Source organism: Papio anubis, chromosome 3 (genome assembly GCF_008728515.1).
Source record: "Papio anubis isolate 15944 chromosome 3, Panubis1.0, whole genome shotgun sequence".
Lineage (NCBI taxonomy): Eukaryota > Metazoa > Chordata > Mammalia > Primates > Cercopithecidae > Papio > Papio anubis.
In genome coordinates, this window is record NC_044978.1 from 127,187,687 (window position 1) to 127,331,865 (window position 144,179).

The following is a 144,179-nucleotide window of genomic DNA, read 5'->3' on the forward strand; positions in this document are numbered from 1 at the left end:
ATCACGAGGTCAGGAGATCGAGACCATCCTGGCTAACACAGTGAAACACCATCTCTACTAAAAAAAATACAAAAAACTAGCCAGGCGTGGTGGCGGGCGCCTGTAGTCCCAGCTATTCGGGAGGCTGAGGCAGGAGAATGGCGCGAACCTGGGAGGCGGAGCTTGCAGTGAGCTGAGATCACGCCACTGCACTTCAGCCTGGGCGACAGAGCGAGACTCTGTCTCAAAAAAAAAAAAAATTCAAACCTGTCCTGGAGAGTATATTCCTGATTAGGGCACTTTAAATGCTAAATTCCTATTTCTAGATTAAAAGTAACAAGCATGCATATATATCATATTATCTAGGCCCTTTATGCATATTGGAAACATTCATACCACACACACACACTCACATACACATGCACACACACAAACACATGTGTGTGCGTGCACACACACACATGCACACAGGAAATACAGAAAACTATGCACCAAAATAGAGATGATTATTACTAGGTAGGGTCTATTTTGTGCAGGTATCAACATATAAATATTCCCAGAGGAATTTCATAATTCACGATTTCGTGAAGACAACAAAAGAAGTAAAGAATGACTGCATCTATTCTGAACTTTATGCAATTCTGAAGTCCTGATGTCAGTCGCTACTTCTTCCTTTCTAAGGCACTGATGGTAACAATTAACTTCTGTGGTCAGGGGACTGTTTCCAGGATGGCCTGGATCCTATTTTTGCCACCTCATACTGCTCTCACACCACACTGTTTGAGAGGTCTACTTCCTGCATCTGGGCCCTTGTTATAAATGAAAGTAGTTCTTCTTTGCTTTGGTCCTGGATCAAAAGATAACCCTCAACTACTGAGTCTTTAGCAATTCCTTTGCATCTGATTGCAGATGCAATTGAAAATTGCAATATAACTGCAGTTGCCTTGCCTGTGAAAAGGCAACATAACTGATGGTTGAAAGCAAAGATTCTTTCAGTTCCCTCATCTGAATAATGAGTTGGCAGATGTAGAGTGCTTCGGACAGCACCTGGCACATAGTAAGTAGCACTCTGTGGGTGCCGGCTGTTATCATTTCCCTATCATCTGTTTCTCCTGACAGACCTTAGATAGTGGGACTTTGAATCTTCTTCACTTTATTTTATTGTTTTAATTAATTAATTAATTAATTATTTTTAAAAGACAGAATCTTACTCTGTTGTCCAGGTTGGAGTATAATGAGGCAATCATAGCTCACTGTAACCTCAAACACCTGAGCTCAAGTGAGCTTCCTGCCTCAGTCTCCCAAGTAGCTAGGACTACAGGCAGGCATCACCTCACCCAGCTAATTTTTAAATTTTTGTAGAGATGAGGTCTTGCCATGTTGTCCAGGTTGGTCTTGAACCCCTGGCCTCAAGGGATCATCCTGCCTTGGCCTCCCAAACCTCTGGCATTACAAGTGTGAGCCACTGTGCCTGGCCTCCACTTTATTTTAAGAAGGAAACTACAGGTAAATACTCTTACACTTTATCACTCTTGACACTACCCTTCCATCAGTTAACTGCAGGAACAGGGTCAGATGGCTGCTGGGGTTGTTTTGAAACTTGACATGATTAAGCCTGTGATGCCAGTATAAAAAAAAATTACTTTTCTCTTGGCCTTTATCTGTCGTCTGTCTTTTAGACATTTAATTATCAGTCTTCCTACATGAAAGAATAAATGGGGTTAAAAACAAAAAAAAAGAGTTTTTCCCGTTCCAAGATGGCCAAATAGGAATAGCTCTGGTCTGCAGCTCACAGTGTGATTGATGCAGAAGACAGGTGATTTCTGCATTTCCAACTGAGCCTCCACCGGTGATACTCAGGCAAACAGGGTCTGGAGTGGACTCCCAGCAAACTCCAACAGACCTGCAGCTGAGGGACCTGACTGTTAGAAGGAAAACTAGCAAACAGAAAGGAATAGCATCAACATCGACAAAAAGGACATCCACACCAAAACCCCATCTGTAGGTCACCAACATCAAAGACCAAAGGTAGATAAAACCACAAAGATGGGAGAAACCAGAGCAGAAAAGCTGAAAATTCTAAAAACCAGAGCACTTCTCCTCCAAAGGACTGCAGCTCCTTGCCAACAATGGAACAAAGCAGGACAGAGAATGACTTTGACTAGTTGACAGAAGTAGGCTTCAGAAGGTCGGTAATAACAAACTTCTCTGAGCTAAAAGAGGATGTTTGAACTCATCACAAGGAAGGTAAAAACCTTGAAAAAAGATTAGACGAATGACTAACTAGAATAAACAGTGTAGAGAAGACCTTAAATGACTTGATGGAGCTGAACACCATGGCACGAGAACTACGTGACACATGCACAAGCTTCAGTAACCAATTCAATCAAGTGGAAGAAAGGGTATCAGTGATTGAAGTTCAAATTAATGAAATAAAGTGACGAAGTTTAGAGAAAAAAGAGCAAAAAGAAATGAACAAAGCCTCCAAGAAATATGGGACTATGTGAAAAGACCAAAGTAAAGTTTGATTGGTGTACCTGAAAGTGACAGGGAGAATGGAACCAAGTTGGAACACGCTCTTCAGGATATTATCCAGGAGAACTTCCCCAACCTAACAAGGCAGACCAATATTCAAATTTAGGAAATACAGAGAACACCACAAAGATACTCCTCAAGAAGAGCAACCCCAAGACACATAATTGTCAGATTCACCAAGGTTGAAATGAAGGAAAAAATATTAAGGGCAGCCAGAGAGAAAGGTTGGGTTAACCACAAAGGGAAGCCCATCAGACTAACAGCAGATCTCTTGGCAGAAACTCTACAAGCCAGAAGAGTGGGGGCCAATATTCAATATTCTTAAAGAAAAGGATTTTCAACCAAGAATTTCATATCCAGCCAAACTAAGTTTCATAAGTGAAGGAGAAATAAAATCCTTTACAGACAAGCAAACACTGAGAGATTTTGTCACCACCAGGCCTGCCTTACAAGAGCTCCTGAAGGAAGCACTAAATGTGGAAAGGAACAACCAGTACCAGCCACTGCAAAAACATGCCAAATTGTAAAGACCATCAATGCTAGGAAGAAACTGTATCAACAAACAGGCAAAATAACCAGCTAACATCAAAATGACAGGATCAAATTCACACATAACAATATTAACCTTAAATGTAAATGGGCTACAGGCTCCAATTAAAAGACACAGACTGGCAAATTGGATGAAGAGTCAAGACCCATCAGTATGCTGTATTCAGGAGACCCATCTCATGTGCAGAGACACACATAGGCTCAAAATAAAGGGATGGAGGAAGATCTACCAAGCAAACGGAAAACAAAATGAAACAAAAAGGCAGGGGTTGCAATCCTAGTCTCTGATAAAACAGACTTTAAACCAACAAAGATCAAACAAGACAAAGAAGGCCATTACATAATGGTAAAGGGATCAATTCAACAAGAAGAGCTAACTTTCCTAAATATATATATGCACCCAATACAGGAGTACCCAGATTCATAAAGCAAGTCCTTAGAGACCTACAAAGAGACTTAGACTCCCACACAATAATAATGGGAGACTTTAACACCCAACTGTCAATATTAGACAGATCTATGAGACAAAAAGTTAACAAGGATATCCAGGACTTGAACTCAGCTCTGTACCAAGCAGACCTAATAGATATTGAGGGATTTTCAATATCTCCACCCCAAATCAACAGAATATACATTCTTCTTAGCACCACATTGCATGTATTCCAAAATTGATCACATAGTTGGAAGTAAAGCACTCCTCAGCAAATGTAAAAGAACAGAAATCACAACAAAGTTTCTCTCAGTCCACAGTGCAATCAAATTAGAACTCATAATTAAGAAACTCAAAACTACTCAACTACATGGAAACTGAACAACCTGCTCCTTAATGACTACATAACGAAATGAAGGCAGAAATAAAGATGTTCTTTGAAACCAATGAGAACAAAGACACAACATACCAGAATCTCTGGGACACATTTAAAGCAGTGTGTAGAGGGAAATTTATAGCCCTAAAATGCCCACAAGAGAAAGCAGGAAAGATCTAAAATCAACACGTTAACATCACAATTAAAAGAACTAGTGAAGCAAGAGCAAACAAATTCAAAAGCTAGCAGAAGGCAAGAAATAACTAAGATCAGAGCAGAACTGAAGGAGACAGAGACACAAAAACCCTTAAAAAAATCAATGAATCCAGGAGCTGGTTTTTAGAAAAGATCAACAAAATTAATAGACCGCTAGCAAGACTAATAAAGATGAAAAGAGAGAAGAATCAAATAGATGCAATAAAAAATGAGAAAGGGGATATCACCACCGATCCCACAGAGATACAAACTACCATCAGAGAATACTATAAACACCCCTATGCAAATAAACTAGAAAATCTAGAAGAAATGGATAAATTCCTGGATGCATACACCCTCCCAAGACTAAACCAGGAAGAAGTTGAATCTCTGAATAGACCAATAACAGGCTCTGAAATTGAGGCAATAATTAATAGCCTACCAACCAAAAAAAGTCCAGGACCAGAAGGATTCACAGCCGAATTCTACCAGAGGTACAAAGAGGAGCTGGTACCATTCCTTCTGAAACTATTCCAATCGATAGAAAAAGAGGAAATCCTCCCTAATTCATTTTATGAGTCCAGCATCATCCTGATACCAAAGTCTCGCAGAGACACAACAAAAAAGAGAATTTTAGACCAATATTCCTGATGAACATCAATGAGAAAATCCCTCAATAAAAGACTTGCAAACTGAATCCAGCAGCACATCAAAAAGCTTACCCACCACAACAAGTTGGCTTTATCCCTGGGATGCAAGGCTGGTTCAACATATGCAGATCAATAAATGTAATCCATCACATAAACAGAACCAATGACAAAAACCACATGATTATCTCAATAGATACAGAAAAGCCTTCCACAAAATTCAACAGCCCTTCATGCTAAAAACTCTCAATAAACTAGGTATTGATGGAAGGTATCTCAAAATAATAAGAGCTATTTATGACCAACCCACAGCCAATATCATACTGTATAGGCAAAAACTGGAAGCATTCCCTTTGAAAACTAGCAGAAGACAGGGATATCCTCTTTCACCACTCCTATTCAACATAGTGTTGGAAGTTCTGGCCAGGGCAACAGGCAGGAGAAAGAAATAAAAGGTATTCAATTAGGAAAAGAGGAAGTCAAATTGTCCCTGTTTGCAGATGACATGATTGTATATTTAGAAAACCCCATTGTCTCAGCCCAAAATCTCCTTAAGCTGATAAGCAACTTGAGCAAAGTCTCAGGATACAAAATCAATGTGCAAAAATCACAAGCATTCCTATACACCAATAACAGACAAACAGAGCCAAATCATGAGTGAACTCCCATTCACAATTGCTACAAAGAGAATAATATTCCTAGGAATCCAACTTACAAGGGATGTGAAGCACCTCTTCAAGGAGAACTACAAGCCACTGCTCAATGAAATAAAGGAGGACACAAACAAATGGAAAAACATTCCATGCTCATGGATAGGAAGAATCAATATTGTGAAAATGGCCATACTACCCAAGGTAATTTATAGATTCAATGCCATCTCCATCAAGCTACCAATGACTTTCTTCACAGAATTGGAAATAAAACAACTTTAAAGTTCATATGGAACCAAAAAAGAGCCTGCATTGCCAAGACAATCCTAAGCAAAAAGAACAAAGCTGGAGGCATCACGCTACGTGACTTCAAACTATACTACAAGGCTATGGTAACCAAAACAGCATGGTACTGGTAGCAAAACAGAGATATAGACCAATGGAACAGAAGAGAGGCCTCAGAAATAACACCACACATCTGCAACCATCTGATCTTTGACAAACCTGACAAAAACAAGAAATGGGGAAAGGGTTCCCTATTTAACAAATGGTGCTGGGAAAACTGGCTAGCCATATGTAGAAAGCTGAAACTGGATCCCTTCCTTACACCTTATATAAAAATTTATTCAAGATGGATTAAAGACTTAAATGTTAGACCTAAAACCATAAAAACCCTAGAAGAAAACCTAGGCAATACCATTCAGGACATAGACATGGGCAAGGACTTCATGACTAAAATACCAAAAGCAATGGCAACAAAAGCCAAAATAGACAAATGGGATCTAATTCAACTAAAAAGCTTCTGCACAGCAAAAGAAACTACCATCAGAGTGAACAGGCAACCTACACAACGGGAGAAAATTTTTGCAATCTATCCATCTGACAAAGGGCTAATATCCAGAATCTACAAAGAACTTACACAAATTTACAAGAAAATAAAACAAACAATTCCATCAAAAAGTGGGCAAAGGATATGAACAGATACTTCTCAAAAGAAGACATTTATGCAGCCAACAGACACATGAAAAAATGCTCATCATCACTGGCCATCAGAGAAATGCAAATCAAAACCACAATGAGATACCATCTTATACCAGTTAGAATGGTGATCATTAAAAAGTCAGAAACAACAGATGCTGGAGAGCATGTGGAGAAATGGAAATCCTTTTTTTTTTTTTGAGACGGAGTCTCACTCTGTCGCCCAGGCTGGGGTGCAGTGGCCGGATCTCAGCTCACCGCAAGCTCCGCCTCCTGGGTTCACGCCATTCTCCTGCCTCAGCCTCCCGAGTAGCTGGGACTACAGGCGCCTGCCACCTCGCCCGGCTAGTTTTTTGTATTTTTTAGTAGAGACGGGGTTTCACCATGTTAGCCAGGATGGTCTCGATCTCCTGACCTCGTGATCCACCCATCTCGGCCTCCCAAAGTGCTGGGATTACAGGCTTGAGCCACCGCGCCCGGCCAGAAATGGAAATACTTTTACACTGTTGGTGGGAGTGTAAACTAGTTCAACTATTGTGGAAGACAGTGTGGTGATTCCTCAAGGATCTAGAACTAGAAATACCATTTGACCCAGCGATCCCATTGCTGGGTATATACCCAAAGGATTATAAATCATGCTAATATAAAGACACATGCACAAGTATATTTATTATGGCACTATTCACAATAGCAAAGACTTGGAACCAACCCAAATGTCCATCAACAATAGACTGGATTAAGAAAATGTGGCACATATATACCATGGAATACTATGCAGCCATAAAAAATGATGAGTTCGTGTCCTTTGCAGGGACATGGATAAAGCTGGAAACCATCATTCTGAGCAAACTATCACAAGGACAGAAAACCAAACACCGCATGTTCTCACTCATAGGTGGGAACTGAACAATGAGAACACTTGGACACAGGGTGGGGAACATCACACACTGTGCCCTGTCGTGGGTTGGGGGCCTGGGGGAGGGATAGCATTAGGAGAAATACCTAATGTAAATGACCGGTTAATGGGTGCAGTAAATCAACATGGCACAGGTATACCTATGTAACAAACCTGCACGTTGTGCACGTGTACCCTAGAACTTCAAGTATAATTTAAAAAAAAAAAAAAAAGAGAGCACAATAATTTTTTTTTAAAGAAAAAAGCGCTCTGTGGGCAGTGTTTGAAAGAAAGTCTAAAAGAGAGTTCCTCACCTCCTGTGCATTAAGTTTATCTATATACTTACCTGTTCCCTTTAATAACTGTAGTTTTTGCTGGTGTTTAAATATACTAAGAACTACATCTCCCAGCGTGTGTGGCAGAGTGGTGGCCTCTGTGCACCGTCTGCACCCATCAGAGGCGACAATGCAGTGGGCTGTGAGCACAGTGGCCCATCGGGGTTTTCTCCTGCAGGCATTCCCTCCTGTCTTGTGTCATCCACTTAGTTGTGCACAGACCAAGATACATGGTGGCGACCCGGTGAAGCTGACGCAGAGTCTAGTGGTTGGAGACATTGCCGAGCTAAGGCCAAACCAGAGGACACTGTTGCTGTTTACCGATGGCTTGATTGTGACCAGCACTTCTGAGGGGCATCTATATGTGATGTCCAACACTGGCTGCTGGGAAAAAGACTTGGCCTTCATGCAGGTCAAGGTCAGAGAACTTCAGAGGCAGGGCAGAGATGTGGGCCTGGAGGTGGTAGATACTGCCCTGCTAGCCCTGCAAGGGCCCCCTGTGGCTCAGGTGCTATAGGCCGGCGCGGCAGCTGACCTGAGGAAACTGCCTTCATGACTAGTGCTGTGATGGAGGTGTTTGACATGTCTGGCCGCCACCTTACCCACTGTGGCTGCACAGGAGAGAATGGCATGGACATCTTGGTGCCAGCAGTGGGGGCAGTTCACCCGGCATCAGCTCTTCTGAAAAACCCAGAGGCGAAGCTGGCAGTGCTGGCAGCTTGTGCCTGGAGGCGGGCCTCTGGCTGTATGGGAGTGACACTGATGAACACACTACCCCTGTGGAGGGCAGCCTCAGTTGGACATTGGGGAAGCGCCACCAAGCTGCTCTTGACTTCCCTGGAGCCAAGGTCACTGGTCCCCAGCTGAAGGGGAAGTGCAGTGGAGACGTGTGGGGTTGATGTGTGAGGGGGCCCTGATGCAGGCACACAGTCCCACCTGAGCATTGAGGGTCCATGACTGGTACTGTGACCAGTGGCTGTCCCTTGCCCAACCTGAAGAAGAATGTGGCAATGGGTTACATGCCCTGCCAGTGGTCAGCCAGGGACAATGCTGCTGGTAGAGGTGCGGCAGAAGCAGCAGATGGGCGCAGTCAGCAAGATGCCCTTTGCACCCACGAACTGCTCTACCCTCAGGTGAGGATGGCTCAGGGCAGGGCCACCCCCTCCAGAAGTCTTGCCCTAGAGGGCATCCTACAAGGGCTTTCGCAGGAAGCTGAGGCAGAACTCACTGGGGGTGGGCAGCTAAGGGGGAGGTTGGTTCTAGTTGTCTGGTTGGGGGGGCCATACCACCTACTCTCCCCACCCAACCCATGCCACTCCAGCTCCAGGACCCCATTTCTGAGTGACAGACCAGCCCATTCAATGTCTTCTTTCGGTCCATGATCCCACTGACCTACTCTAGCCTGATGGAGGGAAATGAGAAGCTCTGGTTCTGCCATCTCTCCCACTCTGCCAGGTGCCGGCTGTGGAACAAAGGCTTGCCTTTGTGGGGAGGATAAAACCTGCCCAACCTGCCTCACCTTGGTTATTCGCATTGCAAGGAGTCATTACCATGGGCAGTGTGGGCTCAGGCCACCCCTCCAGTTTGCTTTCCATAAATGCAAATTGTCCCTACTGTGAATGAGGAATGACTCCTGACTCGCAGGCATGCACCACCACATGAACCGCCACACCCAACCATAAAGTTATTTTTAACTCAGGTTTATTTACAAAGAAATAGAATCCCAGAGAATCCAGAGAGGCAGAGTCAAAGTGACTGCGTTTAACCACCAAAGACAAGAAGCGTGGGCATATTTACAATACAGGGCAGCAGGAACATATTGCTAACCAGTTGCATTAGCTCACAAAGGCCTGGGGTGGTAATTGATCACAGTGTTCCTAGGAACAAAATGGATGGGTAGTCAAAAATGTAGCTTGCATCATTATAGTGGAATTCACAGCCTTTTACCCAGTTTTCAGACTTAATAACTTTACAGATGCAGAGGGCCTTGATTGAAGAATGTCTCTGGTGGTCCACCCTAACCAGAGCCATGCAGGCAGGAGAATTCTGGGACATGTAGTTCAGTCTAGCCAAGTCTAGCCAAGTTGACAATTATAAAGCCACCACTCCTAAGGAAGACGCAGAGCAGGGATTTGACCATAGGTGGTCAGGAGTCGCAGGCTCCACTCTTAACTCTATTTTACCTCCTTGGGGTACCCAGGTTGGTCTTGAATTCCTGGGCTCAAGTGATCCACTGCCTCTGCTTCTCAAAGTGCTGGGATTATAGGCATGAACCGCTTTGAGAAGCAGAGGTGCCATAAAGTTATTTTTAACTCAGGTTTATTTACAAAGAAAATGTATCACAGACCTTATGTAGTTCTGGGCCACGAGGCTGCCTCAATGAACTTTCTATCTATTGAGCTTATGGTAAATGTTCCACCATCTTCTAATTGGAATCTACACAAATGGCCAAATAATACGTAGACTCGAAAGTATGTATGCTTTACAAAAAAATTACACTTACATTAACATACCTGATTCTATCCTGAAGTGGAGCCAAAAGTCTCTGTAGTTTGTCTAATAGATTCAAAATAGTAGAGAGAAAATTTGAGCAAATCACTGTACTGTTTTGCTGTCCTCCCTCCCAAACAACGCAGCAGCTGAGTGGTGGCTGGACTGCCGGATTCTGGGGATGCTGGTCTGCCCGGGATTTTCATAGTTTAGTGCAGAAACTCCCATGCCCTGGCAAACCAGGAGGTTTGGTCACCCTAGCTGGGGGATAAGCAGGTCTTACATGCCCACCTAGGAAGGTCTGAGTTTATCAGTGCAGTAGCATCACGAACAAACAGGCACCAGGTACAGCTTCCTAGAAGCCTCTTTTCTCAAAGAAGAAAAGACAAGATAATAACCCCCCTAAAATGGCAGATTTGCCACTGGATCCAGTTGCCTTGTGCTTTCCTCATCACTCACACTGTGGTGGGCGTGAGCTGGAGTTCCAGGCCCTCCAGACCAGGGTTGAGGGTTTTTTCACCTCAACCTGCAAAAGAGACACCCACAGAGCTTTTCCAGTCTGCAGGTGCCTTAGTGCAGGAAGTTGTCTCCTGGTTCTTTTCCTGGAACATGCCGGAAGGTTGGTGTGCAGGTTGCACATGGTAAATCCAGTCCCACATGCCTATCTCCCTAAGCCTTTGGAGTCTCTCTTCCATATTGTGCCAGGAAAGCTCTCTAGTAAGTGCGCTCATGTGAATGAATTTAGCCTGCTCTAGTGTTCTATTCCATTATTCTTGTTTGAACATCTTTAGGATGTACTTCCACACATGTTCCCCAGGTCTCTGAAGATACACATTAGAAAAGTGTGGCAATTCTTTTGGCGTATAAACTATTTCTTCCTGGGTCATGGTGGGTCCCTGTCCTACTGGAACGTGCTGAGATTTGGCAATAATCATGAGTCTAGTGGCAACACGGGGTGGTTGTGGTAGATTTAGAGCAGAATGAGTAACTCCTTTTAAGGCATTTGTCTCCAGATGAGCTTATCACAGATATTTAAGCAGAGGAAGACTAGTCTTCTACCGAGAGCAAGCTACTTCCACAGGAGAGGGAAGCTCAAAACTATACATTCAACTATTGTTTAAGTCAGCAACCCACACTCTTAAATTGTATGTTTAATTTTTTAGCAGTACCAGCCCTCTGGCTGTGAGCAATAAAAGATTCTTTTAGGGCTATCCTCAAAGCTCTGTGGTCCTCTAACGATGACTTGAGCTGAGAGTTAAAGGATTTGGGCTTGTCATTTTTCTTTCTGTTAATACTCAAGTATGCTCAGAAAAGTCCGTCTCACAGCACATCCCTTATAGTCATCATGTACTGCCACAACAGTTAGTTGCAACTGCCATTTGGGCTCCTAAGACTCTTGCTTCAGTTACAACTTCATTACAATTAGCCACAAGTGCTAGCTTGATGTGTGATGTCCTTGCACGCCATGGGTCACTAGCTTCCCATTTCCCATTGCTAAGGAGCTCAGTGCTGTGCTGAACTCCAAGGACAGGGTCAACCCTCAGATCTCGTCTCCACAGGTCTATCTCCTAGGAGTACTCCCAGCACCATTTTGTGGCAGTTGGATTCTGTACTAGTCCAGAATCGGAGTATAATTTGAACAGGGAAAGTTTAACAAATAGAATTATTAACTAGAGGAGGGAAATAACTAAAAGGGGTAAGCAGAATGCTAAAGAATACTCTAGAGCTGGCCGGGCGCGGTGGCTCAAGCCTGTAATCCCAGCATTTTGGGAGGCCGAGACGGGCGGATCACGAGGTCAGGAGATCGAGACCATCCTGGCTAACACGGTGAAACCCCATCTCTACTAAAAAACACAAAAAACTAGCCGGGCGAGGTGGCGGGCGCCTGTAGTCCCAGCTACTCGGGAGGCTGAGGCAGGAGAATGGCGTGAACCCGGGAGGCGGAGCTTGCAGTGAGCTGAGATCCGGCCACTGCACTCCAGCCTGGGCGACAGAGCGAGACTCCGTCTCAAAAAAAAAAAAAAAAAAAAGAGTACTCTAGAGCTGAGAAAAGTACTTGAGGAAGAAGCAAACTTGGAAGGGATTCTTCTCGTCAAGCTGGAATTCAAGTTCTGCTGGAGAAGGAGTGGCTGCAGTCCACTGGAGGGTGGACAAGTTTGCTGGGTTGACCCAGGCCAGAGCCAGTCTAAGTCACTGGACAGGCAGGTAATATTCTTCTAGGGAGTAGGGGGACAGAAGCTGGCCAGAAAACCACAGTTAGGACCAGCAAGTGGGAAACATGTCTCCGGAATGTACGTGGGAAGATTGGCAAACCACTCCAAGGTGTAGGAGGGCTGAGGCTGGCAGATGGACCTGTGCAAAGATTGAGGGCATCAAGAACCCCTTTACTGACTGCTTGTCATGAGGCCTGGTGTTAGGAGGGCTGCAGCCGGGTGGTCACAGAGCTGGAGCTGCTGGCTTACCAAGGGACTGTGCCCTCTCTGTGCACACTGGTATGTTAGTTTGCTAGGTCTCCCACAACAGAGGACCACAGACTGGGGGGCTTCAGCAACAGAAATGTATTTCCTCACAATCTGCAGCTAGAAGTCCAAGATCAAGGTGTTGGCGGGGCTGGTTTCTTCTGGGGACATCTTTCCTTGGCTTGTCTTCCCCCAGTGCCTTCACATGTTTCCTTTTGTGTGAGTCTGTGTCCTCATCTCTTCTTGTAAGGACACGAGGCATATCAGATTAGGGCCCACACTGGTGACCTCATTTAACCTTAATCACCTCTTTAAAGACCCTATCTCCAAACACAGTAGCATTCTGAGGTACTGCAGGTTAGGATGTCAACATGAATTTTGGGGGGACACAATTTAGCCTGTAATAGTTGGGGAGGAGCATTACTGGATGTCCCTGCCATATGTTGCATACAGCCAGGAGGGGAAGCACACCTGACCAGGAAGAAGCCCATTCCTCCCGCAGTGTCCCTCTAGCGCCCTCTACTGAAAAAGTCTGACACCCCGCTCACTGCAAAGGAGAAATGTCTACAGGATTCAACTCCACTATTGCAGAGTAGATAATGAAGGACGGATTGAGAGCTAAGAGGTAATAAATTAATAACTAGCACACTGGTTCCTCAGCTTTCCCAGCATTTCTGTGAGTTTTCTAATGTCCTCTAGAGAAAATGTGTGCCTAAACTGAGCGGTTTACAACTGAGAACACTGGCAAATTTGTAGTTTCCCACTTTTTTTTGGACAGTAGTTGTGCATTATGGTACCTTCAAGTTGTCATTTTGGGAGGAATAAACAAATTTTCCCTGGGATTTTACTATTATGATAAGTATAAATTAAAAATTATCTCCATTTAGCGTGGCATGGTAATGGACTGTGGAAACAAGACCAGAAATCCAACTTTTCTGTTGTTCCTTGTATCTGCCTGATTCATTCCTGTTTCAAGGCTGATACACTTGCTTTTCCTCCTTCCTGGAACTCTCTTCCGTCAGGTATTCACATAACTTCCTCCATCACATCAATTAAACCTCTGTTCAACTGTCACTCGGAAATCCCTCCTTAGTACTCTATCAAAAATAGTCTCATTTCCCCAAAACTCTCTTTCACCAGGCTTTAGTTTTCTTTATAACAACTTACCACCATGTTATATTACTTAAAGTAGCCTATGTACTTATTTACCTACAGAGTTATTCACTTATTATTAAAATGCAAGTTCTAGGAGGGTAGGGATATGTCTTGTTCATTGAGGTATCCTCAGAACCTAGAATAGTGTATGGCATATAATAGGTACTTGATAAATATTGATTACGTGAAGGACTGTAGGTTTCAGAAGAGAATTGGTTTTTCCAGAACACAACTCCATATGCAGGCATATCTACAGCAATGAAAATTTAGCCCCTAACTTAATTAGGATGGCAACAATATAATTGTGTTTTGATTATTCTCACCCTAACTTGGTAAAAATGACTTTTGTTCACTTTTTAAAAATTGTGGTATGGTTAGCATACAGTAAAATTCACCTTTTGTGTGTAGGTACAATCGTAAGAGTTTGGGCAAATGCCTGTAACTATGTAAAACCATTGCAATCAAGATATAGAACAGTTCCATCATCCTTCAAAATCTCCTCTTTCCCTTTTGTAGTCAGATACTCCTCTGACCTCCAGTCCCTGGCAGCCACTGATCTGTTTTCTGTCCTTATAGTTTTGCTTTTTTCAGATTATCACACAAATGGAATCATGTAGTATATAGTTTTCTGGGTCTGCCTTCCTTCACCTAGCATAATGCATTTGAGATTCATGCATTTTGCTACATATATCAGCTGGCTGTTCCTCTTTATTGCTGTATAGTATTTCATTATACATACGAAACAAACTATGTATCATAGTTTGTTTATTCTTTCACCAGTTGAAGGACATTAAAGTTTTATCTTTTTTTCCAATTTGGGATTATAATGAATCAAGCTATTAATAACATCCATGGACAGGTTTTTGTGTGAACATAAATTTTCTTTCCTCGTGGGTAAAGCTGAGTCATATACTCAGTGCATAGTCAACGATAAGAAATTGCCAAGCCAGGCTGGGCGCGGTGGCTCACAGCTGTAATCCCAGCACTTTGGGAGGCCGAGGTGGGTGAATCACTTGAGGAGTTCGAGGTGGGTGGTCCCAGCTACTTGGGAGGCTGAGGCAGGAGAATCGCTTAAACCTGGGAGGCGGAGGTTACAGTGAGCCGAGATCATGCCACTGCACTCCAGCCTGGGTGACAGAGCAAGACTCTGTCTTAAAAAAAAGAAAGAAATTGCCAAACTGTTTTCCAAAGTGACAATACCATTTTGCATTTCTACCAGCAATGTATAAGAGTTCCAGTTACTCTACATCTTCACCACCATTCGCTATAATGTGGGATGGCTATGGACTTTGGAAACAAGACTAGAAATCTGGCCTTCTTGTTACCTGAATCTGCTTCATTCATCCCTGTGTCAAGGCTTATACACTTGCTGTTCCATCTTCTTGGAACACATTCACGTGTGTTAGTGTAACTTCATTCACATTTTATTTTAAAGGAGAGCCTATCTATGTACACATAAAGACCAGTTAAAAACAGAATGAAGAAAATCAGAAACATAAATACATGAATGAGGAAAAATTATAAAATTGTATGCCTTTCCCTGCATTCTTCACCATGTGTCAGAGATCTTAACAATTTTCAATTAGTAATTAATTAATCTGTGCTAAAAGTTTTTTTATTTGTAACATGTTTTTAAGTGGATTTGTTTAAAATATTCAGTGTGTATTTTGGCCCGGCACAGTGGTTCATGCCTGTAATTCCAGCACTTTGGGAAGCCAAGGCAGGCAGGTCACCTGAGGTCAGGAGTTCGAAACCAGCCTAGCCAACATGGTGAAACCCTGTCTCTATTAAAAATACAAAAATTAGCCAGGCGTGGTGGCAGGCACCTGTAATGCCAGCTACTTGGTAGGCTGAGACACAAGAATCGCTTGAATCCTGGAGGCAGAGGTTGCAGTGAGCCGAGATCTTGCCACCGCATCCAGCCTGGGACACAGAGTGAGACTCTGTGTCTCAAAAATAAAATAAAATAAAATATTCAGTGTGTATTTTTAGCAGTGTTTAAAAAATACTGACCAGAGCCATAAACTTTCTCCAGATTCTAAAGTGTGTCTTTAACACTTTCCTCTCTTCAAGGAAATGACGTAAACCGAGAGCAATTTATGTTTATGAGGCATTCCTGCAATGGGACATGACCTCTGATCCCAATAATTCTTTCACAGATGCTGTGTTGACATTTCTATTGCTTAAGTATAAAGCAAGTAAAAGCCATGATTATTTCAGTTTGTTACTATGCCAATGCTGCCTAAGAAAAAAATTACTAACTTGAATTTTCAAGATTGTTCAAGAGTTTTAAACCAGGTAAACAAATATAAATCTAGTTAACATTTGCATGCACTACTTTCCATTTCTTTACACTGAATTTATACTTTATTAATGGGGAGGATATCCCTAGATATATATATTTTTAAATATTTATGTATTTTTTGAGACGGAGTCTTGCTCTGTCCCCTAGGCTGAAGTACAGTGGCATGATCTCAGCTAACTGCAATCACTGCCTCCCGGGTTCAAGCGATTCTCCTGCCTCAGCCTCCTGAGTAGCTGGGATTACAGGCATCTGCCATCACGCCAGGCTAAGTTTTGTATTTTTAGTAGAAACAGGGTTTCACCATGTTGGCCAGGCTGGTCTTGAACTCCTGACCTCAGGCGATCCACCCTACTCAGCCTCCCAAAGTGCTGGGATTACAGGCCTGAGCCACTGTGCCTGGCCTTGTTTTTTTTATTTTTTGAGACACATCTGAGTCACTGTTGCTGGTGGGATATCCGTCTTAAAATTCATCTATAATTTTTACAAATTCTCCACAGTTTGTCTCCACCTTTCCCCTACACCCTAAATTGACACCATTTAAGAAACTCAGGCTTAGAAACTGAATGTTAAAATTGTTCTCCTGAAATAGAACCTGAAAAATCAGCTTCCTCTTAAGTGAATAGTTCCTCATAGAAGGTTTCCGGAAAGATAAATCCTCTGGAGAAGAAAAAGAGTGCCAAAAATGCCTGAAGGCAATGAATCACATACTATGCTATCAAAAGCTTTATATATGTGATTCATTCCACAAATATTTATTGAGAACTTACTATGTACTGGGCAGTATTCCAGACACTGGAAATAAGGTATGATGATTCAAACAGAAAATAGCTGTGCCCTCATGAAGTTAGGTTCCTGTTAGTGAGGACACACACCAAAGAAAATAAGTAAAACAAGTTATAGGACAATGGTCCCATAAGATTATATTGTATTTTCACAGTACCTTTTCTGTGTTTCTTTTTTTTTTTTTTTTTTAAGACAAGGTCTCACTCTGTTGTCCAAACTGGCGTGCAGTGTTGTGATCACTGCAGCCTCTACCTCCTGTGTTCAAGTATTCCTCCCACCTCAGCCTCCCAAGTAGCTGGGACTACAGCCATGTGCCATCACAGCCAGCTAATTTTTGTATTGTTTATAGAGATGGGGTTTAGTCATGTTGCCTGGGCTGGTCTTGAACTTCTGGGTTCAAGTGATCCTCCTGCCGTGGCCTCCCAAAGTGGTGGGATTACAGGTGTGAGCCACCACACCCAGCCCTTTTCTGTGTTTAAATATGTTTAGATATACAAATACTTACCATTATGTTACAATTACCTACAGCATGAAGTAGGTATGCTGCACAGGTTTGTAGCCTAGGGGCAATAGACTATATACCACGTAGCCTAGGTGTGTAGTAGGCTAGACCATCTAGGTTTGTGTACATGAACTCCATAACATTTGCACAGGGATGAAATTGCCTAATGATGCATTTCTCAGAAAGTATCTCCATCTGTAAGTGACACATGACTGCATATCATACGTTTTAATACAGAGAAAAATAAAGCAGCGAGAGAGAAAAAGAAGTTTGTGTAATCTTATGTGTTAAGTTTTAGAAAATGAAGACAACGGTTTCACTGAGTTGGTGACCTTTAGGCAAATACTGAAGGAGGTGAGGAAGTAGCCATGGCAACATCTGAGAAAGCATTTCAGGAAGCCCAATGAGGCCAGAAGGCTGCAACAGCACTGGCGAGGGAGGGAGTGGATGAAGAGCCAGGAGGCAGCAGGAGCCAGCTCACTGAGGGTCCTTCAGCCATGCTGAGGGCTTTGGCTTTACGCTGGGAGAAACGGGGACGTGTGAAATGGGGAGGTTCTGAGTAGAGGCATGACATACGCTGGCTTTGGTTGTAGCAGGATCAGCCTGGCTGCTATGGTGAGGACACATGAAAGGGGGCAAGGGAGAGGGAGGGAGACCGGTTAGGATGCTATTGCATTAATCCAGTGGGGAGAAAATGGGGACTTGGCCAGGGTGGCAGCTGAGGAGGTGGTAGGAAAAGATTAGATTCTGCATGTGTTTTGAAGGTAGAACCAACAGTCTTTTCTAATGTCTTGAATATGGAATGTGGGAAAAAGGCATTATGGTTGATTCCAAGGTTTTGGTCGGAGCAAAAGGAAAAGTAGATACCATTAATGAGATGGCGAGGAGGGTGGGAGGAGGAGGTTTGAGGCTGAGGTCAGGAGGTCACAATATATTGAATTGGAGGTGCCTATTTGGCATTCATGTTGAAATATCAAGTAGGTAGTTCAATATTCACTTCTGCCAAGTGCAAGTTCAAAAGGGAAGTTAAGGCTGGAGGTGCACATTTGCGAGTAATCAGGGTACAGATAACATTTAAAGTCAGGAGTTTAGATGAGATCATTTTCTCACGCAATTCTTAAAACACTAGCATGTGGAAGACACTATTTTAATCCTCATTTTAGATATAAAGAAACTGGCTGGAGAGGTTTAAATAGTTCACTCTAAGTCATTCAGTTAGTAACGGTAGGGACTTCAATGTTCATTCTTATCTCTAAGAGAGAGTTTTCAAACTGGGCTCTGTGACAATCCTAAAAGAAAGGAAGGCAAAGTTTAAGGGCACTGTCTCTGATTTCCATCTGTATGCATTTGTTGGGGTTTTATGTACGATTTTATTTGGCAAAAAAAAAGTATTTATGCTGAGTGAGGTGACTCATGTCTGTAACCCCAGCACCTTGGGAGGCTGAAGCAGGAGGACTGCTTGAGCCTAGGAGTTCAAGACCAGCCTGGGCAACAAAGCAAGACCCTGTCTCTACAAAAAGAAAGAAAGAAAGAGAGAGAGGCCAGGCGTAGTGGCTCATGCCTGTAATCCCAGCACTTTGGGAGGCCAAGGTGGGCGGATCACTTGAGGTCAGGAGTTGGAGACCAGCCCGGCCAACATGGTGAAACCCTGTCTCTATTAAAAATACAAAAATTAGCCAGGCATGGTGGCACACGCCTGTAATCCCAGCTACTGATTCTGAGCTTATTGAAGATAGAAACTGTCTAATTCATCTCTGCGTTTGCAGCAACTAGCCTGTGCCTGCACATAGATGTTCAACAAATGTTTGATGACTGTCTGAATAATATATATTAATTGGAACAACTATAAAAATGTTAAATATGCTGCCTTCTCCATGGAAGAGATAGTTCAGTATAAAGCATGAAATCCAAAATCCCATCACAATTAATAAAATGATGATCTTGTAAAATGAGAGCACAAGTCTAAGTATGTCAGATATCAGATCTTGGGGATATAACCAATGAACGAGACAGCATACATCAACAGCAATAACCAAATGGGCAAAGACATGAAAGCAACTCACAAAGAAGAAATTAAAATGCTCTATAAACACTTTGAAAAAGATCAACTACTTTAATAATCACAGAGTTGTGAGGGAAACCACGTATTATTCTTGCCTACGTGTCAAGGTTTTAAAAATAGTGTCTCTTCATATTGGCCAAGGTCTGAGAAAGAGGCTCTCATGCACTGCTATTAGTAATGTGCACCTTTCTGTAAGGTAATCTGAGAAAATGAATCCAAAACCTTTAAAATGTGCATACCACCATACTCCACCCTCCATACCTACCCTCCAGTCCCTGGAAATGTACATGCACATACACGAAGACATTCTGCTTCTAGGATTTTTCCTAAGGAAATATTCACAGATATGCCCAATGATACAAATCTATTCATGGCCCTAGTGCTTGTAAGAAGGAAAAAATGCAAATATTGAAATGCTATGTGTTCAATGACAGGATTAATTAAATTGCAGTGGATACATATGATAAAAACCTATGCAGCCGAAAAACACCAATATATTGAAAGAAGCATTAATGACATGGGAAAATATTAAGTGAAAAAAGTAGATTTTAAAAAAGAAGTCTAGTATAACCTCCGCCTCCCAGGTTCAAGAAATTCTCATGCTTCACTCACCCTCCTGAGTAGTTGGGATTGAATTACAGGCGTGTGCTACCACGCCTGGCTAATATTTTTTGTATTTTTAGTAGAGATGGGGTTTCACCATGTTGGCCAGGCTGGTCTCAAACTCCTGACCTCAAGTGATCCACCTGCCTTAGCCTCCCAAAGTGCTGGGATTACAAGCATGAGCCACCATTCCTGGCCTGATTCATTTCTAAAGTTAAAAATTAGTTACTGTATGCCAGCACCTATATTAAATGTGTTGCATAGTCTCTAAATTATACATTAACCCTAAGAAATAGGCGTCACCATTGATACAGGACAAATGAGCCCCAAAGTGGAGCTTAGTCTATGAGGGTTCTTGGCTTTGCCCGGGAAAGAAGGGCAAAGGGCAAGCCAGAGGTAGAAGAAAACACCTTTATCGAAAAGGCAGCGTTAGCTCCAGTGTTGTTAGAGCTGTGACTGCTCCTGCAGAGCGATGCCACCCGGTGGGCAGAAAGTAGCATTACTTATATTCTTATATAGTTTTGATGATATGTACATGAAAATGTTTTTATAACGTTACCTTACATAGTCAACGTTTTATATGTTGTTGAACAGCATTAATAATTTCTAATGGTTGCACCTAACACCAGGTCTGACAAATAACTCTAATGTTAGTTCACCTGATGTACAAAAATTACAAATGTTTACTGAGTGCTTACAGTGTGGTATATTGAGGGTATTTCAATGATTAAGACAAACAAGGTCCCACTTATCATGAAATCTCCATTCTCGCAAGGGAAGACAGATAATTTTTAAATCCATGAGAAAGGTATTATGATTATACCTATTTGAGTATTTGAGTCACAGAAAGGTCAGGAAACTTTCCCAAGATCACCCAACTGGTAGGCAGGTGTTAGAGCAGATTCCAACCCTGGCAAGCTGTCGTCATAACTTTCTTACTTCCTGCTCCCCTGGCACCCACCAGCCTAGAGAGAGAACCAGCCCAGAGGGTGGAGGGTGTACTTTTAGTTGGAGGAAACAGTAGGGTGAGGCCAGATTATAAAAATCTGGTAGAGGCGTTAAACAATTTAGCAAAGAAATCCGGGAAGAGGGAGAGGCAGCCCTTGTGATGTGGTATATTGGGGATATTTCAATGAGTAAGACATACAAGGTCCCTCTTATCATGAAATCTCCATTCTCACAGGGGAAGACAGAACATTTTGAAATCCATGAGAAAGGTATTATGATTGTCCCTGAGTGAGCCACAGAGAGGTCAGGGAACTTGTCCAAGGTCACCCAACTGATAGGTGTAAAAGCAGATTCCAACCCTGGCAAGCTATGGCCATGACTGGGGTTCATAACTCCTGCTCCACTGGCACCCACCAACTGCTCTGGGAATTCAGAGGGCAGGTCAGTTAGAGCTGGAATAGTTGTATTCATTTACTTTTTAGACCCTGTGGCTCCCATCCTATCTCCACCCCCATCATGAATTTGTGGTAGATCATTGACCACAGTTTAAAAAGTTCTTTCACATGATTTCTATTGAAAAACTCACAGTGACTTTGACGCAGAAGAGTAGGGCAAGGGCCCTCCCCACTGAACAAATTCCCAAGGCAATGCTGGTCATTTCAACTATCACAAACTCCTGCAATGCACCTTTCAACTCTCCCAGGGACTGACACTCCTGATCTAGATGGATGACTGCTGTGTGTCTTTCCAACTCGAGTTGTAAGTCTGTGATTCTAGAGACTAATAATGTACTTGATCGTTTTTTCTTTTTTAAAATCTGTTCCTTACCCATTTATATTATTTTTTCAGTGTTTCTACTGGGAGAAGGAAGGAAAATGAAAAAGAATTAAAATAATTCAATTACATTTAAGCAGTTTTTTGAGAATAAGCTTTTTGAGTGTGTATGAACTAATGTTCTGTTCTCTTGTCCCATGGATCACAAAAAAGTTGCAGGATTTTTAGTGATTTAAAAATTTGTTCCATTTTTAACTTTCATAAACTAAGGAGAATGTTGTAAAATTGAACTACATTGTACTCACCCTTCTTTAATTGGAAAGGGTTGTTTTAAGCATTTTAAAACATAGGGTCATATCTGTAAGAAAACAGAAATCAACACAGATTTAAACTCTGTCTATTCTGTTAAAATCAAAGCCAATCATATTTCCTCAAAAGTAGGGTACTATGTTCCTAATTCTTCTTCCCTTCAACTCACTGCTGCCATAGCAAAGTTACAGCTGCAACAACTGACCCAAGTCATTTTCAGTGACTCAGTATTTGCTGAGTAAACAGTTAAATAATTTTTCCTATGCTTGTCAGTGCCTGGCATATGTAAGTGCTGTTAGCTGCATCATCTTCATCATCCTCGTCATCATGCAATTTTATATTTACTGCTGCCCACACCCACATATACAAATGACTGTCTGCCCTATAGCCTGCTGTCTATGAGAGCAATTTAAATCAAGTAAGATATATTTTAGGTTGCTAATGCTAAGAGCTGAAGAGAAAAAGAAAAAAAAAAAAGCAAGGGGACAGGAAGTATGGGTGGTATATGTGAGATTTTTGAAGGTGGCTAAGAAAAGCTTCTTAGGGAAGGTGACATTTAAGAAAGGTTCTGCAGTGAAGGAGTAAGACATGATCTGGGGAGAACTTTCCAGACAAAGTGAACAGTAAATGCAAAGGCCTTGGGGTAGGAGTCTGCCCAGCCTGATTAAGGAACAGTGAGGCCAGTGGGGCTGCAGGTGTGAGTGTGAGAAGTCAGACACGAGGCCAGATCACGGAGGACCTGGCAGGTGGTAGGACTTTTGTTTTGTACTGAGTGACCTAGGGAGATCCTGGAGGGTTCTGGGGAGAGGAATGACATGACCTTACTTAGGTTTTAAGAGAATTACTCTGGCTTCTGTGTTGAGAACATTCTGAAAGTGAGGGTAGGTAAGGGAAAAAACAGTAAACATTTAAGTATCACTATCCTATAAACTATAATGGGATAAGATAAAAAAGATATAGACAGAAAATCAAGGTAGTCTCTGGTGACTGCCTACTTGTTTGTTCTGGTCACTGTGACTGCACATAAAAGACCAAATCTCCCAAATAAAAGTCAGGGTTGGTAAACAGTGGTACGTGTGGCTATAACAGCTAAATACTTCTATTTGCTTATTTAAATTATCCTAAAACATAAAAAAACAGAATTGGTTTCCTAAATTACAGTTTTTGGCAGTGACTAAAGGTCACAATAAAGAACAATAAGCCCCAACTTTCCACAGCAGCTTTTATTTTTCCCTTAAAAAAGAGTCCATTTTCTTATAGAGACATTCATTTACGAAAGACCCACATCAGGCTTTTTCTAAAGTGCCAAAACTTGTACAATCCTCATAACTTCAGGTGAGAATTATAATGGGCAGAAGAATGTATCAAGTAAAATACTCAAGGCCATCTCAAATCCTGAACAGTCCCTGGTTTCTGTGACACGGTGGAATTTTGCTAGCAAATAATTGAATTAAAATCCAGGTAAATATGTTCTAAATCTTCAGGTTCTTAATTCTTTAACATATTGTATCAGATTTTATATTCAAATCTAATTATATTTTGAAAAAAATGTTTTAATAATTCCTAGAAAAATTTCATTCATTAATTTTCTATTTTATTCTCTATACTCTTCTTTGTTTTGTCTGTCTTCTTTTCTTTCCACAAATTCCCGAGGACAATCCCTAAAAAAACTATTAGTCCCAGTGTTCGGTTGGAGATAAATTTATTCCAACAGTCCTCAGGTCTGTGGATGTCTAGAGTGTAAATCTGCAAGAGAGGAACACAAAGTTGTTTTAATACCTACTCTGGACTTTGGGTCATCACAAATAAACATGTTAACACAGAGGAGGAAACAATAAATACAAAAAATACAAATACAAAAGATAAAAAATTAGCTGGGCATGGTGGCACATGCTTGTAGTCCCAGCTACTCAAGAGGCTGAGGTGGGAGGATTGCTTGAGGCCAAGAGGTGAAGGCTGCAATAAGCCGTGATCACCCTACTGCACCCTCCTAGCCTGGGTGAGAGAGTGAGACTCTATCTCAAAAACAAGAAAAAGAAAAAGAAAAATTTACCATATTTTTCAGTTGGAATCATCCAAGCTGTTTCCTAAGAACTTTCAGTTGAGGGCTGCATGAATGCTTGTGAGGCAACCCATACTAATTTTAGTTCTAACTATTTAGAAAGTTCTTCCTTATACTAACTGATCTAAAATCCGTCTCCCTGCAACTCCTACCCTCCAGTTGTGGTTTTAGTGTCTGGAGCAAAGTTTCTCAATGGAGAACAAGTACCATTTGGGCAGGACAACTCTCTATGATGCAGAGTAATCTGGTGCAGCACAAGATATTGACTGTATCTGGCCATCATCCCTATAGTCACCTCTCCTAGTTTATTATGATAACCAAAAATGCCCTCCCACATTTCTAAATCTCTCCTGTTCAGGGACCTACATTTAGAGGAGGGGAGCTAGAGACCTAAATTTGTTGCTAGTAATCTAGAACAAGCATACTCCTTTTTCCCCATGCTAGCCCTGCAAATAACACTAAGGAAGTCTCATGTATGTTCCTATCCTCCTTAGGCATGGGGGACTATTCTTTATTATGTGGTCTGCAGACTTACAATCATCATGATTTCCTTTATCTTTAAATACTAGAAGATAGCTATGACCATCTCTAAACACTGTATCGAAAACTGGACAGAGAGGCCAGGCGTGGTGGCTCATGCCTGTAATCCCAGCACTTTGGGAGGCTGAGGTGGGTGGATCACTTAAGGCCAAGAGTTCGAGACCAGTCTGGCCAACATGGCGAAACCCCGTCTCTACTAAAAAAATACAAAAATGAGCTGGGCATGATGGTGTGTGCCTGTGGTCCCAGCTACTAAGGAGGCTGAGGCACAAGAATTGCTTGAAACCAGGAGGCGGTGGAGGCTGTACTGAGCCAAGATCGTACCACTTCACTCCAGCCCGAGTGACAGAGGGAAGACTGTTTCAAAACAAAAAATAACAACAACAACAACAAAAAACTGGACAGAGGACCATAAATGCAATTTAAAATATAAAGTGGGCTCCAAGTATTTTTTTTTTCTTCCTTTGAGACAGTTTCCTTCTGTCACCCAGGCTGGAATGCAGTGGCACCATCTTGGCTCACTGTTACCTCTGCCTCCCAGGTTCAAGTGATTCTTCTCCCTCGGCCTATCGAGTGGCTGGAATTACAGGTGCACAACACCATGCCCAGCTAATTTTTGTATTATTACTAGAGACAGGGTTTATCTATGTTGGCCAGGCTGATTTTGAACTGCTGACTTCAAGTGATCTGCCCACCTCGGCCTCCCAAAGTGTTGGGATTATAGGCGTGAGCCACTGTGCCTGGCCGAGTATTTCTTATAATATTTGTGATTTGTCTTAATAATTTTTGCCTTCCTGTACTATTTAATATTCAGGTGTTTAAATATTAACCTATACCCATTATCCAGACCAGACAATCAAATGACAATGTCAGTCCTCATGGAACTGAGCTACGACCAAAAAGGGATGCTGAGAAATTCTGAAGGGAAAAATAGCGACATCCTGGAAAGTCACCAATTCACATTTTAGTTTTCACAGTGAGGAAAACAGTGGAGGGGACACAGCATATGGTTTACTTTATAGACATCAGATTCTGATTTCCTTCATACCATGTTATGTAAGTCTTGCCTACACTGCTAGTAACTGGCAATAATCTGTATAAAATCAGTCATCTAAATATAGCTTCATGAATACCCTTTTTTTTTTTTTTTTTGAGAGGGAGTCTTGCTCTGTCGCTGAGGCTAGAGTACAGTGGCATGATCTTGGCTCACTGGAACCTCTGCCTCCTGGGTTCAAGCCATTCTCCTGCCTCAGCCTCCTGAGTAGCTGGGGTTACAGGTGCCTGCCACCATGCCCGGCTAACTTTTGTATTTTTAGTAGAGATGGGGTTTTGCCATGTTCATGTTGGCCAGGCTGGTCAAACTCCTGACCTCAGGTGATCTACCATGAATACCTTTTTGATTCTGTTTAATGAAAATAACAATAACATTGATATAAAAATATAGTCAATTTATTAGCAAGTGATTTAATCAAAATTAGATTTAGTTCATTCATTTTACAAGTCAACAATGTAGATTCTCAACATAAGTTTGTGACAGGTAGGGGATGTGGTGTGGGTGAATATCCTGAAATGACAGCTTCCTGCTCTCTACTGGCAGAACTTTGACATGTTCTGCATTTCCTGTCTTATCTGGCCTTGGTCTTTATGCCAGCAGAAACCAAATTTATGAATAATTAGTCTACTAACCATCACTAGAAACCCAGTTTTTTTTTAAAGCTTTATCTGTCAGTTTGCTTTTAGAGTAATTCAACTCAAACCACAAGCTTCAGATATTACCGAAATTTTTCCAACCATGAATTCAGAAGTAATTCCAGGAAAATCAGAGGGGAAAATTTGGATTTAGACCTGTATTATTTTTTTTTAAATAATATAGCTTGGCTGGGGTTGGTAGCTCACACTGGTAATCCCAGCACTTTTGGGAGATCAGGGCAGGAAGACTGCTTGAAGCCAGGAGTTTAAGACCAGCCAGCCTGGGCAAAATCTTAAGACCCCATTTCTACAAAAAATAAAAAAAATTAGCCAGGCATGGTGGTGCATGACTGTAGTCCCAGCTACCCAGGATGCTGAGGTGGGAGGATCACTTCAGCCCAGGAGTTAGAGGTTGCAGTGAGCTGTGATTGCATCATTGCGCTCCAGCCTGGACAACCCTGTTTCAAAAAAAAAGTTTAAAAATAAAATAAAATACTATAGCTAGCTTTCTTATAAGTTGAGGCCAGAGGGCAGGGGGCTCTGTTAAAGGTAGTACAAGCCAAGTAGTTGTTTAAGAAGTTCCTTGCCAGGTAAACACAGAGGGCATACTGTTTAAATAATTTTTATAATTTATACTAAGGAAATATGAGGGACAAATAAGAAAAAGGTCAAACCTGGTGAGTCAGATGGGCTCCTACAGCACCCAGGGCAGCGTAGTAGGGAGCAGTCTGACCACTGTTCACACCCACTAGGCTCAGCGCCCCCAGCATTGCAACACTGAAGCCGCTGAGCCACAGCTTGGTGTTTTCTCCAAACCGCAGAGCCGTGGACTTAAGACCAATCAAAACATCATCTCTTTTGTCCTAATATCAGAAAGAAAAATAAACTGTTTTTTGAGATTTAGTTCACACACCATAAAATTCACATTTCGAAGTATCAGATTTAGTGTTTTTTAGTATATTCACAAGGTTGTGCAACCAATTACCACTAACTACTTTCAGAAGAAATTGTCTTTTAAAGAACATGCAGATATACCATAAGCGGTGAAAGATGACAGTAACTCAGAAACAGGCTGATCAGTAATGAATGTGCAGGTCAATCAAAGTTAAATACCACTGCTAAAATCACCATCCAGCTTCATTTCTATACATCATTGTATTTGTTATAATCCTATAATGACTCTTAACTATATTTTTACAGTGTTAGGATTACAATTCAGCTCTAATTCTTCCCATAGCTCCTCTCTACCTCAGAGGTCTCAAATCCCAATAATCTCCCGTACATTTTAGTTTCAATCTTGCAAAAGTCACAGATGTAGAAAAATGCTCACTTACCACCTAACCACATCCACTCATTTTCCACTTCAAGCCCAATCGATCCCTTGCCTTTTCTATCAAATCCTGTTTAGGTAGAGCTAGGTCTTGATGATATAACCACATGTAGCTGCCTGGTTTCTCCCAGTAAGTTTACTTGTAAGCATCTTCATATACTGTTGTAAATAATGATGGTCACGTGAGATCAGTGGCTGCATGCTGAACTCTCTGCACTGACCTACAGGCAGACAGCAACCTGACAGGCTTCCCTTTGGGGCCCAAATCCAAATAACAATGACTGTGGATGTTTCTGTTTTTCCTTTCATACTACAATCGCCTTCAGGGTGCAAACTGTCTGTAATTATGTGAACCACAAAAGTGCCAATGAGTATGTGGTGTTTTCCTGAAGTTGTTAATCTAATTGGAGTACCGGTATCCTAAACACTGGTTCCAGACCTTACTGCAAAAAGTACAGGCATCTCTTCTAACCGTAAGTCAAGTTTCACTTTGGAAGTAAGGCTGATTACAGATCTGCCTTTTCAAGATACTACAAATGTAGCGGGGCATAGGAGGTTTAGTGGAAGAAAACAGGATGAAATCCAGACATATTCTTCAAGTAAATGGTTGAGAATACATAATCATATTTCAGAAAACTACTGAGAAAAACTTTTTTGAAAAGTTCATAAATGTATTCTCAGAACATGTACTATCAAATCATCACACTGTATACCTTGGATGTGCATAATTTTATTTGTCAATTACTCCTCATATAAAGCTGGGGGAAAGTTTATAAATGTAAAAGAAAAAAATGAGTTTTTAGAATTGAATTTATCAAAAAGGCAAAATCAAAAGCTATAAAAATGCATATAATCCTTTACGTCAATAATACCACTTGTAAAAATTTAACTGAAAAACTCCTATTCAAGAAGTATTAATGATTAGAACAATATTACTTATAATTGTGAAAACTCAAACAACTTAAGTAGTCAAAATAGAGAAACTGTTAAATTTGTTTCAATTATGGCACATCAAATTTATGGCATGTTAAATTGGGGCATAGACTATCTCATAGTCCACAGTCTTAAAGCGACAATGACAAAGAATTGGTAAAAATATAGGAAAATGTTCACTATCTACACCAAGTACAAAACTTGCATAATTCAACGATTAGAGGGACAGGAGAATGTAGTGGTTAAAAGCAGTGTCTGAACACTGGGCTTGAATCATAGTTCTGCCACCCACTAACTGTCTGACATGACAAATACTTCTTCACATGTTTCCTCTTCTGTTAAGTGAGGTTAATGTTTCAGTACTTTCCTCGAAGGCTGTTGGGGGATTAAGTTTGTAAAGTACTTAAAACAGTGCCTGACATATAGTAAATACTACTTAATTGCTTGTAAATAAAATAAATGAGTTGAATTTTGGTAAACACACATAAACATTAAAAAAATATTTTGTTGGAGCCATGGAACTGTGAATGACCTTCTTTTTAGAAAAAAAATTCTTCCTCCTTAATTCGGTTCTTAAAAAACAACAACAAATTTAAGAAAAAAGGTTTTCTCCTTAATTTGGTTCTTTAAAAACAGCAACAACTAAACCAAAGTTAAGAAAAAGATAATTTCTTTACCTGATGGGCATAAATAGTATCATATATTAGTGTCCACATAACTCCAGAAAAATAAAGAGGCAGGCAAACAGATGGATCACAGGAACCCTTGATAGCAGACCATCCAAGTAATGCTCCCCAATTAAATGTCAAGCCTACAATTAGCAAAACACAAAAAGGGGGAAAGTCTATACGTACTTTAGAATCCTAAAGGGAAGGAGTGGCATCGGAGCGCGTTCAGTGCTCCTGGGTATCAGACTCAGTGTGTGCTGCTTTCTGTGGGTTCCTTCCTTAAACCCTTTCAACCCTCGGTGGTAATTATTAGCTCCCTTTTACAAAAAAGAAAACAGGCTTAGAGAGGTTAATAACTAAAGTAACAGAGCTAATAAAAAGAATAATATCCCCTAATTAAGTAAATAGTAGGTTTAAAGAGAAGATTTATCCCACCTAGTATGGTGCGTGGCACTATCAATAACAGTAGATGCTGGGATCTGAACTTAGATCTATCTGACTCAAAAACCCATGTTCTTTCTGTTACCACTCTGCCTCCCCTACCAGCTACAGAAACAAGAATACACATAGGAACACTGATTTATTCCACAAGGGCATCATCTCTGAGGACTGTAAACAAACACCTACAGGTTGACAGCTCTCAAATCTCCACCTGCAAGCCTGATCACTCTCCTAAGCTCCAGACTGCATACTGAACCGTCTGCTGGACTTCTCTGCCTGCAAGTTGCTCATGTACCTTAAACTCAATGTGTCTCAGATACCTTTTCTCAGAAACCCCTTTTCTCCTCCTATATTACCTATTTCCACTCATGTCCCCTCCTTAACTGATTAAGTGCCTCTCCTTTGTGGTCCCGTAGCGCTCCTGCCTGCCACGTTGTACTGCAATGACCTGTTGATCTGTCATCTCCATCTCCAGCTCCTTAAAGATGGTCAGTGTGTTTTAGTCATTTTTATTTTCCCAGTACCTGCTGCAATTCCTGGCACAAAGTAAATGTAGGGGTTCAATAAATGTTTGGAGTAAATATACCAGCTTCTTAATATTATCTTACAGATAGGAAATGCTTATATTGAGAATATAATTTCAAATTTAATAAAGAGAACATTCAATGAGAGGATCTTAGAAAAAGATAAATATTCTACCACAACTTCCCCGCAAATCAGGCTCACATCAGTTTCCTGAGTTGCTTTTAGTTCTTTCATTTACTGAAAAAAATGATTCAAAGAACTAGAGTCATTCTAGGAATATTCTAGGAATAGAAAAGTCTGGGAATAGACGTTTTTGCAACAGATTCTGATACTGGCTTACCTTACTATCTTCCTTTTTTTTTCAACAACAAGTATGTATTCAGTACCTACACTGTGCCAAGTGCTATGCTAAATGCTGGGCCACAATTCATTAACTGGAGACCACAGGAGGCTCTCAACATATTCTTGGTTGAATTAATGCTGTTGAAATGAGTTAAGTGCCGGATTAGAATCCTACGGTAGCCCAGAAGAGACTGTCTAACTTCTTCCTGAGAGGCTTCACAGAACAGGAGCTGTCTAAGCTATCACATACACTTTAACCCTTGTTTTCCTGCCACAGAGTGCTTCCTACCCCATTCCCCAAATTCTTCAGGGCATCTAGATTAAACATTTTTTCATGACATACCGAGATTTTTAAAACAACATTTCAGAAAGCAATGATGGCCAGGCGCGATGGTACACACCTGTAATCCCAGCACTTTGGGAAGCCAAGGCAGGCAGATCGCTTGAGTTCAGGCGTTTGAGACCAGCCTGGACAACATGGCGAAACCCTGTCTCAACAAAAAAAATACAAAAACTAGCCAGGCAGGGTTGTGAATGCCTGTAATCCTAGCTATTCCAGGAGGCTGAGGTGGGAGGATCACTTGAGCTTGGGAGGTCAAGGTTGCAGTAGGCTGAGATCGTGCCACTGCACTCCAGCCTGGGCAACAGATCAAGACCCTGTCTCAGAGAAGAAGAGGGGAGAGGAGAGGAGAGGAGAGGGGAGGGGAGGGGAGGAGAGGGGGAGAGAGGAGAGGAAAAAATAATGATGATGATGATGATAACCCTAATAAACATGCAAGATTTCTTAGCTAATAAAAATAGCCAACTGCTCTCCTTTAAAATGTGAAAATCTACTATTGGTTAGGAAAATCACATGACTGATTTGTCATTTCATCTTTACCTATCTATCTACCTATCTCTCCATAAACATGTAGTTTGCAGGTATCAAAGGAAATACTTAGAGTTATTTTAAGCTTACCCAAGGCTAGTTGAGGCCAGTACGTAATTCTTTTCATTAGTGGGTAGGTGGTGACGAGAAGTAAGGATCCTGCTCCCAGAGCTATACTGAAAAGAGGAAAAACAATTAAAGTGATTATTACCACTACCTCTTAGAAACCACAAAATACTTTAAGACAACGACATAAGTAATACTAATTGGAAAATATATTTTATCTTAAATTATATTTTATGTAGGTTATCTTCCTAGACTTTGACTTTCCCTATTATAAAGGATGAGTTGAAAACTACTTTAAATGTTACAAAACAACCAAACAAAATAATAGCTAACACATATAGTACTTTCATGTATTAGGGACTATTCTAAGTGAATCACATTTGTTAATTCATTATAATCTTCACAATGACTCCAAAAGGCAGGTATTATAATATGAATGTTTATGCTCTTCCTTTTTGGCAGATGGGAAAACTGAAGCACAAAGAAACTAAGTAGTTTGCTAATTGTTATATAGCTAGTCATAGCAGAGCCCAGATTCAAACCTAAGGTAGTCTGGCTCCAGAGTCCAACCTATCCACCACCAAATGTTAACTACCAAATGTTACTGCCTCTCTGAACTGTTTGCAAATATTAAGGCATCTAATAAACTGAGATGTCCTAACTAATAATTAGAGTCAAGATATCCCTCCTTATATGCATGATGCAGTGTTACTTTTCTAGAAAAAAGGAAACACCTGTGAAAATGTGATGAAATAAGATGTTCTTAGGACCTCAAAGTTTATCTAACACTACCCCTTCCAGAAATAACCTTCCAAAGGTATTTTCATGTAATTGATGCTATCAGGGCAAGGCATGCAAAACTAAGTCTAGTCTCTATATAAAGTAACTCTTTTTGTCTTTCTTCTCTGGCATTGAAGTACTTTGTAAATAGCAATCTGATACACACAAGTTTCGTTTTGTCTCATTTAAGAGATATAGGAATGAGTCCTCCCACTTCTTTCTTCAGTCATTGATTAGTAACACCACCCTGGGAAAGACATAGTTCCTCTTTTTGCAAAATGAGTACAATCACTTCTGCTTTAAGTCTACTTTATAGATACTGTCAGCATAAATAAAATTATACACATATGTGTGGCTGTATACACACACATCCACGCACGCACTTAGAAAACCTATGAAATTGCTTTGTGTCACTTAGGGAAAGTAGTACAAATACTGAAGGTGGTTCAAAACAAATTAAATGTTCATTTCTTAACTCCTTTGGCTGAAAGCATTCTTGAAGCAGATTTAAAAATGTGTGGTGAGTTACTTACACTTGCTAACTTACAGTTGCTTGATAAGTAGCAAATGAACAACTTTGTGATAAAGATATTTCATTTTATTCCTACTTTCTCCATTTCAAAGGAGAGGTTTTATACATGATGTGGGAAACATGTTTAATATACCTGTAGTAATTCAGACACAGAAGAACACCCAGTGCCAAGGTTAGCTGTCCCCCGAGAAAAACAAAGGACTGAAAAGTTGAAATGTCTCCGGCGGCTATTGGACGACTGGCTGTTCTTGTAACCTTAAAACATAAAAACAGATACCTGAACTTCATGTAATGACTCAATCATTTACTTAAACATTTAGTGAAGAGACTGGCCCATGGTGGGCACAAATATGAATGAAGAGAGAAATCAACATTTTAAAACAGCTTTGAAAAGAACTAAAAATTCCCACCACTAATTCTCTTTTCTCCCATCCCCATCTCTAAACAAACAAAGGAAATTCCTGGCTGGGTGCAGTGTGGCTCAAGCCTGTAATCCCAGCACTTTGGGAGGCTGAGGTGGGAGGATTGTTTGAGGCCATGAGTGCAAGACCAGCCTAGGCAACATAGGGAGGTGCTGTCTCTACAAAATAAAATAAAATAAAATAAAATAAAATAAAATAAAATAAAATAAAATAAAATTAATGAGTATGGTGATGCTGCGGCCCCAGCTATTGGGAGGCTGAGAGCAGGAGGATTCTTAACCTAGGAGGTTATGAAACTGCAGTGAGTGTAAATCACACCAAACTCCAGCATAAGGTGACATGCATGTCAAATAAAATAAATAAATAAATAAATAAATAAAGAGACAAAAACAGCTTCCTTATCGGCTATTTTGGCTATAACATGTTCAATTTCCCTCAGAGAAAGCCTAAAATATTCTGAACTGGCACAATCTCAGCTCACTGCAACCTCTGCCTCCCAGGTTTCAAGCGTTCTCTATGAAGCCAGTAGCTGGGATTACAGGCATCCCACCACAAAATGCCGACTAATTTTTGTATTTTTAGTAAAGACAAGGTTTCATATATTATTGAGAGAAAGCTGGTTTGAACTCTGACCTCAAGTGATCCATACTGCCTCTGACCTCCCCAAAATTAGTAGGATTGGCAAGAGCGCAGATCCAGCCTTGCAATCTTCTTAACAGGGGTCCTTAACAGATAAAAATTTGTTGAAGTGAGTGCAAAATTCAATTTTCCTCTTATGGTTGTGCTTTTAAGTATTTCTCTGGCTTTCAAGATTTCATAATTTCTTTAGTTTTCAGAAGTTTGATTATAGTGTGTATTGAGGTGAGGATTCTGTGTGTGTTTATCGGTGTCTGGAGGTTGCTCACCCTTCTTAAATATGTGAGCAGTCACTGCTTTAAATTTGGGGCTTTGACTGTCTTCTTCAATTTTCAAGCTAACTTCCTTTCTCCTGCTTTTCCAAGACTCATATGAAATGAATATTAGATCATTTATTTATAGTCAAGGATGCTTAATTTTCCAGTCTATTTTTCCTGTTTTCCAGATGGTGTCATTTCTATTATTCTATCTGATTCTTCGATTCCTTCTGTCCCCTCCATTCTGCTGTGGGGCCCCATCCACTGAATTATTATTACAATTATTATTATCTTTCAGTTATAAAATTTCTGAAGGAGCTGAAGGCCATTCCTCAGCCCGGGCTCAAAACTCTGAGCTAGCACAGGCATCCCATCCTCCCATCCCACCACCATATATCTCAAACTCCCTGAGCCAGTATAAACACCACCTGGAAAGTCTCTGATAAGGAGACAGCCGTTCAAGGCGCTACTGGCCAGGGAACGAAAAGGGCTGCTTTGTTCCCCTGCAGCTTTGGACACAAAAGCAGGCAGCTTCATGACTATTTGGGGGGCCCTCTTGTATGCACTGTGTAAAGGAGGGACCAAGTTCGGCTGCAGTAAGATCCCTGTAGCTTAGCTGACTCACCGGACTCTGGTGGTGTCTTTGGGGAACAAGCAGTCTGGGCATAGCATCTGGGGGTTCGTCCGGGATTCCCCAAGCCCTGCCAGACCCTAGTCATGAGGATCGAGATAGATCTACTGATAGGTGAGCTGGCTTCGTCTCCGTTTGTCTGTCTGTATCTGTGTCTGTTCACGATCTGAATCTGTGACTTCGCGAGGTCTGGAAACTGAGAGCTGGCACAGTCTGTGAGCCTATAGGGCCGACCAGTGGAGACCAGTGGGAGGCGTCCTAGCTCTCTTCCTGATTTAAGTGCGATCAGAGTTGCGGGGAGCGATCCGAACAGCAACTGAATCGACCCGGTCTCCGGGTGTGCGCGTCGTCTAGATCTGTTCCCGGTCTCTGGTGCGCGTACGATGCAGAATCGGCCCGGTCTCCAGTGTGGCCGCGTGCAGTGGATCGGCCCGGTCCCGAGTGCCCAGCTTCTTGGTCCGAATCTGCCCGGTCCCGGGCTCCACCAACTTCCAGGCGCCCGGCTCCGGTTCGGCTGCACTTCCGGCCACACTTCCGGGCAGCTCTTCGTGCCGCTTCCGGTGCCACACTTCGGCTCCCGGTTCCAGCACTTCGACGATCCCCAGACTCAACTCGGTCTGTACCCTCCGGCCAGTCCAGACTCCAATAGCGGATTTCAGCGGTTAACCGTTCGCCGGAAGAGAAAAGTGAGATGGAGAGGAAAGTGACCGAAGAAAAGTGAAAGGAAATGGAAAAGGGCGGCAGGCCGGTAGAGGGATGAAGACAGAAAAATTTGGGGTGTGAAGAAAGGACAGGATGACGAGAAATATGAATGAACAGGGCACCAAAGAATGGATCGGGGTTACGGACGGAAGGCGGTGAAGAATAAAGGGAGAACAAGCCCGAGGAGGAGGGAGCGGCGGCACTTCCGGAACCGCGAAAAATACTTTGAAGAACCGAAGTAGGCCAGTTCCTGAAGGCTGCGCGAACGCCGCTAACGCCAATAGTGCAAATGGACATAGATGACACAGGAATCCCCAAGGCTCCAATTTAGCAGTTCTCCACCAATGATCTGTACCTTTAGAAAGCCTTGGGGTCTTTCTAGGTTTTTCTGTGAACAGCTTAAAATTTACAGCGGCTTTTACTGGATAGTGTCATGTTAACCCACCAGCCCACTTGGGATGATTATCAGCTTAGCTCCTCAAATCTTGTTTACCATGGAAGGCTGAGAATACAGATAGAAGCTAGAAAGCTGGAACAGGACGGCAGGTCAACCGACCTGTAACCCGACCTCACTCATGTGACCTTTCCTCTGAGAGCAGGCAGTGGAACTACAACTGCAGGCAGAAGGTAGGGGCAGCTACACACCTTCTCATGAACTCTAATTAATTCAGGGCTGCTTCCTTTCATGGCTCCCATAAATTGCAGCCAAAGTATATTCTATTCATAGGGAAGAGACACAGAGCCAACCACCTAGCAAAGATTAATGGAAGCTCAGGCAGTACACTACAGATCAGGGCTCAGGGAAATCAGGCAGCCCCAGATAGTAGAAAACTCAAAATTAGAAAGAAGAGCTTTGGAGGAAAGCGGGAATTCAGGACCTCCTTCAGATAGCCAGCCAGGTTTTATCTTTCTAGAATACTCCAGAAAAAAGCCAGACTAAGGCCACTGAACAGGTCCTGGCAGCAGTAGTACAGAAAAAAAAAAAAAAAAAACATCCAGAGTACACCCAACCTAGAAGCCCCAGGCATGATAATCTGAAAAAAGACCAATGTGCCTACTGCGAGGCTAACCACTGGTGGGCTTTTGCTTCGCGAAAGCGGGACCTGGGCACCTTCCCGACTACCGGGGCACCGCTCAGTTGCCGCCGGGTTAAAGAACTGCGGGACCACGCTTCCTGGCCGCGCCGACCTCGTCTGGTTCACTGATACGGGTAACTTCGCATCGAAGGGCCAGAATGCGCTGGGCGACGGCGACTTCGAGAACTAAAATCTGGGTGATTGCAAGACATCAGCCCAGAAGGCCGAACTGATGTCTCACCCAAGCTCTTACCTTAGAGGCGGGGAAAAGCTGGCGGTATGCCTGGGCGGCCGATATATGCTTTGCCTGACCTATACATGGAATGACTACAGGGAGGCGGGGTTACTGGCTGACTGAAGGAAAGATAAAAAACAAGCAAGAAATCCCTAGCCCTGCTAACTGCAGCCCTAGCAGAGGCCAGAAAGTTCGGCCATTTGTGCATTGCAGGGCATCAGAGAGCTAACTACCCCAACTGCTCCAAGGCAACTTTGAGGACCAAACTGCACGAGAAGGTGGCTGAAACTCCCAGCCAACTCCGCCCACTCCAGCTCCCTGACCGGGCCCCGGGACTGCACTGCTGGAGTGAGCTAGGCAGGAGGATCTCCAGTGGATTGACAAACTTCCCTGAAACAAGATCAAGAATGGGCGTGGACTGATACTAAGCATTAAAACCATCACCACCAGAAAAATTGGACAACAAGAGTGTTAGAACACATCCACGAACCTGCTGGTGGGATGATGACCAGACCTGATCAGGCGGCTCTAGATTCAGACGTGGCGAGAGATGGCCAGCAGCTTGTCGTGACAAGTTGCAAAGTCTGCCCAGCTTAACAGCATACTACTGATCCCAGGCTGCAGGGAACAGAAATTCCCGGGAACCAGGCCCGGTGTTGCGGAAAGTGGAGATTTTACTGAGATAAAAGCCGGAAAATATGGGTATTGGTACTTACTTGTCTTTGGTGAATACTTTCAGGGTGGACTGACATTCCCACCAGAGAGAAGCTACTCAGGTTGGCAACAAAGAAAATCTGAAACCTCCCCAGGTATGCAGCTTCCCGAATGGGTCAGACAATGGGCGACCTTAAGTAAGCTAAGATGAAAAGTCAGGATTTGGCTTCCATCATGAGCAATTGGAAACTACATTAGCTTGGGCTGGAACAGGACAGGTGAGAGAATGAATGGGACCTTAAAAGAGACCTTAACTAAATTGACTGGGGCCATTGTTGGTGGTCCTTCTCCCCTAACACGGCTCTGATTTCGGGCCCGTAGCACCCTTTGACTGACCTTGCTTATACAAATTATGTGCTGCTTAGACCCCCACCCCTTAGTTTAAGCCACAAGATGATCTGCTCAAGTCTGGAAACAGAAAATATCTCTGAACTCTTGTTTTTTTCCCTACAAACCTTGCAGAAAATTCATCAGAAATCGGCCCAAGCTGAAGGAACTATATGAGACGGTCCCCGCCCGACACCCATCCACGTACCAGCCGGAGACTGCCGGGTCCTAGTCAGCGACACCGACAAGAGACCCTAGAACCCAGTGGAAGGACCACTCCGGGTACTATGAGCACACACCCGCAGCCTGAAGGTAGAAGGCATCGCGTACGTGGATCCGCACGCGTCAAGAGCCGGTAGACCAGCCTCCGATCTTCTGGGACCAATCCAAAGGCGGCAATAAAGCACCGGGCCGGCGGCGGACTGTGGACGAAACTGAACAGCACGAAACTCACCCGCTCTTGAAGCAACTCCTATTTCAAGCAACCGGTGGGCAGTCAACCTCACGTTAGTAGCCTAATTGGCGCTGGGAAATCACAAAACCAGCTCATAATCCCTTGTCTGGAGATTCTGGCTTCGAACCTTCCACCCTGGGCAGCTTTCTTAAGCCGGAAAAGGTATTGGCCAGTGCTGATTGCCCTTCCTCGGTGCAACAATAGTCTACCAGTTTTGCTGGTTTCAATAAGCCAAACCTATGACAATGCTTTTTTTTTTTTTTTTTTTTTGGGGGTTTGATCAGACTAAATATAATTGTAACACTATTGAGTGGCACCAAAATGCCGGCTATCCTTACCTTGTGTAACATCCATGAACCCGTTATTGGGAGAGGAAACAGTTAGACTGTTGGCCTTCCATGCGTAGGCGGGATGGAGACTTTCACGCCCTTGTGGATGTCAGAGACCCTGGAACTCCCGCTGGACCAGCCTGTAGCGAGATATGCTCCCCTCCTCCACCCCCATGGCCTAGCAGTCACCTCTGTGCTCTGCTTGGCTGAGGGCCTAGTGCAAATGCTGCCACTGGTCCGCGGGAATCCAGCGACAGGAAAACAGACCAGCACCACAAGACTCGTCCTTTCTCCTGGTTAAAGTTAGCCGAAGGACTAGAACTTGCTAACCACAGGACTTCATAGCCTGTCTGGCTGCTTTCTGTCTTTTGCTCCCGCTCTCTAGAGGCGTCCCGCTAACTGCTGTCCACCTCTGCCATGGGGTCACTCTCACCCCAAGCTAACAACTCGAAACCTCTGGTGTGCTCTATCCTGAGCGTGCCTTTCACTGTTGAATGGGAGAAGTTTCCCTGCTGTTTCTCAGGAACGTTCTCCAGCCTCTTAGCATCCACTGCCCTAATATCACCTTAAGGGGCTCCATCGGGCATATTCTTCTGGTGTAAATGGAACCTTATCTAAAACTCCACCTAGTCCCTCTGTTAACAACCTGCTGTGTCTCCTATCCCATTAGTTCCCGGGTTGACTCTACTAGCTGCTGGCCGGTTCCTACCCAGGATATACGGTAGCTTTGGTTCAGTGTATTTATTCACCCAGACCCTAGACCAAGACCTTGGACCATATTTCTCCCCCTCATTGGGAATCTCCCTCACGCATCATGTTCGGCCGGACTGGGGAGGCCTGGTCACCCTGTAGAAAGTAACAAGTTGTACCAATATGAATTTGCGTTTGCTATGGAGAATTAGGCTGAGTCACTTGCCTCCTTCAGCGGCAGCTCAAGTCCCCTAGCTCGGGCAGCACTTGAGAACCCGGGAGAGCCCTAGACCTCTCACTGCAGAAAAAGGTGAGTAAATTGTATATTTCTAAAGAAGACATTGTTTCTACATAAATGAATCGGGACTTGTAGGACGGGTCCAGCAGGATTCATAGAGTTAAAAGCACTGAAGTAAACACGACAGGTTTCTTCTTCTGGAATGGCGTGGAGATTCCTCTATGTGTTTTCTCTGTTAGCCCCTTCCTTGGACCTACTAAGTCTACTATTTCTGCTTACCGTGGGACCTTGTGTTGATGGCAAATTTTACAATTTATTAGAGAGATAGATTGACACATTACAACTCATGGTCCTCCAGAGCCCAATACCACCAGCTGCAGGCAGGCAAAGTCAGGGCCACTTAGACCCAGATTGGCTCTAAAGATACCTGAAGAGGGGAATGAAGGAGCTGGGCTGGGCTGCACTCGGCAGGGCTCCGCTGAGCCTAGCACAGACATCCCATCCTCCCATCCCACCCTGTACTTATATCTCTCAAACTCCCTGAGCCCAGTATAAACACCACCTGGAGGTCTCTGTGGGGAGACAGCAGTTCCGAGCTACTAAGGCATGAGGAGCCCGAAAATTTCTTTGTTCCTACTGGACTATATAAAAGCGAGCCTTCCGCATTGTTGGGGGCCCTCTTGTATACCAACAAAGAGGAAGGGACCAAGTTGAACTTACAGTAAAGATCCTACAGCTTGGCTTTGACTCTGGACTCTGGTGGTCTTCTTTGCACAAGGGGTCATGATCTGGGCATAACATTTCATTTAGGTTTCTCCTTTATATTTCCTATTTCTTTGCTGAGAGGTGGTATTTTCATTTGTTTCAAGCATGTTTGTAATTGCTCTGAGCATATTGCAAGCTGCTGCTTTAAAATCTTTCTAAGAAATTAGCGGGCGGTGGCTCAAACCTATGTATCCCAGCACTTTGGGGAGGCAGAGACAGGGATCACGGTCCGGGGTTGAAGGACGACCATCCCTGGCTAACCACAGGTGAAACAGTCTCTAAATACAAAACTCAGCAGGGCGTTGGTGGCATCTCTCAGTCCAAGCTCCTTCCTTTCAGGAGGCTGAGGCAGAGATAGCATGAACCGGGAGTGAGGCTTGCAGGTGAGCTGAGATCCGGCCACTGCACTCAACCTGGGTAGTGACAGAAAGACTCGCGATCTCAAAAAATCCTAACATCTGCCATATAAAGTGTTGTTCATAACGTTGTCTTTTCACTCAAGTTGATTTTCTAGATGGTATGTTAAATGATTCCTTAACTAAATCCTGGACATTTAAATTATTATGTCATGTGAGACTATGAACTTGTTAAACCTTTCATTTCAGTTGACTTTTTTTGACACTGCTCTGGCAAAAGAAGGGGGTGGGAGATGCTGCCTAATTGCTACCAGCTGGGGTTACAAGTTCAAGTTCCCAACCTGGTTTCCACTGGTCCCTGCCCAGTAGGCTTTTTATTTTTATTTTTTTCCTGTCTGTGCCCAATGACATTTCCAGATTTCTGGCTTCTTCAGTTCCAAGTCTGGGATATATGAAGAAACACAAAATCTAGGAAATTCTTTGGGTACTGAGGTCCCTGGCCAGTCTGCCACCTTTTCTCCACAGTCCTCTTATGTTTTTTTTATGTATAATGTCCAGGGGTTTTAGTCATACTTAGCGGAAACAATAGGGAAAATACATCTATTCCATCTAGTCCATCTTCCTGGAAGCAGAAGTCAAAATCTATGTAATTAGTTTTAACTCTAGTCAAAAGTGTGGGATGTAAACGTTTAGGGGAGAGTCTGTCTACTAAAGATGATAAAGCAATTTATAATTTTGCAGTTTGGCTTCAAATACTTAATCTCAAATGTTCACTTATCTAAACAGACCCATGCTTCATAAACTGTTAGTAATTTATGGCACTATTTTTCATTTTCTGGAAGGCTTTTACTAAGCTAGAAATTTTTTTAAGTGATGAACTACTATTAACATGTTCAAGAGTTATCTTGAAGTGATATATGCCAGAAGCCTCATTCACAGAGTGTACAGAATAAAAACTGACCGGGATGTGTGGACCTCCAAATCAAGAAAGTGTGTATCTCATATGTTTGTTGGTTTCTTGTATGTCTTCTTTTGAAAAATGTCTGTTCATGTGCATTGCCTACTTTTTAATGGGGTTATTTTTTTCTTGTTGTTTGAGCTCCTTGTAGATTCTAGACATTAGCCCTTTGTTGGATGCATTGTTTGTAAATATTTTCTCCCATTCTGTAGGTGGTCTGTTTACTCTGCTGATTATTTCTTTTGCTATGCAGAAGCTTTTTAGTTTAATTAAGTCTCATTTGTCTATTTTTGTTTCTGTTGTGTTTCCTTTTGGGGACTTAGTCAGATATCACTAATCATCAGAGAAATACAAATTAAAACCACAATGAGATACCATCTTCTATGCCAGTCAGAATGGCTATTATTAGAAAGTCAAAAAACAGACGTTGGTGAGGATGTGGAGAAAGGGGAACACTTATAAATGGTTGGTGGGGCTGTAAATTAGTACAATCTCTATGGAAAAAAGCATGAAGATTTCTCAAGAACCAAAAACAGAACAACTAATTCAACAATCCCACTAGTGGGCATCGACCCAAAGGAAAAGAAATCATTTTGCCAAAAACACACCTGCACTCGTACATTTATGAGAGCATTATTCACAATAGCAAAGTCGTGGAATCAACCGAAGTGTCCATCAATGGATGACTAGATTAAAAAATGTGGTATATATACACCGTGGAATACAAGGCCATAAAAAAGAATAAAATCATGTCATTTGTAAAAGCAACATGGATGGAACTGGAGGCTATTATTATTAGTGAAATGACTCAGAAACAAAGTCAAAACCACATGTTCTCACTTATAAGTGGGAGTTAAACAAGGGGTAGACAGAAACATACAGAGTGGAATAATAGACACTGGAGACTCCAAAAGGTGGGAGGGTGGGAGGGAAGCGGAGGATGAAATACTACCCATTAGGTCATACTACATATGGGTACACTAAAAGCCCAGACTTCACCACTACACACTATATCCATGTAACCCAACTGTAACTGTACCCCTAAATCCATCAAAACAAAAACATTTTTAAAGAAAAAGAAAAAAGGACAGTGTGCACTCCTAGCAAATTAAGGCATCCCAATTGTGTCAGAGAAATGCTTTACCATACAGCTCCTGCCACTCTTCTACTATACCCCATATCCTCCAGCCACACGCAGACCATGTAGTTGCTGTTATCAAACAAATACGCATCTCACAGCCATGCCTCTGGACCTGCTGTTCCCTCTGTCTAGAGAAACCTTCACCCTCTAGCCCACTCTTTTTTGCCATCCTATTCTTTTAGAGTTCAAAGGTCACCCCTGCCTAGAAAGTTATCTCTAATCCTCTCCCTTAGGTTGAGGTAAGTGGTCTTCAGCGAGTTCCCTGGTGAATACTATTCTCAAAAGACTTTTGCTGTATTATAATTACTAAACCCTGAATGTCAAGAATGTTGTATTTCATCAATGCAATCCTAGAACCTGCCACTGGGTCTTCCACATAGCAAGTACCCAATAAATGCTTTTGAATTAAAAAATATATTAATGGCCAGGCGCGGTGGCTCATACCTGTAATCTCAGCACTTTGGGAGGCCCAGGCAGATGGATCACTTGAGGTCGGGAGTTCAAGACCAGCCTGACCAACATGGAGAAACACCCTCTCTACTAAAAATACAAAATTAGCCGGGCATGGTGGTGCATGCCTGAAATCCCAGCGAGTCAGGAGGCTGAGGCAGGAGAATCGCTTAAACCTGGGAGGTGGAGGTTGTGGTGAGCCGAGATCACACGACTGCACTCCAGGCCTGGGCAACAAGAGTGAAACTCCGTCTCAAATACACACACACACACACACACACATAACACTATTCTATTAACAAAAAATTATTATAGGTATGCCTTGCTTAAGGAAAAATCAGACTACATAAAAGGCAAACTAGGAGTGATTATTAACTTTATATAAGTTTATGTAAGATTATTCACTTTTTATAATTCAATGTGGGTTTCTTTTAAAATCAAATTTCAATTGATTATTTACTCAAGCATTTAATGATCTTGTACTAATTATGGCATACTTGCTAAGATAAAAAGGCAAATAAGATGGCCCCTTTATTTATTTCCTTGTTCTATTGAAGAACAAGGAAATAATTATACACATGCATTAGAATAGGTACAAAAAAAATCCAGAGAAAAATAATGCACCAAACTCTTTTTTTTTTTGTATTTCTTAGTAGAGACGGGGTTTCACCGTGTTAGCCAGGATGGTCTCGATATCCTGACCTCGTGATCTGCCCGTCTCGGCCTCCCAAAGTGCTGGGATTACAGGCTTGAGCCACCGCGCCCGGCCGCACCAAACTCTTAACAGAAGTTTTCTCTAGGGGATAAGAGGAGGAGATAAGGACAACTTGCACTTTTCCTTGGTTGCAATTCTATATTGTCTACATTTTTCAGAACAAGCATGTATTATTTTTCTAAGGAGAAAAAATGGGTAAAGTTATGTTTTTAAAAGAAACAATTATAGGAAACGCTAACAAGGGCTGCCTTGATTCACTTGATTTATGTAAGAATAGTTAGGGCTCTAAAATACATCTCAAAGGAAGGGATGACAGATCTTTGGACACTTGAAGGTTCAGGATGGATTTTTCACTTTCACTCCTAACCTTTAACTCCCTCATCCTCAGTCTTCCAAATTCTCAATTCACTTTATAATAATAAAGTACACACCTTGCCCCTGGGGCTACTCTTGTGTTGAGAAAGGAAGTATTGTACTCTGCACTTTGCAATACCAGCTATTCAACTGATCCTGGCACTTTCTATGCTGGATTTCTGTAGTCACTGAATGATCTTGTTGCTTTATATGGCATTCAAAAGCGATACCACTATGTTATTCTGCAGAATTGAGAAGAGCCTCTCTATTCCTTTTCAGGATGAAATTACCTTTTTATCATAGTCCTGGTCCCACATATCATTAATAGTACAGCCTGCTCCACGCATCAGAATAGCTCCAGTGCCAAAGAGGGACAGCATGTACCAATCTGGAAAACAACCTGGTTCAGCTGCCAAACCAATGCTCCAGGTACATGGTAAATACAGCAGCCAGGTTCCTAAGCAAAAATAAAAAGACAAAAAAGGTATACATTTAAGTCAGTTAACTGTCTTCATTTGTTTAAACACCACATACCAAAGAAATAAAGACACTATAAGTAAAAAAAAAAAAAAAAAAAAAAAGACAAAACTGAGAGAATAAATTTGCAACTCAAATCACAAAGGACTCCTTACTATGCAGAATGCGGAGAAGAAAGAGATCAACAGTTTAATTAAAAACTAGACAAAACACATAATAAAAATTCACATAAAAAATACAAATGGCTCTTATACGTATGAAAAGATACTCAACTTTGAGAACCACATGAAAACTACATTGAGATAAAAATGTTCACCTATCACTGGCAAAACCCAATGTCTGACAACGCACTCTAGGGAGTTGAACACTCTTATGTATTTCTAATGAGGTTACAAAATGGCCCTACCTTTGTGAAGGACAACTTAAAAATTGTTTATTGTGTGTTTATACATGTATATAAATATATATATGTACCTACATATAAAACATTCATACACGAATGTTAATATGCTCACAGACCATGTCAGGAAGAACACACCAGAAACAGATAATACTGGTTGCTTCTAGGGAGGGGAACTGTGTGGACAGGAGACAGGGGTAAGAGACTTGCCTTTCACTCTACACTCTAGCACCTCCTGAATATTGTATCATATACACACATGACCTACTCAAAAAAGGTAGCAAAAATTTCCTTTACTATTGTTAGTACAATACACTAAGATGGTCTAGTTTAATTTTTACCTTTTTTTTGAGACAGCATCTCACTCTGTCACCCAAGCCAGAGTGCAATGGCATAATTGTAGCTCACTGTGGCTTCAAACTCCTGGGTTCAAGTGATCCTCCTGCCTCTGCCTCCCAAGTAGCTAGAACTACAGGTGCAAGCCACCACGCCCAGGTAATTATGTTGCTCAGGCTAGTCCCAAACTCTTGGCCTCAAGTAATCTTCCCACCTTAGCCTCCCAAAGTGCTGGGATTATAAGTGTTAGATTTTTTGTTATTTTGAACTGAGTACTTTGCAGCTACAAGTACAAATGGGGTTAGTTCTTAGTACTTAACCAATAAACTAGATGAAATTAAGACAAAAACAAATAGATTATATAAAAGACTTCAAATATGAACTTTAATATTCTACTTCTAAAAGAAAGTCTTTCAACTGATGTTTGGATATGCTGCCTATTAGATACATTCTGAGCTTTCCTTCCCTATGGAGGGATACAAGAGAAAAGGGATTTGGGGCTAAAGAAAGTTCAGATCCCGAAGAAAAAATGGTCAAATGACTAAAGTCCCTGGAATCATGTTTAAGCTTCACTAGGTTTAAGCTTTATTCATTTATACATATTGATGAGGCATATACTCTGTGCCAGAACTGTGCTAAGAACTGGGAATACAATGGTGGCTAAGACAGAGGTGGCTTCTGCCTTCATGCAGCTCATAAATCAAAAGGAAGAAATGCAGTTAAATAAGCAATAACAATAAAAGATCAATCCAACAACAGGACAAGAACAGGGTCCTTCAAAGGCATAAAACAAAGCTGTCCAAGTTAGTTAGCTAGTTTTGGGAGGCGGTAGAGAGGAATCAGAGTGTCTTTTCCAAAGGGGACTTACATTTCCACAACAGAAAAAAAAGTTAAGGAGAAGCCTCAAGCTAACACCTTGAGAAATGGCCAGTCCAGACCTAAATTCAGGTTGTCCTGGACAGACTCATACTTGGTACACCCCACAGTAACAATGGTTAACATGTACGGAGTGTTCATGAAGCGTCAGGCAGTGTTCTAAATGCTTTATATGTCTAAACGTATTTAATCTTCAATGACATCTTTATATTAAACTTAATTATTTATATATTTATATTAGAGATAGGGTCTGGCTCTGGTGCTGAGGCTGGAGTGCAGTAACAAGATCATAGTTCACTACAGCTTCTGACTCCTAGGCTCAAGCAATACTTCCGCCTCAGCCTCCCAAGTAACAACCTTACATAGTAGGTATTGTTAATAACCCTATCTTACAGATGAGGAAACAGATAAACAGAGTGGTTTAAGTAAAACATAGTAGATGTAACTACTTTCTTTACCCTGGAGCTCTGAGTATAGTTCACAAGGGACAGAGGAATAGCTGATCCTATCCTCCTAGGCTAGAGAAGAAAGAATACCACTTCACAGCTATTATTTTCTGTACAATTAGAACTAAAGGTTCCACTAAAAAGAAAAAAATTCTAGACAGAAAGACGTGTAACCACCTATAGTGTTTTCTATCAGGAACAAAACTCGCTTGGCCAAAAATCTGTATTAAAAGTACCATATTCACTTACTGATAGGAATCTGCAGAGCTCCCCTACAGATGACATGGGTTCCTACAGTGAAGGGGAAAATAAGACTTCTCAGTTCTATGTCTGCCACTTGTAAGCTGAGTGACACTAGACAGTAAAGTATCTTAAGGCTTAAGTCTTCATTTCATCTGTAAATGAGGGAAGAGAACAGCTACCTCAAAGAGTCGTTATGAGATGACAATATTAATGATGATGTTATAACAATAATAACAGATACATGGCCCTTATTGTACCAGGTGGTTTCAAAGAACACTTTTGACTCTCACAACAAGCCTATGAGATAGGCACTATTTTTATTACAACCATTTTACAAATACAGAAACTGATGCGGAGAGGGAGTAATTGTGCCCAGGACCACACAGGTAAAAAGTGGCCAAGGTGGTATTCCAACCCAGATGGTCTGGCTGCAGTCTGTGTCCTAAGTCCAATGCTGTCACTCTGTACACCCTAAATCTCTCCATACACTTCAGTTTCACCTGTTCTTTTGTCCCTACTGATTCTTCGCAACATTTTTTTGTCTTCCATATGACACTTTCATTCCCCACACTTTTCTGTGAAGAAAGATGCAGAGGTAGCACAGACAAGAGACAAGTAGATTGCAAAAAGAAATGTTTCTTGTAGAAAAAGAAGAAACTCTATGGGAGATGAAATAAAATGAGCAAGTTCTGAGGGGTGATGAGCAGATCAAAGACAGATGATCTTTAAGACATCATCACCCATAAATGTGGTAAAACAAAAAATTACACTTCCAATTTGGTGGAAAGAGTGCCACCTGCTGAAACTTTCCGGAATAAGGTAGTTTGGCCCATTTGAAAGAAACCATTGCCTTCTCAAAAACAATGAAACCTGCTATTGATCAACGAAGGTAACAAGCTATAACTTCAATAAAGTAAAACAATGAACATACAATTACCCCACAAAATAAGAATTTAAATAAAGAATTATCAAACCTGGAATTCTACTCCTGTCAATTATTGTTCCTGGCATGTGTTAGGGGTTCAAATGAATTCTAACATTGTACTATGTAGTTTTCTGAAAAATCCTGTAATGATCACCTTATTTAGAACCAAACCATGCAGGCTAGTATCTTCCTAACATATACAATCTGTAAGTACAATATTCTCCATCCCCACTTCTAAGATAATAATGGCTGTTTCTTCAGCACATATTATGACAGGCACTGTTCTAAGCACTTAACATATATTAATGAATTTTCATGACCTCACAAAGTCCACATTATCATTAATAGTATCTTCATTTTACAGATGATAAATGGATGCCCAGAGAGGTGAAGTAATTTAACCAAGGTCCCTAGATAAGCAGGGTGGAGGTTCACATCCAAGAGGTCTGGCGCCAGAGTTTTGTTCATAACCCCTTTGTTGCCTCCTGTTACACGGCGGAAGGTCCAGCCACTAAGATAGAAGCCAGAGGTTTAACTGGGGAAATGGGAATAATGGCAGATGTTCATCTATAAGCCTGCACTGCCACTCCATGCCACAGACTCCAAGAACAGAATTATAGTCAGGCTTCAGATTGGAACATGAATCTCCCCAAAATGCATGGGGGTCATACACAGCCTCCCAATGATGTCACGGCTGTCCCTATCATTCAATGGGCTTTTATGTTTTAATGGCTGACTGTTATAACTTAGTGCTCTAATCCCAAATAGGTCGTGCATAAATCTAGAATACCAAAAGCAAGGCCTAATTTGGGTCTTGTATGGGCAAAAGTGGAGTGAATGTACCTAGGCCTTTGAATACATCCCCATACACTGCAATGGCAAATGTCATCATCTAGATTGGCTGGAGTTCATCCTCCACTTCTCCCTCCACGTTATCCAGCTTCTTCAGACCCGTTCTTGTCTAGTCTCGTTTCCCATTTTCCACACCCACTTGGTGTTCCAGGTCAGGCTTATAATCGTAGTGTTCTAACACCCCATCCTTGGTTCTTTGCAAAAATACTTCTCGCACTAAGATCTCTTCTCTCCTTTGCAAAATCAACTTGTCCCTTGGAGTACAATTTCTTCTTGAAACTTTCCAGCAAGGGACCCACAGCAATTTCTCTTTTTCCCTGTAGCACTTGCTATCTGTACCACTCATATTTGATCTGTATTTTTCTAGCTCACCAAATAGTCTTTTTCAACTAGACCAGAGTTCCTTGAAAGCAAGGAGTTTCCATAGTTCTTTCTATCTCTATGGCCGGACAATGTAGTAGGAACTTATTAATTCACTTAACACTACTTGAGAAGCCAATCAACCAATAAGAGCATAAGGTTAGTGGTGCTATTAAGAAAAATTGTGGATAAAGCGATAGAAAGTGAGGTTGGTAGGTGTTAATTAAAATAGGAAAGTCAGGGAAATCTTCCTGTCGGGGGCGATTGTGAGCTGACAGGCAGTCCGTAAGCGCTGTCTCTGCTGCGTTCAAATGAATTAAATCTTTGCCTTACGGGTGACACAGGCAAAAGAGCTCCGACTCAGTATCAAAATACAGAGTTCTTCTAGTCTGGCTCTGACGAGGAGCCTTAGTTTCCTCAGCGTCTTAACTGTCTTAATTATTGTCTTTGTGGGCCTTACAAGATTGCGGGGAGGATCAAACATTCTAATAAATGAATGAGGGCCACGAGAACGGAACCTTCCGCTTGAGTCACCATTTAAACAAGTATTTGTGGAAAGAGAATTTCTTGCCCGCTTCAGGTGCTCAGGATGCAGACAGACGTGAAACTGTCGAGTCCTTTAGGAGACTGTCCAGACTGCGTGTCCCGAAGCGACTCGCCCCTGGGCGCACGGCAGTCGGCAGCCAAGCCCAAGCTTTCATGCTCTCATTTCCATCACTTCCGGGCCGGCCGCCGCGGACAGCTCCGCGGAGCCGAGTTGGAGGCTGCTACTTGCAAATTCCCGGGCTGCCCGCCCGCCCGCACTCACCAATGGGTTTGTCCAACCGCATGAGGCGCAAGTACGGCTGCAGGGGGCGGGGCGCGGAGTTCACCACCGCCGCCGCGGACAGGCTGAGCTGGCGCCCGCGCGGCCCGGGACAGGCGGAGGGCTGCAAGTCACCACCGTGGGGCGCGCCGGTCGCACGCGCCAGGGCGAAGGAGCGGCCCCGCCAGCCCGGCACCGACGCCAGTGCCACAGATCGCAGGCCCCGCGCGAACCCCGCGACTCGCGAGCCCAGCATGGCGCTGGGGAGGCCGGGAGAGCTCGGATTGACGTCATTCCCCAGCGGGCATGCGCAGTGGCATCCGCAGGATGCAATCCAAGTCGCCAGGCTGGGAAGCGGCGTGGACACAAGCTTTCCTCATCCTTACTTGAGAAAAAGGGGTCATCGTGGTCGCTTACTGTAAGGGAGGAATACTTAATGTAAAAGGAATTCCTGTTGGCAAAAGGCAAAAAAATTACGACAAATGTAGTTGTAATTTTTTACAACTCGATCTCGATTGACTTTGTGATTCTGTTATCGGGCAACACGCAGAATAGGGGTCTCTGAGGAAACAAACAAAAAATAGAATCGGGCAACACCTTATTCCATAAAATAGAATAAGTGTTCCAAAGAGTCGAGCGGAGGAAGTTGGCTTTATAGACAGAAAAAGGGCTGAAGAAAGCAGAAGCGGAGAACAAAAAGCGTATTGGTCACTTCAAATTACTTTCACTGCGAGGAGGGGACAGGGAAACAACAGTAGAGAAACATCAGGTTACTCCAGGTTAAGGACTAAAACAGGAAACTTAATTGTCATGACGATTGCATTTTGAAACGGCCTGGTTGGAAAATTGGCTGTTGTCTCTCTTTCCTGACTTCTCAGAATGTCAGATACAACTTAGTTTTAGTTTAGTGACTTGGAACTTTAGCATGGGTGACTCTTGATTCTTAGTCTGATCTGTTGAGACCTAGTGCAGGAACGTAGTTCAAAACAATGGCCCCCTATAATTTAACAGTATTACCAGCTTTCTCCATAAAATGAAAAGGATAGTGTTTATACATGTGGAACAGTTGTACTAGGAAAAAAAAAAAAGCTTTGAAAAACGTACTGAATCCAAAAGAATTTGCATACACGTTTAGCCATTTTAAAACAAAAAGGGCACCAAGTGGCCACATACAAGACTGTTAATTAAAACCGCATTCAGGATTAAGGGATGCTCATTACACAAGTGAAAATTTTAAATTTGACAGCCCTTCAAAGGAGTTCGTGTAATCAGCAGACAACCAGCGTGTGTGATGCTAAGAACCTGGAGCTGAAAAGTCAGCACTCTTTTTTTTGAGACAGAGTCTTGCTCTGTCATCCAGGCTGGAGACCAGTGGAGGGATCATGGCTCACTGCAGCCTCCACCTCTTGGGCTTAATCAATCCTCCCATCTCAGCATTCTAAATAGTTGGAAACTACAGACACGAGCTACCATGGCTGGCTAATTTTTTAATTTTTCGTAGAGAGGAGGTCTCACTGTGTTGCCCAGGCTGGTCTGGAACACCTGGGCTAAAGCGATCCTCCTGCCTAAGATGATCAGCACTCTTTTTCATAAGCAACTCTGTATACCGCTGTGTGCCAGGCACTTTACATGTATCATCTCATTTAACCTCTCACTGAGTAACCCTAGGCAAGTCACTCGTCTGGATTTTAATGTTCCAGGAAGTTGACTTAGTCTTTAGGCTCCTTTCCATAAAACCTGTACAATGATTCTGTGACTTCTTGCACATCTTAAGTACAGCAAGTTGGATGCCTGGCCACTTTAGTGTAATGAGGCAGGGGGTACCTAGCCTTTCTCCTGCCTGCAAAGAATAAAGGCCAACAGGAAATTGAGTAACACTCCTAGTTATTTAGATGGGAGACGATTTAGATCTGACTCAAACCTGAAAAGGGTGTAATATTAGTCATGTATTGCATCCGTGACTTTCCAATTTAGGTCCAAACTCTTTGTTTAAAGAAATATATTAAGAATTTCAAGATGGCAACAGCAGGACATTAAACCAAGTACAAGGTCCTTCTTAGCGTAGGCCCTGGGTGACTGCACAGGTACCCATGATGCTGACCCTTCCCAGAAGTGATACAATCCTAAGATATTTGGTCCAGTTAAAGTGCACAGGAAACTGAGATGTCACTCTGCTAATTTGTAGAACAAGAGAACAGTCACATAGAGTAGAGCCCTAACTTTCAGGAGTCTCCTCTGGACTAATGTCAAGGCACAGTATGCCCTTGGGAAAGCCATTTAACTGCTGCAAACTCTTCAGAAAAGGCAGAGACCAGGCTTTCTCTAAAAGGGCCTGTAAGGCTCCAATTCCTCATTTTGGATTGGGCAGGAACTCATTTTGTTTTAAACCTATTACACACAGGAACTGAAATGGTTAATTTTACATGTTAATTTGGCTAGGCCATAGTGCCAAAATGTTTGATCAAAAATTATTCTGGCCAGGTACTGTGGCTCACACCTATGATCCCAGCACTTTGAGAGGCCCAGGTGAGAGAATTGCTTGAGCCCAGGAACTCAGGACCAGCCTGGGCAACATAGTGAGACCTCATCTCTACTGAAAATTCAAAAATTAGCTGGGAATAGTGGCATATGCCTATGGTCCCAGCTACTTGGGAGACTGAAGTGGGAGGATTGCTTGAGCCCAGGAGGTTGAGGCTTCAGTGAGCCATGATCATGCCACTGCACTCCAGCCTGGGTGACAGAGTGAGACCCTGTCTCAAAAAAACAAACACCAAACCTCTTTCATCTTTTATATAGTGGCCAGAAGAATGAATTACCATGACTGACAAGGCTTTGGAAACAAGACAACCCCTTCACACATCACAAGGACTGGGAAAGGTAATCAAGTAGATTTTGCAGTATGTTCAGAAGTGGTAAGTGGTATGGAGAAAAGAAGAGTAAGGAGGAAGAGTAGGGACAGGTTGTATGTATACTTAAATACGGTAATTGGGGTGGTAGGGCAGTCCTGATGTCACTTTCTCAAAGACTTGAAGGAGGTAAGGGAGTAACTATGAGAGATCTGAGGGAAGAATATCACTAGATACTCTTAGAGGGATGGCTAGTGCAAAGGCCCTAAGAGGGGAGCAAGCTTGAAATGTTTTCTTAATAAGAGCAAGGAGGCCAGTGTGGATAGAGTAGAGTAAGCAAAAGGGAGGGAGATCAGGGATGAGGGCAGAGAGGACTAGGGACCAGGTTGTGTGGGGCCTTACATACCAAGGTAAGGACTTAGGCTTTTCTCTAAGTGAAATGAGGGGAAGCCATTGGAGGATTGTGAACAGAACAGTGACATGACCTGACTTCTATTTTATTTTATTTTTCTCTCATAGTTCTTGTCTCATACTGACTTATATTTTAAATTACTCTCACTACTGGGTTGAGAGTAAACTGTAGGCAAGTAGTGATAGAAGTAGGGATGTTCGTTAAGAGGCTGATGAAGCTCAGGTTGGTGGCTCACACCTGTCATCCCAACACTTTGGGAAGCTGAGGCAGGGGGATCGCTTGAGCCCAGGAGTTCAAGACCAACCTAGGCAACATAGTGAGACCTCATCTCTACAAAAAATCTTTAAAAAAATTAACTGGGCGTGGTAGTGCACTCCTTTAGTCCCACCTGCTTAGGAGGCTGAGGTAGGAGGATCACTTGAGCCCGAGAGGTCAAGGTTGCAGTGAACTATGATCAAACCACTACACTCCAGCTTAGGTGACTGATCAAGACCCTGTCTCAAAAAAACTAGACAAGTAAACCATTATTCTGGTTGTTTCTATGAGGGTGTGATATGGTTGGGTTGTTGTTATGGGAAGTCAGGGACCCCGAACAGAGGGACCAGCTAGAGCCGTGGCAGAGGAACATAAATTTTGAGGATTTCATCTTAATATGGACATTTTTCAGTTCTCAAATAATACTTTTATAATTTCTTATGCCTGTCTTTAATCTCTTAATCCTGTTATCTTCGTAAGCTGAGGATGTATGTCACCTCAGGAACACTGTGATAATTGTGTTAACTGTACAAATTGATTGTAAAACGTGTATTTGAACAACATGAAATCAGTGCACCTTGAAAAACAACAGAATAATAGCGATTTTTATGGAACAAGGGAAGACAACCATAAGGTCTGACTGCCTGTGGGGTCAGGCAAAAAGAGCCATATTTTTCTTCTTGCAGAGAGCCTATAAACGGACATGCAAGTAGGAAACATATTGCTAAATTCTTTTCCTAGCAAGGAATATTAATAATAATACCCTGGGAAAAGAATGCATTCCTGGGGGGAGGTCTATAAACGACCACTCTGGGAATGTCTTCTTGTACAGTTGAGATAAGGACTGAGACAAGCCCTGGTCTCCTGCAGAACCCTCAGGCTTACTAGGGTTGGGAAAACTCAGCCCTGGTAAATTTGTGGTCAGACTGGTTCTCTCCTCTCGAACCCTGTTTTCTGTTGTTTAAGATGTTTACCAAGACAATACATGCACCACTGAACATAGACCCTTATCAGTGGTTCTGCTTTTGCCCTTGCCCTGTGATCTTTGTTGGACCCTTATCTGTAGTTCTGCTTTTGCCCTTTGCCCTGTTCCCCTCAGAAGCATGTGATCTTTGTTAGACCCTTATCAGTGGTTCTGCTTTTTGCTCTTTGAAACGTGGTCTTTGTGCCTACTCTCTGTTCTTATACCCCCTCCCCTTTTGAAACCCTTATTAAAAACTTGCTGGTCTGAGACTCAGGCGGGCATCATGGTCCTACCGATATGTGATGTTACCCCTGGCAGCCCAGCTGTAAAATTTCTCTCTTTGTACTATCTCTCTTTATTTCTCAGCCGGCTGACACTTACGAAAAACAGAAAGAACCTATGTGGAAATACTGGGGGCAGGTTCCCCCAATAAATTGTGTCCTCACCCAAATTTCATCTTGACTTGTAGCTCCCATAATTCCCACTTGTCATGGGAGGGATCCAGTGGGAGGTAATTGAATCATGGGGGCAGGTCTTTCCCATGCTGTTCTTAAGATAGTGAATAAGTCTCACAAGATCTGATGCTTTTATAAAGGGGAGTTCCCCTACACAAGCTCTCTTGCCTGCCACCATGTAAGATGTGCCTTTGCTCCTCCTTCAACTTCCCCCATGATTGTGAGGCCTTCCCAGGTATGTGGAACTGTGAGTCACTTAAATCTCTTTCCTTTATAAATTATTCAATCTCAGGTATGTCTTTATTAGCAGCACCAGAACAGACTAATACAGTAAATTGGTGCTGATAGAGTGGGGCGCTGATGTAAAGATACCTGAAAATGTGAAAGTGACTTTGGAACTGGGTAACAGGCAGTTTGGAGGGCTCAGAAGGCAGAAAGATGGGAAAATTTGGAACTTCTTAGAGATTTGTTGAATGGCTTTGGCCAAAATGCTGATAGTGATATGGACAGTAAAGTCCAGGCTGAGGTGGCCTCAGATGGAGATGAGGAACTTGGGAACTGGAGCAAAGAGGACTCTTGCTATATTTTAGCCAAAAGACTGGTGGCATTTTGCCCCTGCCCTAGAGATTTGTGAAACTTTCAACTTGAGAGAGATGATTTAGGGCATCTGGCAGAAGAAATTTCTAAGCAACAAGGCATTCCAGAGGTAAACTGGGTACTGTTAAAAGCATTTAGTTTTATGTATTCGCACAGATAGGGTTTGGAATTGGAACTTATGTTCAGAAGGGAAGCACATTAAAGTTCAGAAAATTTGCAGCCTGATGATGCAATAGAAAAGAAAACCCCATTTTCTGAGGAGAAATTCAAGGGGGCTGCAGAAATTTGCATAAGTAATGAGGAGCCAAATGTGAATCACCAAGACAATGGGGAAAATGTCTCAGGTCATGTCAGAGGTCTTTACAGCAGCCCCTCCCATCACAAGCCAGGAAGCCTAGGAAGAAAAAATGGTTTTGTGGGCTGGGCCCAGGGCCTTGTTGCTTTGTGCGGTCTTGGGACTTGGTGTCTTACATCCCAGCTGTGGCAAAAAGAGCCCAACGTATAGCTTAACTGTTGCATCAGAAGGAGCAAGCCCCAAGCCTTGGTGGCTTACATGTAGTGTTGTTTCTGAGGGTGCACAGAAGTCAAGACTTGATGTTTGTGTACCTCTGCCTAGATTTCAGAGGATGTATGGAAATACCTGGATGTCCAGGCAGAGGTCTGCTACAGGGGCAGAGCCCTCATAAGCGAACTTCTGCTAGGGCAGTGCAGAAGGGAAATGTGGGGTGTTAACACCCACAGAGAGTCCCCACTGGGCCACTGCCTAGTGGAGCTGAGAGAAGAGAGCCACCATTCTCCAGACCCCAGAATGTTAGATCCACTGACAGCTTGTACTGCACACCTGGAAAAGCTGCAGTCACTTAATGGCAGCTCATGAACGCAGCCAGGAGGGGGTTGCACCCTGCAAAGCCACAGGCTGGAGCTGCCTGAGACCATGGGAACCCACCTTTTACATCAGTGTGACCTGGATGTGAGACATGGAGTCAAAGATCATTTTGGAGCTTTAAGATTTGACTGCCCTGCTGGATTTCAGACTTGCACAGGACCTGTAGCCCCTTCGTTTTGGCCAATTTCTTTCATTTGGAACAGGTGTGTTTATCCAATGCCTGTACCTCCATTATATCTAGGAAGTAACTAATTTGCTTTTGATTTTACAGGCTTATAGGGGGGAAGGGACTTACCTTGTCTCAGATGAGACTTTGGACTGTGGACTTTTGAGTTAATGCTGAAATGAGTTAATACTTTGGGGGACTGTGGGAAGGTATGATTGATTTTGAAATGTGAGGACATGAGATTTTGGAGGGGCCAGGGGTGGAATGATATGGTTTGGCTGTGTCGCCACCCAAATCTCATCTTGAACTGTAGCTCCCATAATTCCCATGTGTTGTGGGAGGGACCCAGTGGGAGGTAATTGAATAATGGGGGTGGGTCTTTCCTGTGTTGTTCTCATGATAGTGAATATGTCTTATGAGAACTGACAGTTTTATAAAGGGGGGTTCCCCAGCACAAGCTCTCTTGCCTGCCACCATGTAAGATGTGCCTTTGCTCCTCCTTCAACTTCCAGCATGATTGTGAGGCCTCCCAAACCGTGTGGAATTGTGAGTTAATTAAACCTCCTTCCTTTATAAATTACCCAGTTTGCAGTATGTCCTTATTAGCAGCATGAGAACAGACTAATACAGGATGTTTTAGGATGAAATTAACATTTAAATAGGTGGATTTCAAGTAAATCAGATTGCCCTCCATAATGTGGTGGATTTCATCCAATCTGTTGAAGGCCTGAATAGAACAAAAGACTGACCTACCTCAGGCAAGAAGGATTCTCCTAGCAAATGGCCTTTGGACTTGGACTTCAACTGCAACATTGGCTCTTTCCTGGGTCTCCAGCCTGCCAGCTAGCCCACCCTGCAGATTTTGGATTCTGCAGCCTCCATAATTGCTTGAACTAATTCCTTAAAATAAATTGGCCAGGCACGGTGACTCACGCCTGTAATCCCAGCAGTCTGGGAGGTGGAGGTGAATGGATCACGAGGTCAGGAGATCGAGACTAACCTGGCTAACACGGTGAAACCCCGTCTCTACTAAAAATACAAAAAATTAGCCGGGCATGGGGGTGGGTGCCTGTAGCTCCAGCTACTCAGGAGGCTGAGGCAGGAGAATGGCGTGAACCTGGGAGGCGGAGCTTGCAGTGAGCCGAGATCTCACCACTGCACTCCAGCCTGGGTGACAGAGTGAGACTCTCAAAAAAAAAAAAAAAAATCTCTCTTTATATCTATATCTATATCTATATCTATATCTATATATTTATCCTATTGGTACTGTTTCTCTTCTCTAGAGAACCCTAATGCAGAAACGTTGCACCAAGTGGATGGAGAATAAATTCATTCATCCCACAAATATTTGTTTAAATGGTGCATCAACCAGAATATTCCACTTTACATATGCCCTTCATTTTAAGAGATTTACATGTTTGAAGCACTTCTACATTCATATTTTTCATCTCTACTGTATTTCATCTGATTTTTGTGGTGGGCCCTAGAGAAGGTGTTTTAGGTTTAAAAAATATTTTATTGGCCAGGTGTGGTGGCTTATGCCTGTAATCCCAATACTATGGGAGGCTGAGTCAGGCAGATTGCTTGAGCCTCAGAGTTCAAGACCAGCCTGGGCAACATGGCAAAACATTGTCTTTACAAAAAATACAAAAATACATGGTGGCACACACTTGTAGTCCCAGCTACTAGGGAGGCTGAGGTGGGTTGAGCCCAGGAGGCCTAGGCTGCAGTGAGCCGTGAGCATGCCATGCCACTGCACTCCAGACTGGGTGACAGAGTGAGACCCTGTCTCAAAAAAAGAGAAAAAAGAAAAGAAAAAAAAATTATCGTTTGACTCCCAAATGAGATGTAAAAGTGACTTTCAAGTTTAACAGATACAATCATTAACTATAATTGCTTCAGGCCTTAAAACAATTTTATGTGGAACTGGTGTTCTTTATAGAAATTGTAATTGACAATAATGTGACTATAAAATGATAGCTGATGAGAAATAAGAGAATAGTAAAAGACAAATTTTGGGAGGCATCCCCTGCGCTTCTCAGTAGTGCTGGTGGAACTGAACGCTTATTGCCTACGGCAACAAACTCAACAGCAAAAATTAATACTGGCTCTTTGTTCTCCTCCATCTCATGCTCCCTGATCTCTCATTCCTTATTCCCAAATAACCCACCTGACCCCAAGTCCTTGTCTCAGACTGTGCATCGGAAAACCCTCACTTCTGATACCTAATAGTATAACAAGGGGTGAAACCCAACACACTAGTGGTTCTATATCCTGTTTTCAGGTATAAACAAAGCAGTGAAGGAAAATAAGACTTCCAAATGTAGGAATCTGTAGGCTTTAGCTTTACTAAAAGAATAGTCATACAATATCAAAGTTATAAAAATTACTTTATTTCAAATGTGAAAATATAAAAACCACTTACATATAAACTTTAAGAGTATTGAAAGATCTAACATTTAATTTTCAGCTTTAGCTCCTTACAAATGTACTTAAATTGAATGGAATTAACCTAAGTGTCCATCAACTGATGAGTGGATAAAGAAAATGTGGTGTATATATATATACCATGGACTATTACTCAGCCATAAAGAAGAATAAAATAATGTATTTTGCAGCAAGTTGGATGGAACTGGGGGCTGTTATCCTAAGGAAAGTAACTCAGGAATGGAAAACCAAATACTGCATGTTCTCACTTATAAGTGGAAGCTCAGCTATAGGTACACAAGGACATACACAGTGGTATAATGGACATTGGAGACTCAGAAGGGAGGAGGATGGAGGGGGCTAATGGATGAAAAATTACCTATTGAGTACAATGTACATCACTCAGGTGACAGGTACACTAAAAGCCAAGTCTTCACCACTATACAATTCAACCCTGTAACCAAAAAGTGTGTACCCCTAAAGCTATTAAAAAATTTAAAAGATACTATATTCATAACAGGCATAAATATAAAGAATATTAATCCTTAAGAGGGGAAAATATTACATTTTGTCACTGCTAAAAAGTGCAGAACTGCAGTGTTCAGTTTGTAGACTGACCAACACCCTCTCCATTCCAAAGGATTACTCAGACACAATTATAGGAACCTCATTGTTGTTGGCAGTGACTGGTGAAATGGCCACATTACCCATTTCTAAATAATAAGACATGAGGAGACATGAGGAGAGGTTTGCTGTGAGAAACTCTGAAAAAGAGTTATTCAAGTCTATGAAGGAGACTAAAAAAATGACTCATTTTCTTCCTCTGGTTGCTATGAGGTCTGAAGGGGCCCTTGGAACTGGTACAGCCATCATGCTACCAGAGTCTGAGAATGAAGCCAACACTAAAGATGGCAGAGCAGAGAGCTGGGAAGAACTAGATCCCTGGTGACATACTGAAGTGCTGGAGCCTGGCCTGTTTGAACATCTAGTTATGTGGGAATGTACATTTCCTTATTGTTTAAGCCATTTGCATCAGGAGTTTCTGTTACTTGCAGCCAAAAGCTTCCCAACTGAAACAAGGATTAAAGGTAGAGAAAAAGTAAATATTAACAGATGGTTATAAGGTATTGGGTGTTTTCTAAAATTTATCCTCTTGATGAATCAATTTCATTTATAGTAATTTTAAGTTTATAGAATGTCTTCCCCTCTGAATTGTCATTAATCATTTTTTATACTATCACATCTAACAATCTGTCCTCTCACATATTATTGCTGACAAAGACAAACCAAAAGAAGAAAATCAGCAAAATCTAGCTCTCTTTTAAGGTGCAAATAGATAGTTTCTCTTTTACAACCAGTTTCACGGTAATGGCAGTACACTTTTTCTGATGGGAGCCTGTAGAGATGGCACATGAAGGAAAGAATTCTAGAATCTTCTAATTCATTTTGAAAGATAAATATACAGCTAAGCACCTTCTTAAAACTCATAATATATCCTTCACTTCCTTGCTTCCTGGCCATATTAGGAGCATTCACATACATTTTTAATAACTTTCGTTTTTTTGAGATAGAGTCTTGCTCTGTCACCCAGGCTGGAGTGCAGTGGCACAATCTCGGCTCACTGCAACCTCTGCCTCCTGGGTTCAAGCGATTCTACTGCCCCAGCCTCCCAAGTAGCTGGGACTACAGGTGTGCACCACCACACCCGGCTAATTTTTGTATTTTTTAGTAGAGATGGGGTTTCACCATGTTGGCCAGGTGGTCTCAAATTCCTGACATCAGGTGATTCGTCTGCCTCCGCCTCCCAAAGTGCTAGGATTACAGGTGTGAGCCATTGTGCCCAGCTATTTTTAATAACTTTAAATAAAGACTGGGTGCAGTGCCTAATCGCTGTCCCCACAGGTATTAAAGTCTTTCACTGACTAGCAACACTGCATAGAGGTAACATCAAATGATCTCCTGCTGTACCATGTTGTACTCCCAAAGAAATCCCAGCACCTGGAAGGCCAAGGTGGGAGGATCAATTGAGTCCAGGAGTTCAGGACCAGCTTGGGTAACATAGCAAGACCCCATCTCTACAAAAAAATTTTTAAAAATAGCTAAGTGTGACGGCATGTGTCTGTGGTCCTAGCCACTTGCGAGGCTAAGCAGGCGGATGACTTGTGCCCAGGAGTTAAAAGGCTGCAGTGAACTAAGATTGCACCACTGCACTCCAGCCTGGGCAACAGAGTGAGGGCCTGTCTCAAAAATAAAACACTGCTGGGTGTGGTGGCTCACGCCTGCAATCCCAGCACTTTGAGAGGCTGAGGTGGGTAGATCACTTAAGAACAGGAGTTGGAGACCAGCTTGGCCAATATGGCAAAACTCCATCTCTACAAAAAATACAGAAAGTAACTGGGTGTGATGGCACATTCCTATTATCCCGGCTACTCAGGAGGCTGAAGCAGGAGAATTGCTTGAAGTTGCAGTGAGCCAAGATTGCACCACAGCACTCTAGCCTGGGTGACAGAGAGAGATTCTGTCTCAAAATAAATAAATAAATAAAAAATAAAACAAAACTTTACATAAAAGTAAAACATGCAAAATGCTAAGCAGTATTTGGAACAAGGTATTATTAGCTATTATTATTAGCAGTGTTCTACCTAGAGAGATCAAAATACTGTGCTAAATCTAGCACTGAGAGTGTCCCAGTGTCTCTCAAGCACCCACTAGTTGCTTTGTAAGGTATCTGCTTCCTTTCCTATAACTTGAGTTGCTTTACTCTTAGTACACTTGAAAAATTCAGTGTCAGGACTAGTATATTTTATTTTCAGACGCAAGCAGCAACTTTGGCATTTCTTATCACAAAAAAACTATATGAGAAAGCTGGCAAGCCCAGTGAACTTCCTGGCCGGAGAGGTTTTTCCATTAAAGGTGGTAAGGTTTGATCATCCACCATCTTTAGAGTTTGACCATTGAGTTGGACAGCTCTGCAAAGGGGAAAGATACACTGAGTTAACCAAGTGGTGCAAGCCCCACCTATCCCCTACAAAAGTCATGAAATCTTTATTAGACCAAATAAACTTTTGTGTGTGTGTGTGGCAGCCTATATTATATAACTTGTATTTCAACACTGTATCAGTTAGGCATTTGACTAGATAATCTTTTGAGTAGTTATGATAGAGACCATATGGACCCCAAAGCCAGAAATACTTACTGTCTGGCCCATTACAGAAAATGGAACACACACAATCTATACTAGGCAATATGATGGCGGTATTAAAAGGATAAACATGACACACCTTCTGGAATGGTGGCTATTTTATTTAATGGCCAATAATTGAAACTATTTCCATATAAAGCAAATAGATATGTAGAATAGAATGCAGTTTCTATGAATTTAGCATAAATGGTAGCCAATGAAATTTCTCACTTGTAACTACGCCCATAAACTGTCTAACTCCCCTCTCCCCGCCAGAGGTAATGCATTCATTTTCTTACTATTATTAAGAAATTTTGGTAGAATGCTGTGGTGAACCAAAAACAATTTGGCTAAACTACAGAACATTTTATATTTCCTATGTATTTCACTATTGGAATTCAAATTAAAAACTGTTGAATGTTTTTAAAAATTAAGGAAAAATGTTATTTCTTATACACACTTATTATTATTTAAATCAAATTAATGCATATTCACAGAAGCAAAAAAATATGGACAAGAGCTTATGAAGAAAAGTTTTAGTCAGCTGTAGATCTATTGATATTTTCATAATTCTAAATAAGATGCTTATATCCCTTTTCCTCAAATATGTTTTATATTGTGAACCAAGTTAGCACTCTTTAAATATTGAAAACTTGTAAGATTAGGCTGAGCACGGTGGCTCACACCTGTAATCCCAGCACTTTGGGAGGCTGAGGCAGACAGATCGCTTGAGGCCAGGAATTCAAGATCAGCCTGGCCAACATGGCAAAACTCCATCTCTACCCAAAACTACAAAAATTAGCTGGGCATGGTGGTGGGTGGTGTGCACCTGTAGTCCCAGCTACTCAGGAGGCTGAGACATGAGAATCGTTTGAACCCGGGAGGCGGAGGTTGCAGTGAGCTGAGATTGCACCACTGCGCTCCAGCCTGGGCGGTAGAGTGAGATTCTGCCTCAAAAAAAAAAAGAACCAAAAAAACAACAGAGAATGTATAAGATTAGTTACTGTCAGAGTTATATTTATATCATTTATGTAATACATGTAATGTATGTAGAACACTGACAACAGTGTCCTTTATATAGTAAACACTATAAAAGTATTATCTGTCATCATCATTATTACTTAGATAAATATACAAAAAGTAACCTAAGTCACCATAACCATTTTAAACATTTTGATGTATATCCATTCTTTCATCTATTTTTTAATGTACATGTATACAGTCATATGCCACATAAGGATGTTTTGGTCCACTACGGACCGCATATATGAGCGTGCTCCCATCAAATTATAAAATTATAATTCCTATTGCCTAGCAATATCATAGCCATTGTAATATTGTAGCACAACACATTAGTTTTCTGTGTTTAGATATGCTTAGATACACAACTACTTAACCCAATGGTAACTTGTATATTCACTACAGTAGCATGCTTTACAGGTTTGTAGCCTAGGAGCCACAGGCTAGTCATATAGCCTGGATGCATAGTAGGCTAGACCGTCTAGGTTTGTGTAAGTTCACTCTATGATGTTCACACAAGGATGAAATCACCTATCGACACATTTCTCAGAAGGTATCCCCATCATTAAGCAACACATCACTGTACACACCTTTTTTTTTTTTTTAACTTAAGTATGGGTATACTGTATTTTCTTAAAACTTGATTCTTCCCCCTGCCCCAGCACATCCTTTTTCTCACACTATTAAACATTCATCCACTACCTAATTTTAATGTCTGCACAGGATTCCATGGTGTGAGTATATGATTTACTTAATTCTCTAATGTTAGATATTTTTCCATGTAGCATTATTATATATATTTTTTCACTTAAAAAAATCTCTCACACCCTGTCCTCATTAAGCATCAGTGAGCAGAAAAACTGGTTTCCATTTTGACCTAATGAGATGCTCAGTCCTGGGTTCTGTAACTTAAGACATATCAGTAGCATGTGCATGATTGTGGCAGAGGCTAACATGCCTGCATTGCAGTTGTACTCAGTCTACATAAGTTGGTTTTGTTTAAAAGCCTGTATCACCTCAATTTTTAGATGGGGAGAAGGAGGAAATGCCATGACCATCATCAGGAAACCACAAACAAAAACAGGTCTTGAAAATATCTCCAACTGACAGTGTTAAGAGCCTGTTCTGCATGAAATTAAGAACTTTGCAAGAGTACACACAAAAGTTTTAGATACGCTCTTGGAGAGGATATTTTGCTACAAAGTTTAAAGGTAAATCTGGTCATTGCGAATTAATCCTGCTGTGGATAAGACGAGGTAGATGGGCAAGATATTATACCATTAGGCTATATTGTTTAATCAGCTGTACATTTATCTAAAAGATGTTACACATCTATCAAGGGTAAGCTTAATGTATGCTGATTATTTTCACATCAGGCTGGGCAATGAGGATGGGGTTTAATTTGGGTATAGTGTCTTATTTTATATTCTGAAGTCAATAACATGATGACAAAGAAATAGAAGATGTTTGTCAAATTTCAGATGAAATGAAGCTAGAGGTGATTAGCAAGCAACAGATTCAGCAGAAGTGGGGATGCTGGGCAAAATTTATGAGATAAATATAAAATACTGCCTTTATGTTAAAAGTATGTTCATTCAGTCCAGATAAGGTGGGTCATGCCTGTAATCCCAGCACTTTGGGAGGCTAAGGCAGCAGGATTGCATGAGTCCAGGAGTTCAAGACTAGCTTGGGCAATATAGTGAGACCTCGTTTCTATTTTTTTTAAAAAAAGTTCATTTAAATATTTATTAAATACTTACTATGCAGGACTCTAATAATTTTTAGGGCTGGGTGCAGTTATTCATGCCTGTAATCCCAGCACTTTGGGAGGCCGAGAAAGATCACTTAAGCTTAGGAGTTTGAGACCAGCCTGGGCAACATCATGAGACCTTGTCTCTACAAAAAATTAAAAAATTAGCCAGGTATGGTAGCATAAGCCTGTGGTCTCAGATACTCGGAAGGCTGAGGAGGAAGGACCACTTGAGCCCAGGCAGTGGTGGCTGCAGTGAGCTGTGATGGCACCATTACACTCCAGCCTGGGAGACAGAATGATACCCCTGCCTCAAAAATAATAATAATGATAGTAATGATTTTTAAAGGTGACTGCTGTTTAACTCTCTGAGGTTGTTAATACGAGCATGCATACAGACTGTGCACTCATAAACTTATCTAGGATACTTTTTTGCAAAATTTTAAAGACAAGAAGAGTATAAGTAATATATACTCATCAAAGAGAATTTAGGGGAATAAAACATTGTCTATAATTTCACCAGTTTTCCAATTATAAAACATGAAATGTGTGATCAGAATGTAATAGGGGCAGGGCACGGTGGCTCACGGAGGTAATCCCCGCACTTTGGGAGGCCGAGGTGGGTGGATCACTTGAGTTCAGGAGTTCGAGACCAGCCTGGCCAACATAGTGAAACCCCATCTCTTTGAAAAATACAAAAATTAGCCAGGTGTGGTGGTGGGTGCCTGTAATCCCAGCTACTCGGCAGGCTGAGGCAGGAGAATCTCTTGAACTAGGAGGCAGATGTTGCAGTGAGCCATGATCTCTCCACTGCACTCCAGCCTGGGCAACAGAGCGAGACTCCACCTCAAAAAAAAAAAAAAGTAATAGGGTCTACTAAATACAGCAAAAAGAAGAGTCATTGGAGAAATTGGTCATAGTTAGCCTAAAGTGAAGACAATCCAATTTTCCTTCAAACACTTGGGAATTATTCCAGAGAAAATGAGGTATTCAGCATTGCTCCAAATTAGGGGTGGCAAACTCAAATGACACAAAGGCCAAGAAAGTGATAGGTGCAAGAACAGTAGGACAGATGTAAGATAATAGGGTCAGGAAGAGACTGCAGAGAGCTGCAAAGCTGAATGACCTATCTAAAGTATACAATCCCCATTCAACTCCAGCTAGTTGGGAAAGCAAGCCCAGAGTTGCCATAGTATCCATTTTTAAAGAAAAGCTGGAGATTCAGATATTTTAATAGCTGTCAATTTTTCGATGCTGACAATTAACTAAAAACAAAACACAAAGTGCATGCCAACCTCCCCTACCAGAAAAAGGGGAGGGGGAATCCTCCAAACTAACTTGTCCACAAGAATGAGGTATAGTTTCCAACCTCTCCTCTAGAGAACAGAACTAAGAGCAGCAAGCGAAGGCACCAAGAGGCTCACTTTATCCTTGCCAGACAGAATAGTCACCCTGAAGGGCTTTCCATGGGTAGTTGGACTAAAATGATCTCTTATGATGCTTCCAACTCTACAACTGTTATTCAATTACTTCAGAAAATTATTTATCAGCAGCAAACACAAATATGCTAAAAAAAAAAACAAAACAAAACAAAAAAAACCATTTCAAAAAGGGTCAGAACCTAAATTGAAAAAAGTATCTGTTACCCAAAAATGCATTATTTACAGCAAGGGGAAGAAAATATTTAAACAGTAGGAAAATGGTTAACTAAACCATGGTAGTATTTTATAAAACATATGGCCCATTAAAAATGTCTACAAAGGGGCCAGGAAATGGTGGCTCATGCCTGTAATCCCAGCACTTTGGGAGGCCAAGGCAGGTGGATCACCTGAGGTCAGGAGTTCAAGACCAGCCTGGCCCATATGGTGAAACCTCATCTCTACTAAAAATACAAAAATTAGCCAGGCGTGGTGATGCGCGCCTGTAATCCCAAGTACTAAGGATCCTGGCTGAGGTGAGAGAATCGCTTGAACCTGGGAGGCAGAGGTTGTAGTGAGCCTAGATCACACCATTGCATTCTAGCCTGGGCGACAGTGAGACTCTGTCTCAAAAAAAAGAAAAAAAGGAAAAAGTATCTACAGAGGCTATGTTGGAAAGGCTCTTGGGAAGACTTCCGGATCTCTCCCCCAACCCTGCCTCTTTCCTATTACATGTTATATATAGTAAATATAAAGCATATAGTTTTACTATATATATAGTATATATGTAGTATATAACTATATACTATATAGTTATAGTAAAATAAAGCATAGAAGGGAAAAAAATAAAAGAGCAGTACCCAGTGTTAATAATGTTTGTCTGTGGGGGACAGGACTTTGAAGAAAGCATGCTTACTGTACTGCCTCAAGTTCTGAGGCTAATAGTCCTGGAAAACATCACTTATGTGGCATTTGCAAAGATGGGAGGAGATGGTGAGAATTTTGTAAACTCTTAATATTTATTTATTTATTTATTTTTGAGACAGGGTCTCACTCTGTCACCCAGCCTGGGTGACAGAGGCACCATCATAGCTCACTGCAGCCATGACCCCTTGGGCTCAAGCAATCCTCCCACCTCAGCTTCCCAAGTAGCTGGGACTGCAGGCACGCACCACCATGCCTGGCTAATTTTGGTATTTTTTTGTAGAGAGAGTTTCACCATATTGCCCAGGCTGGTCTCGAACTCCTGGGCTGAAGCGATCCGCCCGCCTCAGCTTCCCAAAGTGTTGGGATTACAGGCGTGAGCCACTGCTCCAAGCCTGTAAACTCTTTTTATGTTCCAATATGAGAGTAGTCATGAGAAAGGAACTCCTTCCAACATACATTGAACAGAAACCTCAAAATATTTATATGTCTAAATCTTCAAGACTCATTGTCATTTTTGGCACTCCATTGAATACAGGCTTTTATAAGATGTAGTCAATAATTGGTTTTTGAAACCAAAATATATGAGAATCTACTTAAGAAGTACATTGTAGCTATTCTTTTTCTTACTCTAACCAATAAAAATTAATGCTATAAAAGAATCACACTGATCTCACATGGTATGATGTTTTATACCAACCCATATACCTTTAACAGCAATTATATACAGGTATATTTTGCTTTAGTGAATGTGTTACCGAGAATTATGTCTTTTTAGAGTAAATAATTTAAATGCGTTGAGTGGATCTTGATATGTCAAGTTATTTTGAAATGCACTTATTCTCTAAGATAACTGCTAATTTGTGTTCACATCCTTTTGCTTTAGACTCTTAGGGTGAGTTATACTCATATTAGTAAGTATTCATACATAAATTTCCTGAATAAGAAGAATTATTAGAACTTGAAATAGCTGACTTTGTCTTTTGCTCCCTGTCCAAACTCTCTGTTCTGATAAACATCAATAAATTTATTGAAAGTTTGGAATGAACAAGGAAAATTACTTACTTGGAAAGTAATCCATGAGGTCCCAAAGGTCTTAGAAGGTATTTATCCACTTGCTTGTCAAAAAAAGGATAGGGTAACCGCAAGTACTTGGTGACATTATAGAGGTTTATGGCATACAGAGTTAAATCTCCTTCTTTATACATTGGACTAAAAGCAAAGAGGTTAACTTAATAAAAATATTTATTAATTTAAGCAATTAAAACTCAATTACAAATGGAATCCTAAGTATTAGTATCCATAATGACAATCCATAATGCATCCTAAGTATTAGGATCCATGACGACAGTGGGCGCTCTTAGTATCCTTCTTTTATGATCATATTAGACCACTAGTGTGGTCCTATTTTGAAAACATGATTAAAAACATTGCCCTTCATGCTTCCAATGTCTGGGCTAGAGCACGCTGAGATCCTCACAGCTCTGCCAGCTGGGTTGCTAGGAAGCCAGCCAGACTATCCATTTACAGACATAGGAAGGTAAAAGGCAAATTGTATGGGTTCATATGAATTCACATTATAAACAATAAAACAGGGGCTTTTCCTAACCTTATAAAAAGACTGAAACAAATAAGAACATTAAATCTACTGACGTTTCTTATGAATTTATCCATTCAAACCATTCCCCTTGCTACTTCCCACTGGGGTCCTCACTATCCACAGAGTTCCCAGTCACCAATAATCGGAAATAGTAGATGGTCTTTTTTGGTTAGAATTAGTATTTCAGTATCGTCTTATCAGGAACGATAGATTGAAACCTATCTAGAGAATATTCCTGAGATTTAGGAACATTTTTTGCTACCCAAAGCAAGAGTATGAGGCTACAAAAATCTCTATGTCTTCTCAACTCCAGAAACTGCGGTCACAACTTTTGAAAATAATATTGTTGTTATTATTGTTCTCCTCTTCAAGAATCACTTGAACCTGGGAGGCAGAAGTTGCAGTGAGCTGACATTGCACTACTGCACTCCAGCCTGGGTGACAAAAAACAACAACAATAAAAGTATCATTTTTCTTTTAAAAATAAAATAAAATAAAATCATTGTATAAAACTTTACTAAATTGCAACCGCCTACACTTATGCAATGTATAGATACACGCAACAGGGTGTTTGAGTCAAGTTACGTGCTTACCCACTAAAACTTGATGATTGGTAAAGGGTGTGTCTCATACTTACTTGTCAATGTTTGTGCAGTGAAGGTATACTCGAAGGTTCCTTCTCTTTGGGCCTTTCACACTTGCCATTAACACCTTGGTGCCCACCAATTTCTTGAACAGAAGAGATAGCCAATAATCCTAGTTGTGGTGGTTGGAGACAAAAATAGATCTTTACTTACTTCCTTATTTAAGAAAACCAGTGGCAAGCAAATAGTTATCCTACAAATAGTATCACTGTTATCCTGGGAGCATTTAAATAGGATTCATCTTTTTTTTCCTCACATGTGACCACCATGAATCTGACAGCAGTATCTTGCTTGCTGCTGTTTAGCACTGGAGGACACAATTCAAAAGGCCATATCCTCTAGGGCATATCTGTCAAGAATGATCAGAGTTTAAGTATCCTTGGTTATCATTCATCTGAGAATTCAAAGCAAAGCTCAAAGCCAACCTTTTAGACACACACACACACACACACACGTACACACTCACAAAGGCAAATTTTTAAAGTAAAACTTTTGTCTAAGAGACAAATAATTTCATTTAGGCCAGACACAGTGGCCAAAGTGTAATCCCAGAATTTTGGGAGGCTGAAGTGGGTAGATTGCTTGAACCCAGGAGTTCAAGATCAGTCTGGGAAACATGATGAAACCCCTTCTCTACAAAAAATACAAAAAATTAGCCAGGTATGGTGGTGTGCACCTGTAGTTCCAGGTACTCAGGAGGCTGAGGTGGGAAGATCACCTGAGCCCAGGAGGTCGAGGCTGCAGTAAGCCATAATGCGCCACTGCACTCCAGCCTGGGAAACTAAATAAAAGAAAAAAAATTTCATTTAAAACCTTATTCCCCCCACCCCAATGAAGTAATGGATTAGGCAATGGTCATCACTAGCTATCAAGATCAAAACCAGACACAACCAGACATTATGTGCTTCCAGAAGCACATAATAAAGCATTCTTGCAACAAACAAACAAACAAAAAAACAAAAAAACAACCTGAATAAATTCAAGCTTCTAGGTATAACTACTAGTTTACAGGAAACATAGGGGACAGAGGAACATGCTAAATGATATCACACGAATAAATTTAGCAAACTCCAGAATGTAGGAAATACTATAGAACAAATTACCTGTTTTTTCACATTAATAAATTACAAGAGATGAAAGAAAGGGAGGAAGAACTTAAAGATGAACAAACTTAAGAGACAAATCAACCAAATGCAATATATGAACCTTATTTGGATTCTGATTTGAATAAACTATCAACAATATTTTAGACAATAAGGAAAATGTAAGACACTGACAAAATATTTGGTGATACTAAGGAATTATTGTTAATATTTAAAATATGATAAAAGTAGTGTGTTTTTACAAAAATGATACATACTAAAATATATATATACACACACACACACACACACACACTCATATATATATATATATATTTTGAGACGAGGTCTCACTCCGTCACCCAGGCTGGAGTGCAGTGGTGTGAACGCAGCTCACTGCAGCCTCAACCTCCTGGGCTCAAGCAATCCTCCTGCCTCAGCCTCTCATGTAGCTGGGACCACAGGCATGTGCCACCATGCCCAGATAACTTTTTGATTTTTCATAGAGATGAGGGGGTCTCACTTTGTTGCCAAAGCTGGTCTTGAACTCCTGGGCTCAAGTGATCCTCCTGCCTCAGCTTCCCAAAATGTTGGGATTACAGGTGTGAACACCACACCTAGCACATACTGAAATATATATAGATAAAGTAATATATCTGAAATTTGCTTCAAAGTAATCTAATAGGTAGCAGGTGAAAAGTGGGAAGGATTATGGATCAAACAAGATCAAAGTATGCAGGAGGAAAATATAATTTTCCTTCTACTGTTAGTTCTTAGTTGGGATGGATCTCTGTAACAAGACAGAAAACAGGAGAAAAACAAACATAAGTGTATTAACATGTGTATTTTATATATAAATGTATATATAAATAGAGAAATATATGTATATATATTTTATATATATATACGTGTGTGTGTGTATATATATACATACAGAACAAGTAATTTTCAAAAGGTGGCTTAGAACTCCAGCTTATATAGCATCTTTAAGAAAGAACAATACATTTTTGGACAAGAGACATGACAAAGGAAAAGGATTTTGAGTCTCTAGGGGTGGCAAGTTGTGGGAAGGAAAATGAATGAGTATGTAATATAGTTTCTTCTAGTGCCATCTTTAGATTGATAAGGGTCTGAAGTTATCTTCAGTGATTAACTCTTGTTTTTCCTGGTAGAAAGGGAAGGAGGGGGACTTTTAAATTTTATGTCCTGCTTTTAGGCAAATGGAAGAGGACACAGAACTTTTCTTCTATGTGTTTCTTCCCAGTTGCCTTCAGCTCAAAATAATCCTTATGCCAAAGTGGCATATTTTGGGGTGGCATATTCTAGTCTTCTAAAATGGGTTCATATACTTTCCTCTGTATTTTGTATACGATTAAAATTTTCTACAGCAAAAGTTTTTCTTAAAAAACCACGGATCGGTGGCAGGCACAATGGTTCATGCCTGTAATCCCAACACTGGGAGGCTGAGGTGGGAGGATCACTTGAGCCCAGGAATTCAAGACCAGCCTGCGTAATACAGTGAGACCTTGTCTCAATTTTAAAAATAATAAATAAATAAATACATAAATCATCATTCAACATGTACCCCAACTTTCCTTCTTGAAAGTAAAGGAAAAGTAGACTTAACAAGACAAATGGCTTTCATTTCTCTGCTTAAATTCCACTTTTTCACTGGAGACAAGAGTGGAATCAATGTTTTCAAGGGAGACATACGGATGGGTCAATGACTGGTAGGGTAGAAAGTGTGCGGGCCTCAGAGGCAAGATTTGAATGGGAGTTTTAAGAGTAACGTAGGACTACAGTGTGGCTTCCTGTAAATCATGTAACCTCTTCTTAATTTGAACTTCCTTATCTAAAAAATGGATCCAAGATACCTGCCTTGCCACCCCACAGGACTGTCATGCAAATAAAATAAATTCACAGACATGTAGAGTGAGTTTAAGCCGAATCCCCTTGGATCTACAAGTGTCAAGGGTACCATTTACTCTTGCACCTTTTTCTAGCTGATTGAGAACCTTGAAGGAGAAGCATATTTAGTGTATATACAAAGAGTTTGTAAGGCAAAGGTTTATGTCTGGGCCCTGGGAAATTTTGGATGAGATAAAAAGGTGAGGAGTAGATTTTGAATGTTTGTCTAGTGAAATTACTATGCTTAGTTTAACTCTATAGATGACAGAATATACTTGGGGAAAGATAAATTCCATTTTTGCAAGGTCACTTTTCTAAGAATTTTCTAAAAAAGGATGAGTAATATGTTCCACAAGCTTGGGCCACTATAGATAAAAAGCAATTTTGTTGGGAAGTCTATCCACAAACCACAAAAGCCTAGCTTATATTTTCACATAGGCTCTTTGCAAAATTTCTTAGCTTTCCTACAACATTCAAATAATTCTTTTAGGAATTATTCTTAGAAAATAGATATCTGCAAATGACATTTTAGACTATAAAAATCAAGGTCATGCTTCTCAGGGCTACATCTGTATTATCCCTGACATATATTTAGACATACAGATCTTCCACAAGGCTTTTTGGGAAGAAACATTTCCTGATTTAGCACCAGATGAGGTTGGAGGAAGGATTAGACATGAGACTTTATTCATAAATATCTTGAAGATTATTAACAAAATAGTAAATTCTTAGCATGAGATTTTTAAGCAAATACATGGTACTGGCTCATTTTAAGGTTAAATAAATCACAATTTCATAACAAAAAATGTTTTGAAACTTTGCATTACTGTAGGCAATTATAACTTTGATTTACTTTGTAAAATATTTAAAAATCCAACTTGTTTTATCTTATATAATGAGTCATAAAATTTCAAATTATCCCCTTTTAAACAAAATCCACACTATACCACAAATGGCTTACATTTAAAAAGTTATTCCTAGCTCTTGATTTCTTCTCTTCAAACACACACAAAAAATATTAGATTGGTTGATATCTAAGGCTCCTTCTAATTCATCATCTCATGATTTGGCTAGTTACTGAGAGGATTGACTATTCATAGGAGGTTAACACCAGGGGTCCTGAGTTGACTTTAATCTGCTCTACTAGAATTAGGAAAATAATGGTCACTTACAGGTAAAGGATCGAAGTTTTCATCCACTAAATGGTAGTTTCCGGCTCCAAAGAATACTTGCCTCATCACCACTTCTATTCCCATTCGGGCTGACAGGCCCAATTTATCCAGCCACCTGGGACAGAGCAAGACCAAGCTTTCTTCAGGTTTGGAAACAAAATTGCTCAATTCTAATTGCACACCATCTTGATTTTATTTATTTATTTATTTATTTATTTATTTATTTATTTAGAGACAGGGTCTCACTCTGTTGCCAGGCTGGAGTGCAGTGGCGTGATCATAGCTCTCTGCAACCTCAAACTCCTGGGCTCCAGTGATCCTCCTGTCTCAGCCTCCCAAGTAGCTGAGACTGAAACCGCCTTTGCAGAAATTATAACTGAGGAAATTCTGACAGTGAAAGAGATCAGACCTAATTGACTCCATCTTGCTTCTGACCTTTCAGCTGTCCTTGTTCATTCCTGGGTGTAGGCTGAACTAACTTTGGGAAGAAATTCAGTTCATGGTTTGACTCTGAAACAAAATTGATAATAGCCCTTTTCTGAAAAGACCCCCTTCTTGCCTGGGGACCAGTCTACCTTTGCAGGACTAACAAATTAGCTACAACATTAGAGATTATGGTTTAGGGGTAATGCAGCCTCTGGCTCCAAGAGTGTGAACCTCCCCAAATTGTTCCTGGGGATAACATCACTGTTGTAAAACCTAAGATCAGCACTTGAAATATCTCGCAGACGCTGAACTGGATGGATCAGTTGAGACCACCCAGACCGGTAATCTGGCCCAACCAGTTCTGCCATCCCATCCAGGAACAGAAGACAGCAAGAAAACCTCACTTCCACTCCCTATGATTCTATCGTCAACCTGACCAATCAGCACTCTCCACTTCCTAAGCCCCTACCCACCAAATTATCCTTAAAAACTCTGATCCTCAAATGTTCGGGGAGACTGATTTGAGTAATAGTAAAACTCTGGTCTCCTGCACAGCTGGCTCTGCATAAATTACTCTTTCTCCATGGCAATTCCTGTCTTGATAATCGGCTCTATTTAGACAGCAGGCAAGGTGAATCCGTTGGGCGGTTACAGGACCACAGGTGTGTGCCATCATGTCTGGTTCTGATTTATTCATCTTTGAGGGAGGAATTATCAGGAAGCCAGAAAAGTGTCATCAATTATAAATAAGTCATTTAAATGAAATGGCGACTGCATGCAGCAACAGCAGCAGCAGCAGCAGCAGAATCCCTCCCTTTACATCTTTCCACACGATAACAAATCCGAGAAGACTATTACCATGCTAGAGGTATCCCTTTCAGGGTGAGACAACTTCCACAAAGCAAAGTAGACAAATTCCCACCCCTATAGACAATTCCTGGTCCTATGAGGTCCCTGCACAAACAATGTGTGAGGGCTGAAGAAAAAGTTGCCGTCAGCAAGGGTAAAATGTAAAATAAGCAGGATTGCACCTAAGCTATTATGGCCACCTCTTTCCACTTCTCCTTCTCTATCCCCCTCTCCCCGACACCCCAGATCTTTAGTTAATGGCAAAACAAACATCTCCATTCTTTATTCCTCATGCTTCCATGGGCATAAAGGATTTGCGGTTTATTCTAGGCTTATAAGAATGAGGATGAGAGAAAGAAGAATGAAGATGGAAGAGAAAACAGAAACAAATCTCGCTTTTTTTTGGGGGGGGGGACGGAGTCTCGCTCTGTCTCTCAGGCTGGAGTGCAGTGGCACAATCTCGGCTCACCGGGTTCACACCATTCTCCTGCCTCAGCCTTCTGAGTAGCTGGGACTACAGGTGCACGCCGCCACGCCTGGCTAATTTTTTGTATTTTTAGTAGAGATGGGGTTTCACCATGTTAGCCAGGATGGTCTCGAGCTCCTGACCTTGTGATCCGCCCGCCTCGACCTCCCAAAGTGCTGGGATTACAGACATGAGCCACCTCGCCCAGCCGAGACACAAATCTCAATGTGAGGATATAGCACTACAGACTAAAAGCACTAACAGAGTTACTAAATGTAACTAAACCAGTATTTTAAAGCAATCAAGTTTGTCGTGTTGGATAATGAGATGATTTAATAAATCTTTAAATTCAATGATAGCCCCTCTGGTGGGACCTCATATTTTAGGCTCTAAACTTCTTGGGAATCTATGAATTATAGCTACATACACTAAGTGTCCTCCTGAGAGACAAAGCTGTAATATGCTCTAACTTGCATTTTTTTTTAAGAGACAGGGTGTGGCCAGGCGTGGTGGCTCATGTCTGTAATCCCAGCACTTTGGAAGGCTGAGGTGGGCAGATCACTTGAGCTCAGGGGTTTCAGACCAGCCTGGGCAACATGGCAAAATCCCGTTTCTACTAAAAATATAAAAATTAGCCCAGTGCGGTGATAATTCTGTAGTCCCAGCTACTCAGGATGCTGAGGCAGGAGAATCGCTTGAACCTGAGAGGCAGAGGTTGCAGTGAGGTGAGATCGTGACACTGCCCTCCAACCTGGGTGACAGAGGGAAAAAAAAAAAAGACAGGGTCTCACTCTGTTGCCCAGGCTAGAATGCAGTGGCACCATCATAACTCACTGCAGCCTCAAACTCCTGGGCTCAAGCAGTCCTCCCACCTTGGCCTCCCAAAGTGTTGGGATTACAGGAAAATACCATATCCGGCTATATGCATTATTTTACAATGTACTTCTTTAGAGGAAGGACTACTTGACATATTTATGGGCCATAATTAAAGGACAAAATTTCTAAAACAATTTATCCTTATAGTGATTGATTTAGGACACTTGTCAAAGATGTCCATCAAGCTTTAGTAAATCATTTTCTTGCAAAATCTGGCATGAATTTTGGGGCTCAGTCACTGAAACTGTCTTTGATCTGCTTTTTGGCTGGGGAGCTATTTCAGCGGAATAGAAGGATGGAGAAGAGCTGCACTCTGACCCCTAAGGCCAGCGCTGCTTCACTCACATAAAGCCAGCTGCAAAGGTGTCGGACAGAAAGGGCGCTCCGCCTCCATATGCAGAGCTTGTTTCTCCTAACCAGACCTTCTTGCCAGGCCTGGTGCTCTCAACCACCTATAGAACAGAAAAGTATTCATGGTAATTGCAAAAAAGTTGACCTGTGGCTTCAACTGTGGTGTTGAAGATTAACAACATTCAAAACTTTGTATTCCTAGACCTACCCATCCTATATGGTTATAAAATATGTCCACAGTCATTTAATGGGAAATTTTCTTTTACTGAAATAGTAGGCTGTGGAAGGAATATGAAGTGAACCAACCTATTCTTATCATCTATGAGAGTTAATTCTACTAAAGGCTATTGGAAATATTTCAAGTTTCTAATCACACACATGGGGTAAGACCCAATGCTAAGGGGGAAACTAACAGTGGATAAGTCATAATACTTGTTCTCTAAAATTAGAAAAACATGTAAATATACATACCTATAGAATTTAGAACTAGCTAGCCTATAAAATAAGGATTCTGGTTTTACATTAAAAATGTTAAAAAGACTATTACCTGGAAAACTTTTTGCACAGATGAAATAAAAATGTCCAATACATCAGGATTTAGAAAATCTTCTTCGGTAGCAGTTCGTCCATTCAAATAGTAGCTAAATTATACAGAAAATATTCAGAAAAAAATAACAAACTTTATTTTCTGCTTTTAAGCTAATTGCTGACCTTATTCTTCTTCTTACCTCTCCCACTCACCTGTTAAAAAAGGTAGAAGTTCTACTAGGGAAAGACGAAGATGGAAGGGGGTTATGAGGAAGAATCCATTCTATGCAAGTAACTAGAAATCAGTTACTCTGTCTTGAAAAAACACAGTGGCAAGTACATGTACTCCTGGATTACTGGTTCTTTGGCAAGCAATTGGTGTTAGCTACTTATATGTTCCATGGGTTAATTGGCACTGTTCTTCTGTATAAAGTGATCTTTATAGAAATTACTACATTATTTAAAATAACTTTAAATTTTCGTTTTATTAATATTAAAATTGGAGCACAGTGCTACTTGAGACACTATTTGTTTCCTATTTGAACTGCAGTCAATTGGCAGTTAAATGGAACTAACTTTTTGAATACTAGATAATAAATAAAGCTAGCCTTACTTTCCTAGTATTAAGAATAGGAGACATACTTACTGATGCCATGTAACTGAATCAATCACTTCTCCACCAGCCTTCAGGAAGCTAGAAAAAAAAATTTTAGTATCACTCAGTCATCATATGATAATACATATATATGCACAATATATGCATGAGAGTTTTATTCCCTAGAAATGGGCTGGTTACTGCTTTAGGATGAGGTAAACACAAACTTCCTAATTTTGATAGCAAATTTTATCATAGGTGCCATTTGCCTCAGATCCCTTGATATTCTGAACCTGTCAAAATTTCCTCTTTTGGTAAATCATGTATGCAGGCAGCAAATTGTTTAATAACATGTGGACTATTGAGGATTGTCTATCAGATTTTTTTTTTTTTTTTAAGAAAAGTGGTGGCTGGGTGTGGTAGCTCATGCCTGTAATCCTGGCACTCTGGGAGGCTGAGGTGGGTGGATAGCTTGAGCACAGGAATTCAAGAGACCAGCCTGGGCAACATAGGGAGACCCCATCTCTACAAAAAAAATTTTTTAAAGTAGCCAGGTGTGGTGGTGTGCACCTGTAATCCCAGCTATTTGTGGGGCTGAGATGGGAGGATTGCTTGAGCCTGGGAGGTCAAGGTTGCAGTGAGCCATGATTGTACCACTGCACTCCAGTCTGGGTGACAGAGCAAGACTCTGTCTCAAAAGAAAAAAGAAGAAAAGTAAAGTGATTCTGCATCCTCTAGTTCCTACCTCTTCAGCATCTCAGCAGTCTTTCTTCGAGGCTGACCAACGTCAGGACCATAGAGTTTTGCATTTTTGAAGGTTGACTTTCTTAGAAGTTTATGCAATTGAATAAAATCTTCTCCTAACTGCGACCCATTGATGAAAATATCAGCCTTCTTAAGGAAACTGTTAGGTTCTGAAAGATAGCAATTCTCAAAATATATATATCGAGAAATGTATTAAAAAGCAAACATACAGCAGTATATAAAAGCAACAAAACATTTTCCACATTACAAAAACTTGTAATTCAAAGTCAAGAAAAGTAAAACCAGGTCTGGCGTTACGGTTCATGCCCGTAATCCCAGCATTTTGGGAGGCTGAGATGGGAGGATCCCCTGAGGTCAGGAGTTTGAGACCAGTCTGGGTAACACAGTAAAAAATCCTGTTCTATGGAAAATCCTGTTCTATGTTTTGAATACATGTGGCGAATCATGAAGACTTATAGTTAAAATTTACAAGTTCTTTACAAAAAAAGAGTGAAGACAATCAGGAGCTTGACCCATGTAGGATTCTATACGGGCAGGTTGTAGACCACTGGGTCCAGAAACGAAGGTTGCAATGCGGTTACTGAGATTAGCTGACACGTTTGAGAAACTGAGGAAAGAAGGGATGGATAAAACAAACTGCTGACTTCCCAGTTTTGCTGAGTCCAGTCTGCCAAGCAAAATAGGGTTAAGTGATTCTGAAAATCTCAAGGGAATTTAGGAGCTGGGAAGGTTGCTGACTCCAGCTGGTTCTCACCTCAAATGTAACATAAACTGGGATTGGCAATAATAGGTTCTGGAATAGATACAGTAGGAGTTTTCTGCCATATGCACTTCCAAAAGTTGCATTGTTGAGCACTTGCAAGAATGTGCCCAGGCAGAAGTCTATTTGCTAATATTAAAAAGAATGTCATAAGAAATAATGCTAGTGGGGAATCTCCTTATTAATGAATTGTTCCCTGGGGTACTTACCATTGCCTAGTTCCCAAGACATGTTATACCTCTTGGAAGAGCAGTAGTCCAGGAGCAACTGAGCATTAGAACTGTTCCACTGCAAATCTGCTGTTCTTAATAAAGCATTTAGGCCAAAGATCAAGTCCAGTCCTGAGCAATTTGCAAAAGTATACAGCATATCTACAGAGCTTCCTAAAAGAAAAATGTCACAATTTAATGGTTAGATTGGCACCACGATGAGGAAGGCCTCCAGATGTGCTTTTCGTAATGAATACCTATTTCTGTTGTTAAACTGAAGAAATTCTAATTCTAACAAATGATTATAATTATGTTTATGAGACAACAAAATTGGACAAATTAAAAAAAAATCAATCTCATTTCATTTGCTCCAGCTGTTGAATGAAGTCCCATGGAAGAGACCAGAAGCTCTGGTCTGACACTTAGGTTTTGTTCAAGTGATATCAGGAGAATTGGGGAAGCCATAATTTATAGCTCAGTGCTCCACATGCATGGCCAGACTGTCATTAGTTAGCATAAACCCCACTCTTTGTAATCTAAATATCTCTAGTCACAAGTTTTAAAATATTTCAATAATTTTCATTATATTTAAAACAATTTTAAATCCCTGTATATGATTTATTAATTTAAAGTGAATCAAATTTTACATTAAAAAATTGGCCTAGAGTTATAGGACTGTGGTTTCCAAACTCTGTGCAAGGCAAGTTGGGGAGCACCAGTGAATGCATGGGTACAGTGGCAGGATTTAGCAACTAAAAGTGCAGGGCACCTAAACTTGAACTTCAGATAAGCAATACATAATTTTTAGTGTATGTCTTATGTAACCGTTAAGAAATACTTAACACAGGGGCCAGGTGCAGTGGCTCATGCCTGTCATCCTAGCACTTTGGGAGGTCGAGGCGGGTGGATCATTGAGCCCAGGAGTTCAAGACCAGCCTGGGCAACATGGCAAAACCACATCTCTACAAAAAGTACAAAAATTAGCTGAGCATGATGGTAAGCACCTGTAGTCCCAGCTAGCTACTTGGGAGGCTGAGGTGGGAGGATCACCTGAGCCCAGGGAGGTCAAGGCTGCAGTGAGCCATGATCATGCCATTGCACTCCAGCCTGGGCAACAGAATGAGACCTTGTCTCAAAATTTAAAAAAAGAAGAAAGAAAAGAAAAATAATTAAAATGAAAAGAATTATTTATCTGAAATTCAACTCTAATCAGGCAATACTATTCACAGAGGCACTATAGGCTCTTTTAAGTTTGCAAGGGAAAAACATCAACATCTACTGGACAACATAAGACCTATTACTATTAGGTGTAGTATTAAGACCTACTACTGTAAGGTGTAGACCTTACAATTTAATAATCAAAACACAGGTATTTTTTGTGGCCTAGGTGTGCTGTAAAAAAATTTTCTGTGATATTAAGGTACCATAAGTTTGGGAACGTCTGTACTCTGCTTTTTAAACCATTAGCTGTTCTATTATCACATTTTGAGAGTGGCAATAATATAATTTTAAGTGTTATCTTTAAATTGATTATCATATGCATAATACGTCCTTCCAATTTTCATGTATATCTACAGTCGTTTGTTAAAGAGTAATTCATTCCTGAACTTTTGTAGTTTAAAAAAAAAGATCTCTATCTATCTGGCAAACTTACACCCTTTCTCCTTAAAAGTGGCTTTGTTTTTGTTTTGTTTTTAAGTCTTTGGCCTGAATAACATAGTATAATATTAAATATTAGCTATTTAGACTGGCCACGACGGCTCACGCCTGTAATCCCAGCACTTTGGGAGGCTGAGGCAGGTGGATCACCTGAGGTCAAGAGTTCGAGACCAGCCTGCCCAATATGGTGAAACCCCATCTCTACTAAAAATACAAAAATTATCTGGGTGTGGTGGCATGCACCTGTAGTCCCAGCTACTTGGGAGGCTGAGACAGAATTGCTCGAACTCAGGAGGCAGAGGTTGCAGTGAGCTGAGATCACACCACTGCATTGTAGCCTGGGTGACGAAGCAAGACTCCATCTCAAAAAAAAAAAAAATTAACTATTTAATATTAGCTGTAAAGACCACTAGGCAGAAACAACTCTTGCAAGCTGCTTTAGGTGTTTTGGTATTTGCTGTGTCACCCACTTCCATAAACTGCTGCCTACCATCAAGGAATGACAGACATTTGGGTTTGAAAAGCTCCCTAGAGTCCTGTGACCCAGAATTCTACTGGATCTCAGAGCCACAGTTTTGGGCAGTATGGAGGCTTTGGGATCACCAGCCCGTGCTTAACCTCCACCCTCATTTTTCTAGGAGGAAACTGAAATCCAAACAAGGTAAGTCTTTGCCCAATATCACACAGCCATTTGGTGGTAGTACCATTACTAGAGCCTGTTACAAGGAGTGAGTGACCTGCTTTTATATTTCATTATAATAGCCTTACATATTATAGGCTTTTATATTTCAAAATCATGTTGTAGAAAGTGCCCTGGATCAGGAATCATAAGACTTGAGCTCCAGGCACAGCTCTCCCACTTACAGACTATAATATGATCGCAGGTAATATCTTTACCCGACAGGAACCTCAGCTATGGATCTACAGTCCTGGGACAAGCACCATCACATGCCTACCTGTAAAACCAAGGTTGAAATGAGACATGTGAAAACTGTCTGTAAATCACAAAAAACCCTTACAGTTAAATAGCACTTTGTACTAGCCCTGTACAAAGATTATAACATTTTCAAAAAACCTGGAATGCTTGCACTCATACTTTACCCTTCCTCCATTTCTTCATTCTTCCAAATGTGCTTGGAATTTACATAGCTTGAAATTCTATTATACAACCCCTATAACATAATAAACTGTAACATCTCCTGGAATAGAGGCTATTGACGACTGCGTTCAAATCCATTCTTTTTTTCTTTCCTTTTCTTTTTTCTTTTTTTTTTTTTTTTTTCCGTGACAGAGTCTCGTTCTGTCACCCAGGCTGGAGTGCAATGGCGCGATCTCGGCTCACTGCAACCTCTGCCTCCCGATTCTCCTTGCCTCCACCTCTGGAGTAGCTGGGACTACAGGTGGATGCCACCAAGCCTGGCTGGTTTTTGTATTTTCAGTAGAGATGGGGTTTCACTGTGTTGGCCAGGCTGGTCTTGAACTCCTGACCTCAAGTGATCCACCTGCCTCGGCCTCCCAAAGTGCTGGGATTACAGGCATGAGTCACCATGTCTGGCCACATCTACTCGGAAGAAAAAAAAAAAAGCCACCTAGCCTACTCCTTCCCCAAAATAGGAAGAACAATTTAAAAACTTACAATTCTTTATCTTATTCCCAACACTTTTCCAAACTCTCATCTCTTACTGTATAAAGAGTGGAGAGATCCTTGGAATGAAGATAAGCAAGATGAGACATTGAAAAAAATGGCAGACTCTTTCCCTTGGACTGTACCGTGTAAGTCTATGTCAGCATCCAGTGTAGGCCTGGGTGTAGGCAACAGAAGAATGGGGTGATGAGGGGAACAGGTGGAGAAGAAGAACTACAAAGAGTTAGCTCACTCAGGATGATTACTTTAATAAAGGAGTCATCCTTTCTGCAGTCACACCCAGCATTACATCTGTAACATTGCTTCCTTTTCCTGCTCAAACAGGTTTAAAATGTGAGTCTATATTCTCATGACAAATGTTTTTGTCATCTTCTACTTAAGTGGAACACACCATTCAAGAGGACCTGTGTTAGAAAACGTACTATATATTCTGGGACACTTGTTTTTTTGTTTTGTTTTTTGCTTTTTTGTTTTGTATTGTTTTTGTTTGTTTTTTGTTTTTGTTTTTTTGAGACAGAGTCTCACTCTGTCGCCCAGGCTGGAGTGCAGTGGCACAATCTCAGCTCACTGCAACCTCTGCCTCCCGAATTCAAGTGATTCTCCTGCCTCAGCCTCCTGAGTAGCTGGGATTATGGGCACCCAACACCATGCCTGGCTAATTTTTGTATATTTAGTAGAGCCAAGGTTTCACCATGTTGGCCAGGCTGCTCTCGAACTCCTGACCTCAGGTGATCCACCCGCCTCAGCTTCCCAAAGTGTTGGGATTACAGGCATGAGCCACTGCACCCAGTCTGGGACACCTGTTTTAAGGGTGCAGGCCACTAGCTAAGCAATGAGCATGTCCTTATCTCTGCAGCCTTTTGCTACCTCTTCCTTTGTGGTATGTCCCCATGTCACTCAGCCATTACCAACCTCAGCCACAGGTTCACAACAATGTGTGGAATCTCCTATTGGCTTCTAAAATATTTGTCACTGCAATGAGTAGATGCCCAAACTAAACACAGATTTCTGTTTCCATGATGTGCCCATGAAAACTGAAAATTTCAAGCCGGAAGTCAAATGTTTACAAATACAAATAAAATTCTGTATTTGTTGTATATTTTAGCATTGCCAACAGGGTAGTCAGACTTACATTAACTAACCCAGTTGCATAGTTAGCAAAGGAAGGCATTTCCCCTGGTGTAGGAACTATGAAAGCCAAGTCTTGGAGTTGGAAACTTACCATTTTGGTAACAGAAAGATCGTGTGAAGTAGCAAAACTGTCTTAGAAATTGGTGTAATGTTTAATATGACCCCCCAAGACTTACCTATATCTTCTGGGACATGTGTTTTAAGAGCAAATCCACTAATTACCTAATACAACCGGGTCTTCTCCTAGCAGAGCTATAATGATTTATTACAAATGTGACCTTACTTCTGTGGTTCTGTGGTACATGTCATTCCTTTAATGGGATCTGAAATGGCCCTGCCTTATGCCAAACTCCATTGAATAATTAATTATACTTATTAAAGTGTCACAGTAGATCCCCCTCTTAAAAATGCAAAAAAAAAAAAAAGGTTTTTTAGAGGACAACATTAGCTATTAGCATATGAGCTATTTTCTGATTTCTTATGGATCACCTTTTTTTCTGTACCATATACATAAAAAATGTATATAAATTTGAAATCCATCTGATACATTGAACTCCAGGTAGTACATAGCAAAATCTTACAAGGATAATTTATTATCTTTGTAAGTATATAAATATACTAAAGTATAATTATTATTATACTTGAATAATGTTAACTAACCAAAACAAGTACAGTAACTTCAAGAAAATTTATTTTCAAAAGTCAAAAGAACAGTTTAAAGTATCTGAGCAGGTTATTTCTTTAACTGAGATATGGGGCAACATCATTCCTTAGTTGGGTATAAACATGAACCTTCAGATAAAAATATATTTCATAGTTTAAAAAGGATTGTGGCCAGGTGCGGTGGCTAATGCCTGTAATCCCAGCACTTTGGGCGGCCAAGGTGGGTGGATCACCTGAGGTCAAGAGTTCAAGACCAGCCTGGAGTCTGGTCAACATGGTGAAACCCTGTCTCTACTAAAAAATAGAAAAAATTAGCCTGTCGTGGTGGCAGGCACCTGTAATCTCAGCTACTCAATAATCAATAATATGATCGGGGGTAATATCTTTACCCTACAGGAACTGAATAATCAAATATTCTTCATAATGAATAGGAGGCTAAGGCAGGAGAATCTCTTGAACCCGGGAGTCAGAGGTTGCAGTAAGCCAAGATTGCGCCATTGCACTCCAGGCTGGGCAACAAGAGCGAGATTCTGTCTCCAAAAAAAAAAAATAAATAAAAAAATAAGGATTGCTTGTTTCACTTGCTTTAAAGCCCCATGTGACAATGTCATCCTAATTTGAAGACTGGAAGACTGTTTTAGTGACTGAAAATACACTAATGGGTAGCTGAGCTAGCTCTGTGTTTGCAGAAGCCACAGAGGAAACAAAAAGAGAATGTTGCTTGGTGGCCAAGGCTGTCTGGAGTGACTCAGGGCCCTCCTGCCTAATGCTCTAAACCAATGCATAGTGGGGGTTATTTCTGGGAGGGGGACGGACAGCAAGGTATGAATGATGTTCACATTTTGCCCTTTATATGTCTGTATTTGAATTTTACATAAGGAATATATTCATGTTTTCCTTGACTGCCTAGTTTTTTAGAGCAGTGAAGGTCATTGTTAGATCATGAATGATTGATTTATCTTTCACTCTGTGGCTACTAGGCAATGTCAGATGAAGAAAAAAAACAAAATAAGTTTTGAGTTCAGGATTTCCTGTTTGGGAAATGCTTCAGTATTTTCAGCTTTATACAACTTCTGTAGGACTTGCTAGATCGGTGCCCGAGTCCAATCTATTCAAATATCTTTGGGGCTGGAACACCTCTAGGGTGCCTTTCATTTCTTACTCGAGTAGGTGCTGTTCTTGAACTTTTTCTGGTAGTGTTCTCGGAGTAGCACTTGCTCCTGGTAGGGCCATTCCGACCGTAACTTCTCCTCCACATCAGGAGGGATGGATCCAGATTTGCAAATATCTGCAAGTGGGAGAGATCATTTAGAGGATCTGTTTTCACAGTGAGCAGGCTGAAATCCCATGTGTTTATTTAGTTTGCTATTTATGTGACTAAAGCAGGATAATTAAGTTCTGGTTATGAGGTAGGAGAGCAGAGAAAAGATATATTCTGTAACACGTGTCAAATTTGCCGGCTCATGAATCACCACAAAGAAAACAACCAAGGGCAGGTTTCCTAAGAAATATTGAACACACACTGAACATGGATATGTTGGACATAGCTCCAAGTTATTTAACAATTCAGAGGGTTCCTCAGAAGCTTAAAATTACTGGCCGGGCACAGTGGCTCACACCTATAATCCCAGCACTTTGGGAGGCTGAGATGGGTGAATCACTTGAGGTCATGATTTCGAGACCAGCCGGCCAAATGGTGAAACCTCGTCTCTACTAAAATACAGCTACTCGGGAGGCTGAGGCAGGGGAATCGCTTGAACCCAGGAGGCAGAGATTGCAGTGAGCCAAGATCGCGCCACTGCACTCCAGCCTGGGTGACACTGGACGACAAAGCGAGACTCTGTCTAAAAAAATTTTAAAAGCTTGACATTACCAGAGAACTCTAATGAAGACAACACAGTGCAGTTCTCTTCAGGTTCACTTTCAAAATCCATAGCAATTTGTTTTACATGGACTGTATCTGCAGTGTGGTGATTTCCTCTTGCCATCATGGGAGGTAGGATGGGTGGGAACCGTTGACGTTTTTTCCCTTTGAATTTGGTACCATCAAAACTTCCCGGACCACAACATGTGCACTTGAAAAAAATCCACCCTGGCCAGGCACAGTGGCTCACGCCTGTAATTCCAGTACTTTGGGAGGCCGAGGTGGATGGATAGCTTGAGCTCAGGAATTCGAGACTAGCCTAGAAAACATAGTAAAACCCTGTCTCTACTAAAAATACAAAAAATTAGCTGGGTGTGGTGGTGTGTGCCTGTGGTCCCAGCTACTGGGGAGACTGAGGTGGGAGGATGGCGTGAGCCTGGGAGGCAGAGACTGCAGTGAGCCAAGATCCCACCATTGCACTCCAGCCTGGGCGACAGAGCCAAACCCTGTCTCAAAAAAAGAAAGAAAAAAGAAAAATTCACCCCATCCTGTCAGGCAGATAATTTCTTTATCACAAGACAGCAGGGTCACTGGGTGCTGGCTGCCAGGGCCGGCTGACTGACCGATGACTTCCTTTCTGGAAAGCTGCACACTGACTTGCTGGTGGCTGATGCCTCATCCATCCCTGGGCTCACAGAGGATGTTTCAGAGGAACTTGGATAACCCCAGTTTCCCCGACCAACCATCCTCCTAGACACAGGATGAAGACAACTGATGAGCAAAGAACAGTTTCCTGTCTAAACGTATGAGATCTTGTGGACACACATGGCTGGTGGGAAAGGGTCAAGTCTAAACAGAAACTAGGTTAGGTATGGTGGCTATGCCTATAATCCCAACACTTTGGGAGGCCAAGGCAGGAGGATCACTTGAGTGCAGGAGTTTGAGATCAGCCTGGATCACATAGAAAGACTGTCTCTACAAAAAATTTAAAAATTAGTCGGGTGTGGTGGCATGCACCTGTGGTCCCAGCTACTCAGGAGGCTGAGGTGGGAAGACTGCTTCAGCCCAAGAGGTCAAGGCTGCAGTAAGCCATGATTGTGCCACTATACTCCAGCCCGGGGAACAGAGTGGGACTCTGTTGAAAAAAACCACCCCCAAAACAAAACACAAGCTCATAAACATTCCAACCTGGTATTCAAGGAGAACCCATCTGTCATTTTTCTATTTTCTCTAATTACTATTCTGTCAATTTAGCCCCAAATACTGATGAATTGCTCTAAATACTTCGTAACTGGAGAAAATAAACAGAAGGAAAAGATATAATATATGAAATACTCAAATATTCCTCATAATGAATATATACATTATATACATGTTATTATAATTCAATGGTGTATACAGTATTTTCAGTATTTTTTTCTTTTTAAATTATTGAAAAATAGAGACAGGGTCTCTCTATGTTTCCCAGGCTGGTCTTGAACTCCTGGGCTCAAGTGATCCTCCTGCCTCAGCCTCCCAAAGTGTTTGGATTACAGGTGTGAGCCACTGCGCCCATCCTAGTAATTGTTAAGATATGATTTAACTACCATTTGATGTCTGATAGCACTTCTGAAAGACAGGACAAATTTTCATGGCTCCCTAGGGCAGGTTTCTCAGGTGAAGGCCACAGACTTTCAATATCAGAATCCCCTGACAAACTTGCTCAAATCAGAATCTAACGTTGGAGCCCAGAAGTCCAAATATTTAAACTCACCCAGGTGATCATGGATCTCTTTCACTCACATTCTATTTTTAGAATAAATATCCTTCAATCTATCATTGTATCTTCAGCTAGAAATACTCTCTTTAGTTTGATGTGATTCTACCTACTTGCTGTCTCCAAGCAGCTCTGTCCTTCAGCAACAATCACTGTTCTATTAATATTTACAATACGATGAGCTCTCAGTTATATCCAGGACATCTTTTTTTTGTGTGTGTGTGAGGTCTCACACTGAACATGACAAACATCATGCTGAGGAAACCTGCCCACTGCCTCCTCCTTTTGTTCAGGTTCCTCCAAAGGTCAGATGAGGGGAGAGGAAGTTAATCTCTTATTAATTGTTAGGTGTGAGAAATAACAGTTTTCTCAAAGCATTCTCATGACAGACTGACGTTAATTAAAATATAGAGTTAATCCTTAAAAATTTTCACCCTGGTTGACTTGAGATTGCCAGTAACTTCTCTCTTCAAAGGTTGATTCCTTCTTGGGATCGAAAATTAGGAAGTCTGTCTTGGTGCCACCAAACCTCAGGTACGCAGGGGACAAGCCTCTGGCCAAGGTACGAAGCTTTGGAGAACTGTTAGGAAGACAAGCAAGAAAGTATAACTATTTTTTCCAAGACTATCTAGTCAAACATTCTTACTTCCTTCTTTCCTGGTGGACCTATTTCTTAACATTTGTCTGTGGAAGACTTAGAGGAGGAAATCATATTGTTTCGTTTTCGAGACAGAATCTTGCTCTGTTGTCCAGGCTGGAGTGCAGTGGCGCGATCTCAGCTCACTGCAACCTCTGCTTGCTGGGTTCAAGCAATTCTTGTGCTTCTGCCTCCTGGGTAGCTGAGATTACAGACAGTATTGTTTAATTTTTATTTTTTTTCTTATTGGGCATGATAGAAAGGGAATCATTGTTTAAAACAGGAAGCATCTCAATCTGAATCTAATTGAAAGACTGATGGTCTAGGCACCTGAGGGCAACTTTCAGCTGTAATTCTGGCAAGAGCTTTTGTGTGTGTGTGTGTGTGTGCGCACGTGTGTGTGTTTGTGTGTGTGTGTGTGTGTAGGGATGGGGTCATGCTATGTTGCCCAGGCTGGTCTCGAACTCCTGGCTTCAAGTGATGCTTCTGTCACAGCCTCCCAAAATGCTGAGATTACTGGCATGAGCCACTGTACCCAGCCAGGAGCTTACGTTTTAACTTGACAAGTAGGATAGTGTTCAACACTTTAAAAAACTCATAGCCTTTTATGATTGATGGGGAAAAAGAAATGACAGAATGGAAACTAAGGGAAAGACAGCTCTGTGTCTGTCTGAAAAACAGATTGTCTGAAACTATGGAACAGTAAAAAGATCAGCGGTTACCACGAAATGGGGGTGGAAATGCAGAGAGGGAGGGATGAATAAGTGGAGAACAGGGGATTTGTAGGGCACTGAAAATACTCTGTATGTTACTATAATGGTGGATACATGTCATTATACATTGCTGAAACCCATAGAATGTACACCAACAGTGAACCCTGCTGTGGACTATGGACTTTGGGTAATAATGATGTGTCAGTGTAGGTTCATCAACTAGAACAAACACCTCTCTGGTGGCGATTTTGATAATGAAGGAGGCTATGCATGTGTGTGGGCAGGGGGTTTATGGGAAATCTCTGTCCTTCCATTCAATTTTGCTGTGAACCTAAAACTGCTCTAAAAAACAAAGTCTATTTAAAACACACACACAACTTGGTGCAAGACTTTTTAAAAAGTCTTCAAACACCTGTGTTTCCAGAGAAGTTTATAAATGACTTAGGATCTCTTCTCCTCTCCTTAACTCCCACCTCCCTTCACCATTCCCCACCAAGGAAAATCATTATTATGTATTTAAGTCAAATATATAGGATTCTAATTTCCATCATTGACACTTCTAATTTGAACAATTCTAAATGCATATTCTGTCAAACCAAAAATGCTCCGAATAGGTGCCTATTATGTGCTTAGAATGGTACCAAATGCTAGAAAATGGAATTAGAATGATCTATAATCCCCTCCCTCAAAAAGATGAGGATGTTCATAAATATTTATATGAGCAAAACTGAGAGAACAGAAGACCTGGGTAAGAGAAACACCTGTCATACATTTCTGAAGTATCAAACATGCAAGGCTGGCCACACTGCTTCCTGGAATGTTCTGAAAACATATTAAACCAATGCTAGTAACTCTTGGAATGGCCTAATTAGTTTGTCTACATGTAGGTTTATTTCAAGTCAGGAAATTATTCTTGGAGCACTAATTGCCAATTATTATTATTATTATTATTATTATTCTCCTTCTCCTTCTCCTTCTCCTTTCTTCTTTCTTCTTTTCTTTCTTCTTTTCTTTCTTTCTTCTTTTCTTTTTTTTTGAGACAAGGTTTCATTCCCATTGCCCAGGCTGGAGTACAATGGCATGATCTCAGCCCATTGCAACCTCCACCTCCTAGGCTCTATCAATTTGCTCACCTCATCCTCCCAAAGTGTTGGGATTATAGGCATAAGCCACCACGCCTGGCCAAATTGCCAGCACCTCTTAATATCTTAGGAATTAAAGATCTGATCTAAAATTTAAAATTTTAAGATGTGCCCATGCTTAATTAAATATGCTATATAAGAATTTCAAAGCATTTCTTTATGCTTAGGAAATAAACCAAAAGATAGAAATTGAACAAAATGTAAGTCTCTTGTGTTAAAACTTCAGTGATTCCTCCTTACCATATTTTGTTTGTAACTTGTGAGTCCCTAAAAATACAGTGGGCTCTGGCACTAGGAACCTCAGAATAAAGTGAGATTTTAAAATGTTGTCAATCCGAATTCACCCTGACCGAAACACCTGACAGCCCCAAAGAGCTCTAGGAAGGATGGCATCTGCCATAGGATCCTCAAAACCGCGGCTAAATAAATGGAAATGCTGATCTAAGGTAAGGAAGAAGTAGCTATTTTCAGTTTGGTATGAACCCAAATAAAAATAAATTGTAGAGAGGGGAAAACAGAGGATGCACTACTGTTTAATGACTACAGAGTTTCAGTCTGGGAAGATGAAAAAGTTCTGAGATAGATACTGGTGGCATTGGCACAACAATGTGAGTGTGGTGAATGCACCACACCGCACACCTTAAAATGGTTAAAATGGCAAGTTTTTATGTTTTGTGTATTTTGTCACAATAAAATAAATAGTACTTGTAGTGTAATTTTAACAATAAAAGAATATATATTTATATATGAGAGAAGTATGCCTGGATGATAGCAATGATCATTATGTGGTGAGCTAGATAGTAGACTTTTTCATTGCTTTCCTGTATTTTACAAGTGTTCCATAACAAGCATGTGATATTTTAAATTATACAAGTTGGTGTGTGTGTGTGTTGGTTTTTTTTTTTTTTTTAGACAGGGTCTTACTCTGTTGCCCCAGGCTGGAGTGCAATGGCATGATCTCGGCTCACTGCCACCTCTGCCTCCCGGGTTCAAGTGATTCTCTTGCCTCAGCCTCCCTAGTAGCTGGGACTACAGGCACCCACCACCATGCCCAGCTAATTTCTGTATTTTTAGTAGAGATGAGGTTTCACCATGTTGGCCAGGCTGGTCTTGAACTCTTGACTTCAGATGATTCGCCCGCCTTGGCCTCCCAAAGTGCTGGGATTACAGGCATGGGCCACCACACCTGGCCTTTGTGTCTGTTTTAATAGGTGGAAAAAACAAGATTTTAAGGAGGTAAAGCCATCTGTTAATTTATTCAACAAATATTTGTTGCAGGCCGACTCCGCCAGGCATTATGCTAGTTGCTGGAGATGAATGGTGAACCAGGCAGAAATAGCAGCTGTTCTCATACAATTTATAGTTTAGTGACAGATACAAACAAGTAAATAGGCAATTCTTAAAAAATGCTATGGAAACCGTTAGAGGGGCTCCTAATCTAGACTTTGGGCTGAGGGTAGGAGGTTGGTTAGCGAAGGTTTTTCAGGGGAAATGGTTTCACTGCTAGACATGCAAAAAGAATAAACCTTATCTAGATTAAAGAGAGTGGGGTAGGATTGAAGAAAGCAATCCAGGTGAAGGGAAAAGTCTGTGCAAAGACCAGAGATAGAAGAGAAGCTGGCACCACTGATGAGCAGAAGGGTGTGGCTGGTGCCTAGAGATGGGGGGCAGAGAGGCTGGGAGGGAACAGAATGGAGAGGCAAATAGGGCCACATCATGGAGGGCCCCGTAAGCCACAAGTCCAGGAGTGCCAACTTCATATGAGGGCAACGGGGAGCCATGGAAGGATCTGAAGCAGTTGGAGAGACCTCACCAGACCTATTTTAGAAAGGAATCACAGGCTGCAGTACAAATAACTGAAAAGAAGGAACAAGACTCTGGTCATGTTAATGTAGACAAAACTGATGGACTGAGGTAAGGTGACAGCTCAGAGATGGGGAGAGATGGATCAATTCAAGACACACTGAGAAGTAGAAATAATAGATTTGGGTTTTTTAAATAATTTTTTTTAAATGAGACAAATTTCACCTTGTTGGCCAGGCTAGTCTTGAACTCCTGGCCTCAAATGATCCACCTGCTTCGGCCTCCCAAAGTGCTGGGATTACAGGCATGAGCTACTGTACCCGCCTAGATTTGATTATTAATTGGATGTTGAGGAGGAGTCAAGGATTACTTCTGGGAAGCACCTTGGAAGATGGTAATATCATTTGCTGGATGAGGAATAGGTGATAGATTGAAGATGGGGAGGAACAGGGAGGAGAAGGGGCGCTAAGTTTTGTAGAATTTGAGATACCAATGGAACACCAAAAAACATATTTCCATCCATCAGGTGCTTGACCCTGTGTGCCTGGAACTCAGGAGACACATATAGGCTGGGAATATAGACAGGCAAGTCCTGTAGAAATACCAGGGACTGGAAACCCCTAGCTCACAGGTTGCAAGGCATGGCCCTAAAACCAAGATGAGGAATTCCTCAGAGAGAACCACTCCAGGCTGGCCCCGTTCCACTGCCTTCCACCAGGCACCAATTCTGTTCCTTGGCATTTTGATTAGGTTTGATGATAGAAGAACCTCATTTAGATTCCTCTAGCTGTATTTGTAAGCAGTCGTGGCTGGGCAAGAGATGGGGAAGTGGGAGGAAACGAGCACCTGGAAAAGGAGCTGTGGCATCACATGACGGGCATCTGTGCGTGACCTGGGTCACGGCCTGGTCCTCAGAGGTACAAACTGTACCACCTTGGTTCACTCTCCATCACACTGCCCTGCCTTCATTTTCTTCATAGCATTCGTTGCTCTCTGAAATCAGCTTCCTTGTTCATTTCCTTGGCTTACTCTCTACTGCAGCCCTCATCTCTGCCGCAAGTTCCCTGAGAGCAGGGACCTGACTGACTTATCAGAATCCACCCAATACCTAGATAAGTACTTGGCACACCACTGGTGTTGAATAAATACTTTAGTGAATGAATGAGCAAGGCCCGCCTGATGTAGGGGTAAGTAGGGGCCAAAGACTGTTTCCTGAACAAAATGAAAACTCAATGCTATCTGGGTTTACCACTTGGACACTGCCAAGTAAAAGAAATCATGTTTCAAAGTTTTGGTATTAAGGACCTTTCTGTTTATCTCTTTTGCAATGAAATATTTTCTTGTTTTGAGAAAATAATATTGATGCCCTCTGACAAAAACTAGATTTAATATGGCTGCAAAATATGCCACAAAACTAAAATTGATCAAAGGTACAGTATCTCAATCATATACAAGAAAAATAAAGGAAAAATGATCCCACCACCAGAGTGACGTGGAAATAACAGAGGAACGCATGAAAGAAGCTGCAGCTGTTCTATTTCTAGAGCAGTTTGTCAAGGAAAAAAAAAAGGGGGGGGCCTGCAGGTGTTTTTATTTTACCTTTTGTACAAAAATAAGTTACTTCTCTCTGACACGAAAGCAGAGGTGTGCTGGAGTCGGCTGTACCACGTTGTCGGCCTGTGAAAGCCAAATGTTAAATCTGGAGAAATTTTGTGAGCCTGTTGTTAAACTGTTGGCAGTTTGGAACCGGCCGTGGAGGGAGTATTTACACTACAGAAATCAGCAAAACCCATTAACCAGTCTCCCCCTTCTCCCAGACAGCCAGTTGTTAAATAGTTTCCAGCATAGCCCTGCATGACCAGTAATTTAAGTAATTTCCGGAAGTGGGTGAGACCACCCGGGGAATACGTGAAGTGAAAAAAAGGCCTAGGTCAGAAGTCTGAGGAACACTAATGTTGAAGACAAGCTAGAGAGACAGATGGAGAGGAATTGTTAGAGAACACCCCCCCCCAGAAAGGCGACAGACCTAAAGAGGTAAGAAAGTGCTTTCATTGTCAACCTTGCCAAATGCCTCCAAGAGACTGTACTAGTTTGTTAGGGCCGCAGTGGCAGAGTTACTGTAAACTAATTGGTTCGAACGACAGAAATGTATTGTCTTACAGTTCTGAAAAGCCAAAAAGTTGAAATGAAGGCAGTGGCAGGGCCATACTCCCTTTGAAGGCACAAGAAAGGATTTGTTCCAGGTCTTTCTCCTAAGTTCCCATAGCTTTTTGACTCCAATTCCGTAACTCCTGTCATCACACGGTATTCTCTCTATATGTGTGTCTGTCTCCAAATTTCTCTTTGTTATAAGGACATCAGTCATATTAGAAGAGGAGCCCATCACATTCCAGTATGACCTCATCCTAACTAATAACATCTGCAATGACCCTATTCCCAAATAAAGTCACATTCTGAGGTACTGGGGGTTAGGACTTCTAATATGGATTTTGGGTGACCTCATTCAACCCATACCAAAGACCAAATAAGATAAAGTATTTATTAGGTTTCCCAACACAGGAAGGCCATTGATGATGTTGGAGAGATTGATTTTAGTGACATAACGATGATGGCATCATGCGGGCGGAACAGCAAGAACTGGCTGCCCAGGGGAGGGCAGAAATGGGGTGGTTTCTGCAGAGACAGTGCGCGAGGAGGTGATTGAGATGGGAAAGGCTTGGGGATGCTTCTATGCTGCGAGGAAGACGCCAGTAAAAAGGGAGGGGTTGAAGATACAGGAGAGGGAAGAGGTGACTGACAGAGCAAAGTCCTTGGGGGTTGGGGAGGGAACGGGATTCAGAGCAAAACTGGAAGAAGCGGACTGAGATCAGAGAAAGGAGGAAAGCTGGACTTAGGCATGACATGTCTGCAGATTTGATGACAGGAGGAAAAGGAAAAGGAAGTAATTGCTCATTTTCTTTGGGAAGCAGAAGTATGGTGATGTGCTAAGAATGATAAGGTGAAGGTGGAGTCAGAGATTTTTAAAAAGTAGACAATGCGAAAGGCAGAGAAATGGAGAGTTAAGGGTAACACTAAGGGCCAGGGAAGTCTGGAAGCTAAAAAAATGTTTGGTGCAACATCAGTCTATGTGGCTGGGAAACTGTCCACTCCCCCAGAGCTCACTAGCCCAGCTATACGGGTTGGCCACTGAGCCTGGAAATGAGGCATTAAAATGGCTTATTAATATGCGTTAAAATTAATAAGTAATATACTTCAATTTCCACATTTTTGGGCCACCCTGTAGATTCCAAAGAGAGAAAATATGGTTGGACTAAATCAGGTTTAGGATTTTAGGATTTTAGCTGGAAGAACAATGGAACAGGGATTTGGGGTTATTATCACAAAAGTGGTTCATGTGATAAATTAAGAAGCTCAAATCAGATACGGAAGAAGTAGAGAGAGGAGGAAGCTGTTCAGTGGAGGTATTTAAAAATTGTTATGATGGGTGCTACGGAGTAGAGGAGCTGTGGTCTGGCTCTCAGAAAAAAAGGTGCCCTGCTTTTTAGTATTTGCCAGTTTCCATGGTAAATATTCTCACCAGTGCAAATCACTGTCTGATTTGCAGATACCCACAGGATGTCACTGAATACAGAGTTGAGAGGAAACGCATACATTTCATGAGCTGGACAAGCTGGTTCTGTTACAACTTGAGTGTAACATTATCTGTTACAACATATAAAAAAATGTGAGAGTGAAGAAACTGAGACAGTTTATCTAGGTGACTTGAAGTCATCTAGGATGATGGTGAGACTTGGAAGTGGAGAGGAAACTGTGAGATCAGTGCTAGTCTTCAGTTAATAAGGGGGAGTAAATACGAGGAGGACAGAGTGCCGTGAGCAGGAGCACTGGATGAGAGCCGGATGTGGAGATGAGGAACCACACACTGCGTCATGGCATCATCCGTAATGCTCATCAGCCTAGTCCAAACTGAGTGTGTAGGGAACTGACCTGCCTTCTTTCACTTAATTTCAAAACAACCCAATGAAGCAAGTGGCATTATTATCGTCATTTTACAAACAAGGAATCTGAACAAAAGGAGGTAATTTGCCCAAGGTAACAAATCAAAAGAGATTTGAACTACAGCAGTGTGGAGTTCAAACTAGTGGGCTGTCATCCAGAAGCTGGACTGGAGAACGGGAAAAGAACTGGACTATGGGAGAATGTGCAGCCGCTACTTAAAAGGGCTACAGGGAAGACGGTGTCTTCAGAGAAGAACGAAGCTGTAGCTTGGACAAGGAGGTACAGGAGATATTCTGTGAGGAGGACAGAGCAGGGTTACCCCGCAAAGGGCTCCAGGGCACAGTGGATAGGGTTAGTGGGGAAGGGATGATAAGAGCTCAATCAGAGGGACAGCACTTCCCAGGAGTTAGGAGACACGAGGTGTGTGATTGCCCCCAGCCCTTTGTTTCCCTTTGGCCGTGGATATTTCTGCCATCAGTAGGCACATGGGGGGTCTGCGCCTCTTTCCAACACTGGTTATCAAAACATGTGTTTACATTGATAAGTAATTTTCCAAATGGGAAAAGCAACTCTGTCTACGAAGATGCAAGAATCTAATACTGAAAGTTTTTATCAGTAAATATTTATTGAATTGGCAAAAAGAGATAAACTTTGCTGAAGGAAAATAAGCAAATTGCAATGAAAAGCAAACATGGTTGGTTGCATTATCACTGACATTGCTGTTCGTACCACTTTTGCTCTGCAGTAGTTAGGATTTCTACCACTAACTCAGCACTATACTTTTTTTTTTTTACCGTGCATTAGTGAACTATGCTTGCATATGTGTCTTAACTGAAATGCAGATCTGTACTGTCCACTACCACATGTGTCCACTACCATGTGACTACTGAGTGCTTGAAATGTAGTTAATCTGAGGCCGGGTGCAGTGGCTCATGCCTGTAATCCCAACACTTTGGGAGGCCAAGGTGGGCAGATCACCTGAGGTCAGGAGTTTGAGACTAGCCTGGCCAACATGGTGAACCCTTGTCTCTACTAAAAATACACAATTAATCAGGCGTGGTGGCACACACCTCTAGTCCCAGCTACTTGGGAGACTGAGGCAGGAGAATAACTTGAACCTGGGAGGCAGAGGTTGCAGTGAGCCGAGGTAACGCCATTGCACTCCAGCTTGGGTGACAAGAGCAAAACTGTCTTGGAAAAAAAAAAAAGAAATATAGTCTGAGAAGTGCTATAAGTAATACATGCCAGATTATAGAGAATTGGTTTGAGGAAAGGAATAATAAATATCTCATTAATATTTTTATATTGATTATATGCTGAGAAAACATTTTGGATATATTGAACTAAATAAAATTATTAAATTAATTTCACTTGTTTCCTTTTACCTTTTTAATATGGCTACTAGAAAATTTAAAATTACATATGACCTTGCATATGAGGCCCACATTATATTATATTTCCATTGGACAGTGTTGATTCAGGGCCAGGCTCTCTCTGGAGTTCTGCACACAGTTGGGCTTAGGAAGTATTTTGATTGGTTTCTTGATTAAGTCCCTCTGGGAAGATGACAAATCGAAAGTTCTATTTTTTTAATTTTAGATTGCTCTGTCATTGGTATTTAAGTTTTGTGTGCAGTTGGGCTGTACACCATGTATTTGCCTTCATGGAGGCTAGAACCACACCATATGACTAAGTTTGCTTAGGCCTCTTTGAAGTACCTTAGATGAAGTTTTGGGCCCTGAAACTGTTACTCTCATGTGAATGCTTCTTTTCATTATATCAATCTCTCAATTCCTTTCCAAACAATCTTTTTCTACCATAATATCTACTCTCTTTCCTTTAAAAAATATAATCTGCTTTCCCTTTTTATGGGCACTATTATCTCATGTGATCAGAGTCTAGTTTCAAACAGCGGCCAAGTTCGTTAATCTCCCTGAGCCTCAATTTCTTCATTTTTAAAATGGGGATGATAAAAGTAGTCACCTCATAGTGTTGTAGCCAAGACCAAACGGATTACTACCTAGAAGGTGCTTGGAATAGGGCCAGGCAAATGACAAGAACTGAGGAAGTGTCAGCTGTTTGTGTCCTCCTCTCTTTCCTTATTCCTTCAGCTTTCGTCTGCTCAGCTCTTGCCATCCCGCCCACACATCTTCACTTTTGAGGAACTGTAATAAATTAAACAACAGGCGTCTTACTCTCCTCTACAAAGCTTAGTGTTGTCTTCTGAGATGGCTGGGCTGATTGGGCCCTGTGCCCCTCCTGGGGAGATGGACCCTCACACTCCGAATTAGAAGCTAGGTCTTAGATGAGGAGAGGGGGTTCCTGCCTCTTTTAGACAGCAGCCAGCCTTGGAGAGAAGCACTTATGGACACGAATAAACTGTTTTGTAAACCAGAAAGAAAGTTTTATGTATCACACGTTATGCTCTCTTAGTATTTCATTATACTCCAGTCTTTAACAAAAAGGTGCAGAGGAGGGGGGGAAAGGGTGCTCTGGGAAATGAAGAGATGTATTTAAGAAGAATAAAGGTATCATCCTCACTAAGTTGCAGATTGGAAGTTCTACGTGTTAGAGGGGTGTCAGTCGATTGCGGGGAGCTTGACTGCTGGGTGATCAGGCCCAGACCCTGGAAGTCATACTGTATGTTTTTGCTTTTGGACCTGTTACTCCAGAGGTGAACCCACGTCTGCCCTTTCTTGGGGAGAGGTTGGGGAATATGCTGGCTACAGCAGTAGAAGAGGCCTTGGGTCCTCATATTTCAGTAAATGGACATCTACTTCACACCCATTTTCAGTAACCCCCCCTGCCCCCCCCCGCCACTGCCACCCCACACTCCAGCAAGCTAAGACTGGGGTCCTGAGATCTGGAGCCCTGTGGTTCAGTATTTCTCTGGAGTAATCTTCCTATCCCCCAACTAGTTGCTGCCTAGTATCAGCTTCCTATCCTTAAAAGGAAGGGCAAAAAGTGAGGATTCTTCCCCACCAGAAAATTCTAGTGCCACAAGGGAAAGGAGAGGTTAACTATGATTCAAAGAAAACAGAAAACTGGTGAATGGCTACCAAATGCTCACCATGTCCTAGGAAGAAACAATTCGTTTGAATGTCAAACACTTACTATGGGCCAAACACTGTGAAGCTCTTACCATATCATCAAATCTTCGGGCAATAATCCTTGAGGCAAGCTTGAGAAATTCCATTTTATGGTGGAAGAAATCAAGGTTGGTGTGGCCAAGAGACATGGAAAAACCAAGCCACTCATCTTTGCCAGAGCTGAGAGTCAAGCCAGGACGGTCTGTCCATCTCTTAACCAGTACACTACCCATTAAATTAGCACTGGCAACTATCGTGTGGGCTCAGGGAGGACAGCACCTAGGTATTTAACACAGAGGTGAGATAGTGGTGATCTTTCCCTCCATCTGGGCTGGTCAAGATGTGGCCAACTCTGGAGGCTCCCAGGGCCTAAATAAGAGACCAGAAGACCTGGGATTGTCCCTGTAGCTCCCCATCTTGGAGTCATGGATCTTAGTCTCCCAGTCATATGAAATTATAAAATATGAAGAAAAAGGCAAAAATATAGAAGATATCAGGATTATGCAGAAACGAGGAGGGTTGTAGTCCAAGGAATGTTTGGAGGGAAAATGGACTATGATGACCTTTGACCACATCCTCAAGGAATGGATGATTTTTGTGAGACACAGTCTCACTCTCAGCTCACTGCAGCTTTGACCGGCTGGGCTCAAGCGATTCTCCTGTGTCAGCCTCTTGAGTAGCTAGGACTTCAGGCACACACCACCACATCTGGCTGATTTTTAAATTTTTTGTAGAGATGGGGCTTCGCCACGTTGCCTAGGCTGGTCTTGATCTCCTGGACTCAAGCAATCCTCTTGTCTCAGCCTCCCAAAGTGCTGGCATTACAGGCACCGCACCTAGCTAAGGATTGGATTCTAAATTGAGTTCTAAACTTACCCATATTCCCTAACAGCTATAGGGCAGAAGGCTTGAACCTGCATCAGGTTCCTTCTTTCTCAGGCAAGAACAAAACTTGGAGTTGATAAGGCAGCACCACATTTCGCAGCCCCATTTTGGAGAGACATCTTTTTATTAGGACTTTGTAAGTCACTGAAGTAGTCTCCTAGGTCTCATTTATTGAATATTTAGATTTTTATTCTTGTTCTAGATGCCCTTTGCAGCTGCAAAAAAAAAAAAAAAAAAGAAAAAGAAAAAGAAAAGAAAAGAAAAGAAAAGAAAAAGAAATCTCCTAACAGAGTTTAAAAGACAGAAGCCTATGCACAATCTTACTTGTCCTACACTGCACAGCAATTCAAGCATTCACAGGCCTCCAGGTGCACCTGCCCGGTTTCCCTCCTCCTGGCGAGGGAAGTACTGGGGCAAGTGGGCAGTTTCTTTTTTCAAATTTCCACTTATACCTGACCTTAGGTGGTGCTTACTCAATACTTACAGAATGAATGAAACAAAAAGGCTCATTTAGAGTGGGCGCGAAAAATGTGTACACACGGACTTAGTGGAATAGTAGACACTGGAGACTCCAAAAGGTGGGGAGGGTGGGAGAGGGATGAGGGATGAGAAATTGCCTATTAGATACAACGTACACCATTCAGGTGACAGTTACACTAACAGCCCAGATGTCACCACAATGCAATATACCCATGGAACAGAACTGCACTTGTAACCCCTAAATCTATTTTTTAAATGATACCCCCCAAAAAGAGGTTTGGGGTCAGAGAGTAAGGGAGGGAGAGGGAGAATGAGAGGCGGGAAGTGGGGTGGGGAGAGGCACGCGGGGAGGTTCCGGTGTGAAGTTGTTTCCGCGCAAAAAAGAGAGTGGCTGGCGGGGCAGACATAGGTGTCAGGAGGACAGGAGAGGGTACAGGACCAGGAGGCTGGCGCTTACCCCAGGAAGATGAGGAACCGCGGGTCCGTGGCCAGGTTGGCGTCGATGGTGACCGACAGGAACGAGGGGCTCACCAGGTGCAGCGGCTGCTGGGTGAAGAAGTCCAGGTCCACGACGTCCTGTGCTTGCGCAGGTCCGGCCAGGACGCCCGGGGAGAGGGGAGCCAGCGGCCCCAAGAGCAGCAGCAGCAGCAGCGGCGGCGGCGGCGGCAGCGCAGGCTTCGAGCGCAGCAGCATCTTAGGCTCACCTGGCAGCTCCCCTCCGCCAGCGGCCGCGCAGCGGAGAGTCGAGCACTGGAGCACTTCCTTCCGCGGCGCCCCAGCGCCCTTTTCTCCTTTCCTCCGCCCCGTTACGCCTACTCACCCCTCCCACTGCGCCCTCCATCCCTCCCACTCCTCTTCTGCATCCCTCCCACTGTTCCCAATCCAACCCCGCCCCGCCTGCCCGGCTGTCTCCTACTTCCTTGCTCGTTTTCCCCTCGGTGGCGGTCACGTTCACTTACGAAATCACCCACACCCACTTGAAGGGTGAGGAGATGGCCGCGATCCAATCGCCCAGGAGGCCTGGGGAGGAGCGCCCGGGGAGCAGCGCTGGGCATTCCCGAGCAGGCTTCCTGACGCACGTGTTCTGCGCGCTCTCGTGGGAACCCAGCGTTTCCCACTTCCAGGTCCCATTCTGGTGGCGCCGGGTCTCCCTCTGACCCTCGAGTAAAACCTCCAATGGAGTATTCATCCCTTCCTCTCCCATCTAGCTTATAAACGCTTGTCACTTGAGCCAGCCAAAATCTGATTGTCCTCTGGCCAGGCAGTTTCTTAGGTATTTTACTTTTGCTTGAAAAAATCTGGCCTCAGCATACGCTAAACTGCTGCTAGAAAGAGATCAACCACCCAAAATTCCTTATCAACTTCTCATGAAGACAATATTTAGCAATTTTAAACTGTTAATTGCTCCAGTGTCTGGAACTCAGGACCTGAAGCCCCCAAACAAAATGTGGAATACGGACTGCCCCTGAATTTGAAACCTTTGACAAATTTCTCCTCTGCGCATTTATCTTTCGCTGTTGGTCAGACTTTTCTTCAACTTTCTCTTGACGCTTACAATGATGTATAATCATAGCAAGCATTGCACACTTAATGCCTACTGTATGCCTGATACAGGTGCTTTACTTGTGTTCTCTCCCCTTCTCACAACCCTGCCAAGGTTCATACTGTCCTTGTTTTACACCTGCGGACCCAAGCTCTGAGACAATAACTGGGTGAAGTGTCAGAATCGGGATGTGAATGCAGTTACAAAACCCAAAACCTAGAGCAGACGGCAGTGTGTCTCAGCTGAAATGTACCTTCCCTCAAGGAAGCTCTCTCTCAATCTCCAGGTGGCTGAGGTCCCCATGGCACACTGTCATAGCATCCTCAATTTGTTACACTCAATTTGTTAGACACTCTCATAGCATCCTCAATTTGTTAGTATTGTGATGTTGCTCAACATAGGCTTCATCTACTAGATTATATGCTCCACGAAAACAGAGATTAAGTTTGTCTTATACACTGTGCTAGCCACAGCTCAGGCATGTGACCATGCTTGGTGCTTAGTAAGAGTCTAATAAATATTGGTTGAGTAAGCAAATAACACCAAAACCCTTAGATTTTTCCACTGGAGATTGTACCACCAATAAAGCAACAAATAAAAATTGATTATTTTGAAAATTTGCATAGATCAGGCCAGGCATGGCATGTGATGCCAGTGATGCCATCATGCCTGTGATGCCAGCATTTTGGGAGGCCAAGGTGGGAGGATTGCTTGAGCCCAGGAATTCAAGACCAGCCTGGACAACATGATGAAACCCCATCTCTACAAAAAATACAAAAAATTAGCTGGACATGGTGGGCCGTGCCTGTATTCCCAGCTACTTGGGAGGCTGAGGTGGGAGGTTTATTTGAGGCTGGGAGGTGGAGGTTGCAGTGATCCTTAATCACACCACTGCACTCCAGCCTGGGTGACAAAATGAGCCACTCTCTTCAGATAATAATAATTATCATTATTTGCATAGATCCAACTATTCTTAAGCAACTTAAAAGCTAAGCTCATAGTGAAGTTTGCAACTGGAATCAGGTTTATATCCTACAATTACTGTATATATAAGAAAAAAAATTCACACATAAACACCACACTACCAGAAGAGTGTAATAATATGGTAGCAGAGATGGAGTTGGAAAAACAGGAGAAGTTTCTTTTCCACATTTGTCACGACATTAATCTTACACACCACCCCATGCCCCTGCCTCCTGTTGTGAGTCAACAGTCATACCAATTTCTTTAACATATTTGGGTGATTTGAAAAATGTACATTTGCAAGTTTTCTAAATGGTGCATCCTTGTGGTCTACATGGGAGTTACTAATATGGAAACTGGGGGCCGGGTGTGATGGCTCACACCTGTAATCCCAGCACTTTGGGAGGCCAGGGTGGGCAGATCACTAGAGCCCAGGAGGTCAAGACCAGCCTGGGCAACATGGCGTAGCCAGGAGTGGTGTGTAGACCTATAATCCAAGCTACTTAGGAGACTGAGACATAAGAATCACATGGCAGGCAGAGATTGCAGTGAGCCAAGATCACGCTGCTGCACACTGGGAGACAGAGCAAGACCCTGTCAAAAAAAAAAAAGAAAGGAAGAAAGGAAGGAAGGAAGGAAGGAAGGAAGGAAGGAAGGAAGGAAGGAAGGAAGGAAGGAAGGAAGGAAGGGAGAAAGAAGAAAAAGAAGAAAAAGAAAAGAAACTGGGAAAACAAAAACAAGGGGGCAGAGAAGCAATTTGCACATATGATGGTCTGATGGCTGAGATTAGGCTCCTCCCTGCCTCTAATTTGGTTTGATTTACAATATCTGATAAGGATGATAAGGATGTCTGATATGGATACATAGGAAGGAGGAACATATAGGAATATTAATAGGAACTGTCATTTCAGAGATATTTTTAATAAGACATCTTAATTTTTATAGCAAGTTACAGCTACATACATCCTAGCTAGAGCCCTTTTTCATGCATCTTAGCCCTGCAGCTTGATGGGATGTACAATCTTGGGCCAGATTGTCAATCTCCAAGAGCCTCAATTTCTTCATCTGTATAGTAGGGTAATAATACATATTTCATAAGTTTTTGTTGTTGTTGTTGTTTTTTGAGGCAGAGTCTCACTCTGTCACCCAGGTTGGAATACAGTGGTGTGATCTTGGCTCACTGAAACCTCCACCTCCCACACTCAAGCAATCCTCCCACCTCAGCCTCCCAAGTAGCTGGGACCACAGGTGTGCCCCACTATGCCCTGTTAATTTTTTGCATTTTTGGTAGAGATGGGGTTTCTCCATGTTGCCCAGGCTGGTCTCAAACTCCTGAGCTCAGAGATCCACCCACTTCGGCCTCCCAAAGTGCTGGGATTACAGGTATGAGCCACCATGCCTGGCCCTTAGTCTTTTTTTAAAGCATTAATTGACAATAATGTAACAGAGTTAGCTCCATCTACAATGTGAGGTATGTGTTTAACAGATGAGAGATTATTTTTAACAAAATTATTACCCCCACTTAATCTTTGCAATAACCTTGTAAAGCAGGTTTACAGCTTTCTGATTTCAAGCCCAGAGTTTTTCCACTATCTCACCCAGATTTACGGACTCACAAATTATGTGATGACAGTGATTTAGAGATAAAAAACTTTAAATGAACTAGAAAGCTTATGTCAACCCTTTATTAATTATAGGGCCAGGTGCAGTGGCTCATACCTGTAATCCCGGTGCTTTGGGAGGCTGAGGAGGGAGAATTGCTTGGGCCCAGGAGTTTGAAACCAGCCAGGGCAACATAGCAAGACCCCATCTCTAAAAAAAAAAAAGTGTTTTTGAATTAGCTGGATGTGGTGGCATGCACTTGTCATACCAGCTACTTCACAGGCTAAGGTGGGAAGTTTGCTTGAGCCCGGGAGATAGAGATTGGAGTGAGCCATGATCATGCCACTGCACTCCAGCCTGGGCAACAAAGTGAGACTCTATCTCAAAGAATATTAATAAATAAAAAATAAATGCATAAAAATACAAAAAATAATTATAATGTGATATCATTTCCATGTGGCCTGTGGATTGATTTTCAGTACTGGCAGTGGGTTTTTAGGGATTCACACAAGGTTTACCTGGTCAACAATTACAAACACCTGTAAAACAACAGACTGATTTCAGGATATTTTCAGAAAATGATAATCTTATCACTTGTCTGTTTAGAAAATTAAGACTTTTCTAATGTAGAACTCTCTGAATGGAGGCACACTTTTAGGCATTTGTAGTTATCTCCAGGCAAATAAATAGTTACAAATGTGTTGTTTTGAGTTATTGGATTATGACTTTCTAAAGTTAAGTTTTGCTTTTAATTATTTGCCAATCAAACTATATTTCAAAGCAAGGAGAAATTAAGCAAAAATTTTTGCTGAATGGTGAAAAGAAGGAAGTTAACATCTATTGCATGCGTGGTGTTCTACAAGGTGCTTTCACATATTCGTTTATTCATCTATTCATTCAAATAGTTATTGGGTGCCTACCATGTACCAAGCACTGAGCTAGGCAATTGTAAGCAGCAAGGAGGGATGGTTCCTGTGCTCTGAAGTTTTACTGAGGAAGTAGAAGGTATTTTAAAAATCACAGGCTGGTGGTGGCTCACACCTGTAATCTCACTGCTGAGGCAGGTGGATCACTTGACTCCAGGAGTTGAAGACCAGCATTAGCAATGTAGTGAAATCCCATCTCTGCCCAAAATACAAAAAATTAACTGATGTGGTGGCATGTGCCTATGGTCCCAGCTACTCAGGAGGCTGAGTCAGGAGTATTGCTTGAGCCCGAGAGGCAGAAGTTTCAGTGACCCAAGATTGTGCCATTGCACTCCAGCCTAGGCAACAGAGACAGACTCTGTTTCAAAATAATAATAATAATAATAATAAATTTTAAAATATCACGCAAAAGTGAAATTGCAAGTTCAGTAGGTGCTTCAAAGGTGATCATGGTGCTTTACATGTGTATGAGGGAGAATTTCGATTTGGGGAATGGGGCCATTAAGGATGTGACACTTAAGATTTGAAAGGTGAGTAGACAACTAGGTAGAGGGAAATCATTCAAGGCTAATGGAATGGCCTGTGGAAAGGTTCTGAGGTGTGTGAGAGCATGGAGAGTGAGGGGACTGAGAGAAGGCTGGGGTGTCTGGATCAGAGAGAACAAGGGGGCAGCTGGGGATATAGGAAGAAACATTGCTGAGCCTTGCAGTACTTTTAGAGCAATGAGAAGCCATTGAAAGGGCTTCAAGAGGTGCTGTGATAGGATCAGATTAATGTTTAAATTAAATTAAATTAAATTATTTATTTATTTGAGACAGGCTCTTACGTTGTCACCCACGCTGAAATACAGTGGCATGATCTCAGCTCACTGCAACCTCCACCTCTCGAGATGAAATGATCCTCCTGCCACAGCCTCCAGACTAGCTGTGACCACAGGCGTATGCCACCATACCTGGCTAATTTTTGTGTTTTTTTGTAGAGACATGGTCTTGCCATGTTGCCCAGGCTGGTCTTGAACTCCTGGACTCAAGCAATCTGCCTGCCTTGGCCTCCCAAAGTACTGAGATTACAGGTGTGAGCCATCATGCTCGGCCTCAGATTCGTATTTTTAAAGGGCAAGCTATAAATGTCCTGTTTCCTCTGCTATATAGATGCCTGTCATAGAACATGGATGTGCATTTCTCTATAGAGTTTCTATTTTTTAAATTACGCTTATATATATAGGCCTACATACACGTATATACACATAAGCTTATACACACAAGCTTATACACACACACACAATTAATATATATTTCTCTCTGTGCCTGTGGGCAATTGGGTATTGGGTATCAGCAAGTGAACTAGAGGATGCCAGAAAAGCAGGAAGTGTCCCTAGAGCAAGAACTAATAAACTCAGTGACCACACACTCTAACCAGATAGATTATTATCCTGTAGGCTAAGGGGTTATTCCAAAGTCCCTAAAGAGCTGACTGCCCAAGTTTGGTCACCTGTCTCTGGCATATGAAGGCCCTGCAAGATGTTAATTATACTCATTTCAAAAAAAGCATAATAAAGTGAATTGAGGGGGACGTTATTTATGTTGCCCTCAGGCTCTGTAAATGGTATATACAGTATAAACACAGGGCATATGTGTGTAGGGAAAACTCTCTCTCTAACTGTGCTTTTTCTTCCACTCTCAAACCACAACAATCATCGACATAAGACCACTTCTGTGACCACAGGTGTGTGTGGTTTTCCTCCCCACACCAAGCAGCAGACACCAGCTGGGTGTTCTTTAATTCGGTTCTGACGCTATCTACCTGGCGATAGCGTCAGATTCCACAAGTTGAGAGCTCAGTCCCCAAGACTGCCTCATCCTTCCACACGAGTCCCAGGTCTGGGCCTCTGAAACTTCTCACCAACCAGCTTCAAGTTGGAGTTTCCATGGCCCTCTTTATGGGTTTGACTAATTTGCCGAAGTGGCTCACGGGGCTCAGAAAGATACTTACTTACATTTATTGGTTTATTATAAAGGATATTACAAAGGATACAGGTGAAGGGATGTGTAGGGTGAGGTCCGGGGAAGGGGTCAGAGCTTCCACGCCCTCCCTGGGCGCCACCCTTGAGGAACCCTCACATATTTAGCTATCTGAAAGCTCCCCGAATGCAGTCCTCTTGGATGTTTATGGAAACTTCATGATGTCAGCATTCCCTCCCCTAAGGTATACTGCAGGAGTCTCTCTGGAGAGGGTCTTAACACCCACAATCAGAAAGGCAGAATGCATTAGTCCATTCTTACACTGCTATAAAGAAATACCTAAGAATGAAAAAGAAAATAAAGGGAAAAAGAAACACCTGAGACTCAGTAATTTATAAAGAAAAGAGGTTTGATGGTCTCGTGGTTCTGTAGGCTGTACAGGAAACATAGCAGCATCAGCTTCCGGGGAGGACTCAGGGAACTTACAATCATGGCAGAAGGCAAAGGGGGAGCCAGGCACTTCACATGGCTAGAGTAGGAGGAAGAGAGAGATTGGTGAGGAGTTACAGACTTTTAAATAACAAGATCTCAGGAGAACTCACTCACTATCATGAGAACAGCACTGAAGGGATCGTGATAACCCATTCATAAGAAACTGCCCCATGATCCAATCACCTCCCACCAGCCACCACCTTCAACACTGGGGATTACAATCCGACCTGAGATTTGGGTGGGGACATAGATCCAACCTATATTACGAAACATTAGAGTCCTTCCTTGGGGCAGGTGAAAGGAGGGCAGGAGGTCAGAGGCCTGCCCCTGAAGCCTAACGCACCCAACATTACAACAAAAGACTCTAAGAGGGGCTATCAGAGTTATGAGCCAGGAACCCTGAATGAAAACCAATATATATCATAACATCACAGCATAGATGGAAGAATTCTACCAAGTGCGTTGAACATAAAGAAGTGGTTGGGGTGGGTAGATTAGCAAAAAGTGTCCTATCCTGATATTATGTGTAGACTATATTTCTGCTGTGTGCTTGGCTTTTGGCCAGATGTCAGTTTTTGGCCCTCTCAAGAAATATGTGCTTTGAAGTAGGGCAAAAATACCTTCGATTTTGTGGACTCCAAATAAGGAGTTAATAAGGGAAGTGGACTGTGTAGGAAACACTCCTTGTGAAAGATCTCCTTTATCACTGGTGACTAAGGCCTTGTAGTGGCTACCCTTAGCATCCAGATTCAGCCAAGGTGCATGTTGGAATGGCCAAAGAACTGGATAGGCAATTGTTTTTACAACTTTAATTGAATAGTTGATCCAGGCATTGCTATGGTTTGAATGTGTCCTCAAAAAAACATACGTTGAAATTTAATCACCATTGTAACTATTAGGAGGTGGGGCCTTTAAGAGGCAATTAGACTATTAACTGATTAATACTGTTATTGTAGGAGTGGACTTGTTATAAAAGAACAAGTGTAACTCCTTTAATCATTCTCTCACCCTCTCCTTCTACCTCCCGCCATAGGATGATGCAACAAAAAATGCCCTCGCCAGATGTGGGCTTCTCAATCTTGAACTACTCAACCCCAGAATTGTGAGAAATCAATTTCTATTCATTATAAATTACTCAATCTTGGGTATGCTGTTATAGCAGCATAAAACAGACTAAGATAGGCATGATTGTTCAATTGTTTGATTATCGTATTAGACTTTGTCATTATTTTATAAAATGAATAGAAAATGGAAAATGCTATTGATAAGAAACATGAGTCTCATTAACTTACTTCATTTGCAACCAGGTGGAAAAGCATTAGGTGTGCTAGGAGAGACAAATCTTTATCCTCAGTCTGATACTCGAGGTTTAAAACAGAAGTGAAATGTGTTTTCACTTCTGAAGAAAAATTCATACTAAAGAACCTATTGAAGAATGCTAGAAATAACCTTATTTCAATACCAACTCAAACAAATAAACCTTATTAAAAACCATTTATGAGGCAATCAAGGAAACATGGACTGGATACTGAATGATATTAAACAAGTTATTGTTAATTTTTTAAGGATAGAAAATTGGCATTGTGGCTATTCGAATATGCTTGTCTTTCAGAGATATCTGCTGAAGTATTTATAGGTAAACCGACATGATGTTTAGGATTGGCTTCAACATAACTTCCAAGGGAGAAAGGGAGTAGGTACAGATATGGATAAAACAAGACTGACTCTGAGTGAACAGTTATTGAAGCTGGGTGATGGGTACATGATGGGTGTGGCAGATTTTATTTTTCAAATGTAGCAATAATGTTTTCCATCCATGTTAGTCTGTAATTTGACTTTTCCATCATCCCATAGAAAGGCAAGGATCTATGCCCTTTCCCTCTGAATATTAGGCAGGCTTTAATCAATAAAGTAAAACAAATCACACAATGTGACATCTGAGGCCAGTCTATAAAAGGCCACGCAGCTCCCACCTTGATTCTCTTGGCATGGTTATTATCCAGACACTTCTTTTTAGGATACTCTGTCTGGGAACCCAGCTGCCATATTATGAGAAGCTCAAATCGTGCTGAGCGTAGTGGCTCATGCCTATAATCCCAACACTTTGAGTGGCCAAGGCAGGAAGATCACTTGAGCCCAGGAGTTCAAGAGCAGCCTGGGCAACATAGCAAGACCACATGTCTTGAAAAAAAAAAAAAAAAGAAAAAAAGAAAAGAAAAAAAGGGAAAAAAGAAAAAAGTTATTTTAAAGAAACTTTGAAAAAGTTATTTTAAAGAAAAAAGTTATTTAAGGAAGAGAGAAGCTCAAGTCAAATGGACAAACCATGTGTGGATGTTCCAGCCCATAGTCCCAACCAAGCCCAGACTTCAAGTTATCCCACCCAGGAACCAGACATAAGACTGAAGAAACTTCCAGATGATTCTGGTCCCAGTGATTCAAGTTACACTAGCATTTCTAGTCTTTCCAGTGGAAGCCCAGACATCATGGAGCATAAAGAAGCCATCTCTACCATGTACTGTTCAAATCCTGATCTTCAGAATCTATGAGCATAATGGCTCTTGATTTATATCATGGATTTGGAGTAACTTGTTACATAGTAAAATATAAATGAAATTGGGCTGTGTTATGCCATTCTGCTTATTACTTTTGTATATATTTGAAATTGTCTGTAATAAAACATTTTTTAAAAACTTGTATGGCCATTGAAAAAAATGGTAGAAATACACCATCAGATTTATCTAAAAGGTGAGATGTGACTGGGAATTTTACAATGGTGTTAGCTCTTTGGAGACAGAGTCCTCCTTACAGCATGGAAAACTTTCACAGACTCCTTAGTCATACACATTGCAGCATGTGTGAAAGTCAGTGACTGTCTGGATGGATTTGTTTGTGTCAAATGAGAGAGAAGAGAGTATGGTGAGTAGCCAGCAGGCAGAATACAATATTCAAAGTGAAAGGGTCAAATTAGAATAAGTTTCAGCTTCCAGGTGGTTTGCTAGATTTTATATTAGAAAACTAGTCCAAACCCTTATTTCTTCATGGATTTTGGGATTCGGGTCTTTTCTCCTCAACCCACCATGGTAGGTTAACTTCCCAGGAGTCCTGCAGAAGGGGCTGATCAATGAAGTTAAAGACCTATGTACTTCTGGTTTTTTTCCCCTTTGTTACCTGTGCTTTGTGAGGGAGTATGTTTTATCTTTTTCCAAAAAGGAAATAGCTTTGTTTTATTTCTGTTTATAAAGTGACTACATGTTCTTTTTAAAAAGTTAGTATATTTAGGCCAGGTGTGGTGGCTCACGCCTGTAATCCCAGCACTTTGGGAAGCTGAGGTGAGCTGATCATGAGGTCAGGACATCAAGACCATCCTAGCTAACATGGTGAAACCCCCTCTCTACTAAAAATACAAAAAATTAGCCAGGTGTGATGGTGGGTGCCTGTAATCCCAGCTACTTGGGAGGCTAAGGCAGGAGAATCGCTTGAACCTGGGAGGCAGAGGTTGCAGTGAGCCAAGATTGCGCCATTGCACTGCAACCTGGGTGACAGAGCGAGACTCCATCTCAAAAAAAAAAAAGTTAGTATATTTAGAAACCACCCAACAGTCTATAGATGGATGAATCAATAAAGAAAATGTGGTATATATAAAGGGTCTTCAAAACATTCATGGAAAATATGTATTATGAAAAAACTATGCATGGATTTTGAATTTTTTGTGCCAAAATAAACTCCTACTAACTTGTTATAACATGTCTGAACAGAATCTAGTATGATGCACTAAGAAGGATAAGACATCAGTTTGAAAAGAGCCCTGTATTAGTCCATTCTCATGCTGCTATAAGGACATACCTGAGACTGGGTAATTTATTTTTTAAAAACAGTGGTTTAATTGATTCCCAGTTCTGCATGACTAGGGAGGCCTCAGGAAACTTACAATCATAGTGGAAGGGGAAGCAAACATGTCCTTCTTCACATGGTGGCAGGAGGGAGAAGTGCAGAATGAAGTTGGGAAAAGTGCCTTATAAAACCATCAGATCCTGTGAGAACTCACTCCCTGTCATGAGAATGGCATGGGGGACTGTCCCCATGATCAAATCACCTCCCATGAGGTAGCTTCCCCAACATGTGGGGATTACAATTCAAAATGAGATTTAGGTGGAGACACAGAGCCAGGCTATATCATTCCACCCCGATCTCCCAAATCTCATCTTTTTCACATTTCAAAACACAACTATGCCTTCCCAACAGTTCTCCAAAGTCTTAACTCATTTCAGCATTAACCCAAAAGTCAAAATCCAAAGTCTGATCTGAGACAAGGTAAGACCCTTCTACCTCTGAGCTTGTAAAATCAAAAGCAAGTAAGTTACTTCCTAGATAAACTAGGGGTACAGGCACTGGATAAATACATCCATCCCAAATGGGAGAAATTGACCAAAGCAGAGAGGCTATAGGCCCTATGCAAATCTGAAATTTAATGGGGAAGTCATTGAACCCTAAAGTTCCAAAATGATCTCTTTTGACTCCATGTCTCAAATCCAGATCATGCTGATGCAAGAGGTGGGCTCCCACAGCCTTGGGCATCTCCACCCCTGTGGCTTTGCAGTGTACAGCCCTGCTCCTGGCTGCTTTCATGGGTTAGTGTTGAGTGCCTGCTGCTTTTTCAGGTTCATAGTGCAAGCTGTTGGTGGATCTACCATTCTGGGGTCTGGAGGACAGTGGCACTCTTCTTACAGCTCCACTAGGCAGTGCCCCAGTGGGGACTCTGTGTAGGGGCTACAACCCCATATTTCCCTTCTACACTGCCCTAGAAGAGGCTCTCCATGAGGGCTCTGCTGCTGCAGCAAACCTCTGCCTGGACATCTAGGCATTTCCACACATCCTCTAAAATCTAGGCAGAGGTTTCCAAACCTCAATTCTTGCCTTCTGTGCACCTGCAGGCTCAACACCATGTGGAAGCTGCTAAGGCTTGGGACTTGCACCTTCCGAAGCCACAGCTTGAGCTGTACCATGAGCACTTTTAGCCACAGCTGGAGCTGCTGGGATGCAGGACACCAAGTCCCTAGGCTTCACACAGCAAGAGGCCCCTGGGCCCAGCCCATGAAACCACTTTTCCCTCCTGGTCCTGCAGGCCTGTGATGGGAGGAGCTGCCTTGAAGGTCTCTGACATGCCCTAGAGACATTTTCCCCATTATCCTGGTGATTAACATTCAATTCCTTGTTACTTACGCAAATTCCTGCAGCAGGCTTACATTTCTTTCCAGAAAATGAGTTTTTCTTTTCTATTGCATTGTCAAGCTGCAAATTTTCCAAACTTTTATGCTCTGCTTCCTCTTGAATGCTTTGCCACTTAGAAATTTCTTCCTCCAGATACCCTAAATCATCTCTTTCAAGTTCAAAGTTTCACAGATCTCTAGGGCAGGGTCAAAATGCTGCCAGTCTCTTTGCTAAAGCATAGCAAGAAGACTTGTATTCCAGTTCCCAACAAGTTCCTCATCTCTATCTGAGACCACCTCAGCCTGGACTTCATTGTCCATATCAGCATTTTGGTCAAAGCCATTTAACTAGTCTCTAGGAAGTTCCACTTTCCCACAACTTCCTGTCTTCTGAGCCCTCCAAGTCTCTGGAAATTTCCAAACTTTGCCACATTTTCCTGTCTTCTTCTGAGCCTTCCGAACTGTTCCAACCTCTGTCTGTTACCAAAGTAGCTTCCACATTTTTTGGTATCTTTACAGCAGCACCACACTACCTTGGTATCAATTTACTGTATTAGTCCATTCTTATGCTGCTATAAGGACATACCTGAGACTAGGTAATTTATAAAGCAAAGTAGTTTAATTCACTCACAGTTCTGCATGACCAGGGAGGCCTCAAGAAACTTACAATCATGGAAGAAGGGGAAACAAACATCCTTCTTCATGTGGTGACAAAAGAAAGAAGTGCAGAGCAAAGAGGGGAAAAGCCCCTTATAAAACCATTGGATCTCATGAGAAATCACTCACTATCACAAGAGCAGCATGAGGGGCCCACCCCATGATCAAATCACCTCCCATGAGGTCTCTCCCTTAACACATGAGGATTACAATTCAGTTTACAATTCAAGATGAGATTTGGGTGGGGACACAGAGTCAGACCATATCAAGTCCTATCAGAGCAACATGAATTCTGCAAAAATTGAAACAAGAACAAACACAAAATGTATGACTCAGGTGTAGCGGCTCACACCTGTAATCCTAGCACTTTGGAAGGCTGAGGCGGATGGATCACTTCAGGTCAGGCATCTGAGACCAGCCTGGCCAACATGGCAAAAACCCATCTCTACTAAAAATACAAATGGTAGCCGGGCACAGTGGCACATGCCTATAGTCCCAGCTACTTGTGAGGCTGAAGCAGGAGAATTGCTTGAACCCCGGAGGTGGAGGTTGCAGTGACCTGAGATTGTACCACTGCACTCCATCCTGGGTGACAGAGCAAGACTCTGTCTCAAAAAAAAAAAAAAAAAGAAAAAAAAATTATGATGAAGCTTGGATAAAAGAATGGTGAAATCATTGATGCTTTACAAAATATTTATGAGGACAATGCCCCAAAGAAATCAACAGTTTGCAAGGGGACTACTTGTTGTAAGAAGGGTTGAGACAATGTTGAATATAAAGTCCACAGTAGCAGCCCATCCACATCAATTTGCAAAAAAAGAAAATTAACCTTGTTCATGTCTTGATTGAAAAGGACTGACGATTAACAGCAGAAGAAATAACCAACACCATTAAACATCTCAATTGGTTCAGCTTACAAAATTCTGACTGAAAAATTAAAGTTGAGCAAACTTCCCACATGATGTGTACATAAACCAGCTGCAGGCAAGAGCGGAGCTTTCCATGGAAATTGTAAACAAGTGGGATCAAGATCCTGAGGCATTTCTTCAAAAAATTGTAACAGGATATGGAACATGACTGAAGACAAAGCACAATCAAAGCAATGGCTAAGAGATGAAGTGGTCCAGTCAAAGTACAGTGAACTGGGCCAGAGCGAAGGTCATGGCAACATTTTTCTGGGGATGCTCAAGACATTTTGCTTATTGACTTTCTGGAGACCCAAAGAACAGTAACATCTACATATTATAAGAGTGTTTTGAAAACATTAGCCAAACTTTAGCAGAAAAATGCCTGGGATAGCTTCAGCACAGAGTCCTTCTCTACCATAATCATCCTCCTACTCATTTTTCTCATCAAACAAGGGTCATTTTGTGAGAGTTTCTATGGGAAATCATTAGCCGTCCATCTTAAAATCCCGGTTTGGCACCTTTTAACTTCTTTTTGTTTCCTAATCTTAAAAAATCTTTAAAGGGCACCCATTTTTCTTCAGTCAATAATTTTAAAAAGACTGCATTGACATGGTTACATTCCCAGGACCCTCCGTTCTTTAGGGATAAACTAAATGATGGATATCTTTGCTGGAGCTTATGTTGAGAAATAAAGTTTTGATAGATAGATAGATAGATACATAGATAGATAGATAGATAGATAGATAGACAGACAGACAGTCTCACTTTGTCACCCAGGCTGGAGTGCAGTGGCGTAATCTCAGCTCATGCTCAACCTCCTGGGTTCAAGCAATTCTCCTGCCTCAGCCTCCCGAGTAGCTGGGATTATAGGTGTGTGCCACCATGCTCGGCTCATTTTTGTATTTTTAGTAGAGATGGGATTTCACAATGTTGACCAGGCTGGTTTTGAACTCCTGACCTGAAGTGATCTTCCTGCCTCGGCCTCCCAGAGTGCTGGGGTTACAGGCATGAGCCACCATTCCCGGCCAAAGTTTACTTTTTTTTTTTTTTTTTTGGTCTTTTAATTACGTTTCCCAAGAATCTCGGCTCACTGCAACCTCCTCCTCCTGAATTCAAAACACTCTCCTGCCTCAGCCTCCCAAATAGCTGGGAGTACAGGTGCACGCCACTACACCCAGCTAATTTTTGTATTTTTAGTAGAGATGGGGTTTCACCATGTTGGTCAGGCTTGTCTCGAACTTCTGACCTCAAGTGCCTGCCTTGGCCTCCCAAAGTGCTGGGATTTTAGGCATGAGCCACCACACATGGTCCCAAGAACTTTCTGAAGTCCTCTTGTGCACACAACAAAATATTATTCAGCCTTAAAAAGGAAGGAAATTCTGACATGCTACTACCCTGAGGATATTATGCTAAATGAAATAAGCTAGTCACAAAAAGATCAGTATTGTAAGTCCATGTATATGAGATATCTAAAGTAGTCAAATACATAGAAACAGAAAGTAAAATGGTGATTTCCAGGCATGAGGGGGAGGGCAAAAAGGGGAGTTGTTTTTCAATGGTTATAGTTTCAGTTTTACGAGATAAAAAAGTTTTGTAGATCTGTTTCACAGTAATGTGAATATACTTAGCACTACTAGACTGTTCATTTGGAAATGGTTAAGATGGTGAATTGTATGTGTTTTTTTAACCACGATTTTTAGAAGCTTTAAAATTTAGTATACATAGCAAAGGAATAGAAAATAAAATACTATTGTCATAATCTTACAGGCTAGAAATAATTAGCATTATTGTATGTGTTCTTCCATACTTTTTCCCTATGAATAGACACATGCATACACAAACACACACATTTATTACAATTAAATATGGGATCACACTATACCCACTTAACAATAGAAAAGGATATCTTTTCATTGTAATAAATGTTTTCATGCTCCATTTTGATGGCTGCAGAGTTTTTCACATATTAGAGGTGTGGCAGAGTAAAACTTTGGCAGCAGTTCTCAAAATTTCTGATCCCAGGAACCATTTACACTATTACAAAGTATTGGGGATTCCAAAGAATTTTTTTTTTTTCACATGGGTTACATCTGCCATATTTGCTGCACTAAAAATTAAAACTGAAACATTTAAAATATATTTGTTAAATAATTAAAAGTAATTATAACAAATACTTTTTTTTTTTTAGAGACAGGATCTTGTTCTGTTACCCAGGCTGAAGTTCAGTGGCATGATCATAGCTCACTGTAACCTCAAACTCTTGGGCTCAAGCAATCTTCTCACCTCAGCCTTCCAAGTAGCTAGGACTACTGTCAAGTACCATCACACCTGGCTTATTTATGTATTTATTATTTTACTTTAAGTTCTGGGATACATGTGCACAACGTGCAGGTTTGTTACATAGATATACATGTGCCATGGTGGTTTGCTGCATCTATCAACCTATCATCTAGGTTTTAAGCTTCGTATGCATTAAGTATTTGTCCTAATGCTCTCCCTCCCCTAGCCCTCCACCCCCTGCCAGGCACCGGTGTGTGATGTCTCTCTGTGTCCATGTATCCTCATTGTTCAACTCCCACTTATAAATGAGAACATGCCATGTTTGGTTTTCTGTTCCTCCTGGAAAATTAAAAAAAAACATTTTTTGTAGAAATGGGGGTCTTGCTATGTTGCCAAGGCTGGTCTCGAACTCCTGGCCTCAAGTGATTCTCCTGCTTTGCCCTTCCAAAGGGCAAATGACATAGAAAATGACAGCATTTGTAGAGCACTCTGGGAAAGCTGATGCTTTTGAGAAAATCCATACACCTTGGTGTAAAATACATTACATTTTGTATGTTACATAATTATGATAAGAAACATAAAATACAGACCACACGTTTGTAAAATATTTTATTTGTCAACAACCTCCAAATGCTGTTTCTTACATTTTCTTAATAAAAACCTGAGTTCATGAATACAATCTTTTTTTTTTTTTTTTTTTTTTGAGACAAAGTCTCACTGTGTCACCCAAGCTGGAGTGCAGAGGTGCAATCATGGCTCACTGCAGCCTCAATCTCCCGGGCTCAATCAATCCTTCTGCCTCAGCCTCCCAAGTAACTGGGACTACAGGTGCACATCATCATGCCTTGCTAAGTTTAAAAATTTTTTGTAGAGACAGGGTCTCCAACTCCCGGGCTGAAGCAATTCTCGTCTCAGCATCTCAAAGTATTGGGATTACAAGTGTGAGCCACCACGTCCGGCTAGAACATAACTTTTTAATATCCAGTGTATTTGAAATGTCTGTCCACCATCTTAATTAATGACTTTCAATAATCTCTTCAAATTCCTAATAAAAACTTTGCTCATGCCAGTAGGTAATAAACAATTTAAAAATTTTAACAGTTGTATTTATTAAAAGAATCTCACAGCAATTCCTTTCTTTCATGAGAAAGATAGTGTTGACCCAGAATCAAACCATAAAAAAGACAATGATGAAATTTTCTGTGATAAAGTAAATGAAGTTTAGATACAATCCAACATTTTCACATTACATATTGTAAAATAGTGATGAAGCTGCAATTGACAGAAAGGACTTGCCGATGACCCAGGGGCAGGTGGACCAATAGATGTTCCAGGTGATACCTGGATGGACAGATGAGTGCAAGATCACTTCCTCCTGTCATCTGCCTGCTCCTGGCCTCACTCCTGACATGCATCACACCTCAGCACTGTGCAAGTGCCCCAGAACTCAGACACAACCCCATGGAACAGGGAAACATTTTAATTTTTCTATCATTTCCATCCTCTTATTATAATAAAAATTACAAACATACATAAAAGTTTGTAACCACCACCTAGATTCCACAATTAACTATGTGTCTATCCATTCAATCATCCCTCTCTCTATTCATCAATCTATCTTATTTTTTAATTGAGATACAATTTTCATATCATAAATTCACCCTTTTAAAGTGTACAATTCTCTCTCTATTCATCCCTCTCTCTATTCATCAATCTATCTTATTTTTTAATTGAGATACAATTTTCATATATCATAAATTCACCCTTTTAAAGTGTATAGTGTCACAAGGTTGTGCAACCATCAATACTATCTAATTCCGGAACACTCTCATCACTCCAGAGAGAAACTCCATATCCATTAGAAGTAACTCTTACTTGCTATCTACCTTCTGTCTTTATGGATTTGCCATTATGGACATTTCATACAATATGTATCCTTTTGTGTCTGGCTTCTTTCACTTTGCACAATGTTTTCAAGGTTCTTCTATGTTATAGCATAAACTAGTACTTTATTCCTTTTTGTGGCTGAATAATATTCCATTTATATGGATATACCACTTGCATTTGTCAGTTTATCAGTTGATGGAAATTTGTGCTGCCTCTGCTCTTTGGCTATTACGTGTAATAATCCTATGAACAAATAGGATTTTTTTCAAGATTTTCAGTTCTTTTGGATATATACCTAGGAGTGGAATTGCTGAGTCATATGATAACTACGTTTACCATTTTGAAGAACTATCAGCCCTATCAACCTGTTTTCTACAGTGACTATACCATATTGCAATCCCATCAGCAATATATGAGGGTTCTATTTTCTCCACATCCTCACCAACACTTATTATCATGTGTCTTTTTTAATTATAGCCATTGTAGGGAAGGAAAAATTTTCTTCTACCCACTTAGGTTCTGTGACCAGGCCTAATAATTAAACTGACATAAGATAGATCAATAGGAGAAAAGCATATAAATTCATTCAATATGTTTACATGTACATGGGAGTCTTCACAAGGATATTGAAGACCCAAAGAAGCCATTGGGCCATAAAGCTTACATGCCTTTGTCCACAAAGAGTACTAAATTAGTGGGGATGTAACCAGACAAGGGGGCTCAGGCTAGAGCAGTAAATTGTGGTATAGAGACTAGGAAACATGGGTAAAATAGTGGAAAATAAAAGCTATTTTAGTATGTTCAGAGTTGTACAGATCCTTTTCAGGGTAACTCTTAGTTTCTGGTCATAAGAATGTTCTTTTCTTCCTGGTGCAAGGAGGGCACTTTTCTCATAGGAAACTTTAGGATCTGCTATTTGGTGAAAAAAGGGGAGATCAGAGAATTCCTACATCTGCTGTTACCCAAGTGTTTTTAGTTCAAAATAATCAATATGCAAAAGTGGTATATTTTGGTGCGTTATGTTCTGAACTGTTTTACCAAGTTGATATCTTATTGTGGTTTTGATGTATATTTCCCTAACGACAAATGATGCTGATCTTTTCATGTGCTTATTGGCCATTCTTCTTTGGGGGAACTACCTATTTAAATTATTTGTCGACTATCTTATTTTTTGAAATATTCCAATATGTATAAGCTGTAGACCTTAGTATACTTTACCCTTAAAGACCACAACATTCAGGCCAGGTGCAGTGGCTCATGTCTGTTGTTACACAACCGAACTGGGGGCAGGTGTGGTGGCTCACACCTGTAATCAACACTTTGGGAGGCCAAGGCAGCAGGATCATTTGAGCCTAGGAGTTTGAGACAAGTCTGGGCAACATAGCAAGACCCTGTCTCTACAGGAAAAAAAAAAAAAAAGCTGGTCATGATGGCATGTGATTGTAGTCCCAGCTACTTGTGAGGCTGAGGGGGGAGGATCACTTGAGTCCAGGAGGTTGAGGCTGCAGTGAGCCACTGCACTCCAGCTTGGGTGACAGAATGGGACCCTATCTCAAAAAAGGGTGAAAAAAAAGAGAACCAAAGGGAGTTCACTTGCTTGGAGCAGTAAAACCAGATATCCACACTGAGATTTTACAGCTGTAGAAAGGAAGATGTGGGCCAGGTGTGGTGGCTCATGCCTGTAATCCTAGGACTTTGGGAAGCTGAGGTGGGAGGATGGCTTGAGGCTGGGAATTTGAGACTACCCTGGACAACATAGCAAGACCTCTATCTCTATATTAAAAAAATAAATTTAGAAAAAGTAAGGAAGACATTTATTTTCAGGGAGGATCAGGCAGCTAATGCTTAAATCCTGACCTCCTGGATGGCTTGAAGGTAAGGGTTTTTAAAGACAGGGTAAATTTCAGGAAAGCAGAAGTTACAGGCAAAATTGTAACTCAATACATGAAGGTCACACACTGGTTTTGCCTTAAAAGGGTGGGATATCTTGAAGGGTGGATGGGGCTTAGAGGTCAGAGGTAGATTCAAAGATTTTCTGATTTGCAATTGGTTGAGGAAGGGAAGCTTTTTTGCGGGGGCAGGGTGGGAGTGGTGGACGAAGTCTCACTGTGTCACCCAGGCTGGAATGCAGTGGCACGTTCTGGTCTCACAGCAGCCTCCACCCCCTGGGTTGAAGCAATTCTCCTGCCTCAGCCTCCTGAGTAGCTGGGATTACAGGCATGTGCCACCATGCCCAGCTAATTTTTGTATTTTTTGGTACAGATGGGATTTTGCCATGTTGCCCAGGTTGGTCTCGAATTCCTGAGCTCAGGCAATCTGCCCTCCTCGGCCTCCCAAAGTGCTGGGATTACAGGCGTGAGCCAGCACGCCTGGCCGGAAGGGAAGCTTTCTTTAAAATTTTGGGATCAGCAGAAAATAATGTTAGCTCTGGCTTATGGGTGCAACTCCCTCCAGGCCCCTCAGGAAGAAATTTAGAGCAAAGAACGGTGCTCAGAATTCAGTCTTCAGTTCCTGCTTATCTGAGGTCGATGTGTCAGTGGATCCATTCGGTGGAGATCCAGGTTTTTGCAAAACAACTCAGGGGTAAGTTAAGACGTCATATTTAGGGCCGGGCCCAGCACTTTGGGAGGCTGAGGTGGGTGGATTGCCTGAGCTCAGGAGTTTAAGACCAGCCTGGGCAACATGGCAAAATCCCATCTCTACTAAAAATGCAAAAACTAGCCAGGCCTGGTGGTGCACACCTGTAATCCCAGCTACTTGGGAGGCTGAGGCAGGAGAATCGCTTGAGCCCGGGAAGCAGAGGCTGCAGTGAGCTGAGATTGTGCCACTACACTCCAGCCTCAGCAACAGCATGAGACCCTGTCTCAAAAAAAAAAAAAAAAAAAAAAAGAAAAAAAGAAAAAGAAAAAGAAAAAGAAAAAGAAAAAGAAAAAAGTTGCTATCTTTAGTTTCTATACAGGAACCAAGCATCTGACTCTAACTTCCTTGTCTATTGTTTTAGGCTACTGTTACCTTCTGCTTGTCAAGTTGCTTATTTCCTTCTCAGGGCTAGCTAGGTGCCTGGAATTTCCTTTGAAGGAACTCAGGATTTTCCTTTATTTCCATGTTTGGAAGCTCACAGGCTCTTAAGAGAGGGTTCTTGCTCCATTTGACTGTAATCATAATCCCAGCCCTTTGGGAGGTTGAGGTGGGAGGATTGCTTGAGCCTAGGAGTTCAAGGTTAGAGTGAGCTATGATTGCACCACTGCACTCCAGCCTGGGTGACAGAGTGAGACCCTATCTCTAAGAAAAGAAAAAAAAAAAAAAACCAACTTCAACATTCATATTATTAACTAGAGTTCAACATTTGTGTATGGCTTTTTTTGCTTTTAGGTAATATTTACCTACAATAAAATGCACAAATCTTGAGTGTAACATTGGATGAGTTTTGACAAATTCATAAACCCAAACGTCTATCACTCCAGAAAGTCCCTTCGAGCCCTTTCCCAGTAAATCCCCACCCCATACCCAGAGGCAAGCACTGCTCTGACTTTGTCCATCATAAATTAGTTTAGCTTGCTCTAGAACTTGAAGAGGAAGAAGAATCGCAGGTTAAATACTCTTTGTGTTAAGTTCTTTTTACTCAGCACAATGTGTTTTGAAATTAATTCAGGCTATTGCATGTATCTGAGTTCATTCATTTTTTTTCTAAGTGGTTTCCATTGCATGAATATATCATAGCTTGTTTATCTGTTTTCCTATTGATGGGCGTGTGAGGTTGTTGCCAACTTGCGGTGTTATGAATAAAGCTGCTAAGAACATTCTTATCTCACTCTTTGTGTAGAGCTATGTTTTCATTTCTCAAGGGTAAATAACCAGGAGTGGAACTTCTGGGTCATAGGATTGGTATGAAACCGCCAAAAATTTTTCCAAAGTGGTTGTATCATTTTACATTCCCATGAACAATGTATGAGAGATCTCGTGGTTCCATTAGACCAACACTTTGTGTTGCCAGTTTTTAAAATTTTAGCCATTCGGGTGGGTGTATAATCCACCTCACTGTGGTTTTAATTTTCATTTCTACGATGACTAATAATGTTCTTTATGTGCTTATTTGCCATTTAAATAGGTTCCTTTATGAAATGACTGTTGAATTTTTTGCTAATTGGATAGCATCTTAACATACATAGGATTGTATGCCCTTCAAATAGCAAACATTTTAAAGGAATTCAGAATTCTATGAATTCAGATACGTAAGTATCTATAGAGCCAAAGAAATGCAAAGTGCATTGGCACAATGGGCCAGTCTAAGTGGGGTATCAGAGTTCTGTAAGTTGCTTTAAGAATTAGGTCGTGATAGGATTCACACTCAGGGATGTGGGCTAAGTGACCAGGGCCACATTATGACTCTCATGGGCTCTGGGCACTTTTGCCTTTGTGGGAAAATAAATTAGAAATTATATTTCACCACTGCATTAGTATACAGATAAACATAATCCAAATGGATTCAATGTTATATGTGCATTATTATTTTATTAATTTTTGTCCTGATTTTAAAAGAAATGAAAATTAAAACACATTTGTGGGCATCTGAAAGTATCATAGGCTCTAGACACTATGACCTTCTGCCTAATTCTGAATAAGTCAGCCCTGTAAGTGACCATGCCCTTTTTAAGGTATGGCATGAAAAACTATAGGAATTGCAAAAGGGATTTCGACCAAGGTCAGGGTTGTGAGGAAAGCCATCCTGGAGGTCTGCAGTTAGGCCTAATGTCCTGGCTAAAACCTCTGGTTGTTCTGCAAAGAATGTGGAATGACATAATCTTTTCCTTGGTGAGTAAGCATCTGTCAACCTCAGAGAGCATTAAGTATAAGAATGTTTAAGAGAAATTACACCTATACATGAATATTTTGGGGTTAAAGAAACTGTACATATGTGATATGGAAACATTTAAGAGAATTTGGCCTATTAGAGTAATACTTTAGCTTTGTAATTCTCAGTCAAGTGTGTAATTGAGCAATTGATTTAGCTCATGATTTTAAGTTGAAATATTATTGTTTTAGCTTATTGATATTAACTTACCTAAGAAAATGGGAAAGTTTTGTTTGTTTAGGCAGTACTTGAAAGGAAAATCAAGTATGTTAAATGTATAAATATAGTTGGAAATATTTCAGGAAATTTACCCAATTAAATTAACCTTTTTTCTTTAAAGTAAGTGTTGAAATTGTCTATATTTATAAAGAGTATTATATGCTTTTAAAACCATGACTTCTGACTGAATGCAATGACTCATGCCTGAAATCCTAGCACTTTGGAAGGCCAAGGTAGGAGGACTGTTTGAGCCCAGGGGTTCAAGACCAGCCTAGGCAACATAGGAAAACTCTATCTTTACAAAAAAATGAAAAAATAAGTAATTAGTTGGGCATGGTAGTACATGCTACTTGGAGGCTACTTGGAGGCTGAGGTGGGAGAGTCACTTGGGTCCCTGAGGTCAAGACTGCAGTAATCTATGATCGTACCACTGCACTCCAGCCTGGGCGGCAGAGTGAGACCCCATCTAAAAACAGAAAACAAAAAACAACTGTGACTTCTTGAAAACTAAAGAAATAACTAGATTTTGAACAATTTGAATGTTAATTTTTAAATAAAAATAACTTTCTGTGTACAAAAATCACCCATGTGGACATAGGAAAAACAAAAACAAAAGCAGAAACAAAACCCTTTCACTAACAATAGATGTGCCACAGTGGAAGGATCAGCTTTAGATAAGCAGTGAGGAGGGCACGTGGCCGAAAGCATCGATACCAGGAACCGTGTGAGAATAGGAGCCTGCTCCTCTTGCCCAAAGCTCACATTGCCATGTTTTGCTTTCAGTCCCAAACTTAGCTTGAGCTGTGAATTTATCTGTGAATTCATGTGGTACATGACCTAAATAGTGACACCCAAATGTCAAAGCGCTGCCTCAATCAATTTGTTATTATCATCTTTCTGTAAAAGACACTTTAAAACTTACCATCAGTACCTGATCTTTCAAATAGGGTTCCACTTTGGCCCAAACTCTCTGCTTTTGCATTATTTATCCAGCTATTTATTCCACCCAGATTCTTCTTTGTACTCCCTGGGTACAAATTAGTGCTTTTGGAAACAACCTCAAATTTTTCGGTCACTAGGGTCCTATTTACCCTCATTTACCAGAATAATAATTTCTTAAATGGTGCCCTAGTGGCCTGAATAAATGGATGCCCCTTTCAAATGGCCTAATTTGCATGCTGAGCACGATTTAGCCACCAAGCAAAATCTAAGTTCTGTTTTTATTTATCTCATTAATTAACTTTCTAGTTACTTTGATAACCATTCTCAGAGTAGCCATATCATCTTGCTTGCATAAGGGAAACACGAAAACCACTGAGCTAATGTGGGCTATTTTAAGTTGCTATATGAGAATATGAGAAGTTGTTCCCTCGGTATCTGTAATGGTTAATACTGAGTGTCAACTTGATTGGAATGAAGGATGCAAAGTATTGATCCTGGGTGTGTCTGTGAGGGTGTTGCCGAAGAAGATTTGAATTAGTGAGCTGGGAAAGGCAGACCCACCTTTAATCTGGGTGGGCACCATCTAATCAGTCACCAGCATGGCTAGAATATAAAGCAGGCAGAAAAATGTGAAGAAGCGAGACTGGCCTAGCCTCCCAGCCTGCATCTTTCTCCCGTGCTGGATGCTTCTTGCCCTCGAACATTGGACTCCAAGTTCTTCAGTTTGGGGACTTGGACTGGCTCTCCTTGTTCCTCAGCATGCAGATGGCCTATTGTGGGACATTGTGATCATGTGAGTTAATACTTAATAAATTCCTCTCTCTATATGTGTTCTATTAGTTCTGTCCCTCTAGAGAACCCTGACTAATATAGTATCCATGGGGGACTGGTTCCAGGACCCCCATGGATACCCAAATCCCTGATGCTTAAGTCCCTAATATAAAATGGTGTAGTATTTGCATTTAACCTATCTACATCCTTCTGCATACTTTAAATTGTCTCTAAATTACTTATAATGCCTAATACAGGCCAGGCACCATGGCTCATGCCTGTAATCCCAGCACTTTGGGAGGCCGAAGCAGGAGGATCACTTCAGACAAGGAGTTCAAGACCAACCTGGGCAACAAAGCCAGATCCTGTGTCTACAAAAACATTTAAAAATTAGCTGTGTGTGTTGGCTTGCACCTGTAGTCCTAGCTTCTCAGGAGGCTGAGGTTGGAGGATCCCTTGAGCCTAGGAGTTCGAGGCTGCCATGAGCCATGATTGTACCACTATACTCCAGACTGGGTGATTGAGAGAGACCCTGTCTCAAAAATAAAGAAATTTTAAAAAAATAAAGAAAGGAAAAAGATAATACCTAATGCAATCTGAATTCTATGTAAATAGTTGTTATACTATATTTGTGTTTGTATTTTTTTAACTGATATATTGTTATTTTGAATTTTTTTTTTTTTTTTTGAGACAGAGTCTTGCTCTGTTGCCCAGGCTGGAGTGCAGTGGCGTGGTCTGCACTGTAACCTCTGCCTCCTAGGTTCAAGTGATTCCTGTGCCTCAGTCTTTCTGGTAGCTAGGATTACAGGTGCATGCCACTACTCCCAGCTAATTTTTGTATTTTTAGTAGAGGTGGGTTTTCACCATGTTGGCCAGGCTGGTCTCGAACTCCTGACCTGAAGTGATCCACTTGCCTCGGCCTCCCAAAGGTGGCATGAGCCACCACACCTGGCCTTTTTCTTAATATTTTTGATCTGCAGTTGGTTGAATTAGATCAGCTGGTTGGTTGATGTGGAGGGCCAAGTGTCCATATTCACATGCAAAGGGCACCACTTTGTAAATGTGAAGGCCATGATATTCCTATATGCGATTTAACAGTTACATTAATTTCACATTAAAGTTACAAAGTCTTTGTTCTCTGGGATATTGTCACCCAAATGCTCTAGTATGTTTGCCTCCACTTCCTGCCTCCAAGAACTGCTCCTCCCACCTGTCCAGAGAGTTGATTTCTGTGCGGTTGATTCTGTGCATTTGTTCTATGTGATAGCCACTGTTTCCTGGTCACAGCTGATGGACCAAGAATGGGAATCTAATTTAAGCTCGGTTGCTCTTTTCTGGGAAATAGAGACAGACCCGGCAGAGTACCTATTGATATGCAAATGCATGGCCCTATAAATGGGTTTCTGAGGCTACTATTTTGGTGTGGTCATCATCCCCTCACATGACATATCTGTAGAGGCCAAGGAGCCCATTTGCAGAGAGAGAAAGGGAAGCAGCTAGGCCTAGAAAATCAAAGGTAGATAATGGCCTAGTAGCCTGGGGGAGACGAAGCAGTTAGTTTCTGGTAGATTTCTGGTTCCTGGTGCCAGTCGCTTGTGAACCTGAGTGTATATTCTGCCTTGGGATCTATGAAATAGCCCTGCGTTTTACAATAAAGCCTCTGTTTCATCCTAGGTTACTTCGCTTGGGTTTCTCTTACTTGTGATTCAAAGAACTCTGACTAGGAAGTAAAGGCAATTTACTAAATATTAGTCACAGAATCTGAATATTTAAAAAATTAACTTATGTAGGAGAAAAATAGTGCAATAAGGATTATGGACCAAATAGTTTCATTAAGTTTTACCAGATTAGGGTTTCCTTTCCCAGCTCAAAGCAAATAAAGTGTTCAGCCAAGAAAACCAAACTGAACCTGTACAGAAATAACCACATTGCAATTTTCCTTTCATATACTCAGAAACTTTTACTTTCCCATGGAGATCCATGAATTCTATAACATAATAGACCCTGCTTAACAGCTCGGTTTGGCATTTAATGAGCATGTAATAGATTGCGCCAATAGTGGGGATATGAAATGACTAAGAATGGTCTCTGGCCTCTAGAGGGAGTGTCCCTCACATAAATAGAGAATGCCAGTGCCATCGACTGAATGTTTGTGACCCTCTAAAAATCATATGCTGAAACCCAATGCCCAAGGGGACAATATTAGAAGGTGGGGACATTGGAAAATGATTAGGTCATGGGGGCAGAGCCCTCATGAATGGGATGAGTGCCCTTATAAAAGGGACCCAGAGAGCTCTCTTACTCCTTCCACCATGTGAGGACGCAGTGAGAAGGTGTCATCTATCCATCCATTCACCAGACGTTGACTCTGCCAGCACCTAGATCTTAGACTTCCAACCTCCAGAGCTGGGAGCAACAACTATTGTTTATAAGCCTCCCAGTCAGTGGTACTTTGTACTTGTTACAGCAGCCTGAACTAAGTCAATAAATTAAGTGTATGTTACTTTCCTCCCATTCTCTGCAGTTGGGCTCCATGGGGAGATGGAAGTGATCACAGGATCAGCTAGCAGATCTGGATAAGCCACCTTCTTTGGAGTTTGAGCTAACAAAAAAGAAGAATGGAGACATGTGTTCCAGGCTGGGCTTTGCCAACACTGACACAGCTCTGTGGTTCCTGTATCTAGCATGCCGAATCCTTTTCCTAAACTAATCTTCCTGTGTGTCTTCACAACTAGAAATGAGGCAAAGAGAAACTGAGAAAGAGGCTCACATGGGTAGATCATTCAAGATTTAGTTATAGGAAATAGACACCACTCCATGTGTTTTAAGCAGAAAAGAATTTTTTTGAAAGCGAATTAAGCACTTATAAAATTATTGAAGGGGCTAGGAGAAAGGGCTCTAGGCCGGGCCTCTGAGATGATTCTCAGGAACACACTGCAGAATTGGCCCAACAGGGAATTAGAGGCAGAAGAGGGTGTGTTGACTTCAAGGATACACCTCCACAACGTTGATCCAGGACAGCTGCTGCTGGACACCCATGAAGCTAATGGTAGACACTGGAACCCTGCTGTAGAAAGTCACTGGAGATTGAGAGCGGTGCTTGCCAGAGGAAGACAGCACACAGGAAAGATAGCCTCTGCCTCACTCCCACCCTCAAAACAACAACGATAACAATTATAATAGAGCTAACATTTATTGATATTAACTATGTACCAGGGTAATCAATTTGTATGCTTAACTCACTCAGTTCTCATACAAACCCAATGAAGGCCAGGTGCGGTGGCTCACACCTATAATCTCAGCACTTTAGGAGGCCAAGGCAGGCAGGTCATTTGAGGTCAGGAGTTCAAGACCAGCCTGACCAACATGGTGGAACCCCATCTCTACTAAAACTATAAAAAAATTAGCTGGGAGTTGTGGTGGGCACCTGTAGTCCCAGCTACTTGGGAGGCTGAGGCAGGAGGATTGCTTGAACCTGGGAGGTAGAGGTTGCAGTGAGCTGAGATCGCGCCACTGCACTCCAGCCTGGTTGACAGAGTGAGACTCCATCTGAAAAAAAAAAAAAAAAAAAAAAAAAAAGATGAGGTAGATACTGTTATTTATCCCCGTTTTGCAGACATGGAAGCTGAGGTGAGGCGAATTCAAGCATCCCCAGGTGATCTGGGTGGTCAGAAGCCGCAGGGTGGTGCATGCGGCTCATTGCTTAATCCGTTTCATGTCTAGAACCTGGCTGTAAGGAAGTCAGGGAAGCAAAGTGTGGGTTTTGATCTTCCCAACTCTGCAGTTCATGAGGGCACACTAGAAGGAAGTTAGGATGGCAGCTGTGTGGCTGTCCGCCACATCCACCCCCATGGGGCAGCTGCAGACCCAGCGCTGACTATGGCCAAAATGCCACAGCAACAGCGAATGGTCATTCAAAGCATCTAATCTATTTGTCATCTCTTGCCCTAAGATTAGCTCACCACAAAACCCTATCAAAGCAATGCAGATGACTTTTAGATTGTATCTGGCACACATTCCTATTTGAACAAGCCTGAAATGAGTTTCTTGCCTGTGATCATTTTGTATATACAAAATTACAAAATTAAGTTTCGTGTTTCAAATGTACTCATCTTTGGCAAAATGTGAAGGTTTTTTTTGCTTGTTTTTTTTTTTTTTTTTTTTCGTTTTGTTTTGTTTTTTGTTTTGTTTTTGACACGGAGTCTCACCCTGGAGTGCAATGGCATGATCTTGGCTCACTGCAACCTCCGCCTCCTGGGTTCAAATGATTCTTCTGCCTCAGCCTCCTGAGTAGCTGGGATTACAGGGACCCGCCACCATGCCCAGCTAATTTTTGTATTTTTAGTAGAGACAGGGCTTCACCATGTTGGCCAGGCTGGTCTCAAACTCCTGACGGCAGGTGATCTGCCTGCCTTGGCCTCCTAAAGTGCTGGGATTACAGGCATGAACCACCGTGCCCAGCAGTATTTTCTTTAAAAACAAGCAAACCAACACAGAATAATAATTACAGGAGGATTGGTTGTCAACAGTTCTTTATTTTTCAGGATCAAGCTCAAATGTCACCACGTTTATGAAGATTTCCCTCCTGGCTTGTTGAATACCTACTTTTATTTATTAATTGTATTCTCGTCTGTAAACTATCATTTATGTCTGTATTACTTTGCTAGGGCTGCTATAACAAAGTGCCACAGACTGAGGAGCTTAACCAACAGAAAATTTTCACAATTCTGGAGGCTAGAAATCCAAGATTAAGGTGTCGGGCAGGTGTGATTTCTTCTCCTTGGCTTGTAAATGGTCATCTTCTCCCTGCACTTTCACACAGTCTTCCCTGTGTGTGTCTGTGCCCTAGTCTCTTCTTAGAGTGACGTCAGTCATGTTGGATTAGTCAATGTGACTGGTGTTGAAGTCAACTCTCGTGACTTCTTTTAACCTCAGTTACCTATTTAAAGACCATATCTCAAAATACAGTCACCTTCTGAGGTAATGGGGGTTAGGATTTCAACAAATGAATTTGTGGGGAGACCTAATTCAGCCTGCAACAGTGTCCTTTGTCAACGAAACTATTTTGCTCTCAGCATTTTTCATACCATACTTACGTGGCAATTTTGGTAAAAATACACTTAACCAGCTGGGCGTGGTGGCTCACACCTGTAATCCCAGCACTTTGGGAGGCCGAGATGGGCGGATCACCTGAGCTCAGGAGTTCAAGACCAGCCTGGGCAACATGGCGAAACCTCATCTCTACTAAAAATACAAAAATTAGGCAGGCATAGTGGCACATGCCTGTAATCCCTGTTACTTGGGAGACTGAGGCAGGAGAATCGCTTGAACCCAGGAGGTGGAGGTTGCAGTGAGCCTTGCTATGTTTCCCAGGCTGGCCTTGAACTCTGGGCTCAAGCAAGCCTCCCCCCTCAGCCTTCCAAGTAGCTGGGATTACAAGCACACACCACTGTCCCCAGCTCTAGTTATATTTTTATAAATGGGAGTTAAATTTTTTTAATGTAGTTAAGTATGCCCTAAAGTTTATCAACTTTGCTTCAACTTATAGTTTCTCATTTTTTGAATTATAGTTTAGTTTATTAATTTTTGTTCTTGTAATTTACGTATCTTTAAAGTATCTTGAGCTTATTTTGGTATTATTGAGGTAAGAACCTAAACAGTTTTTATTTATCTGAATTTTAAACTAATTATTCCAACACCACCTTCTGAACGTGCCCTCCTTTCTTCATCTGACATGTGATGATACATCCTTTATAGAAACTGTATTCTTTAACTCTGTGACTTTGCCCCCAGGAAAAAGATATAGATTCAGACCATTACCAGAAAGAACTGCAAAACATTTCTTTACATTCTCAGCTGGGTCATGTCTCAGCCATCTGGAAGCAGCTTAGGAGGGTCTTAGGCAAATCTACTTCCTTCCTTGCTCTGATCTCCTCTCCTGTGCCCCAGAGTCCACACTCCACTTTGCTTCCACTCCTAGTTGAGGCTGTGAAGTCATTTACCGTTCACTTCTAAGAGAGGGAAGATAGATTTCCCCCCTCCACCCTGGAGGGCAACCGAACTCACATCCTCAGGGATCTGACAGGTATGGAGACGTGAAGCCGTTGTTCTGGTGAGTGGAAGAGGGAGGTGATGTGAGAAACGTGTGTGATCTCTGGGCAGGACTGAGGCCCATTTGAGGTTGGGGGTTAAGAATTTATGGTGGAACCCAGCAGCTTCATTGTGTGAATCTCGTTGGTAGCTGTTGGAGAGACTCAGTCTCCTTTGTTCATGAATTGAAGACAAGTAGAGAGGTTAAAATCAGGGGAGAGATGAAGAAAGAGGGAAGATATCTGCTTCAAAAAGAGATTTTAAAAAATATTAGCTTTCAACAAGAGAGAAAATACTTCATCTTCTGAGGGGGTAGGAAAGAAAGAGTGTGTGTGAGTGTGTGAGGGTATATGTGGGGGGCAGAGGGGCATGTTCAGAAACTGGAAAGGGCCTTGCCTAGCATGTCACAGTGTCGTCCTCCTTATTATGGAAGGGGAATTGCGAGGACACCTCTCTCGCCTCCCTTTGTGGCCAGGGTCGGGTTGTATGCTCCAAGTTCTACCAATCTGATGCTCATTTGGCACTTTGAATCTGGACCACATGACACCAAGGATTTGTTCATGACCACTGTAGTGACACTACTGAGATGACAGCAGTGTCTGTTGTCAAAGTGTCCCTCTCGACTCTCATGGTTTAAAGAAGACTTTATATACTTCCTCCTCCCTTGTTCTCTGGAGCTGCCTTTGTTCCAGCTAATTTTCCAAGTCTGGTCCTCAGGCCTCTGGCCAATATTGTAAACCTCCACTTTCCTCCTATTAGAATTGTCAGAGTCAGTTTCTGTCACCTGCAACCAAGAACCTTGACTGATGCTTTTGGGGGAGCTTTGGAATTAAACACAGAAGGTTCTAATCACAGCTCTCATACTAGCTTTGTGGCCTTGACAAGATACTCAAGCATTCTAAGCCCCAATTTCTCTCATTTTGTAAAATAATAATAATAATATATACTTACAGGATTGTTGTTATAATCAAATGAAATAGTAAGTGTAAGATTGCCTCAGTCATGCCTGCATTTTTGTAAGGTCTTGCTAAAGGAGTTATTCCTTACAAAACACTTTCGTGTCTATCTTCCCATGTGACCTCCACAGCAAGGTACTGCAGAGATCTCCATTTTACAGATATGGAATCTGAGGTTCATGGAGGCAAAGTGGCACCCTCAGGTTCACACAAGGAGTGAATAAATATGGGGTTTGAATCCAGATTTTCTGATTCATGGTTCTGCTCTTCTAGAGACCTAGCTGTGAGCATGTAGATGGATATGAGAGTTTCATGTTTTTTTCATGGAAAACTTTAAAGACAGGTAATTTGGGGGAAAGAATTTGGAATGTATGACCAGCAAGATGTCTTTTAATCCTATAATTACAGTGAAGAGGAGGAGAATGAGGACTGTCTGATGTACCCCCCGGTCAGAGGGAAAGAAGAGCAAACAGAGGTATGGAGTAGTGGACAGAGAAGAGGCGGCTCAGTGCCTTTTAGGCCCCAAAGAATAAAGAGTGTGGGCCTGATGGACAGAATTCACCATTTCAAAGAGGTCAGAGAGAATGAGGACTGAGAATAGGCCATTGGATACGGCTACAGAGATGTCCCCAGTATTCAAAGACACCACAGTGTTCCCCAATCTACTTACCAATCAAATTGACAAATATTTTAAAGCATTTCTTTCACTTACAAAAGTTGACATAAATAGAATAACATTAATGGTATCTTTCATTAAATATACTGTATTATGCTTTTCACTAATTACCATTAATCCTCTAAATGGTAATGTTCCCAGAAATGGAAGAACATAATAATAATAATTTCTAAAATCACCCCATAAAGATGAAGGCAATTGATGATTTTTAGAACATTTTTCTATTGATCACTAGAAAAATAGCTTTTCTAATACATGTAAGTGCACAATTAAAACACCAAAAAAAAAAAAAATCCTGCAATACAAGTAATGTAAAACTATTCCTAGTATATGGGAACAGGAAGTATATAATATAGCGAGTGGTTCAGACTCTTTTTTTTTTTTTTTTTTTTTTTTTGCAAGGTTCAGGAGTATAAATAAGCTCTGTGCCTGATGGGTTTGGTCAGTTCTAAAGTCACATGTAAATGCTGAACACATTATTTGAAATTAACTTTGGAGGTCAATCAACACGGACAAGAGAACATGAAAAAACTTTTTATGGTGCTTTGCATGGTCTCCTCTCTATCTCTTCTCAGTATAACAATGACAATGTGTTCTATAATGGAAAAAACATGAAAAATACAATGTGATTCTATTTTCTTTGGCTATTTCGTTTGGAATATATATATATATGAGACAAAGTGTTGCCCAGGCTGGAGTGCAGTGGCACAATCATGGCTCACTGCAGCCTCAACCTCCCGGGCTCAAATGATCCTCCCACCTTAACCTCCCAAGTAGCTGGGACCGCAGGTGTGTGCCACCACACCAGGCTAATTTTTAAAAAAATTTTGGTAAAAGTGAGGTCTCACTATGTTGCCCAGGCTTATCTTAAAATATATTTTAATATAAAAATATATAAAATATAAATATAATATGATAAGTACATTTTATGAAAATGTACTACTGCCATGTTAACATCATCAAAACTTAAGATCTTGGCCTTTTCTTGTCTCTCAAAAGAGAAGCACTGGCTCCTTTGGCAAAGGCTGACTCCAGGAAAGTCACCAACAGCATGATCTTTGTGACCGAATCTAGCCACCAGAGGTAAGGTGTAGGTAAGTAATTTGGGTAACATTGTGGTGTCTTTGAATACTGGGGACTTCTCTGTAGCCACATCCAACAGCCTTCATCATTTTTCTCATTAAAGTTTGAGCAGCCATCACTGCCTGAACAGATGCATTGCTGAATTAGGCTGCTTGGCTTTAATTCCTACTTTACCAGCACGATTCCCTTTGCATGGGAAGTGCCTCCAAAGGGGTTGGCCTTAAGGGCTGTGCCCAGATGGGTCTCCTTGTATGTTTATCATGACATTTCTCATCCCATTAATAACTACAGCACTCAGTCCTGGTAGTTTAAAGACCCTGACACTTGCCCACCTGCAGGCCTGAGCAAAGGAACAAGACAGGAGAGGCTCTTTTGCTAATTTTTGTATTGCTATTATAAACACACAAAAAGATTTTAAAAAGGAAGAAAAAGAAGAAACACAAAGGAAGGTTTAGTGTCTAAATGTCATGGAAACACCAGGGGTTTAGTCTAGGTTTTGCTGCTTGCCACACAGAAAGCCAATCACTGAGACAATGAGTATTGCCAAGGAGGAAGGCTTTAATCAGGTGCTTCAGCTGAAGAAATGAGAGATCAGTCTCAAATCCATCTCTCTGACCAACTAAAATTAAGGGTTTATATAGCAGAGAAGAAATGTAACTTCATGCAAAAAAAACAGGAATTAGGGAGGGCTAAGGAAGAGTTCATCCATAGGAAGTAGGTGGTCACTTATGCAATCGTGATAGATGAGGGGTCTGGTATCTCATTGTCCAGATGTAGTGATCTGGTAAGTTTCACTTCCTGGATAGTATGTGGGAGATCTGATGGTTGGTTTCCTGAGAAAGGAACTCACATAAGAGAAATGTAACTTTCCTAAGTTTCAAGACTGGGAGGGTAAATTTCTGTTTATTCAAAAGAAACTATTAAACATCAGTTCTATGGGACAATTAGATGGGTTTCATAAATGCGATCTTAATGAGTGTGCCACTTATCAGTGTATTACTGCTCAGCTTAAAAGCTACTTTGCTATTTGCTCTATGTTAACCCGCTGGACCCTATAAGCAGTTCTCCTTTGCAGCAAGCACTTTGTTAGGTTTTGTTGATAGAGGGTGCAAGAAGGACACTGCAAGAAGAAGGGACTTCTGGCTCTGATTCTTCCATTCATGTGACCCCCAGGCAGGAGAAGCACTGAACAATATAACAGCTTCTCTGTGGTGGAGGTATGAGGTACCTGCAGGCCCAGATCCCCTTTGCCATCAGGTGCTCCCGTCACCCTTGCCTCCCAGCTGCTGTGACTCTGGGCTGATGGACTCCACAGCTGCCCTGTTGCTGGAGAACTGCCCTCAGCCACATAGGAGCTGCCTTGGACCTGCCCTGCCCAGGAGGCTCTGCCACATTCTCATCCATCTGTCCCTGGTCTGATGACTGACTCACAGGGAAGGAAAAAAAGGCCATCCCCCTCTCCTCAAAGGGACTGACTCTGTGTGGCCATTTGTGTTCCAGAGCACCTTCATGGGATTGAGAGGTGACAATGTGCTAGCAGCCCTCCCTCTCGGCACCTCCTCAGCCTCGGCGTCCACTCCAGTGGCTCTTGAGGAGCCCTTCAGCTTGCTATGGCACTGTGGGAGCCCCTCTCTGGGCTGTCTGAGGCCGGAGCCACCTCTCTCTGCTTGCCGGGAGAGGTGCGGGACTGGCAGGCAGCTCCACCTGCAGCCCGGGTGAGAAATCCACTGGGTGAAGCCAACTGGGCTCCTGAGTCTGGTGGGGACTTGGAGAGATTTTATGTCTGGCTGAGGGATTGTAGACTCACCAATCAGCACTCTGTGTCTAGCTCAGGGTTTGTAAATACACCAGTCAGTACTCTGTGTCTAGCTCAAGGTTTGTAAATACACCAATTGGTACTCTGTATCTAGCTAACTCTGTGTCTAGCTAACCTAGTGGGGACTTGGAGAACTTTTCTGTCTAGCACTCTGTCTCTAGTGCAAGGATTGTAAATGCACCAATCAGCACTCTGTCAAAATGGACCAATCGGCTCTCTGTAAAATGGACCAGTCAGCAGGATGTAGGTGGGGTCAGATAAGGGAATAAAAGCAGGCTGCCCAAGCTAGCCAGCGGCAACCTGCTGGGGTCCCCTTCCACACTGTGGAAGCTTTGTTCTTCCGTCCTTTGCAATAAATCTTGCAGCTGCTCATTCTTTGGGTCCACACTGCCTTTATGAGCTGTAACACTCACTGCGAAGGTCTGCAGCTTCACTCCTGAAGCCAGCGAGACCATGAACCCACTAGGAAGAATGAACAACTCCAGATGCTCTGCCTTTAAGAGCTGTAACACTCACCACAAAGGTCTGCAACTTCACTCCTGACAGCGAGACCACAAACCCACCAGAAGGAAGAAGCTCCAGACACATCTGAACGTCTGAAGGAACAAACTGCAGACACCCATCTTTAAGAACTGTAACACTCACCGCGAGAGTCCACGGCTTCATTCTTGAAGTCAGTGAGACCAAGAACCCACCAATTCTGGACACAGGATTAGACTGAAGACATGCTGCAGTTGTGACCACTTCCTCACTTAGCTTTATCCTCCATGCCATCCTGCACTCCTCACTCTGCTTCTCCTGAGAGCATCCACCAGTGAAGCACTGAAACAAGAACTTTGATCTCAGGCTCTGGTTCTTGGGAACCCAATTACATTTAGAGCTCTAACTCAGAGCATGGCAGAACTGAGCAGAAAGAAGGGAGACCCTCAGGGCAGGAGCAAAGAGAACAAAGAAATGACAGAGCTAGGACAAGAGCCCTGTTCCTGTATCCCAAACTCAGCAATCACAATTTACTTCTCCCCTGCTGTGGAAGAGTGAGTACAGTGAGAGGGAGAGGCAGGGGTGTTATGATTGTGGAGCTCACCTCAGCTGCACGAAAGAGAACATCAGGAAGATGGACGAACGATCACAATGTCTAACAATGTGACACTGATGTATTCATTTCCTAGGGTGACTGTAATGAAGTGTCACCAACTGGATGGCTTAAAACCATGGAAATGTATTCTCTCACAATTCTGGAGGTTAGAATTCCAAAACTGAGGTGTCAGTGGGGACATCGTTGACTCTCAGTCACATCACTCCAGTCTCTTCCTCTGTGATCACATGATGTTCTCCCTCTGTGTCTTCACATCATCTTGTCAACCTAAAAATCATCCAAAGGGTCAGAATCTAGTTTAAAAAGTTTGCGCAGGCCCGGTATAGTGGTTCTATAAGCCCAGCACTTTGGGAGGCCGTAGTGGGAGGATCACTTGAGCTCAGGAGTTCGAGACCAGCCTGGGCAACATGGTGAAACCCTGTCTCCACCAAAAATACAAAAATTAGCTGGGCGTGGTGGTGCACACTTGCAGTCCTAGCTACTCAAGAGGCTGAGGTGTAACCATCTCAGGTCAAGCAATTCTCCTGCCTCAGCCTCCCGAGTAGCTGAGATTACAGGCATGCACCACCACGTCCAGCTAATTTTTTAAATATTTTTAGTAGAGACAGGGTTTCATCATGTTGGCCAGGCTGGTCTCAAACTCCTGACCTCAAATGATCTGCCTGCCTCAGCCTCCCAAAGTGCTGGGATTATAGGTATGAGCCACTGTGCCTGGCCTACAGTATTTATTTATTTATTTATTTGATGGAGTCTCATTCTGTTGCCAGGCTGGAATGCAATGGCATGATCTGGGCTCACTGCAACCTCCGCATCCCTAGTTCAAGCAATTCTCCTGCCTCGGCCTCCCGAGTAGCTGGGACTACAGGCTCACGCCACCACACCCAGCTAGTTTTTGTACTTTTTAGTAGAGATGGGGCTTCACCATATTGGCCAGGATGGTCTCGATCTCTTGACCTCATGATCCGCCCACCTCAGCTTCCCAAAGTGCTGGGATTACAGGCATGAGCCACCATGCCCAGCTTACAGTCTTTTTATAAGGACATCAGTCATATTGGAGTAGGGGCCAACCCTACTCCAGTATGAATCTTTACTAATTTCATCTGCAATTACTTATTTCCAAATAAGATCATATTCTGAGGTACAGGGGGTTAAGTTTCCATCATATCTTTTTGGGGACACAATTCAACCCATAACAATTGCATAGGTCAAATAAGATACCTCTCAGGTTCAGATTCAGCCAGAGGGCTGCAGCCAGCAGATGCAGGTGTTCCTCCTCTGTGTTTCTGTGGCACCTGTTTGTGTGCAGAATACCCATCTCTATCACAGCACCAGCCACAGTGTACAGCAATCATCAACCCACTTTGATTTCCCTTAGACTGCAATGCCTTCAAGAAAAAAGAGTTTGTTCAAATGCAAAGTTTGAGGACAGCTACTCAGAAAACAGATTCCAAAGAATGAAAGTCACGGTTCTGAAGTGTAGAAGTTTAGGATCGTTTATTTAGACAAAAGATAGAGAAGCGTAACAGAATTTCAGTATCTTTCTACATGAGGCTTAGCGCATAGTTACAATGATTGGATTCGTTGAGGTGGTCTTTTTTCTCAGGAAAGGTATATTTAACATTCCACACTGAAGAGGGAACAGTCACGGGGTCTTCTGCGTCATTTGGTCTGTGTTAGATATGGGACAATGAAGGAAGCAATTAATCTGTAACAAAAACCAGTGATTGGAAGGGGAGGGGCCTGGTTTCTGGTCTTTTCTAGTCATTGATGGAACAACATTTATGGAAAAGAGTTAATCTATAATCTAAGAAACAGAAGTTGTAAACATGTTTTGTGTCTCAGTCTCCAGGGCTTAACTTTCCCCTAGGCGTAATAAATTTAGAGGATCCTGAAATTTTAATTTTTTTTTTTTTTTTTTTTTTTAAGATAGAGTCTCGCTCTGTCACCCAGGCTGGAGTGCCGTGATGCGATCTCGGCTCACTGTAACTACCACCTCCCAGGTCAAGCGATTCTCCTGCCTCAGCCTCCCGAGTAGCTCAGATTACAGCTGAGATTATTTGGTTCTGCATCCTCAATGCCTGGTTGTAAAATCTTCCACTTAGGGTTCACTCACTAAATGCTTGTGGAATAAAAGTAGAATGCTTCCACTTTTGTCAGAGACGTGTGAACCAGAGCAAATCCATCTTAAATAGGGGCTAGGTAAGATGAGGCTGCGACCAACTGGACTGTATTCCGAGATGGTTAAGGCATTCTAACTTACAGGATGAGATAGGAGGTTGGCACAAGATACAGGTCATAAACACCTTGCTGATAAAACAGGTTGCAGTAAACAGGCTGGCTAAAACCTACCAAAACCAATATGGCCACGAGAGTGGCCTCTGGTTATCCTCACTGCTGCACTCCCACCAGCACCATGACAGTTTACAAATGCCATGGCAATGGCAGGAAGTTACCCTATATGGTCTAAAAGGGGAAGCATAAATATTCCACCCCTTGTTTAGCATATCATCAAGAAATAACCATAAAAATGGGCAACCAGCGGTCTTCGGACTTCAGGGCTGTTCTGTCTATGGGGTAGCCATTCTTTTGTTCCTTTACTTTCTTAATAAACTTGCTTTCACTTTATGGACTTGGCCTGAATTCTTTCTTGTGCAAGATCAAAGAACCCTCTCTTGGGGTCTGGATCAGGACCCATTTCCTGTCACACTTTCATGGAACTGTGGTGAGTCAAGAGCCCAGCCCACTGGCATGATTCGAAAAGCATTAGCTTCCATGCCTTGGTGGCTTTTCCCCTTTGAAGGTGTGAGACCCATTTGGAACCCCAGATTTGATACAAAGATTATTTTGAGCTGAAGGCATTTGAGATTCAACAGATGCAGAAAGAAACTTACTTGGAGCTTCTCTTATCTGACTTCAAGCAGAAACCTCTGAGAAATGAGGACTGCCATAAATTCCCTCATGAGGTGGCTTCCACTCCCAGGAGAGAGAGAAAGAGTAAATCTACTATAAATTACCTCTTCTGGGGAGTTTTATGGCCCCAAAGAAGCTGGAAACACCGCTTGCCTGTATAGGCAACATTATCACACATTTTCTTATCTCCTATTTGTTCTCCTAAAACTTCATTTGTCTTTCCTAAAGAAACCTAATTGTTTTTTCCCATAGAAGCCTTTTCGCCTCCCTCCTTTTCCCCTGCTAATTTAGGTATATAAGCGTTTAACTTTAACTATTTGATAAGCCAACTACTCCTTTTATTGGCTTCTGGGTGCATACAAATAAACCTTTTTCTCCTGTTTATTTTAGACAGAGTCATCTTGCTCTGTCACCCAGGCTAGAGTGCAGTGGCACAATCTCAGCTTACTGCAACCTCCACCTCCCAGGTTCAAGCGATTCTCCTGCCTCAGCCTACCGAGTAGCTGGGATTATAGGTGCCCACCACCACACCCAGCTAATTTGTGCATTTTTAGTAGAGACAGGGTTTCACCATGTTGGCCTGGCTGATCTCGAACTTCTGACCTCAAATGATCCGTCTGCCTCGGCCTCCCAAAGTGCTGGGATTACAGGTGTGAGCCACTGTACCCGGCCGCTTTTTCCCCTGCTAATCATGCCAAGAATGGTATGATCATTATTACTCTCATCAGCTTCTAGCAACTTCTGTGCTATGTCTGAACCACAGGAGTCCACAGTGACCCTGTCTCCTTTACATATGACTAACAAACAGCATATTCAAGTGCATTAATATTACAAGAAAAACCTGGAATTGTTTAGAAAAATGTTCCCTCAAAGTGGGAGGGAGCCAAGAGATAAAAGAATTTTATTTGGAAAAGTCCAGCTTGGCAAGTAGATGTGTTTGTTAAGATTTACATACAGGGCACTCCTGGACAGCAGCAGGACTGCTCTAGAGATCTGTGCCACCTCCCATCTCTAAACTATTTGTAAGCTAATTTTCTGGCTCTTTGCCTACTGTGTTTGAGTGATGAGACTGTTTTTCTTGGTAGGTTCTCAGACACTCCCCAAGATGCTTAGGTTCTCAGGGATACCTGTTCCTCAGCTGCACACCATGGCCTTGACTCACCATCTGGTCTTCAAGGTTCAAGAAGCAGGCGTGCACCCTTCAGTAACCTGGTGTGGAATCCATCACACTACAATTAAAATGTGTATGTGGGAAGAATGCATCCCAAAAGGTTAGCATGAATTATTTCCTGATGAGGAAACGTTTTAATGAACCTTTTTTGGCTTTTCTTTCTTTTCTAGTTTTTTGGCAGTGAATATTAGTTTTATGATAAGAAAGCTCTTTCCTCCCAGTAAATATTAATTTTAAAACAAAAAAATTAAAAGTTACAAGACAGCAATATCCTCTAGATCACTCTTTTGCTAGTATTTTTGTCTTTTTTTAACCTTCAGTTGAGATTTGACATTGCTGTTGAAGCACTTACACGTGTTCAGCATTCCTTGCTCTTTGGATGGCTATGTAGGTAGCAGAAGGGAAGGTCTTTCTTTGGGATTTTGCAGTCTCTGCAGGGGTCCAACATTTGCTTCCCAACCTGAATCAGAGCTTATTTTATTTTAGTGTTTTGCATCTGCACAGCTAATCACTACTTGTTATGTAAGCTCAGCTATGGGAATTTTTATTAGGCATAGCTCCTATTCATGAAGGATAGAATAATTTTTTAAAAAAGAAATTAGTACAATGGTGTAGGGAAGAAAGAGTAATATTTTTTCCTTGCTTGTTGCAAGGTTCATGGCTTACACCCCATAACAAAAAACAAATTAACAAGAGAAAAGTGTAACAAATTTATTTAACCAAAGTTTTATGTGACATGCAGCCTTCAGAAATGAAGACCCCCAAAATGGAGGAAACTGTGTATTTTTATGTTTAGGTTTGATGAAAAGTGGATACTTATGGAGAAACATGATTGGATAAGGGGTATGATCTAACAGTAATAAACTGGGGGACTTAACAAGGGCTTTGTATTCAGATTTATCTTGGTGTCTCCGTGTCTTCATTCCGTTTCTCTGGCTGTCACATGAAGGTCTTATAACTGAGAAACAAAAAAGAAATCCTAAGTCCCCCAACTGACTGAATGGACACTCTTTTGGCCAAGAGGACCCCAGAGAAACCTTGAACATTGAGTCCCTGGACATGACAGGATGGAAAGTCAAACACACCTTGTATTAGTTCATTTTCATGCAGCTAATAAAGACATACCCAAAACTGGGAACCAAAAGAAGTTTAATTGGACTTACAGTTCCACATAGCTGGGGAGGCCTCAGAATCACGGTGCCAGGTGAAAGGAACTTCTTACACGGCAGTGGCAAGATAAAAATGAGGACGAAGCTAAAGCAGAAATCCCTGATAAACCCATCAGATCTTGTGAGACTTATTCACTATCACAAGAATAGCATGGGAAAGACTGGCCCCCATGATTCAATTACCTCCCCCTGGGTCCCTCCCACAATACATGGGAATTCTGGGAGATACAATTCAAGTTGAGATTTGGGTGGGGAGACAGCCAAACCATATCAATCCACCCCTGGCCCCTCCAAACCTCATGTCCTCACATTTCAAAACCAATCATGCCTTCCCAACAGTCCCCCAAAGTCTTAACTCATTTCAGCATTAACCCCAAAGTCAACAGTCCAAAGTCTCACCTGAGACAAGGTGAGTCCCTTCTGCCTATAAGCCTGTAAAATCAAAAGCAAGCTAGTTATTTCCTAGATACAATGGGGGTACAGGTATTGGGTAAATACAGCTGTTCAAAATGGGAGAAGTTGGCCAAAACAAAGGGGTTACAGGGCCCATGCAAGTCTGAAATCCAGCAGGGAAGTCAAATTTTAAAGCTCCAAAGTGATCTCCTTTGATTCCAAGTAACATCCAGGTCATGCTGCCGCAAGAGGTGGGTTCCTATGGTCTTGGGAAGCTCCACCCTTGTGGCTTTGCAGTGTGCAGCCTCCCTTCTGGCTGCTTTCACAGGCTGGTACTGAGTGTCTGCAGCTTTTCCAGGTGCATTGTGCAAGCTGTTGGTGGATCTACCATTCTGGGGTTTGGAGGATGGTGGCCCTCTTCTAACAGCTCCACTAGGCAGTGCCTCAGTAGGGACTCTGCATGGGGGCTCTGACCCCACATTTTCTTTCTGCACTTCCCTAGCAGAGGTTCTCCATGAGGGCCCCATCCTTGCAGCAAACTTTTGCCCGCACATCCAGGCATTTCTATACATCTTCTGAAATCTAGGCGGAGGTTCCCAAACCTCAATTCACAACTTCTGTGCACCTGCAGGCTCAACACCATGTGGAAGCCACCAAGAATTAGGGCTTCTGCCCTCTGAAGCCACAGCCTGAGCTCTATGTTGGC

At 41.8% G+C, this 144,179-nt stretch overlaps 2 protein-coding genes and 1 pseudogene across 3 annotated transcripts; 1 reads left to right on the forward strand and 2 right to left on the reverse strand.

Moving 5' to 3' along the window:
• Nucleotides 1–7,661: 7,661 nt before the first annotated feature.
• On the forward strand, nt 7,662–9,698 carry LOC110743263 (annotated as a pseudogene).
• Nucleotides 9,699–23,164: 13,466 nt separating this feature from the next.
• Nucleotides 23,165–50,409, reverse strand: COQ2 (coenzyme Q2, polyprenyltransferase). Its single transcript, XM_003898677.5, is given in 9 exon segments — nt 23,165–23,705; nt 26,925–27,113; nt 29,191–29,324; nt 31,448–31,533; nt 32,869–32,990; nt 44,476–44,642; nt 49,909–50,181; nt 50,184–50,246; nt 50,249–50,409. Coding segments are annotated over 9 exon segments (1,260 nt in total). The 5' UTR covers nt 50,310–50,409; the 3' UTR covers nt 23,165–23,540.
• An 8,450-nt stretch (nt 50,410–58,859) lies between these two features.
• Nucleotides 58,860–101,699, reverse strand: HPSE (heparanase). Of its 2 annotated transcripts, XM_003898674.5 has the most exons (12): nt 101,361–101,695; nt 88,590–88,735; nt 85,698–85,823; nt 79,438–79,611; nt 78,449–78,617; nt 77,755–77,802; nt 77,128–77,221; nt 76,575–76,681; nt 73,613–73,727; nt 69,444–69,562; nt 68,272–68,418; nt 58,860–61,882 (listed from the first exon to the last, which is right to left on the reverse strand). In XM_003898674.5, the coding sequence occupies exons 1-12, from the start codon at nt 101,594–101,596 to the stop codon at nt 61,723–61,725; spliced, it is 1,641 nt and encodes a 546-aa protein (XP_003898723.1). In that variant the 5' UTR covers nt 101,597–101,695; the 3' UTR covers nt 58,860–61,722. The 2 variants fall into 2 exon arrangements, with proteins under 2 accessions (XP_003898723.1, XP_021794146.1); XM_021938454.2 differs by lacking the exons at nt 58,860–61,882; nt 68,272–68,418 and adding an exon at nt 68,430–69,240 and having other exon boundaries at nt 101,361–101,699.
• Nucleotides 101,700–144,179: the final 42,480 nt, after the last annotated feature.

Excerpts from the sequence above, each read along its gene's own strand:
- HPSE (XM_003898674.5), bottom strand. The coding sequence starts at position 101,596 with ATGCTGCTGCGCTCGAAGCCTGCGCTGCCGCCGCCGCCGCCGCTGCTG. Across the intron at positions 77,803-78,448 it reads ACTGCTGAGATGCTGAAGAG|CTTCCTGAAGGCTGGTGGAG; the intron begins GTAGGAACTAGA and ends TTTTTTTTCTAG. Across the intron at positions 61,883-68,271 it reads CCTCATGGATTACTTTCCAA|AGCTGTCCAACTCAATGGTC; the intron begins GTAAGTAATTTT and ends TCCCCTTTGCAG.